Consider the following 139,226-nt stretch of genomic DNA (forward strand, 5'->3'; position numbering starts at 1 on the left):
TTTTAGCACCAAAATGATCACATTATCACAAATATTAGCAAAGTATGCAATTCAAGAAATTTTTGAATTACCTTTAATGCATAGCTTCAGTTTTAGTGTTTTTGTGCTCAGAAAAATCAGATTGTTGTTTATTAGTATTGAAGTATTGCATATATATTAAATTACTATTCTAATGTTGAGTAATTACTAAATTACCTTGAACACAAAACACCATATTTAGTCTTTTTGTACTACTTAAATGTCTTTCTCTTCCTATGCAGAATAAGAGAGTAAACTTTATGAGTTAATTAAAATAAACATGTTGCAGATACAAATTAAAATATTTTATAGGTTATTACCTTTAAGACTGAAATGTAAGTAGTATTTAAAAACCTAATGGTACTAAAAACTTAGAACAACACGTTCAGTGACATTCAGTTTGTATAAAATAATAGTACATGAAAGATGTTGGAGTATAAGTAAATTTCGAGGATTGGAGAAAAAAGAAATTTGTTTTGATTTTACCTTAAATCAAAACCGTCTTCGATCTAACCGAATAACTTCTGAACGCCTTGAATTGGGGCTGGGGTTTGCGATTCTATACTGTCGTCGGTTAAATTGAATAGCTTCTGTTGGACGTGGATAAGCCTGTGTCGGCAAGAGTTTGCGCAGGCAGCGTGGATAAGACTATGCTGGCTAGGTTTTGTGCCGGCGATGTCGGCGCTTTGGTTGTCGCCGCTAAAAATCGGCGGAGTAGGGTAGAAGCTTTAGAGTTTGTGGTGAGACGACGCAGTTTTGGCAAGGAGACATCGCGATTCAGTCCGTTGTGGTCTGATGTCGCAGTTTACGTCTGTTGATGGCGGCGATTCAGTCGCCGGAGCTGAAGATCGCGGAGTCTTCGAATTTCTAGGGTTTGTGTGTGTCGGCGATGCTGAGGAGAGAAGAAATGGTGAAAAACTGTATTTATATGTTGTAATAATCAAGCTTAGAAATTCCTAAGTACGATTAATTTAATTAGCTGTAATCTCTCATTAATTTAATCTGCTGCAAAGTGTAATTGTTTTAATTATTCAGTAATTGGATTAGAGTTGTGGGCCATTTTGTGTATATGACGTTTGGGCCATGAGTATTGTTTCTTTGGGCTATTGCTCTTATATACTGTAGTATTTTACTTTTTTGGATTGTTTGGATATTCTAATTCTAATATAATTAGAATTAAATTCAAAGATTAATTATTTTATTATTGTAAAATATATTTCTATTTTTGTTTTATTTTACATAAATTTAAATTTGAATTATATTTTATTTATTTCGGTCGTACTAATAATTATTTATTTTTTTGTAGTCGATGTGGGTGGATCAATTGGAAGTCCTATTATTTATGGCGAACATAATTCATGTATTTGAATCAGAATAAATTTGTTTCGTCAATTTTAAATTGACATGAGGATTTTTAATCACTCTTTCTTTTAAATATCAATATTTTATAAATGCATTTAGAAATGCCACCTTTTCATGAAAGACGTTTATCTTTAACTGATATTCATATGTTGGAATATAAGTTTCTTAACTAAATTTTTATTAATACTCACTCCATCCCAAGAAAAGATGTCACACTTGTGGCGGCACAAATTGTTTGACAGAAGCATTATATATTTTTGAGTTAATAACGTTTTAGAACTAAGTATGAGTAACTAAGTGTTGCTTTTGTTTAAAAATCGTTTGGGCCTTTATTTTCGGCTATTGTAATGTATCTGAGGTTGGGCTTGACATTTTATTTTTTTTGGACTTTTCTTTATAATTGAATTGGATTGTGAGTTAAATTTAATAAAAAATCATCGGCCCCTTTGTCAATTTATGTCTTAATTTAGAAAATTTTGGATTTTTGTAATGAAATTGTGCTTTTATGGTGTAATTGTTTTGTAAATGTGTTAATTCTCTCTAATTTTCTAAAATTTGTAAATAATTATTGATTTGTGATTTTATTATAGTTAATTTACTTTTATTCATCTAATAATAAATTTTTTGGGGTAGTTGATATCGGTGGATCCGTTGATATTCTCATTGTATATATAATTAATTTACACATTCGTTTGTGTTTTCTATATTAATTTCCAAATTATTTAGTTATATACTTTTATATGATTAATAAGATGTTACTATTCTTTACTACTCTCTCTGTCCTTCTATAAGCTAGACATCAATTGGTTCATCAAAGGATTTTACTTTTAACACGTGAATTTAATTACTTTATAATACGATTCTAAATTCTTTAATCCTTAGTCGCACACCTCCTCTTTGTCATTTAATGTATTTTATTTTATTTCACTCATATAAAAAATTTAAACGGTATATAATCGTTTTGGTTTATATGAAATGTTTCAAAAGAGTGGGTTGAGAGAAGTACATTTCTCTTTTTATTATTGTTTATAATTTTATGAATACTTATTAAAATATTTATTTTAATTAGCACTATAAACATAATTATATTATCGTTATCCCTTTTTTATATTTTAATCTACTTATCTTAGAATTTATTTTCATTATTTGAATTATTTGGAAATTTTATGACCCGTGCATAGCACGGGTGGTAAAAACTAGTTGGTGGTAGTTTGAAAGCCGAATCTTTAGACGTCAACAAAATGCTGGTTCTTTAAAACATTATCGTTTATTTATTTTAAACAAATTTTAGGGAATTATTCTTAGTTTGTATCATTGATGTCTGAATTTTAGGGCTTTACTATTGGTTTGTAACTTCGATTTCACGATTGCAAATCGCAACTTAGCGTTGCGCGGAAGTTAGCTTGGGGTTCGCAACTCACAAACCCAATTCTGGCATTCACGATTTGGCCTTAATATGAGACAATTGCAAATTATAATAAGGTTATGATTTAATAAGTATAACTTGTAAGTTATGAGAGATTTAACACAAATTATCAATAAAAAAATTGCGAAATTAATGACAATTTCACCGTTCAAACTTATCTGTGGTGGACAGTAGAATTTACGAAAGGTGACTTACTATTATTCACAAACCTACCTTAATCTGGCTATTTTTCTTCGGATAACTTAGGCACATCATATATGTTAAATTGAACGAGGTAGATTTCGAATCGAGTGTTCTAGATTCTGTGTAATAACTAAAAATTAGTTTACAGATTTTTGAAATTCAAAAAATCTGCCTTTCAAGTCCACAAGATCCATTTGACTAACTTTAAATTACATTCCAGACAAGACAAATTTTACCTGTTCTGCACATAATTGCCGTTGGATTTCCAGCACCTTGCATTTCTGTATTTTGTTAGTATTCAAAGTCAAAATTATTTGTTCTCAATTCTAAAAATTTATATGTTCCAAATCTTTTACAAAACATTTCTTAGACTAAAATAACTTTCTTATGTTATCAGAATTATTTGTATTTTAGTTCTAACAATTTGTTACTAGGTAGGTCCAGGTTCAAAATTGAAGTACGGACTAACAAATTTACATATAAAAATTAATTGAATTTTCTATTTAATACAGTCAAGAACTAGTATAAATATCCTCTTTATCATTCATCATTTTCATTGTATTTTGAATCCACATATCTCCTTACTGGCTCTGCACTTTGGTAAACATTCTTCTCTTCTTCATCTCTATTTTCCTTATCATTTTTTATAAGCAATCTCGACTAACTTATTTAATTCATGTTGTAGAAAACCTTCATCATGTGGGAATTTGATAGAAACAATGTTCCAATGGCTTCTTTCCATGCTATGATGCATGGAATTCACATTTTATTAGTGGATCATGATGCAGAAGCTTTAATCAATACAGCCAAGCAACTCGAATTGTGCCAGTACAAAGGTATGTAAAAATTCCCAATTTTCTTACTGAATTTACTTTCAAATTAGATCCTCTCAAATCTTTGTTTTTTCATGAATTGAGAGATATAATGTTGGCGAAGAGTAGTTCATTTGTATTAGTCTTTTTAATTGGTCGATTTTGATTATTTTTTAGAAGAATCTTTTCATTCACCGATCTTGTAAATTCGGGGATGAGTGGACTTATACAAATTTACTTCTGATTTTGTTTTATTTACTTATTTGGAATGTAATTATGCTATTAATGATGTTTGAGTGTATGCTGTTGTGTATTACTTTAATTCGTTTTTTTAATTAAACCAAGGTGAACTCTTGTTGCTATTACTATTTAATTCTTATTAATATTATTGTTTTGCAAAATTTGATTCGTTAAATTACTACGACTTCCAATTACTAGAAGAAAAATTTCTCTTGCTTGTTATACCCAAACACTTCAAGTTTCATGTATAAATTTTTTAAATATTACGCAGTTAATTAGGATTAAAAATCAGATCTGTAAGTACACTATATTATATCTATTACAAGAAGTCGATCAATAGTTGTCAAATATTTCCAATCATTTATTTCCATTCTCTATATATCTTGTGCACGACACAATTTAGTGATGTATAGAAAAATATTTACTATATTTTTTTATTTTGTTTATTCATCAGTTACATTCGTTGAGCACGCATCTGCTGCTATAGCGATGCTTGCGACCGGAAAGGCTAAATTTGATGTTGTGATGGCGAACATCGACTCTCCTGATCTCCATGGATTCAAACTTCTTCAACATGCAGTCTACATGTGCATCCCAGTTGTTTGTAAGTTCAATATATACATTAATTTTCTATATTTGCATAATTGTGAAAATTTATGATTTTATTGACATCCTTTGATATTTATATAGTGATGTCTGAAGACGACGATGCGTTCATAGCCATGAGGGCTCTCGAACATGGAGCTTTCCTTCACATCAAGAAGCCTATGTCAATGGAGTTTTCTCGATGCTTGTGGCAACATGTTGTGAGGGAGAAGACGAGAATGGCAAGGGATAGGAACATGTTTATGGCATCGAACAACCTTGGACCGATACAAGGGGTTGAGTTTAGGGAAGCGGTTCAATTAAGGGACGAAAACCCTAACCCTAACCCTAGCATGAAGAACAAGGGCAAATACAAGAGTAAAGCTAGGGGTAGAAGCGACGATTATGGCGAGGAATACGATTCGGGAAGGATGGGTCACAAGGGTAATGTGAGGAGAAAAATGTGTACCGAGTGGACTCAAGAACTGCATGCCAAGTTTATGAATGCGATCGAACAACTTGGTGAAGGAAGTATGTGTTCCATGACTTGTTCATTCAAATTATACTATTTCCACATTACATATAATTAATTATGTCATGTTACTTTCTAGGATGTTTCCCCAAAGAAATCCTAGAGATGATGAATGAGCCGGGCTTAACAAGAATGCAAGTGGCAAGCCATCTTCAGGTTAGGCTCTGTTTTGTTAATTTTCCATGTGTTGTTATGTCAAGGCATTGAATTGGATGAAATTTTATAGAAATGTCGAAATGATAACTGGCGAGCTCCAGAAGAGCGAAAATCGACCCCACATCCTCAACAGGCAAGTTCGAGTGGGAGTGGACCCCAATCAAAGCCACGAAGATTCGGTTCAAAACCCCTACCCTTATCGGAGACCCAAACACCAAGCAAAATGGGAAATGGATCAATCCCTGCATCTGATGACTACTTACATTTTCTGGATATGGATAGCCTCACCCCTACCACCAACCAACAGGTAATTAAGATACCTTTCAATACACTTTTCTATATGCATTTTCCTTCAATTTCAGTTACTAATTACCTTATTTATACAGAATTGTGGCGAAGCAACTTCCCAGAGCAAGAGCGCGTGGAGTTCCGACACATCAAATCTGGACAGCGATCACTCTGAAACTAAAGCCAAACCTTAACTTTATCATATATTCATTTACCTTTTTTGTCTTTTCTTTGTAACTACAGTTACCTATACTGTCTCAAATGTTGACTATGGTTTTGTTACTTTGGTTTCTTGCCTTTTTTTCAGAATTTTAATGTGACCTTTCTCATTTTGAATGAGGCATCAATATTAATTCTCGTTTGATATCAATCTTCTCCTTCCAATGCGCAGCCTACTTTCCTTTAATTCTTTTATTTGTTCAAATAAAAGCATCAATTGACTGAATGAATGAGAAAAAAATCTTAGCATTAGCGAAATAATACTATTAGAAATGGATCACTCACCCCTTAAAAGGCCTCATAAGAGGGAGGGTTGTCCACACTTATATAGAGAAGCTAGGATCATCACCAAGCCGATGTGGGACAATGACTTGGAGAATTTAACACGCCCCCTCACGTGTGGGCCGGAATGACACATCGGACTTCCATCACGTGGGTAGGCAAGAGAAGAGATAAAGAGATAAACCATCATCGACTTGGACCCTGCTCTGATACCATATTAGAAATGGGTCACTCACCCCTTAAAAGGCCTCATACACTTATATAGAGAATGTTAAATTCTCCAAATCATTGTCCCACATCGGCTTGATGATGATCCTAGCTTCTCTATATAAGTGTGGATAACCCTCCCCCTTATGAGGCCTTTTAAGGGGTGAGTGACTCATTTCTAATATGGTATCAGAGCGGGCCCAAGCCGATGATGGATTTATCTCTTTATTTCTTCTCTTGCCTACTCACATGATGGAAGTCCGATGTGTCATTCCGGCCCACACGTGAGGGGGCGTGTTAAAATTCTAATATCTTGTCCCACATCGGCTTAGTGATGATCCTATCTCTTACATATAAGGATGGATAATCCTCCGCCTTATGAGGCCTTTTAAGGGGTGAGTGACCCATTTCTAATATGGTATCAGAGCGGGCCCAAGCCGATGATGGATTTATCTCTTTATTTCTTCTCTTGCCTACCCACGTGATGGAAGTCCGATGTGTCATTCCGGCCCACACGTGAGGGAGCGTGTTAAAATTCTAATATCTTGTCCCACATCGGCTTGGTGATGATCCTATCTCTTATATATAAGGATGGATAACCCTCCCCCTTATGAGGCCTTTTAAGGGGTGAGTGGCTCATTTCTAATATGGTATCAGAGCAGGGCCCAAGTCGATGATGGTTTATCTCTTTATCTCTTCTCTTGCCTACCCACGTGATGGAAGTCCGATGTGTCATTCCGGCCCACACGTGAGGGGGCGTGTTAAAATTCTAACATCTTGTCCCACATCGGCTTGGTGATGATCCTATCTCTTATATATAAGGATGGATAACCCTCCGCCTTATGAGGCATTTTAAGGGGTGAGTGGCTCATTTCTAATATGGTATCAGAGCAGGGCCCAATCGATGATGGTTTATCTCTTTATCTCTTTTTTTGTCTACCCACGTGATGGAAGTCCGATGTGTCATTCCGGCCCACACGTGAAGGGCGTGTTAAATTCTCCAAATCATTATCCCACATCGACTTGGTGATGATCCTAGCTTCTCTATATACGTGTGGATGACCCTCCCCCTTATGAGGTCTTTTAAGGGGTGAGTGGCTCATTTCTAATAAATACACCAGAGTAATTTAGTTTGTAGGAATATTTGAGAGGACAATTGGTGGAATATATGATAAATTGTTTTGGAGATGGTGATGTGAGCAAACTAATCAACACTTTATTTTTGCCGCCTTGCAGAAGAGCAACGTCCGTGCCATTGGGCCGGGCCCATAAATAGTGAAGAACATGCTCTCCGTGGAAAGTACGATTATGCATGCTCTAAGGCTATATATGTGGATTATACTTTTATTTTACTGTAAAATAAAAAGATGTGATGAATAAAATGGGTTTATGAATAGAATCATCCCTAAATTATTAATTAGTCATTTAATATGGCCATTGATTCGGTTTTTTTTTTTTCGTCCTAATACAAGTGGTACAAGTGATGGATTTCTTTTTTTTGTTGTCCACCATACGCAACTGCTTTTTTAAATTTAACGAAAAGCAATACATTTATTCTTTTTATTTTCCTATTTTCTATTTTACTCTGTCTCATGTTCTATTCTCCCCACTTACTCAATAAATATCATTTTCTTATATCTTATACCCAAAAGAAATCAATCATTTATAGTGAGACGGTAAAAGGCAATACTACTATATTGTACTACCTCCGTTCCATAGTAATGGAGGCGAAACTTTCGGCACGGAGATTAAGAAAAGTTGTGTTAGGTGAGTTAAGTAAAGAGAGAATAAAGTGGAAAATGAAAAAGGTAGAGAGATGAAGAGAGAAAAAAGTAAGAGAGAGTAAAGTAGGTGCGGAAAAATGTGTTGACTTTTACTAAAAAGGAAAATGACTATATTACTATGAAACGTACCAAAATGACAAAATAACTCTATTACTATGGAACGGAGGAGTAGATTATAGGGTAAAATAATTAAATTCATAATTATTTTATCATATTTTACTTAAAATTGGAGCAAATCTTGCTCTAGGGACCCTTTTATATTACTTCATTCATTCCTTGAAATTATGAATCATTTCCTTTTTTTAGCCCATTCCTTAAAATCATTGATTTTCTAATTTAGAAAAAAAAATTTATCTCATTTAGTAGGATTCATTCTTTATTAATAATATTTAATTATTATTATTTTTACTTTATTAATTCTCTATTAGAATTTGTGTCTTTTCAAACATTATATTTAATTATTATTCTTTTTACTTTATTAATTATCTATTAAAATTTGTGTCTTTTCAAACATTATATTTTTAAAGGATAAATGGAGCAATATTTGTCTAAAAGAAATAAAATTATTCATTTTTGGGTCTTGTGTACTTGATAAGCCCATTTAAAATTTCCATAAATTTAAATTTCGAGCCCATTAGTCTGAGACTCTGAAATGAGTGACATATTATTCCTACCGAACAGCCCCTTACTAAGCCCTAATTTCACCCCCAAATTTTGAACACGATCGATTCTCCTTCGAAAAATCCCCCAAGTCGTTCTCTGCATCCGAAAGTCTCCTCAATCTAAATTCTCAGAAACACTCGCTACTCCCATCATTTTTGCAGCTGAGGTATATCTCTCTTGATGTACATATCTATGTATGTGGAAAGGAAACATTTTTGTTTTCATGTCGTGATTGAAGTAGTGAACCGAAGTTAATTTAGCAGGGTTTTCTTGAATTAAGTGATAGTGTGTGAAATCCTCTTGCTTAAATAGTTAAATTTCACCACAAGTTGTATTCAAATGCTTAGTCAGCTGCATTGCGACCTACTTGGGACTGTTCACTGTTATTTGTTCATTTAGATTACTCCCTCCGTCCCAAGATATTAGACCAACTTTCCCTTTTAGGATGTCCCAACATATTAGACTCATTTCATTTTTTAGCAAAAAACATCTATCTTATTTTATTCTCCACCTACTTTTTTCTCTCTTCTCTCCCCTACTTTTTCCCCCTCTCATACTTTACTCTCTCCACTTTAACTATTTAAATATCAATTCCTTAAATCATGTGCCCAAAAGAAGCGAGTCTAATACTCCGGGACGGAGGGAGTATTTTTTTCGTCAAAGCTTTTTTTTTTTCCCTAATTAGTAGATTGGTAATATCGTGAATTGTCGCATAGGATTTTTTTAGTTTGAAAGAATGACGGAGGTTGGTGAAGACGTTATGCCGAAGGATGCCAAGATTGTGAAGGAATTATTGAAGTCAATGGGTGTCGATGACTACGAGCCTCGTGTCGTAAACCAGTTTTTAGAGCTCTGGTATCGCTATGTTGTTGATGTGCTGTCCGATTCACAGGTGTATGCAGAGCATGCTGGGAAGTCTGTCATCGACTCTGATGATGTTAAGCTTGCAATTCAGTCCAAAGTCAATTTTAGTTTCTCGCAGCCTCCACCTCGAGAGGTAGTTTTTGGATTCTTTTGAGCTAATATGAAGTGCTTTCTTTAATGGGTTTGCCTATGATGCTAGTTGGTGCTGCATTATTACTAAGTAGCCATTGATGTGGGCCGGGTTGTTTGTTTAACTCATTATTTGTAGTATCAACAGTTGATGCATATTATAAGCTTGTTGAATATACGGTGATGCAAATGAATCTATATATTGTAGTGTTGTCACAAGGATCCTCGTGAGCTTCTCTAATTAACTGCTCCCCATTTTTCTGCAAACACAAATATTTAGGATACTTTCTCGTTAATGTTTTCAATAGCTGTTGCTTGCCTATGTTGATAAATGATATGACTGTGACACAAATGTGTCTATATAGTGTAATGGCGTGATCATGGTCACATGAGCGTACTAGTTAACTGGTCTCCCTTTAAATCTAAATTCGTATGTTCTGGATACTCTTCTTGCATTCTAGTTTCTGATAACTTTTGGTCAATTCATCTTGCGAAGAAAGTGTGCAAATTTTTAATAAACTTGGTTTGTGTTATTTACATGGTCATGTGATACTATTGTGTGCTACCATGTCCCTTAATAGGTGCTGCTAGAGTTGGCTAGGAGCAGAAACAAGGTCCCCTTGCCAAAATCAATAGCTGGGCCGGGGATTCCTCTGCCTCCGGAGCAGGACACGTTGATCAACCCGAATTATCAGCTTGCTATTCCAAAGAGACATAACATGCAACTGCCTGAAGAAACGGAAGAGGATGAAGAGACTGCTGATGTCAATTCGAACCCTAATCCTAATAATCCTCAAGACCGGAGAAATTTGTCTCAAGGAGCTCAGCGCGTCTCGTTTCCCCTTGGGGCCAAACAGTCGAGATAAGTCTAATATTGTAGTAATGCTTGTAATATTAAAAATGATTTATGTACCAAGTAGTTGGTTTAGCTTGTATAATGCACTTGGTTATTGTCAACGGCAGAAATCTGAACAATAGACTTAGAACTCAGTGCATGTTTGGTAGGGGTGATAACTCAATCCCATACCAATCCATGCGATATTTTCTTTATATTCACTATATAAGATTGAGTATTTAAAGAATGAAAGTTATAAAACTCATCAATTCATACTATCCAGGGTGACAGATAGAGAACACAACACTGCACTACCTCTCTGTCCACACAAAATATAGTCTTATTTGTGGACGGCACAGTTTCTAATGAGAAATTAGTAGAGTAAGGATGAGGAGAAAAAATAGGTAAAGTATGTGGAAGATGAGAAAAAAATGGGTAAAGTATGAGATAGAAGCTTTCTATTTTTAGAAATGGAACAATTTTTGTTGGACATCCCAAAATGGCAAAATGAGACTATTTTTCGTGGACGGAGGGAGTATATTACAACTAGAAATGAGTCAATAAAGTAACATACTTTCTCTCATCCCTTAAAAATATAAACTCCTTCCTTTTTTGTCCATCCCCTAAAAATAGCAACTTTCTATTTTGGGAAGTTTCTTTTTCTCTAATGAGATGGTACCATTTTCTACTAACACACTTTTCTTTCTATCACTTTTAATTTACCAATTTTGCATTAAAACCGTGCCATTTCAAAAGTTTTCATTTTTAGGGGACGGAGGGAGTAAATTACACGGGAAATAACCAATAACAAACTAATTGAAATTGAGGGAACCTTCTATCCACAAGACGGTATTAATCCTGGGTTGTTCTTGGATTAACGTATCACCCCCAGAAAAGGATCTTCTTCCAAACATGTAAAAGGCATCTTAAACTCGTTAAACACAACTAGTATTGATTAATACTCGGATGTTGCACACACTTTTTCTAGGGACTTACCTGGAGTTGTCGAGGCTCTCGCTCCCAATAGAGGGGTGTGATCATGTTAGCCACATTTCAGATTTTAAATCGAATACGCAAGAAATAGTTAAAACTAGTTTCAAAAGGTGTCTCATTTTTCAATCCAAAACAATTTTCCTCTACAATTACCAAATTTCACTAGAAAAATCATCATTCACACATTTTCTACATAAATAATTTATGACTTTACCCTTGATCGTCAGTCACGCGCTTCATTGATCCCACAATACCCCGAGGCGTCGTCGAGGATTAAACTCGGCATACAACTCTCGGAGCGAGTCAACGCAGTGGCATCGCGGGGGCTACTCGGCATTGATTTGGATGTCTTCCTAATAAACTGCGTCATGGCCCGGATCAAGCTCACCTGCGGGGGGCGGAAGCCCGAAAATTGGTGCAGAAGGTGAGATGTCGGGCCATGGCCTCCTCCGGGCTTATGAGCTTCCGGCAACGCAGCACTTCATCTTTCACGGCCTCCGCACAAAGCCCGCAAATCCATTTCCCTCCGTACCTGTTATTTTTCACTAAACTCCTCAACTTCTTATCAACATCAACTATATATCAATGATCGAAAGCAAAGAAATAAAGTAATTACATTTCTCTAATTGTGGCGATGTAAGAAGGGGTGCATTCTTCAGAAAGGCCGCAGCAATCGCATTTCACAAAATCCACATCGTTGGAATCACTCATTATAACTAAAAACTGAGATCAAAACCTTCACACCTCTATGCAAAAGCACTCATCTATAAAAAGAATTAAAACATAATCTTATTGGAAATTAGATGTAGATGTGATAAATTTGTACTATTATTAGTACTATATTTTTACAATCTAATGCGTGTGAGAAAATGTTACTCCACTTTTATTAGTGTATGAATAATAGTACTTCATGTCGTCTGCACTCATTCATTCATTTGTAAAATCATTTTGAAATAAACGATGAAGTTCACACACATGTCACGCGTAAGTTGGTAAACGAATTATAAAACTAGATTATATCAATGAAAAACCAAAGATTTGTGATTCGAGATTTGGAATAAATATATACGTATGCTACTTTAGCATTGTGGAGATTGGAGAATATTTTATTAGTCAAGTAAATGGTCAGTATTATATGAATAATGAATTATATCATTCACACTAAATTATGATGATTCATCAATCAAATTTGTTGGCTATTTGTTCCTTATCAACGCACGTTTCTTGATTTTTTAATCTATCATTTTTAAATTGTGTTGTGAACATTCTATACATTGTGAAAGGAAATAAAGTACTATCAGAAATAAGTATACTCGTCAGCCACTTTAGAAACTGAGTCATGAGTTGATAATGATATATTATGAGGAATGAGATGGAGTATACTTATGTGAACCCCACTCTTGTTTGACGAACGTTTAACATTGTTTGTTTTGATTTATATATTTAGTTTGATTTTAATATTTAAAAATGTTATTGAAAATTTTAATCTCACAAAATTTATAAAAATCAAAGCTTGATTTATTATTTTATTAATTTATTTAAAATTATAGAGAAAATGAGCAAATCGATCTTTAATTTTTATAAATTCTATAAAATTATAAATTTCAATAACATTTTTTAATGTATTAAAATCAAACTAAATACTTATATCGAAACAAGCACTAAACGTGCATCGAACAAGAGTGGTACTCATATAAGAAGCTCACGTAAAGTTTGTAGCATAGCATTCATCATCATAAATTATACTAACAAAGTTTGGGTTTTTTATTTTTTAATGTACTTCATTTTTATTTTTTTTTTTGTTTAAAATATAGTACTAGAAGTATAACTTTTATAAAAAGTTGGCATGATCTAAATTTTGTTATTCAATCTGCCGAGGAATAGCTCAATAAAAGTCTTTCTAACCCCCAGAGATCTAATAATAATAATTCACGGAAAACAAATTCATTATATTATGTAGTAGTACTTAATTAATCTTACAGATATAGATGCATATAATTGCATGCAAATTAAATTTTGGAATTTGGGATACCTACCAAACTTATGAGCAGAAATGTAACTATAAACCTGAACCGCCATATAATAAAAGAGGCAGAAAATTTCTATTTATTTGCCTACTAAAAAAAGGGCAGAAAATGCAGTCTAAAGAGATGAAATGCATTCAGCCACAAAGAACTATATTTGGCTATTTTGCAGTAAAGGAACCAAGAATCATCCCTACACATTGTGCACATTTTTCCTACCTAGTGGTGTTAAGAAGAGTTTTCGACAACGCATGCCCTAATGAGCTTCTTCGACTCGACTATGGGTATCCGACACCCCACCTTCGTTTTCAAGTACTCTTATCAGCTTTTCAATCTCTCGTCTATATACGGGCATGAAGTGCTCAGCGATCATGGTCTGTGAGAGCCTTAGTTTACTATATAGTGACCTAGGAGTGAGAAAGATTGCGACTTCTGTGTTTTCCTCCGGGCTACTGTCCGAGTCGCTGGAGGAAGCGTCACTGTCTCTTTCTCGTTCCAACTCATCAGAAACTAGCGTCACTATGTGCATTATCTTGCCGGCGGGAAAAAATCTATGCACCTCCTTTGTGTTAGGAACTGAGGCTTGAGATTGAGGGTCACTTACCTCAGCGATGGCTGCTTCCTCTTCTTCCCGGATTTCTTTGATTGTACCACTTTCCTCATCTGATTCTGAGTGTTTATAAAGCTCGCGCTCTATTTGCTGCCACAGCTCTACCTCTGTCATCCGATCTTGAAACTTTGCAGGGTCCATGATATCGTCATATTCCTCAACTTCGGTATTAATTGTGAAGTCGATCTTATGCTTGTCTCTTCCTTCTGGTGAAGATGCGGGAAGTGTCAAGTTTTCAACTAGTGAGGTTGTTTCTTCAATTGTTTCGAGAAGCGGCTCCTCTGACGCGTCTCTTTGAGAAACGGAAGACTCTGAAGGGTCTTCAGTTACATTGCAACTCATCTCAGCTGCTGTGACTCTGCGACGAGGGCCTATGCAAGACCATGACCGGAGGGTTGGGCGGGACCAAGCGGCTTGAGCCATACTCTGAGCTCTCTTCATGACGACCTATTTTGGCGAGAAAAAAAAGCTCAGTTCGAGAGATATAGCAATTGACGCTCCAACGTGATTTGGAGACTAAGGAGAACAAACACCACTTGACAAATTCAAAAAAAAAAAACTCAAATTTCCCACATTGTACAATTGAAAGCAATTTTAAGATGAGAATTGGCACCTGCGTACGATTGGAGACTGGCCTTAGGATTGCACCAGCACCAGCTACTTTGGCTTTAGCACTTGCCATGGAAGGAAGACGAGAACCCAACGCTGAAGCAGAGCGATAAACTGTACTAAGTATTCTGGTACGTTCGATTTGATTCCGCAGATCATTCACCCAAGCAGATGCTGTTACCTGTAAAACTTACAAGTCATTAGGTAATGTACACATGTCAAAAATGAAGTCAGAATGTGAACAAGACTCGTAACAACACCTCAGCACGCAAATCATCTACTGATGCAGCCGAGAATGTGGGTACTAAATCAGCTCCATTTATTACAGAGGTAATGCAGTCATTACCAGACTCGGCCAGTTCCCATGTCATACAAGCAGCTGTATGTGATCATCGAGAGGCAGTTAATAGTTTCGCACATTAATCACAGACTCAATTGCCAAAGAGGATAACAGTAACAGAAAAGGAACCTGGAGCAAACGCAACACAGGTAGCAGTTGATAGTTCATGTTTTTCTCGCAGAATATATGTTAAAAGGGCAGCAGTACCGCCACCAAGGGAATGTCCTATGATCTGTAGGAAAATGTAAATAATTCATGTAAAGAGAGTATCATTAGAGACACAAAGCAAGAACTTAGTGTGGCATGTGAGGAAGTTATCTACTACTGATTTTTCTAGGGGCATATTTGGTTACCAAGAAGCTAAGAGAATGTTCTCAGTGAAAATTTTTCAAAATTACACCCTCTCTCTCTCTCTCTCTCTCTCTTAACCTTCCATGTAGGAGAGAAAGAGAGAGAGTGAAAGAGAACAAGTTCACCACCTCTGTTTTTCTCAAAGCACCCATTCAGCAATAAAATAGTTCTTCTTTGCACATTCAGAAAAAAAAGGATATTCCGAAAATTTAAAATCTTGGAAAAATGGTGAGCAAACTTGGACCTTAAGTTTGTAATCAGGGTGCTTATCAAGTGAAGTGAGAAGACAAGGAGTTGAAAGCTTTGCAATCCATCTAGCAGCTGCAACCATTCCACCATGTGCATAACCTAGAACTAGGTTGATGACTCCTCCCTCACCGACCACTGAATGATGGAATGGTACAACAGCTCCGGTAACAGCTGTCAAAGTGTCCTTTATACTGTGAGTTCCACGAATCAGCAATAGGACAGTTTTTGATTTATGGTCAATCAAGACAGTGAAGGCTGGCTTCAAAATCTGCATAGAAAACTTTGCTGTCAGAAAAATAAAAAAGTATTGAAACTGATCTCCAGCCTAAGAATTTTAAAGAGAGCACTATAAATTATAAATGAAACTTACTCCAGCTTTAGGTTCTTGAAGGATAACGTCTTCTTGAGAATGGCCAGTCTCTTCCAGAAACTTGGGAAATGGTTTCTTTGAGAAATGCCAACAGTGAGTGAGTAAATATAGAAGATATCTGAGTTCTGCAGCAATTTCAGGTCCTTTAAGCCGTATACTATCACTACCTCCAAATTCACGGCCAACTTGTAAATATCCCTGTAAAGTTTGCCCATAGCCTAATCCTCAGTATCATACAATTCAATTGAAGGATATGCAGTTCAGTGTGAAAGACTTCACACAAAAAAGAGAGCACATGTTGTTTAAACTTTTTGATGGGTGAATAAGTACTATGCTACGTAACCAAATACTATCTGATACTTCAACTGAAGATCACGCAACCCTAAGTTGGCAGAAGAGTACTTAAACTGCGCACTAGCTGTGAGCCAAAAAATTAGTACTACAAACTTCCGTTCTGTCAAACTCGAAACTTACAACATAGCAAAGCAATAGATCTCAAAGTAGGGAATGCCAACTGGAGATAGATATTTAATTAATGATTAGCTAGTAACAATGCATAAAATCCAACAGACACTTTCTGATACGAAGTACCTTCAAACGCATGTGTTGTCTAGCATGTGTCTTATCCACTATTATATATGTATAATGTATATTAAATATTAATCAAAGTTCTAGTATAACATCTGGGCTGTATCCTATCATGTTGAGTGTCTTACGTTGCATGATTTGCATCTTATTACATGGGTGATAAAAAAGTTACACCTTACCCTTAAAGAGTAATTTTATCAGTCTAGGTTAAAATCAGGCAGGACGACATATCAAAACCAATACCAAACTCTTCAGAGTTTAAACAGTGATCTGTATTTGAACTTTACAGGTCTAATTTCAAGTTACATAGGAGATTCATTTGCTATGGGTGTAGTAAAAAGTCAAAACAATGGAAGGTGTCATACACATACACATACACATACACATACACACACACACACACATATACACACATATATAGAGAGAGAACGAACTCCAAGATGAAACAGAAGCTAATAGTCATCACATATCAGCACAAACATACCTGCCTTTTCAAGAGAAAGCTTATGCCAAAAGCCAAATCACCAATCGGCCACTTCCCCAAAGTTTCTGAATAAGTGAATCTAAGGGTCTCCGAAAGAGTTGAAATGGTCTCTAGCCAGGTCGCAGGAGCTTGTATAAGTCTATGAGAAACTCTTTCAATACCTAGCGGGGCATGAACTTGTATCCCTGTTCCATTTTCTTCATCCTCATCACCAGTTGTTGGACTTGATTGTAGTTTCTTATTTAATGTATAATACAAAAGTGCAGCAGCACCAGCTGCTGTTGCCATTGTGGCTGTCGCCATAATTCTCGAGTCCCTAAGGTAAAATAAAACAGAAATGCAAAATCTCAATTTGAAATTACATTTTTAAAAAAGTTTATTCAACCTCTCGAACATTACTTGTAAGGAAGTCTATAAAGTTGAAGGCAAGCATTATAACTACAGCTAAAAACTGTGATGCAAATAAGAACTATACAACAGTCAACCTAATGCAAATCCCTGAGAATCTATCAACTTCGTATGATTAATGTACGAACGAATGAGAAGAAAGGGAACCAAAATCTTTAACTACAGAACTTACATAGATAAAATGTAATGTGAGGAAAGCAGAAATCTTCACTCTTCATCAAGTCTCAGTTCGATTTCAATAACAACAATCCACCAACAAAACAAAAATCACAACTGCCCAAAAATGAAATAATTATACACAACTTCCCATCCCTGAATAGCCACAATTTAATTTTTTTTAAAAAATATGTATCTAATCTGTTAATAGAACAGCACAAAGAAAAATCCAAACCTAATCAATCTTTCGAAATTGAAAAACTTCTAAAAGAAAACGATCGAGACCCTTTCTCAAAATTATTTAACCCATTGCAATCACAGAAAAACAACAAATACTAACACCACAAGATTATCCCCCCAAAACTGCAAAAACCCAAAATATGCTAATGGAAATTAACCTGAACATGATTAAAACCTCGAAAAGAAAAACCCTTAACAACCCGATTCTGAGGCATATAAAAATGAGTGCTTGCACAAAGAATACTCAACAGAAAAAGAAAACAAAGAAAAAATATAATCAACTCAAAAATACTAAATTATCAACGGACCTGAATTGATGATGGCCGAGTATCGAGAGAAGTTAGATAACTGATGGCGGAAAATTTTAGCTTTGCGTAAAAGAATTGCGAGAATTAAGTAAAATTAGCATATGAATTTGGGGTGCAGTCAACACGAAAATTGAGGGTATGAATAAAATTCCTTGCGTGTTTTGCTAAATCAGGAAAGTATTTGGATTATGATGATTTGAGCGCAAAATTGGAAATTCAATCCTATTTTCTGGTTAGCTAACAATGTTAAGCTTCTACTTTTCTTCATATACAATTAATATTTGTGAAGGTGCTCGAATTTCAAAGACGATCGTTTCATGTCTACGGAAACCGCCCAATCTATTTATTTCTTTTCTCTTTAATTAAACGATGGATATAGGGAATAATGATATAAAGCCCAAATTGAATAATCAGTGCTGGGCCTAACTATGAAGACAATTTTTCCAACAAAAATATGGTGATAAATATCAATAAATAGTACATGCACCCTTTAAATTTTAAATTAAGTTTGATTTTGTACAAATAAAAATAAATTATTATTAAAATTTTATGATATTTTTTCACATGATTTTTTAAGCTTGATTTAAAATAAATATAGAAAAGTCAATAAAATATATTTTTTTCTTAAAATGTATAGATATTTAATAAAAAAATTTAATGTTTTATTACATTGTTGTAAAATGATTAGTATGAAATTTATATTAAATTAATTAATTTCAAAATTTATTTTCAATCTAAAATATAAAAATAGTTCACTTATGTATGTAAGTACTAGGAGTACAATTTATGTACAAAATATCATTGGATAAATAGCTGTTTTGAAGTGGAGCACTCTATCTTCAGTCCTTTCAAACAAAAATTTATTATTCTCTGTGTTCTAAAAAAAAGGTTACATGTCATTTATTTTTATAATAAATACTTTATCTTTCTTATTTTACTTTCTAGGACTATCTGTTTCTTAGCATTTTTATTTTCTCTATATTTAATTTTTAGTATTATTTTTTAAAATTTCAAGTTCAAAAGATATATTCAAATTAATATGGAGTAATACATAAGGAGTAGTATTAGATTTCACATAATAGTACTAATATTTATTGTCAAAGACTTAAAAGCATCTTAGAGGGGAGAGATAAAGTGTTATAACTAACATAGTACTCCATTCTCTAAGAAGAATGGTATTAAGAATGTATTATACATTTTCCCATTTTAAAGAGATATTTTTATCTCTATATTGATGTAGAGGTAAAATCGTAAAATCTTATAATTATCATATTTACCTTTTTTCATGAAAAATCATTCTCATAGGAAAAAGTATTTGAAAATTATTATGCATTTATGTTTTGGAATGTATATTATACTATTGTTTTATTTTAGAAAATAAATTATCTTTCTATATTATCTTAAAGTTTGTTGGTTTTTGAAAATGTAAATAGATACATCTAGAGTAGGGTGATGATGATTTGCTAACTAATTAGTAATCCAAAATTAAAAATCCTAACCATTAGATAAGTAAATCTAGTAGTTGAAATAATATCAAGTAAATTCTATTATAAATTCAAATAATAATTAAATAAATTTGAAGGGTATTAATGTCATTCATATATAGTAGTAGTAGTTAAAACTAACTTCTTTCCATATCATCAAAATCATCTCAAAACTTTAAATTTACATAACTCTCTTAATTTAATTTTTTTTTTGTAAAAAATATCAAATTAAAGATAATTTTATAAGAATTCTAACGAGATCTCAACTGCATATGTTCCGACGATATTTAGATAATGAAATTTGATCATTTTTACTTTCAGTTTTCGTACATGTTGATAAAAATGCATAAAATTTTTTCAATATAATGCATGACACTGTATTGATATTTTCGTGTACTTGTGTTGAAATACTCATATCATTGTGTTGATGTTTGTAATACACTATGTTTGTCACGACCGCCCTTTTTAGGGTTGATAAATGCGGGTGGTCGCGACTAATGGGACTTTAAGAAAGGATAATTTTCTAGGGTTTCAATAAAGAGTTTGACAAAGATAATTAATATTCAAATAACGAGGGAAATCAGAGTAAATGCTTAGGTTTTGAATCCAAAGTCAACAATTATCATAATTTGTAATCCAAGAGGGAAAATGGGTTGAAAAAGTGTCATAATTAAGCGCAAGCAACAAAGAGTAAGAGTGACGCCATGTATGAAGACACGACGCCCCTCGAAGTTCAAAATGAATCCAACAATGTTTAAGGTTCAACTCAACACCACCAAAAGCTCGTTGCCGCTCAACCTGCACATAAGGAAAACATATGCGGGCTGAGTACTAATAAATACTCAGTAGGCTCGTGCCGAAAACAATTTATCAAAAATATTTATATTTATCATGCCATTGTTAGGTAGCCATCGAGGTTTTAGCTTTTGAAAGGCCCGAGGCACCAAAATATTACATTGTTCAAAATCACGACTGCGCAGTCATTTTCCCATAGACGTTTACCATATCTGCTCATACATGACTTGGAATGTGGCCACAAACCAAGTCACTAGACCGGCCAACCCGTACGCTGACACACGGTCTACCATAGGTGTACACTAATCCAAGTAGGGTTTGCGGCCCTACAAGGATCCGAATTCGATTTATATAATAAATGGCAAAGCCATTTCAGATAGGCACGTTAAAACAAAATACGGCATGATAAATGTATTTGCATTTCATTCCCATTGATAAAAATAGTTAGGACATTGTCCTTATTTAAAAGAGAGCTCATCTGAGTGCTTATTCCAAAATATATTCTTTCCCTTGCGATCACGATTCACTTGCAAGATATCACCTTTAGAAATTAAAATCACCCATAGATCAACACAAGGAATCAATCAATAAATAAGATGCATGCATCCTATGTCTCCAATTATTTTCTCGATCATGATTACAATTTTTTCCAATTAAAAGTTTAGGTATTTTCAATTAATTCTGGCCACTCACGCCCCAACAAATTATAATAAAACATGCCCAAACCAAATAAATTAAGTGGCCTAAAGAAAGAAATAATACTCCCATTTGTTTACATGTACTGCAAAAACCATTCCCCTTTTTTTTTAAAAGAACAGAAACTAAATCATTAAAAGAATTAAAACCAAGAGAAATAAGTTCTTCCATTTTAATCACACGCATTCTCTCTCTCAATTTTTCTCAAAAAAAAAATAAAAGAACAGATCTAATCAAATCAGATCCCTAAAGCAGAACCCGCCGATTCTCCGATTCGCTGCTGCACCAGAGTCGACGCCGCTGCTGACTTCGTTTCGTCGCCCGCTCCCGCCGCCATCGCTCGGCGCCGCAGCAGCCGCTGCGTCGCCACTCCGGCGGCCTTGACCTCATCCGAAGCAACCCCGTTTTCCCCAATAAAGTTAATATTTTGACTTGATTATTTTAGATTTTTAATTCAGGTTGCTTTGATTTCTTTAATTAGTATATTGATTCCAAATTTATAATATACGGTGGTGTAGGATGTATGAATGAAAAGAAATAGAATTGGATGTTGGCGTATAGGTGTGGGGTGTATACCTTAGATTAGCAGATTTGCAACTGAAGGAACAAACAGGAACTTCCCCTCTTTAGTTCTCAGTTTCTGACAGGAATAATGAAAGAGTTGATTTCTAAGACATTGTAGAATAACGGGAGAGGGAAAATCAGCATATGGAATTACCTTGAATCTGTTTCGATGAGATAGGAAGAAGGACAGCCTTGTTCTTATAAATTCTTGCAGGAGTAGAACTTGATTCGTGAATGAAATACTATGGAGGAGTGGCGGTAGAAAAAGAGCAGATTAGGGTTGGGAGATTTGAAAAAATATAGCGTGTGATTTGAGGGAGTAGAATATGGAATTTGATTTTACCAAATAAATCATCTTAATGGCTAATGCAAGTCTAAATTTGGGTATTATTTGCAAATTAGGGTGAGGGGGAGTGAAATCATGGGAGGAGAGTATTTTTGGTAATTGATTTCACAATTAAATTGAGAATAAGAGTTGCCTTGACTAAATTTTAAATTGGCAAAATTATTTCCAGATTTGGAAAAAGAAAACGGTAGACTGGAAAGATGATCCGCGCTGGGATCTTTTTAAGAGAAGTCTTTGGGCTCAAGAAAAGGGATCAAGGATTAATTAGATAAATTTGGTTCATAATCCTTTGTATTTTATTTAAATTGTGTAGCCCACAACTTATTCTTCGCAATATTTGATTTGTTCTATTTATTTAATTTATCAGATCCAACTCGGAATTGAGTCCGATAAGTATTCCTCAAGGAAAGGATTTAATTAAATTCACATTTTGATTTTACCATCACAAATTTCGAGCTTATAAAACAAATAGATTCATCAAGCACCCATTATTCCAAAGCCTCGTCATGTAATAAATGAAATTGACTCAAACAACGCATAGTCAAAACACCAAATCAAAATAGGTCTCGAGCATTTCAAAACCAAAATTCACTCGCTAATAAATCCACCGACTTCACGACATCGAAAGCATTAAATGCAAAAATTTTAGGGTTCAAAAATTAGGGTTTAAAAAGTGGGGCATTACATCCTACCCACCTTAATAAAAATTTCGTCCCGAAATTTGCGATTCCTTCATCTTATCCGCCACGGTTAAAGTATTTGTTAGTGTTCTGATTCTACACTCTCCGAAATGGTACTTGTCGCACACATTGTATTGTGGTGGTTTGGATCGGAGATCACCCCTCTGGCTCGATGAATTTTGTCTTCCCCCATACAGTAGTCGGTTTTGGGTGGGGTGGTATCTCTTGTTTTCATAGTGGGTTCTATTCTCATCCCACTTCCTCTTCTCTCGGGAATGCTGTGGCAGTGGTAAAGCCAATATAGTGTTTCACGTCACCCTCTCCTTGGGCATAGCTGCCTCAACATCTAGTGCGAGGGTCAACGCTTCTGCATATGTAAGTCTCCCACGAACATCCAAAGCCATCTTTATCTCATGTCTTAGACCCTAACGGAACTTATCGGCCAGCTTCTCGTCGGTATCATCTTGTTCAGGTGCATATTGATACGCTCAGATTTTGCACTATTTTAAGGCCATTATTTGGTTCGTTTTCGATGTCAAAGCCACTCTACACGTTCATTATTTGCATATTTGGTCTATTTTGGTATTTTGACGTGTTTTGTGAGAAATGTGCATAATTGAGCCGAAAAAGGGAGCCAAAACGCAAAGTCTGGAAATCTGGAGTTAGACGGCGACCGGCGACCGCCGTGGAGTTGTACGACGACCGCCGGCGCCCGGCAGGCAGTAAGCAGGTGCAGCGTTCCGCTTCGGAAAAATACACTTGGAAGAGAAGTCTAGCTGGGCGACCGCCGGAAGTCATGCGGCGGTCCGCCGCCGGAGAAACAGACTCTCAGGACTCCAACGCGGCGACCCGCCGGAGAAAGGCGGCGAATCCGAGATGCCCTAGATTTGCTCCAAGATTTACCATATTTTGAAGATCTTTTCCTTCTACAACAAGGAATGGCTTTCCCCTATAAATAAGACCTCAAGCTTCATCAAAAGAGAGAGCTTCTACTTGCAAAATAATTCATAGAGATCAAAAGGTAGAGTACTTCACTTGTGCAAGGAGTTGGAGAAGGATTTCAAGAACATCAAGAACGACAAGGATTCAACCTACGGGTTTTATTTGCTTTAGTTTTATGTTCCAATTGTCTTCCCTTCAATCTATGTGTTTAGCTTATTTCAATATGAGTAACTAAACTCATAGGATTCTAGGGATGTGTTAGTAACAACTTTGGTTATACAATTCCAATTTTCTATTTAATATCCGTTTTGTTTTTACTTTGTTTCTTCCCTAAGTAGTTTTGGTGTTGCATGATTGAGTGACACAATCTTGTATGATTTAATATAACTTGTTTCATTACTGTGAGAGAGTTCTAGCGAGTTAGATTCACTTAGTAGACGCTACAGTTAGCTTCCCTTAAAACGACACTGTTAATTGAGAGTGAGGACTTTTCAAGGGTCTTAGGAGCTTTATGGAGTTACGTGTTAGGATTGACAACCCTAATTTTGTAATCAACGTTTGTATCGCATGAGCATAAGCTAGGTGACTCATCCTATCAAAGTAATAGTTGTGCTAGGGTATTGTAGTTTGGAATTTGTATAACCATAACTGTGAACGCACATCCCTGGAATTCCCTTATCTCTATATTTTATCTCATGATTTATTTACATCTAGTTGTTAATTGCTTTTTATTATTTTCAGTTTTCAAAAGTTTTCAAATTCTCTTGTTCTTTTAGATAGTAATTGAGCTAGTAGAGGATAGACACTTTGTGTTTGCCTTCCCCGTGTTCGATATCCCAATACTGACCTTTAGCTATACTATATATACTCTGTATACTTGCAGGTTTATTTAGTGCTAATAAAAAGTGCATCAAGTTTTTGGCGCCGTTGCCGGGGAAGACAATTCACTTTGGAGTGATATCTTCAAACGGATAATTTTACTACTTTGGAATTTAATTGCTTTCAGTTTTTATTTTTACTTTTTAATTTGTTTTTGTTTTTTATTCTTGCAGGTTTTGTATGCGAACGCGCTCTGGAAAGGACAACCTAGAACCGCTCGATTTAGAACTTGAAAGAACTCGTAGGAAAATAAGGAGTGAAAAATGATCAGGATCGATGGGTGACAAAACGGAACTCGAAAAATTGCAGGAGATGGTCAAGATGTTGATGGACGAGAGAGATGCGGAAAGGGCAGCCCGAGAGGCGCTGGAGAAAAAGAACAAGGAAATACTACCCGTGATGAACATGTTCATGTTGGGACTACCGCAGCGGAAGACACGGAAAACAAACAGGTCCTTAACGGATCTATTTAGGTGATTATGCATTCGATTCCAATTTCATGCAATAAACATAGATCTATAGATATAACATCAAATAAACACATAATCATGCATATTTGATGTAGATTCGATTGTTACCTCTTGATCCATCATTGGATTGACGTTGCTAGCTGCACCACCCGGAGATCCTTGGTTTATCGACCACGAATCTTCCGTACTATTCCCTTGTCCTTGATCATCCATCCGTGTGGGCGGATCTTGGATAATCAACAAATAGCTTTGAAGAGATCTAGGAAAACCAAACACAAAACACGAGATTGCCTCGATCTAATCCTATGAATTAGGATAGATCAAGAACAAAACAAGAACCCTAAATCTCCCACGTGCTAGGCACGAAAATCGAGCCAAGAGGGAGAGAGAGAGAGAGAGACGCCAAGAATGGCGGCTAGGGTTAGGGTTTAGTGTGTGTTGTGTATTGTGTGGTGTGCTAGGGTTTTCCATACTCCTCACTATTTATAATAGACTTAATGGGCTAGTAAGGGGATCCATGGAATGATTTAAGTGTTGGGCTCACCAATTAGATAAATTACTAATTAAATTAAATGACCCATGATTTAATATATTATCAATGGAATATTATTTTGTTCCACTAAAGAATAATATTGCACTCCCACTTAAATCACCAAATTACAAATAACTTGGGTCCATTTTATTTTACAATATTTCTCGCGTTTAAGATTATCTTGATCCGTCAATTTAATTCTTTTGTCTGCTATGTGACTAGAATTAAATTAATTCTCCAAAGAGTTTTTCTAGTTTGAAACTTTATTTATTATTCGTGGAATAAATTTCAACTGCGCAGTTTTCTGAATAATAAATTCATTTTTCAAACACCTCTTGGGGATCACCCCTTAGGGATTTAATCATACCACACTGGGCACGCGAATTCTATGAAATAATATTCCAATACCTTCATGTTATTCAATTACTACCACCCAAGATATCATGAACTTGAGTTAAATACAAACTCTCACATATTGATAAGTCAAAGTGGCGTATGACTGGAATAAACAATATTGATATTAATTCCATAGACTAGAAAATACTAAAATTTCTTAAATATATTCTTATAGTAGATAGCAATAAAGAATACATTTCATATTAGATCCTTTCAGTGCTTTACCACACCGGTGTTACTAATCTCGTCTTAGGTAAGAGAGAATTATCACAAACACCGCAACCATACCAATAGGTAGCCAAAGCCTATCTAGGTTGTGAATACGTTTTTCTTCTTACTAGATCTGGCCAAGTCCCCTACTGGAAAACTCATGAGGAGATTCATCGAATTTCCCTACTTGACCTTCTTAGTAAAAAGCCTTAGACTTGTTTATCATATTTCAATAATAAACCATTATATTATATTATTTATTCTCATAATTAGGTAAACAAGTGGACGTGGCGTTTCTCGTATACATGCACAAGCTGACTGTACAAAGGCATGTACGCTCGAAGCATCTTTTAGTATACAAACCCCAACAGTTCAATCATGGGAATACTGTTACTTTTCCCGAAGGCCCTCGTATTGATGCTAATAACTTTGAGTTACGCATGACCCTTATACAAAGGGTCGAGCAAACTCTTTTTGCAGGTAGGGCCACCGAGGACGCCAACCGCCATCTCTCCAAATTTGTGGAAATCGCAAACACGCTTAAGTTAAATGGTGTCGACGACGATGCCATAAGGGTAAGACTCTTTCCATTTTCATTAACTGGTTCTGCTAAAGAGTGGTTTGAGTGTATGCCCCTAGAGAAGGTTTCCACATGGAAGGACATCGTAGCTGCCTTCTTCGACAAGTACTATCCGCTAGGCACAATATTGAAGCTGAAAAGCGAAATCTTTCAGTTCATCCAAGGCCATGACGAGCCCCTCTATGAGGCGTTTGCTCGTTTCAAAGCTCTCCTTCGAAAGTGCCCTAACCACGGTTTCACCATGGATCATCAGTTAGGAATCCTCTATAATGGATTTAATGAAAACATTTGTGTTATGTTGGATTCAGAGGCAAACGGAGGCTTTTTGAGAAGGTCGGGTGAAGATGCCATGGCAGTGATCGAGGAATTAGCCACCAATAGCAGGGGGTGGTCGAAAGAAAGCCACAACATGAAGAGGATAGTTGCAAATAAAGAGGTTGAGAAAAGTTCTTTTGCGAAGGAATTGGCCGAACTCAGAGTTAGGGTGGACTAAATAGACACATCGAGAAAGGAGGATCTGATTCCACCAACCTCCATTATAGCGGTCTCTAAACCCGAAACTCTTGCCCCAATAGTGGAGGAAATCAACTACATGCAAGGAGGCGGTTCCAACAGAAACTACAACAATAATTATCGCCCTAATCAGGGGGCGGTAATTTCAATAATTATAATGGAAACCGACCTCGTCCTTATCTCTCATATTCTAACAATAATTTCTTGCAACCCCCTGCAGGATTTAGTGTTGGCAAAGGATGAGTAGTTGAAAGAACCAAAAAAGAGGAGAAGTATGACCAAGGAATCACAAGGATCTTGGAAGTAATTACACAAGATAGAAAAGTTAATGATACCAAGATCGGAGTGGTTGAAGCTAGGATAAACAACCTTGAGCAAGGAATGAACACGATCTCAACTGCCATAGCAAACATCAACACTCAAATGGAGCAAATCCAAAAGAAGTTAGATGAGGACAGGGCAAAGGCAGCCGCACGAGTGGATGACATCAACAAGAAGTGGGTGGCAAAGCAGAAATCTGGGGACTGCCCAGTCGCCGGCGGACCGCCGCCACCACCGCAGCGGGCCGCCGCTGAAGCACCGAATGGAGTCTGCCCAGCCGGCGGCGGACCGCCGCACACCCCGCGGCGGGCAGCCACTGAGACGGCAGAACCACCTACTCAACAGGGACTCGTGCGGCACAATGGGATTGTGCTACCTTTCCAACCAAAGAGGAAGTTTGTAATAACAAATCCCCGCCTCAAGCAATACGATCACATTCACACTTCAATATCCATCACATTCAGCACCATCATGTTAAGCAAAAGCAATTTCATAATCACATAGTATCTCTCGTTTCATATCTTCACAACATTTTCCAAAAGCCATAACATTTACTTCACATTTTCCAAAATCAAAATCACCTTTTTCACAAGGAGATCATTTTCCATCGAAATCCCAAAAATTCACTAATTCATTCCAAAAGTCACCAAAAATATTTTTACCTCTTCTTTCGTGGTTGGGCGTGACGAGTTGTGGTGTTGAGCCTTCGACGTTTAATATTTTAGTCTATCGATACAAGGGTAGACTATAACTCAAAAAGATACTTGGGTCCAGAGCGGAAAGAACGGAGGCTCTGATACCAAACTGTCACGACCGCCCTTTTTAGGGTTGATAAATGCGGGTGGTCGCGACTAATGGGACTTTAAGAAAGGATAATTTTCTAGGGTTTCAATAAAGAGTTTGACAAAGATAATTAATGTTCAAATAACGAGGGAAAATCAGAGTAAATGCTTAGGTTTTGAATCCAAAGTCAACAATAATCATAATTTGTAATCCAAGAGGGTAGAAGAGTTGAAAAGGTGTCATAATTAAGCGGAAGCAACCAAGAGTAAGAGTGATGCGGCGTATGAAGACACGACGCCCCTCGAAGTTCAAAATGAATCCAACAATGTTTAAGGTTCAACTCAACACCACCCAAAGCTCGTTGCCGCTCAACCTGCACATAAGGAAAACATATGAAGGGCTGAGTACTAATAAATACTCAGTAGGCTCGTGCCGAAAACAATTTATCAAAAATATTTATATTTATCATGCCATTGTTAGGTAGCAATCGAGGTTTTAGCTTTTGAAAGGCCTGAGGCACCAAAATATTCCATTGTTCAAAATCACGACTGCGCAGTCATTTTCCCATAGACGTTTACCATATCTGCTCATACATGACTTGGAATGTGGCCACAAACCAAGTCACTAGACCGGCCAACCCGTACGCTGACACACGGTCTACCATAGGTGTACACTAATCCAAGTAGGGTTTGCGGCCCTACAAGGATCCGAATTCGATTTATATAATAAATGGCAAAACCATTTCAGATAGGCACGTTAAAACAAAATACGGCATGATAAATGTATTTGCATTTCATTCCCATTGATAAAAATAGTTAAGACATTGTCCTTATTTAAAAGAGAGCTCACCTTGAGTGCTTATTCCAAAATATATTCTTTCCCTTGCGATCACGATTCACTTGCAAGATATCACCTTTAGAAATTAAAATCACCCATAGATCAACACAAGGAATCAATCAATAAATAAGATGCATGCATCCTATGTCTCCAATTATTTTCTCAATCATGATTACAATTTTTTCCAATTAAAATCTTAGGTATTTTCAATTAATTCTGGCCGCTCACGCCCCAACAAATTATAATAAAACATGCCCAAACCAAATAAATTAAGTGGCCCAAAGAAAGAAATAATACTCCCATTTGTTTACATGTACTGCAAAAACCATTCCCCCTTTTTTTTTAAAAGAACAGAAACTAAATCATTAAAAGAATTAAAACCAAGAGAAATAAGTTCTTCCATTTTAATCACACGCATTCTCTCTTTCTCAATTTTTCTCAAAAAAAAAAACAAAAGAACAGATCTAATCAAATGAGATCCCTAAAGCAGAACCCGCCGATTCTCCGATTCGCTGCTGCACCAGAGTCGACGCCGCTGCGGACTCCGTTTCGTTGCCCGCTCCCGCCGCCATCGCTCGGCGCCGTAGCAGCCGCTGCGTCGCCACTCCAGCGGCCTTGACCTCATCCGAAGCAACCCCGTTTTCCCCATTAAAGTTAATATTTTGACTTGATTATTTTCGATTTTTAATTCAGGTTGCTTTGATTTCTTTAATTAGTATATTGATTCCAAATTTACAGTTACGGTGGTGTAGGATGTATGAATGAAAAGAAATAGAATTGGATGTTGGAGTATAGGTGTGGGGTGTATACCTTAGATTGGCAGATTTGCAACTGAACGAACAAACAGGAACTCCCCCTCTTTAGTTCTCAGTTTTTGACAGCCATAATGAAAGAGTTGATTTCTAAGACATTGTAGAATAACGTGAGAGGGAAAATCTGCATATGTAATTACCTTGAATCTGTTTCGAAGGGATAGGAAGAAGGACAGCCTTGTTCTTGTAAATTCTTGCAGGAGTGGAACTTGATTCGTGAATGAAATACTATGGAGGAGTGGCGGTAGAAAAAAAGCAGATTAGGGTTGGGAGATTTGAAAAAATATAGCGTGTGATTTGAGGGAGTAGAATATGAAATTTGATTTTACCAAATAAATCATCTTAATGGCTAATGGAAGTCTAAATTTGGGTATTATTTGCAAATTAGGGTGAGGGGCGTGAAATCATGGGAGGAGAGTATTTTTGGTAATTGATTTCACAATTAAATTGAGAATAAGAGTTGCCTTGAGTAAATTTTAAATTGGGAAAATTATTTGCAGATTTGGAAAAAGAACACGGTAGACTGGAAAGAAGATCCGCGCTGGGATCTTTTTAAGAGAAGGCTTTGGGCTCAAGAAAATGGATCAAGGATTAATTAGATAAATTTGGTTCATAATCCTTTGTATTTTATTTAAATTGTTTAGCCCACAATTTATTCTTCGCAATATTTGATTTGTTCTATTTATTTAATTTATCAGATCCAACTCGGATTTCAGTCCAATAAGTATTCTTCAAGGAAAGGATTTAATTAAACTAGTGTTAGCACCCGCGTTACGCACAGACTAAAGAATTTTTGGCTAATGAATACAAATTGTACATAAGCCCGAAATTTTTTTTATCATTATATATACTTTTTTAAAAAAGGGAAGAATGATCCTCTAGTCCTAATCCAAAAAAATATCATATTCAAAACAAAATTTAATACATTTGTAATTTGTGAGAAGAAACAAAAATTACTCACGTAACTTAGGCATAAATTTAAGACCATCAATATGGAAAACTTTGTTTATTAAAACCATATATTAGTATAACTAAAAGCCCAAAATAAAAGTACAAAATTAAAATTATGTATCAAAATAAAAGCTCATATAAAACAAATTAACCTAATACACTAAACCACGCCTCCACATCTCCTCTCCCACTTGCCGTCGCCGCGCTCACCGCCACTACACCCACCACCTTGCCGGCGTGTTGTGATTTTTAGGGTGCAATTTAAGTACACAAAACAAGTAATAAATCCCTAAAAATACTACCTCTGCAAGTATACAGACGTGCAATGCAGTATAAAAGGTGTCGAACCCACAGGGAGGAGATTAATTGCTAAAACTAGTAAATCTAACTAAAAAGCAGTAAAATAATTTAATTTTGGGTTTTTTTGATCTAGAGGCGAGTGAAGAACGAAACGAGAAGGAAAAAGAATAAGGGAATCACGATAAAGAGGGAAGACTACTCCTAGCTTGTTTCGGGTTGCTTGTTCACATGAATCCTAAAGTCTAATTACTTTCCAATATTTATCGGGATCGTGTTGATTTTACGCTCTCACGCAGCTGATCACTGATCGTGGAATTTTACACCTAGGATAAGCTGATCACGTCTCCTAGGCTCTACTCACCAACCCCTCACTCCTACAGTCGCATAGTAAGCTCGAGATTGGCTTCTACAAACGTTCAACACATAAGATCCACCCCGGACTATCCCCTGATCAGTTTTAGCCTAGGGTTCCTTATCTATGTTAGCTCCCTACTCCAAGTTAAAGAGACATTGAAGTTAAGGCCTTTACCGGATTAAGTTTGCTAGCAAAACCCAACACGGATTGAAATAAACACATAGACAAGAACCAAAACAAGGAAATCTATCAAAACACAATCATAGATTCATATTTACAAGCTTCCCTAACAAACTAGGAGTAATCCCTAAAATCTAGCCACTCATGGTGGGCAACAATACAAGAAAACAAGTAAATGCTACCATATGGGCAAGATTAGGGAAGAGTTAGCCTCAAGCTTCTTCTTCTTCCTCCGAAAAATGGACTCCAAGCCTCTTTCTCTCTCTAAGAATCGCCTCCAGCCGCCAAAAGATGCATTGGAAGTCGTGCCCTAGCTATTTAAATAGTTAGGGCCCGAAAAACAGGCCCAGTAGCATTTGCCCGGTCGGGCGATTTGCATCTTGAAAAAACGCCCGATCGGGCGTTTTGTCATACTCTCGATCAGGTCGCGCGTTTTGACGCCCGGTCGCACGTTTTGCACTGCATTGCGCAGTCTTCGTAAAACAGCCGTATCTTCTTCATCCGGACTCCGATTGAGGCGTGCGAGGTATCCACGCGAAGCTCTTTCGAAGGTGAATGGAATAGTGGACTTGTAGAAGCATTTTAAGTTAATATTGCAGGGCTGATTACTGATCAGATTTGGACCTTTGTTTTCTTCCTCCTCTCTCTTATGGATTGGTCTTTTGTCCTACAATATATCAAAATGAGTCCATTTTTCACCTAAAAATGTGTGTTATAACAATACAATAATGACTACAATTTGATTCACATCACGGCGACGCCGCGCTGCTGCGCTCACCAAATCATCTTCTCTCCCCCTTACCATCGTGCTGAACACTAGCTTCCGCTCCCTCATTTCCCGACGCCAGCGCTTTTCTCTTTTCCCTCACTTGTCCTCTCTCGCCGCCTCGCCATCTCACCTGTCGAGCATCACCGGCGTCAACTTCTCTCTTTCTCTTTCTCTTTCCTTTCCTTTCCTTTTTCTTGAGCAGCTAAAGATCGGATTTTGAATAAATCTGGAGAAGAAAACAGAGAGCATATGTCAATTTTATTGTGATATGTACTCTGTGATATGTACTGTCTATAATTTTGATTTTATTTTTGATTCTCCCATTGTAATAGGCGTGCACCTATAAATGAGGTGTGTTTTAAAATCTAAGAATGTAGATTTAATTTTAATTTTGAATTATAATGCTATAAATAATATAAGAGGAGCCGGTCTATATACATGTCCCCTTTACATATAGAGTACTACTATAAAATAATAGAAAAATGTCACAATAAAAATATTTAAACATACATTTAAAAATAGAGAATTACTATAAAAAAATAAGTAAGTTAATACACGTACGAAAACTGTCAATCAATACAAAAAGGAGGAAAAAGGAATTTGTTTTAAAAAAGCATAATTGAAAAAAAGAAAAAGAAAAATTCATGATAGAAATTCCAGGACATTAATCGCTACAGGCACAATTTCTCTCCGGCCACCGAATTCTAGGGTTTTTTACTTATCAGATCTAAGCTTCATCCATAAGTCAACTGCAACTGTCATTGAATCGACAGCTATTAACTCATAGTCTTTGCGGGTTTCCTATATAGCCAGCCAATTTCAATCTTGTAGTACTAATTTGGGTTGAAGGACGGAATTGGGGTTGTTAAAAAGGTGCAATCTTGAGCGGCCAATGCAATATCGTTCATTGAATTGGTTTGATTTTCACTGCGTTTCTGGAGAATTTCCAAGAATTTGAAGTCTAGTTATGAGTTCATCAATGTCTTGGGCGGAACCAGCGGATGTTTATCTCTCTACTTCTCTTGCTAGTTATCTTGACAGTAAGTTTTTGTAATTCTATGTCCTTACTCCTCAGTTTTGTATATGATATTTATTCGAATCGTCTGACAGTTCTTGAGTTATTTCCATTGGTTATTGAAGATTTGGGTGTAATTCATTATGTGGGACTATATAATATTGCGTTCTATATTGGAACTAGGAGTCTCAATGCTTATCTTAAAGAGATCTTGTGCGTTGAGGACTGGAGTTATTGCATTTATCGTAGGAACTTCGATTTGTTATTTGGAAAGATTGTAGAGCAAATTCACACCCTTTCTATCATAATTTTGCCGGCACATTATCTTCTTTGGAAACCTGTAATAACAATTTGACACTTAAGAAGAAATTGTCACAAGTAGTTTCTTTGTGTTGCAACCTCTTTCTTAAGCACAGTCGGTTCATTTTCATATAAGTTTTGAGGGTATATTTTTGGATTTGTGCAGCCCTTTCATTTTTGTACTCTTGCAAATTGATTTCTATATATTTTTGTTTGTTCTGATCCCATGATTCAGAGTGCTGTAGAAAAAAAACATCAATCTGAGTTTTCCACTTAGTATTCTCATTATTTTCTTATATGTCCAGTCCTGTAAGGGGAACCAATTGTCTTCTGTTTGTTGTGAATATCTTACATTTGAATTGAAACTTTTGTCATTCTCCCAGAGAAACTTCTTGTGTTACTTCGAGATGGACGGAAACTTTTAGGGATTCTTCGTTCGTTTGATCAGTTTGGTATTGATCTTGAACTACTCATCATTTATTAGAGGCCACGTGCATCGTAAATGTAATGTTCGATTGACAAAGTTTTGCTGTTGTATGTAGCTAATGTTGTCCTAGAAGGTGCATGTGAGCGTCTTATCGTTGGTGATCTATATTGCGACATTCCATTAGGTCTATATGTAATCCGTGGAGAAAATGTTGTTTTGATCGGGGAGCTGGTATGTGATGTTAAGCTTTTTGAAACCTTTTACATTTGTTACCTTTTTAGTTTTTCCACTTGTATATAACATAATATGATTGGTCAGGACCCGCTGAAGATGGAACTACCCCCAAATATGGTCCGTGTTTCAGAACCAGAGATAAGAAGTGTAAGCTCTACTTCCTGTCATAATGATAATACCCAAACTAATGGAACTGATTGTCAATTTTATGTGTTTTTCTTAGGTGCAAACATGTATTGTTAATTTATTACCATAATTTGCAGACATCTGAACAATGGTTTAGTATTGAACTTGGTGAATATCATTTTAGACCATTACTAGCTAACCAAAATATGAAACTTTTAAAGTCCTTGAATTCTGCATATATGAGTGTCCCCTAGTGATGTCATGCTGCCTAATCTGTATTCCTAATCGGGTGGGGACGAGTCCTACCTTTTGACGTCTTTGTGGTCAGACCTTACAAAAAGTTGATTTATGAGTTCTCTGCATCCTTTACTTGTTCTCTCAGCCTCCATAATGATATGCTATCTGAGTTGAAATATTTGAAGCTACTCTGCATATAACTTTTAGAATTAGTTACAAACAAACATTGAATTTTTTCCCCTTGTGTGAAACAAGATTTTCAATATTTCTGTTTTCTTACTTTCCCGGGTTGTGGTTGTTTCCCCGCGTTTCTTGAATCACTACTTTCTTTTGTAATGATTATAGGATATTAAGTGCCTTCTCTAATTCCACGGAAGTTGATCGACATTTATCTGATTTTAGTTTGACTACTCTTTCACATTCTTTTCATTATAGTCGGAGATGTTTGCTCTGCCTGCTTGCTACTTTTAGTAGTTGTTACATTTCTAGCATTCTGAGTAGTGCATTTTGCCATTTGGTCAGGCACAAAAAGTGGAGAGGGAGGCGTCGGAGCTCATGGGTACCATGAAAAAGAGGATGGATTTCCTTGATATGGATTGATGTTACAGATTTTTCTCGGCTTTGCGCAGCTTTGCTGGAAACAGTACTTTCTCCGCCTCCCACAAAATTATCTTACTCCTCTTTTGCACTGACAACATTTAGTACTGCAAACAGATAAGTAGATTTCTCATTGACTTTTTGAATTATTTCCGCACACCTTCGTCTTTCCTGTCAAACTATACATGATGTGTCTCCCTCCGGGATCACATTGTGTTATTCGGGAAAGAATCGAAATTTGAAGTAGACGGGGGTCCTTCCGTATATTTTGTTCTGGAAGGGCTCCAGAGTCTTGTTCTTGTTGGTATTTTTTGGTATAAACTGGTAATGATCAAGGTGTTCAATCTATTGTTTTATAAGTAGCGTTTGAAGTTTATTCCATGTATGCAATCTTTCAATTTTGGTGGCTTTGTTTTTTTTTTTATTGAATAACTTTAAAGATTGAAAATAAATTGTGGCAAATTTATGCTAATACAAGAGCATAGGTTTAGCTTAAATGAACTTTAATTCTTCACACATCTACACATGATTGCGTGTGTTGATGGAAACTTGGAGCATTTAAAAATCGTGCAAATTTGTATTGGAATCTTAAATTTGTATTTAAATATTGTTAATGGGTGATTAATGAAATCAGAGAATGATAATTAGTGAAATGCCCCTCGTACCCCAACCGACAGATAGAGACGTGTATTTTATAATATGCTCCACATATTAGGACTTCATAATTAACTTGTCTTAAATCCACTGCGACAGGTTGCACCGTTGTTTCATCCTATCAGTGTATTCACAATGCGTCCAAAAAATACAAGCTTCAGTCCCATTTTTCAACTTTTACAATAACTTTTTTCATTTAAATTCCAATATTTTCAATGTATCCAGCTCCATTTTCAACTTCAACACTATTTCACTAGGATGTATGTTTTGAAAGAAAGGAAATTTACTTCATTCCTATTACATAAAAATAGTTTTTTTTTAACCTATTTTTTCTTCTTTATTACTTAAATAATTTCTCATTAAAACTTATGTTGCCCATAAATAAAACTATTTTTTTGGATGGCTGGAATATTAAATTAACAATGATTAAAAAGTTTTGAATTGCACGGTCACCAATGTTTCAGCAGGGATTGGGGTTGTTTGCTAGGCGGCCATATGGGTGAGAGGAGCTGCAATGCAACTCCGCCGAGTAGCCCTCCTGGATGGGGCTACATCGTGAATGCCCTCAAGTGCATAATTTCAACTCTTTTAATGTTCAAATTCACATTTTTTTTAATTCTAATCGGATGCTCAAATTCATTATGAATCATGCTAATATAAAATTTGAGGATTCACTTGATGAAAAAAAATACAAGAAATTAACGATTTTAGAATACAATCATATGTAAGAATTGCATTATTTCATCATGATTGTATTTGGTGGGATTCTTGTAGAGCGAAAGATATTTGCCTAGCTTAAACAAATACTATTGTTAGGTTTTTTGGCTAAGCAAACGCAGCTCAAAGCCAAGCCTTGAGTATATGACCGTTGGAGTAGCTGAAGATATTTCAAGATTGAGTGAAGTAGCCGTTGGCGGTTTGTAACTAACTCGGAGAAGGGAGTTATCTTGTTACGGATCAGTTAGCTATGTTCAACATGCATATAAGGCGCTCGAGGAAACGCAAACACGTAGTGATTAGAGATGAAGACCGGTTTGAATCAAGTTTTTCATAGTCATTGTTCTTGGAGAGTTGAGTGAATCATCTTGTAATCGAGAGTGAGTGTGAGTGCTTGTAATCTTCTTCGTTTAAGATCAGATCAGTAAGGAGTCACATAATTTCGTCCGTGGATATAAGCGTGAGCTGAACCACGTTAAACATTGTGTTCTTGTTCTTCTTCTCGAGTTTTCGATCTTGTGCTTTCTTGACAACTATGTTAATAGGAGTATTATAGTAGAGTTCTCTATTATATTATGTGACTGCTAAATAATTTATATAGTATGTACATACACGTGTTCCAAGAAATAAATTAAAACGTGTCGATAAAGAACGTCTCATATAAATAGAGATGATTCTATAGGGAAAAAATTAAGAAAATGATTTGTTTATTAAATTGTGGGGAAGTAAGTAGTACAGTTGAGATGATTGTTTAGGGAAAAAAATAAGAAAATGATTATGCAAATAAAGTAAATGAAAATAAAATAAAAAAGTTTAAATTTTATTAACAAGTAAATGAATTGATTAACTTATTAGATTTTTAAAAAATATACTCCTGTCTTGTCTCAAAAAATAGACTTATCATTTTGAACCATCCAAAAAAATTAGACAAAATCTAAATATAAAATTTTTTCAAAGAATAATAGTCCTATATATCATTTATAAGGTAATCCCATAGTCCATTAACATTCGTTCTATTACTTTTTCCCTCTTTATTTTATTTTTTTTCATCTCTTTCTTACTAAAGACTAACCTGTAAAGTTTGAATAAATTGAATATAAATTTTCAAATATTGAAGCACTACGTGTAGCACCATTAATGGCTTAGAAATTAAGCCTAAATTGAGCTCGCCGTAGAAGATAACCCCCTTAGTCAATGTCCTTAAACAATTGACAACGGTGTGTGAGCTGATTGACTCCTCTCTAGTTCACCAATTTCAGCGCTAGATCTCACTCTCTTTCAGCAGATCCACACGCCTGAGCTCAAGTTGATTTCACAATGCTGCGCTTGAGCTCCGGAATCCCCACCCTGCGCCTCGCTGCGGTGGCGTTGCTGCTGCTGCTGCTATGCACTCTTCGCATCGAGGCGTCGGTGCACGAGTACGCCGGAGAGAGATTCGCCGCAAAAGGAAATGCGTTCGTTGTTCACGGAGGCAGCGAGGGGATTTACTCTTCTGCCCCCAGTCTCAACGAGTCCTCCCCCGGAAACTCTTTTATCCGGTGAATTTGCTATTTTACTTCCTTTTTCTCTTTCGCGAATTTCGGTGTGCTTTTTTGTGTTGGATTGTTGTTACATGATTGTTTGATTGAGTTGTTATAGTTTTGAAGGTGTTGAATTCTAATCATTTGAGAGATCCGCTCTAAATTTGACTTGGAATTGATGTTTGTAGTTGTCGGTGGTTGGTAAGTGTGTAGAGTGTTCGGTGAAATGCTCTGGATTTTTACTCTCTAGTGAAATTGATTGATCCGGAAAGATCCTGCATGCGGTGATGAGTGCGGTTACTTCAGAAAAAGCTTCTGCCTACTTTCTTAATTTATTTATTTCTAACACATGAGATTTGAGCATTGAGGCGAAAGCTAATGCAACTGTCGTTGTTGACTTGCAGTACCTGAGCTAATTTTTAATCTCAGATTCTTGGAATGTGCATCTAGAATGATAATCCAATAGAAAAACGGAACCAAAACAGAATATGATGGTTTGTTATGCTAAAGGTTGAAAAAGCTAATCAGAACCTCCCGGTTTTTGGGACTAAAGAATGTTTTTTAACCATTTCCTCAATTTTAAGTTTTCTGCTTTTCCTGATACTCCCTGCTTCCGGTAATATGAGTCTCTTTTTGTCATCTTGGGTCGTCCGCCAACAGTAGTCTGATTTCACTTTTACTATAACTTATAAGTAGGATCCACATTCCACTCACATTTAATTATAAAGCTAATACTAAATAATAAGTGAGACTCACATTAGCTATTAGTTAATATGTAAAACTGAGACTCGCATTCTACAAACTTTGTCAACTCACAATTCTTCACATTACCTGTGCTGAAAAAAGTAGGACTCCCACTTCTGGATGGACTGAGTACGTCTTTGATGGATATGTTTGGTTCTTAAGCTGTGATTTTAGATCTGAGCATTTGAAATCATTATACTCCATATACTAAGAGATAGCTGATCCTTTTCTTTAAATATCTAAAAAACAGATTTGAAAGGATAGTATTCCATAGGCCGTTGGGCCTCTCCAATTTCAGCTCAGAATCTATTCATGCCGTTGTATTTGAGGTCGACGACAGGGACACAATTGGAGGTTCTGCATATGGAGGTCAGAGAGCTCTATGCTGCTCAGCAGACCTAGCAAAGCTTGGAGTCTGCAAGCAAGGTCAAATCATTTACCGCCCTTCTACCAATAATCCAGGATGGCCACAAGTATTTGGTGTATCATTTGATATAGATACAACAGACGCTACTCTGCAGCCAAGATCCCTGCAAATTACAAAAACTGGGATGTACAACCTGTATTTTATTCATTGTGATCCACGGCTTAAAGAGGTTTATGTTGAGGGGAAATCGGTATGGAAAAATCCTACTGGTTACCTACCTGGCAGAATGGCTCCACTCATGAGATTCTATGGGTTCATGTCTCTTGCATTTGTGCTGCTTGGGGTATTCTGGTTTTCACAGTATGCAAGATTTTGGAAAGAAGTCCTTCCATTGCAAAACTGTATTACACTCGTGATAACACTGGGAATGTTTGAAATGGCCTTGTGGTACTTTGATTATGCTGAGTTTAATGAAACTGGAACCAGACCTACTGGGATCACTCTCTGGGCAGTCACTTTTGGGACGGTGAAACGTACGGTGGCACGACTAGTCCTTCTCATTGTTTCCATGGGTTATGGTGTTGTCAGACCTACCTTAGGCGGGCTTACATCAAAAGTTATGTTACTTGGAGGAACTTTCTTCCTTGCATCTGAAATACTTGAAATTATTGAAAATGTCGGTACTGTGAGTGACCGCTCAGGGAAGGCTAGACTATTTTTCGTCCTGCCGGTGGCAATTTTGGATGCTTTCTTCATTCTTTGGATATTTACCTCCCTCTCTTCCACCTTGAATAAGCTTCAGGTACAAGATTCTCATTCTTAAGCTTATCTTTGTGTCCTAGCTAGGCAGTAAAATAGACTATCAAGTAAAATCATGTGGTTGCAAGTGTATTTTCTCAAAGTAAGGTCTCATGTGAATGCTGTGCCAATCGCCATTGGATTCTGCATGTAGCCTGCTACTATAAGTGAGGGTTGGTTGTGATTGGGATAATTATGTCCTGGGTTGCATTTCACTGTTTATCCAGTAAAATCCAGAGGAAGATGCACACTCTCTCTCACACACAAACAGACACGTATATATAGTCCTGATTTCAAGTTAAATTAATTCTTTCATGCTCTTAACAAGCCAGTGACTTGGTAATCGGGTATGCAGTTGATGTTTCTCTCATAGTCTATCACGAACTTGGAAGTGATTGGTGTCTGGTTGTACTAACATTTTTCCTTTGACTCCTTTCTGTTTACTGACATATCTATTTGCTCCCATTCTTTGATTACTCGACCTAACAGGCTAGGAGGTTGACTGCCAAGTTAGATATTTACAGGAAGTTCACCAACGCATTAGCGGTTGCAGTTATTGTGTCTGTTGGCTGGATTTGCTATGAGGTAATGTTGGCAGCTTATTCTAACGAGCCAAACCCAATATCTTGTCTCATGACAGTGTCCATAGACAACAATTGAGTTCGAAATAAAACTTGCCCGCAAATAGCATTTTGTTGTATTGACTAATGACCCCCTGCTTTTTTCAGCTTTATTTCAAATCAAATGACGTATACAATGAGCTATGGCAGAATGCTTGGATCATCCCTGCGTTCTGGCAAGTACTGTCTTTCTCCCTATTATGCGTCATATGTGCTCTTTGGGCGCCGTCACAGAACTCAATGCGGTAACCATCTTGTTCAAAACTCTTATTTATATATTTCTGGTTTTGGTGGTTCTGACCGTTAAAAATATAAGGATTTTGTTTTCTCATTCCTTTACCCTGCCACTTTCTGTGTTTCTGTTTTCATCATCTCGCCATTGGCATCCTGATACTGCGTACATACAGTAGAAAGAAACACTAAGATCTTTGGTTATTTTCCTGTATTTAAATCTAAGCGAATTCATTAGCAGAACTGCCTGTAGAACTTTATGCCAAGAACTATGAAATGCTATGCAAAAAATTTCTCCCTCCTCTTTTGCATCTGCTTTGTATGTGATTGGGTATTTATGGCCCCAACCAGATATGCTTATTCATCCGAGGATGCTGAGGAAGAGTTTGACAAAGACGACACTCTGAAACTCATTAAACCATCACAACTGGTCCCAAAGGATGTAAGGAGCCCAGAGTTTGAATCTCCCACAAGCGGCAATGGTTCTCCCCATAGTGATCTTGAACAAGAAAAGACTGCCTGAAATAGTCCACATATAGTCTGTAACCTCACTTCACCAATATACATATGGCGTGGCTAATAATCAGATCAGTAGAATACTTAAAAAGTTGTTGCCAGTGAGTGCCTTGTGGAAACTGCGAGGATGGAATATGAGAAAGAAGTTTGGAAATAGCTATTTGCAAGGCTGGATTGTTTCTTGTTTTCTTTCTATTTTCTACTCAATTGTATTTCATCCATCTATATCTTCTCTTCCATATATTTGTTGATTGATTTTTGTGACCTTACTAGAAAGTATCAGCTCTAGGATTCCTTTTAAGCTATTCTGATATTTGGTATAAGTTTAATTTTATCTTTGCAAGTATAAATGCCATTATTTTTGCATATCTAGGGCTCGTCGGATGGTAAGGACTAAGGATGATTTTAAGCTTGTGTCGCCGATGTTTAATGAGTGAAGATGCAGAAAATAACATAGAGAGATAGAGAATGTGTGTGTGTGTGTAATGATACTTTCCCCACATCAAGAATTTATAGTATATGAGCATGTTGCCATATTGAGTCCTGTCAACCATAAACAAAATTCTTGCAAGAAAGTGGAGTGGATTTCATTCTCTTCAGTCCACATCCATGCCCGAGAAACTTGGTCATGATACCTCAAAAACTAAGACTCACATCCCCTCATTCGGATGCCATGTTCATAACACCAGCTCCTTCAAGGATCGATCTTCGACGTGGATGGTCGTCTGCTCATGGGATTGACCCTCCCCTGTTATCCCTTCTATCCGCCCAAGGGCCTCTGCCATGTCCAAACGCTGCTCGGGTCTGTTCTCGGTGCATGCTACACCGACATGGAGAAGCTGCTTCATCTCATGTTTGGACTTTTCGGTCTGTTCCAGGTGCGGATCATATAGTTCGTCCTCATTCGCATCAGCAACAGCTGATCCCGCCAGTTGGACTACATCGACCCCACCCTCTCCGTTGTTGACAAACTGAGAAGTGACTTTCCCAGTAAGAAGTTCAAGAATGATGATTCCTAAGCAATAGACGTCGCATTTTGGTGAAATGTGGTGATCCAGAATTGCTTCTGGAGCCTTGTATGCTGCTAGTGTTTGTGAAGCAAGGCTGCTGCTAATCACTAGGCATAGCCCGTAGTCTGAGAGATGAGGCTCGTATTGTTCGGTTAGAAGCACATTGCTGGATTTGAGATTACCGTGTGGGAGGTCGAGGGAGGAGAGCTCGGTATGAAGGTAAGCCAGACCCCTAGCAATGCCTTGAAGTATCCTGAGTCTTGTTGTCCAGTCCAGCTCGGAGTGGGTGTCTGTACCTGGAGATGAAGGTAAGATGGTTGGAACGAACGGGCTAAGATATGCACGTGTTAGTTCGTTAGTTAGTAAGTTACCGTGTAATTGCAATTGATAGAGGAGACTGGCTTTAGGTCTATACTCACACACCAAAAGCTTCTCATTAGTGCGAAAGTGATAGGCCAAGAGTGTGCACACATTTGGATGGCTTAAACAGGCAAGCCTTCTCATCTCGTCATCAAATTGTTCCTTCCCAATCTTGGCGTTCTCTTTGATCCTCTTGACCACGACGGTCATCCCGGTGGGCATCATGGCCTTGTAGGACGAGCTGGTGGCCCCGGTCGACAGCACTTGGGCCGAGGATTTCATGAGATCCTGCATCGAGAACCCACCCTTCTCCTCATTCATCATCACTATCTCCATCCCCTTTCCATAATTCCTCGGCTCCTTGTGGCGCGTGGCGGAGCCCGAGGCTGACCCCTCCGTATGGGCCACCCCACCAGTCCTCCTAGCACTCGATATGTGGAAACTAGAGCATTCGTCTACACCACCACCCCTCTCCTGCCTCCTCTTCATCGCGAAGATACCAACCACCATCACCAAGAACAACAGTGCTGCCGCCACCAAGAACCACATGAAAAAGGACATGTGCATGCGACTCATCCTGGGCTGCGAGGATGGCCCATAAAGCCCCACATTAGTATCAAAAGGCCCCACCTTAGGATCGACAAGCCCCGCGTTACCCTTGAATGCATTCGTCCCGAATTTCATCAGGCCCTCGGGGATCTCACCTTCCAATTTATTATTGGAGACGTCCAAGAACACGAGAGCTGGCAGCTCGGGCGGGGGAATGGTCCCTGAAAACTGGTTGTTATCCAGGCGTAGCTCTGCCAAACGAGCAAGCTGGAACAACGAGGCTGGAATCCGGCCCGAGAAGCTGTTTCCCGACAACCAAACCTTCTTGAGGCCGGCCATGGGTTTGAAATAGTCAGCTGCAATCTCCCCTGAAAACTTGTTCTTCGAGAGGTACAATCCCTTTAACAGCACCATGCGATTGAAATTCGGGATAGGGCCAGAGAAAGAATTCGAGACGAAGCCAACGCTTCTCAGGGTCGAGAGCGAGGACAGCGACTCAATATCAATCTTCCCGGACAGCCCCAAGTTCTTCAGCCGGAGGCTCGAAACCAATCCGTTCACGCAGATTATGCCGATCCAATGCGCGTTGGCTGCGCACGGCTCCGTCCCGGGCTTCCATGAATGCAGAGAGGATGAATCCACGAAGGATTTTTTGAATTTGAGGAGAGCTTCGGGTTCAGAAATGGATAGTGTTGGGGGAGAAATTAGCAGAAAAATGCACAAGAATATGGATGAACTGGCTATGGCCATCGGGGTGGTCACGGGATCAAGAATTCATTTGTCAAAATATGTTCATGATTTTCAGCAGTAATTTTCGCGGCGAATTTGTTTCACAGAGGGACATGGATTTTCGTTTGTTTTACCGCGACAAAACAGTTATTCTCTATGTTTAGGCATTCACCTCCAACTGTAATAACTACCCCCATCTTTAATCTTAAATCTTGAAAGATTTTACGAAATGGAGAGAAATGAACAAACATAAAACTGTTACATTTTTGTAACTGACATAGTCCGGAAAAGAATACGAGTGCGGCAATTCTAATTCTAAAAATATGTACACTACAAAGTATAAACCGATACTATAAAAATTTATGTAATTATATAAATAATTATAAATCAAAGACCGGCCGCCATATGGTCTTAATTATGTTTACCATCTATCTACACTTTCATAATTTCATTTATCTACCTCAAGTCTCCAATTAATTGATTTCTGTTATTATATTTTCTTTTCTTTTATAATTATTATCGTCCAAAAATGTGAGAACAAGATTCTCCACCTTTAATTTCTCGTTTACTTTTTTTTTCATTCTTTCTTAGTATTTCTCATTTTCACTCTACTAAAAAATAATTATCATAAAGTTTTAATATGATAATATTACGAGGGAATATCTTTTTTGGTACACGAACTTTGCCAAAATATTATTATAGGTCCGGTCCGTGAACTTTGAAAATATCATTTGAGGTCTGTCAACTATGGGTTAATATCAATTGAAGTACTTTTTTACTATTTCCAAGTTTCTCATTTTAGGTCCGTGAACTTTGAAAATATCATTTCAGGTCCATCAACTATGGGTTAATATCATTTGAAGTACTTTTTTACTACTTCCAAGTTTTATAGGACGAAAATACCCTCGATAACTTAAAGGGTATATATTTTTAATAAACTAAGCATATACTCATATTTTTTATAAATATCTTTACAATATATTTTTGACAAATTTTCTAAATATAATTTGACCTTCAATATTATCACTTAATTATGTGACATGCAAGTAAAATTGTTTTTCTTCAATTTTTTATATTAAAGAATTTTAAAATTGAATAAAGAACTTTTCTTTAATAATAAAAAATTAAATAAGGATCTATTCTTGCATGTCACAAAATTAAGTGATAATATTGAAGGTCAAATTATATTTAGAAAATTTGTCAAAAATATATTGTAAAGATATTTATAAAAAATATGAGTATATGATAAGTTTATTAAAAATATATACTCTTTAAGGCATGCAGGGTATTTTCATCCAGAAAAAATTGAAAAAATAATAAAGTATTTCAAATGATATTAACCTATAGTTAATGGACCCTTAAATGATATTTTCAAAGTTCACGGACCTAAAATGATACTTTGGCAAAGTTCGTGGACTAAAAAAGATATTCCCTCTAATATTATTTTTGTGAGTAATTAATAATAGGAGTTTTATGGAAAATTATGAAAAGGAAAAAAAGAGTTTAAACTAGAAAACTTTGCGTATATTATTATGATTTCAACATATTAACGAATATAGAATTCTATTACACTCTTCCAATTTATGTCCATATTCAAATTTGACATGGTAGTAGAGCATGCTCAATCATAGGGATTGATTGATCGTTGCCTCCACACTAACCCCAAAAATCAGCGAAAAAAAATCAAACAAATCCAACCATGGAGGACAATAAAAAATTACTATATAAACATAAATCAAGTCTCATTAAAATTGGAGATATCACTGGAGACAACACTTAATGAGCGGCGGCGCTCAATATATGCTTTCCCCGCAACAGGAGATGACGAGGCACAAAGCCGAAGCGAAATTGAGTCGTGTGGAATCGAAATTTGGAAGGGGTGACAATAGGTGGCTAAATCATCGGCAAGAAGAAGGAGACTTAGTTGAATTCAGTATTAGAAAGAATTAGGAATTCGAGGGTGACGTAATTTTGATTTCTCATATCTCTCCATTGTATTTGTAGTAGTAACTAGTATGTCATATTTTCTCATTCTTAGATATTCAATCTTCGAATAAGGAAGTTGGTTGGAAGATCTTAGGTTAAGATCCATTTGTGGAGTGCACGTAGTTGCAAGCCCCCCTATATATGCAATCAATACGTACAAAAATATCTACAAACCCTTGAAAATTTGTACAAAATACTTTGTTTAACTTGATAGTTTAAATATTTCTATCCTTAAATGACTAAAAATATAATGTTTTTACAAATAAGAACAAAATCATATGCATATTTAAAATGAAACCTCTATCAAGAAATATTTAAATCTACATTTGGACATTATTTCGACAAAAATGGGCTTATAGAAGGAAAATAAAAAACTCATCTCACTTAACAATATCCGAGAGTATCAGTATTCAGCACCGCGTGGAGTGGGGCCCAGTCGAAAAAACTTGAGGTATAAATTTCCCGAGAAGCACAATTTCATCGACATTTTCTTTTTTTCTTTGTTTTTCTTTTCTTTTTTTTTTCTTTTCTTTTTTTTCTTTTTCCTCATTTCCCTCGCTTGACGAGCCCTAAACCGATAAAATTCGCGTGTCGATCATTTGATTGATCGATTTTTCACTTGAAAATTCAAGCAAAAAATGCAGAATCAGAGATTGAAGCAGCAACAGCATCAGGCGTTGATGCAACAAGCGCTTCTTCAGCAGCAGTCGCTCTATCATCCAGGCCTCTTAGCTGCTCCTCAGGTTCCAAATTTTATATATTTTCTAGTCGTTTAGCTCCTTCTGGTTTTGGAGTTAATTGATATTTTGTAGATTATTTGTGAATTTCGGGATGCTTCGGGTGTTGATCTAGGTGTTATTTTTGTTTGTTGGTTTACTGAGATTTTACGTAGCTCAATTGGGTAGGTTTTTAAGCTTTTGTCGGTTGCAGGCTTCAGTTTTTGAAACTTGGATGGGTGGTTTTTTTTTTTTTTCCCCATTTTGTCGTTGCTTGTTTATTGAAGTGCGGATTGTGCGTAAATGCGATTAAATTGACGTGGAGGAAACTGTAGTTCATCTAATGACTTGTTTTGTCTTCCGTAAGATAAACTAAGTTGGACTCGTTTAGGAAACTGCATTATGGTTAATACAGAATCTTAAGTGAGTTGTGACTGTAGCGAGAGAAAGATAGAGCACAGGTTTACGTCCATTGGAGAATATGCTTTTTTACTAGGTGTCTAGTTGATCTAACAGACCAGGCCAAGTTACTGGCCAATAAAGAGAATGTTTTTGTCAAAGTTCTACAAATTTTGAAATGGATTTAGTTAAGGAAACAATATCATCACTGTATGCAAAGAGAAAAAAAGGAGAAGCAGACTGTATTGCTGGGTAGGCATATTTTGCTACACAACAATCGGTTGAGTTCCCTTACAAAAGATAAAATGTAGTACTAGTTTGTTTAATGTTCATCGACCTTTACAAGAATTCTTTTTCAGCAGAAGGGTTGAGAGTGAATTTTGGGCTTCAAGCCAAAACAGATGTAGTATTGATGCCTGTTTTTTTGTGCCTCCCATTATTTCAGAAAGTAGGTGATATTTGGTATGTGAAGCAGAAATGGTGGCATTTAAGTAGTTTCTGTGCATTTTAGGTGTGTAAAGCTGATGAACATTGAATGGATTTGCATCTTTTTTCTGCCTATATAATTTTCTTCCTAATCCTGTATTTTAGTCTTTTTTATCTTTTTCTTCCTTTGGGTAATTGGCATTTTGCCAACGGTTTGGAAATTATTTTTTATTTTTCAGCTTAATTAATTCGCACCTTGCCATTTGCAGATTGAGCCAATTCCTAGTGGAAATCTGCCTCCTGGGTTTGACCCAAGCACATGCCGCAGTGTGTAAGTGTTTGTATAAGGATTTCTTTTTAGGTTATGTTTAGCCTTTTTTAGGTTGTGCTATGTGATTAGCTTGCACATACTCTGATGTTCTAACCTAATATTTTCAGCTACAGGTAATGTATACTTTACGTTAAATGTAACTGAAATATTGGGCTAGAACATCAACGTATGTGCAAGGCTGCAAGCTAATCATGCATGAGTTATTGATCCAAAATTAAAATCACATATGTGTATGTATATATATTTTATAATAATAGATCTATTTGATGCTGGTAACCATATATGACCTCCTTTAGCAGACCATCTAGTCCTTTTGAGGAATATTCTGGAATATCTATTCTATCTTACTCATGTGATATCATTCGTCTTTCTGTTGAAGATTCTTATAAGTTCCTTTGTTTTTCTTTGTTTTCTTTTCTTTTTAAACTTGTAGGTTTTTTATTTTTTGAGAAAATGCAGGTATGTTGGTAACATTCACACGCAGGTGACAGAACCACTTCTTCAAGAAGTTTTTGCAAGTACTGGTCCGGTTGAGAGCTGTAAGCTTGTTAGAAAGGAAAAGGTACAACTGCTCTCAAACACAGCCTTCTGGTTGTTCCCATACATCTAAATTTTGGATTTTGTTGACATTCTGTGATTCGATGGTGCAGTCATCCTACGGATTCATTCATTACTTTGATCGTAGATGTGCTTCTCTTGCAATATTGACTCTCAACGGAAGGCACTTGTAAGAAGTACTACTGAAGATTCAGTCTGAAAGTGCTGTGTGCTTCACATTAATATTATCTATTGTGAATTTCAGGTTTGGGCAGCCTATAAAAGTTAACTGGGCATATGCTAGTGGTCAGAGGGAAGACACATCAAGTGGGCATCGTCTTTAATATTTTTAAACATGTGGCACAAGCTAAATTAGCTTTTTACTTTGTGCGTCTGTTGAGTGCCTCTTGAAGTTTATATCCATTTGCAGGTCATTATAACATTTTTGTTGGTGATCTCAGCCCTGAGGTTACTGACGCCATGTTGTATGCATGCTTTTCTGTTTATCCTAGCTGTTCGTAAGCATCTCTCCACTCAACTTAATTTCTTTTGCTTGTGTGTCAGAGTAATGCTTTTGTTGTTATGTGATTGTCAGATCTAATAAATGTTTACAATCTCTTTTTGTCCTAGTGATGCAAGGGTTATGTGGGACCAAAAGACTGGCCGTTCTAGGGGATTTGGATTCGTCTCTTTCCGCAACCAACATGTACTTGCTCTTGTGATATCTGAATTTTCGTTCAAGCTAGTGTTTGCATGATACAGAGTAACAGAATCCTTGAGTTTGCCCTTTATTTTGTTATTTTTTATATTTATTTATTTGTACATTTATATATTCTCTCAGGAAGCTCAAAGTGCAATAAATGATTTAACTGGTGAGAATGGTTTGGGTTAATTCCTAAAACACATTTTGTGTTTCAATTAACAGAAACCTTAAGGTTTCTTTTATTTGAAAACATTCCAGGAAAATGGCTTGGTAGCAGGCAGATACGTTGTAACTGGGCCACAAAGGGTGCTGGTACCACTGATGAAAAGCAGAACTCAGATGCTAAAAGTGTCGTGGAACTAACAAACGATTCGTCTGGTGAGTATGTTCGGGAGACATAACATTTGGTTGTTGCCTGAAACTAAGAAGATTTTACTTGTAATTGTTTAGTTGTTAGTTACAAGCTCTTAAGCATCGCATTTTATATTTTGATCTAATTACCACCTTTTAGTGTAACATCTCTGAGAGTTCTGTGTTTGTTTTTTGTTAGAGAAAAAATAGAAATCACTATCTAAATTGCATTCCTTTCATACCTACTTGCTGTGCTCACTAGGTGATGAAGACGTGTTAGTTTGAGTTGTTTGACCAAAACAGATGTGCTTTTACAGAAGAAGTTAAGGAGGCAGCAAGCACTGATGCTCCTGAGAATAACCCTCAATACACCACTGTATATGTTGGTAATCTTGCTCCAGAAGTAAGCCTTCTTTTGCTTGCTTCCCCACTCCCCCGATACATAATGTCTCCTGGGTGTTCAGGATAGATTGATATAAAAGAGTATACAATAAATTTGGAAGTATGTGCTTCTTTATGGATGTGTGACTGTGACGAAAACTTTGATTCAGATAGTTGATTGAATTGAAGGTTAAAATTTTCAATAAATCTTATGTGTTGGCTAGTTTGACTATAACTCTTCAATTTAAAGCATCTTGCTTTCACAAAATTTACTTCCTTGATTTTATTATGCCAGGTAAGCCAGGTTGACCTCCACCGCCACTTCCATGCACTTGGTGCGGGATCAATTGAAGAAGTTAGGGTGCAGCGTGATAAAGGATTTGGCTTTGTGAGGTACAGCACCCATGCAGAGGCTGCTATGGCCATTCAATTGGGAAATGCTCAGTCATATCTCTATGGCAAACAAATTAAGGTTTGTTTCACTCCCGCTTGTTTATATGGAGATGGTAGCCTATTAAATATTAATAACAAGTAAACTTGAATGAACACCTGTTGTCTCTTGCTGTCTGAGTTTGTAGTTTTTGACTGTCCACATCATTGCATTCAATTCTGAGTTCTACATAATGCTGCCAATTGTGGATTCAAGAAAGCAAAATTGTTAATTTCAGTGGATCTATCCACTACCTTAGATGTTGTTGCCACTTGCCATACTGCCTTCCATCTTTCCTGTTGTGCTTCATCACCATGTTTTGTCCACTTCTAAAATGGAAAAACAATGGGTACGCTGTTTATCCAGCATAATCACAAGTTTAATACTCCCTCTGTCCCACAAAAATAAACCGCTTTTGTAACGGCATGAGTTTAATGCGCAATTAGTAAAGTATGAGAGATATAGAAAGAAAAAGTGATTTGAGCATTGTTAGTGGAGAATGGGGCTCGCCTCATTAGAGAGAAAAAAAGAGTATCCTAAAATAGAATTTGCTATATTTATGGGACATTCCGAAATAGCAAAAGTGGTCAGTTTTAATTGGACGGGCGGAGTATTCAATAAGCTGTGAAATGTGGGTATGGATACTAGTCATTCTCCCTCCTGTTACACCTATGTCCAAAATGTCATGGTTGTTGGAAGCCATATTTTAGAATTTTATTAATTTTTTCTCCTTTTGCTTTTTCTGATTTTCCAGTGTTCGTGGGGTAACAAACCAACTCCACCTGGAACTAGCTCAAACCCACTCCTTCCACCTGGACCTGCACCACTGCACGGCCTATCTGCTGCTGACCTTTTAGCGTATGAGCGGCAAATTGCAATCAGCAAGATGGGCGGCATCCCTGCCCTCATGCCTCACCAGGGTCAACACGCTCTGAAGCCAGCAACTATGGGAATGGGTGCAGGCGCTAGTCAAGCCATCTATGATGGTGGTTATCAGAATGTAGCTGGCGCCCAGCAGCTTATGTACTACCAGTAATCTATTGAGCTTTGATACGCCTAATGTAGGATGTTCCAGCCTATGGCACCCTTTATTCGAGTTATTAACATTGTCTAGGATTTTTGTAAAATCTGGTTGGGTGTCTTCCCAACTTCATTTGTGCTGTGGCCTTGTCTATCTTGTGCTATGTATGTTTGGATTCTTCTACGAATGAACTGTGTTGCATGTTTGAAAATTTTGTCACCATTTCTCTTCCTATAGAATCACACTCAGAATCTTTTTCTTATTTTTAACATTGCGCAATCATGAGTTTTATTATGCGTTTGTTTAAGATGATTTGTCATAGTTAGAACTTGATGCAGCTTTGATTTTGCTAAAGCTAAGCGACTCAACGCAAGTGAGGTTTTAGGGAATGGCTACTTGGTCCACTTTATTTTTTTAGCTGGTAATTTCGTACAGTATTTTTTTATTAGAAATATTATTTAATATATGGAAATGATAAATTAAACCTACATAGTAACATTCTTATAAAACAAATTATTGTTAAATTACAAAATTGTTGTATATTTTTAACATCATACTACTAAGATAAAATAAAATTTATAGTACGATTTTCATAGTTAAATTTAGAGTAGAGGTCAAAATTGGTCCTAAACATATAGTTAGTTGACGAATTTGGTCCAAAAGATTCACTTTTGAAAATCGGGTCCAAAACATTTGAAATCGTTATCGAAGTGGTCCTAAACATTTGAAACTAGGGATGTCAATTGGGCTAACCCGCTCGGGTTCGGGCCAACCCACTCGGGTTGTCGGGCTATTTGGGTGCGGGTTATTCGGGTTGTGAATTTTTCGGGTTATAAATTTTCGGCCCTAACCCTAGATCTTCGGATTTCGAGCTAACCAACGGGCTATTCGGGTCAAAAGTGATCTTATGTGTTACTTTATATCCAACTAGTATTAACACCCGTGCTATGCACGGGTCATACGATTTTCAAATAATAAAAGCAAATTTTAAATAATTGAAAAAAAATAAATTAATATAATTATGTACTACACATGAAAAAAATATAGTACTAATCAAATTACCTATTCAACACACAATTTAATACATTGTTAATTTGTGAAATGAATGGAGAAAAATATATTTGTTATTTAGAATAATATATAGAAACAAATATTTATTAATTAGAATAAGATATAAAAAAAACAAAAAAATGGTAATCTAATGAATAAATATTTAAATCATGAATTTCGACTTTCATATTATACTATGAGGGCAAATCAACCGTGATAAAGGTAAAATCATTTGATGAACCAATTATCACTAACTTCTTCAACTTTAAAAATTAGAAATGTAATACAATTATATGGACGCTAAAAGTAAAAAGATATAACAGTAGTAACATCTTATTAAACATCTAAAAATATAAAACTAAATAAGTTGGAAACTAAAATGGAAAAGACAAACGAAAGTGTAAATTAACTACTGCAAAAAAAATTATTAGAAGAAGAATAAAAGTAAATTAACTATAATAAAATTGCAAATTTTTTAAAATTAGAGAGAAATTAACACATTTACAAAACAATTAGGTATAAAAGCACAAAAGTCCAATTTAGAGAACCCCAATTTACAAAACCCGAAATTTTCAAATTTAAGACATAAATTGACAAATAGGCTGATTTTTTTTATTAACTTTAACTCACAACCCAATTCAATTATAAAGAAAATTCAACAGAAAATAAAATGTCAAGCCCAATCTTAGATACATTACAATCAGCCCAGAATAAAAGCCCAAACAATTTTTAAACAAAAGCTCCACTTAACATTACACTGATTTAAATTATTAAGCATAATAGTTAATCAAACTTAGTTCTAAAACATTATTGACTCAAAAATATATAAAGCTTTTATCACACAATTTGCGCCGCCAACACAAACCCTGGTTCTTTCCTTCTCCAAGTCACGATGACTCCAAATCGGCCGTTCTCAGGCGGTGGACGGCGGAAAGGCGACCACGTCTACACAAATCGCCTCAGCCTCAGCCTCCACGCGAGTCGGCGACAAAAACCCTAATTCCTTTACCTTCTATGTGACATCAGGTAAACAATGACTGATTATTCACGATTACTGCTCAAAAATATGTATTCTATTCATACTCATCAAAAGAGCTGACAAAACTACCAAAATAACTTCAACACAGGAAAATGCAGATCAAGATCAAGATCAAGAACGGAGGCACAACAACTGGCAGCAGGATTAAGGAATCAAAGAATGCAAACAGAATGTGGTAAAAATAACTGTTCTCTAGTCAGCTAAGAAGTGAAGGCATAATAAACGACTATTCGCAGCAACAAAAAATGTAAATGTAACTTGGAACATAGCAAAGAACATAAACAAAGAATAAAAAGAGGTAATTTTTAAGAGAAACGGGTGATAACTGAATTTTCACTTGTGTAATCTGAATGAGTGTGAGTGATGGTAAAATCTTTGTGAAGTGGGTAAGGTATTTTTAGGGGAAAAAAATACTCCGTACTAAGCATGCTGTTTAAAAATAGCTATTCTTAACTATATATAAAGATATTACTGCCATAAAAAAGTTGTGCCTTAATTTATATAATAATGCATTCTATAAAACATAAATTGTGATGACAGCAACCACATATTTTAATTTCCATGCTCCAGTTTTAAAAGCTGAGAATAATTTGACTTAATCATTATTTATATAACTAACACTGATTTGTATATGGTATAAATTTCTTTTATTTAAATAGTTCTTCTTTTATGGCAGGAATAAGTATGGTGGATTTTGAGTCTCCTGCCACCAACTTGAAGCAAATTCAGTGAAGGTAATTTACCAAGTATTAAATTAGTATGTAAGTAATATAATTTAACTCTGTGACATGCTTTGAGAATGTATGGAATAGTTTGTCAGATATACCTGCATGTGTGTTTCCAGAAATTTATAAATGATTATAAACTACTTTAAAGCTATACCATATGAAGTTTGATAACAAATAACATAATATAATGTTGATTACAAATGTCTACTTTACATCCTTTAGGACTGCATAAGATGTTTGCTATACATGGTAGATAAATAACTTCAAAGAGTTGTTTGCTTCTTATGTGTTGAACTGTGACTCATAATAAATTATCTAAGTAATGTCTTTGAAGGATTAATAATCAACAAAAAAGCTATTTCTTGTTTATAATTTAGAATATTAAAGATAATATGCATATGAAACTTCATTGCGATTATTGAGATTTAAGATAGTACAAAACATTACATTTCTCCAAATCAGCTATATGAATATCCCTCCAAGAACTGAACTGCATGAATCAGAATATAATAGGAATTCTAGCATCATAGATTAGCGCAGATCAAGACAAAAGACAACATTCAAAGAAATTAAAAAACCCAAAAGTCAGAAGCCTAAACAACATCTAATCACCTTCAGTAAAGAAATAAGGACATAATGTCATTATTTTATGCAGGGACTCATCTACATGGAAGAAGATAACAATGGCAGCAAAGACAAAGCAGATTAATAACAAATATTCAATAGGTAATTGACCAACTCATTAAACTGAATTGAAAATTTTTAAATTAGACAAAAATGTCTTCTGGTAATATAGTTGACCAAAAAGTAGGATGATAGAAATAGTCTCAAAACTAATGTAAAAATGGGAAATATTAGAGGCAGTAGATATTATTGATGGTGAAATAAACATATAATTAGATTATGTTCTATTTGTGCAGATTCTGATGTACAAAAAAAAAAGATACTCTTGTAAGCAAAAGGAAGAAGATACATATAAACTCTAATGAGGTAAAAATTAATCTGATCAAAGTAAATTGAAAGTAGGGAAAATGAGATGATAGATAGATAGTAACCATCATACTGAACAATAGATATTACTGATGGTGCAATAAACATATAATAGATAATATGTTTCATTTGTGCAGATTCTGATGTACAAAAAAAAGGATACTGTTGGAAGCAAAAGGAAGAAGATACATATAAACTCTAATGAGGTAAAAACTAATCTGATCAAACTAAATTGAAAATAGGGAAAATGTGATGATAGATAGATACTAACCACCATACTGAACAATCATCCACAAATAAGGACATAATATGATTATTTAGTGCATAAACTGATCTACTAATATGAGTGGAAGGAGATATTACTCAAAGTAAAATAAACATATTATGAGATAATATGTTGTTTTTGTGCAAGCACTGATGTACAAAAAAAAGATACACATGGAAGCAATAGGAAGCATCTACATATAAATACTAATGAGGTGAAGACTAACTCAGTAATTAAACTGAACTAAATATAGAGAAAATGACATGAGAAAAAGAAGAGGAATGAAAAACTGAACATTCATCCACAAATGTTGTGCACAAATTTGAAAAGAAACTGAAATACCTAATTCGACTAACTGAGTTCCAATTACTACTTGCTAAACTTGTTGATGAACTTGTGGATTGATATTGCTGAGTGATTGTGAAAGAGATAGGAAAGAGTATTTATAGGATAATAAATGGCGAGCATGCTATTTAATAAAAAAAACAGCAGGTTCCCAAAACGAACATAATAATGAAGGGACCTTCCAGCTTTCTATTAGAAATGTATTATGCATAAACATGCTCAGCTGAATTAATGGATTTATTGTATATTTACAATGGGATATTCATTTTCAGGTACAAAAGCATTAATAAAAAGTTTAAATGCCAGCTTTGGAAACATGGAAGATTCCTTGGTTGCTGCAAGTGTTTAACAGGTAATAATCCTATTTCCAAGCATGAATAGGGTATAGAGAGTTCTGAATTTCAAATTTCTTTTAAAATAGAAATCGTTGCTATTTATCTTTGATGAAAAAGTTCTAATATTTATGAGAAATTTTGTTCGAGCCTATTTCATTTTTTCTGGCAGATTTTATCTCGATTTAAATTTTTCTTTGTTTGTGCAGTTTTATATGTCAATTTAAATATAAGTTGTTTACAAATTCTGAATTTAACCATTGTGCAAATCAAATTCAATTTCAGGTTTTGGTTCTATTAAAGAGGCAAATAGCAGTGGAAAAATTTCAAGAATTTACTACATGATTTATGATTTAGATTTGTAATTTGTTGATTCTTGCAAATGTAGGTAAGTAGATATATACGAATGTGATGTCTGATATGTAAATAGATCAGATATTAGACTAAAATAGGCCTGCAACTCAAAAGTAGTCCTGCAACTCAAAAATAGGCCTGCAACCAAAAATGATTTTTTAAACCCCAAATGAAGTTAAACCATACTCAGGCCCCCTACAATACTTGTAATTCCAAACACCTGCAAAAAGAGACATTAACCTAAGCTTCCAAAAAATGAAACATAAGATTCCACATTAAATGTTAATGTTTCCCGCCAAAACAGCCAAGAGTGGCATTTCTGTAAATATCATCACAACTGCCACTTTTGATATTGATAGATAGATTCAATATTCTAACTTATAAAAAAAAACAGATTGTCGCAAATAATAAAGTATAATCAAAGTGATCAAAAGAACAAGATACATAAACATATCGCTAATTAGTAGCACACATGAATTTGACTACAAATAAATGGAAATCATTCATTTAAAAGGAGTTGAATGACATTCTTAATTGTATACCCAAAAAATAAATTTTAAGTAGTTAACAAAAGATAGTATAGATAGTAGTATATCAAAAATAAATTCCATAGAGTTGAATGACATTCTTCTACATCAATAACTTTTGAAGCTTCAACCGGATCATTGTCTTCGAGAGGTCAGACGTAATGCAACATTTAATATGAGAAAATATTAATTACATCTATATTCCATATAACCTTAAATTTCAATTTGAGAGAGAATACATAATTACCATATATACTTAATATCAATGTTGTTTTTTATATTGTAATTACCATATATACTTCATATCAACGCGGCATTTAATATTGTAATACTATATATACTTCATATAAGTATATAACCCAAAATTTTAAATATTTTTTTATTTTAAATGCTCAATCCATGGGCTAACCCGCAACCCACCCAGGCCTGCTCGCATAACCCGCTGACCCGAACGGGTCAGCCCGTGTAGCCCTATTATGTATTTGGGTTACGCTTTTCCAGCCCTAACCCTATGATTTTACCGGATTATTCGGGTCAACCCGCGGGCTTCGGGCTAGATTGACAACCCTATTTGAAACCGTTGTCGAAGTGGTCCTTTTTTCCGTAAAAAACTAACGGTCAATGCCTAATTAATGATTTTTTTAACTTAATTAATATACTAATGCATAATTAATTAAACAAAATTAAATCGGAATCTCTCTCTTCTTCTCTCCGGCGCTCAGCGTCGTCGCGTCTTTCTCTCTCTGCTCGCTCCTCCACAAATCATCGTTATCGTGTGTTTCTCCGCATTGCTACTATCCGAGATCAAAATCGTCACGGTCCACCATTGTTCTCTCAATTTTCTTTCTCGACGGTCTGACGTTGTTATCTCCGTCGACGCGGTAGCTATTGCTGGAAGATGGTTTCGCTTCCGTCGCCTCTGCTTGCTGTTGTCAGTCGAGCAGTATTGCTGCTCCCTGACCTCATCGTCGTTGTTCTTGTCTCGGTCCAACCCATTGTTATCCTCTCTCCGTCTTCCAGCTCAACCATCAATGTCATCTCTTCTCTCCCTCATTCTTAATCAATCTTACTCAAATTCATATCTTTCTCATAATCAAATTCATGTGTTTCTCCTTTTCGGGGTTTACTGATCTTGAGGCGGCGGGTGCTGGGGCTGATTTGGGGGCCGAGATAGGCGCTGGCGGCGGTGTAGATTTCTGCAGCAGAGGACTCTATTTTGATTTATTTTTTTTTAATTTTATTTTATGTTATTAAGTTATTATGCATCATTATACAAATTAAGTTAAAAAATTGTTAATTGGGTGCTGACCATCAGAAATTATGCATTAGTATATTAATTAAGCTAACAAATCATTAATAGGCATTGGCCGTTAGTTTTTTATGGAAAAGGACCACCTCGATAACGATTTCAAATGTTTAGGACCACTTCAATAACGATTTCAAATGTTTTGGACCTGATTTTCAAAAAGTGAATGTTTTGGACCAAATCCGTATTCTGGTTATATGTTTAGGACCAATTTTAACCTTTACTCTTAAATCTATACAGATTAAAGGCCAAAGCTGGTCAACAAATTGTCACACTTCATTTTTACCTTTAAATGGTAAATAGGTCTCACATTTCACTAATTCACTTCACTCACATTTTATTATAAAACCAATATAAAAAAATGGTTCTCACGTTCCACTAACTTTTCCAACCATATTTTCTTAATTTATATTCCTTAAAACTCGTGCCAACACGAAGAGTGACAATTATTGTGGAACGAATGGAATAATTTTGTAAAACCCATGGCGAGTAAAAATACATCTTTATAAGGTGGACAAAGAGAGTAAATTTTTTTATTATTCATAGAAATATAGAAATTAGAGATTATGATATTATAAAATAATTTAAAAATAAAATAATTAAATGAATTATATATATAGAAAATAATATACTAATATTTTATCACATAAAATGAAAAAATTTGATATAGTTTTATAAAAATTTCAAAAGTTTTTAAGAATGAACAATATTTTAAAAGTAAAAATTCCCCTAGTCTATCGTGATATGAGATTTACTCCAAAACTTTAAAAAACTGAAAAATACTAATAGAAAACTAATTTTCTCTCTCCTATGCACACCCGTCTTCTCCGCAGTGGATCTCCTAATCCATTTTTCCTACACCATTCCTAATACACCTCTCACAACTTAATAAAATAATCTTATACATGTAAGAGATGATTAAGTGACAGTGGAATTATTTTATTAAGTTGTGAGTGTGGATTAGGAATGGAGTAGGAAAAATGAATTAGGAGATCCACTCCGCCTCTTCTCTACCTATGCCTTCTAGTTTGGATCACCTAATATCTCTCTACTTCATCACCTACTCCATCCCTCACAAACATAAGTGAGGGATCCACCATCATATTTTATGTTTGTGGCTTTAATTTGAGCCGCAGACCCTACTCTGAAAATGGAGATACCTTTCTTTTTGTTTTGGGTGTGAAGCAGTGGCAAACTAATAACCCAACAAGCATTAGCTCTCCCTGAAAAGGAGGTGATCCAGCCGCACCTTCCAGTACGACTATCTTGTTACGACTTCACTCCAGTCACTAGCGATGCCGAAGCATGATCTCACGAATTACTTTTCTTAAGAAACTGAGACAAAAATGGACCGTCAAGAACATACATGAACGGTAGTTGGAGTCGGCTACTCTCCCGGGGGTCCCTTATTGGAGATCCCTCTACTTAACATGAGGATTCACTGCAAATACCATTTTGGCTCATTATTGCCGAGATAATAGCTTACTTCTTCACATTTACCGTGCAATGCATGCAGTTATTGATACACAGAAGAATCACGGTATGCACTTCCGTGTACTAGCTAAGCGTTACCTTGAAAAAGCAAATAATGTTTCAGGAAGAAATCTAGCTCTCTCCTCTACGCACCCAATTCCGCCTCCCCTTTCTTTCTGCGCTGCGTCCCCTCTCTCTCCCTTCCGCTCCCACCTCTTCAACTCTCCTATGTATAAATGGGCGGCCGGCACCAGGCAAGCTCCCGCTGGATGCTGGTTCCGTCGGTGCATAACATTCACCTTTCATAAAAAACGCATTTCAACTAAAACTGACCAACAAAATCAAGAAGAAGAAGAAGAATCCCATTCCCATATTTGGGTATGCACAAGACAAACTTTTCTTCAAATTCAGCAAACCATCGTTCAAAAATGCGCCAAACAGAGAGCAATCCAGCCGAGAAAATCCTCCCACGCACAGATCATTCTTTTCGGCTTACAATCAGACACTTCCACTTCCAACATGCTCATCAATTTCTACTCCAAATGCGGCGCTGTGGATCATGCCCGCAAGGTGTTCGACGAAATGCGCCTGCGAAGCGTGGTTTCATGGAACACCATGATCGGCGCCTACACTCAAAACGGCAACGGCGAAGCAGCTCTGTCTCTATTCGCCCGGATGCTCAGACAAGGATCGGAGTTCAGTGAATTCGCCTTGTCTAGCGTGCTATGCGCTTGCGCCTCCAATTTTTTACCCTTTGAGAGCAAACAGTTACATGCCTTAGTTGTTAAGTCGTCGATGGAGTCGAATGTCTTCGTTGGCACAGCTTTGCTCGATGTTTATGCAAAATGCCGATTCATCAACGACGCTTTGCACGTGTTTGAGGCCATGCCGGAGAAGAGTGACGTGACATGGAGCTCGATGATGGCTGGATTCGTGCAGAACGATCTGTACGAGGAGGCATTCAGATTGTTTCTCACAGCGCAGAGAAATGGAGTCAAGATGAATGTTTTCATGATCTCCTCTGTTCTCTGTGCCTCGGCTGCCTTGGCGGCGTTGGTACAAGGGAAGCAAGTGCACGCAGTTGTGTGTAAAGCCGGTTTTGGTGCAAACGAGTACGTTGTTTCTTCTCTCGTCGATGTTTATGCAAGATGTGGTAGCATTAATCAGTCTCACTCTGTTTTCTCCGAAGCAGAGAAGAGAAATGTGATCCTTTGGAACACGATGATCTCGGGCTTTGCAAGGCACGCTAGGCCCTTGGAGGCTATGATGCTGTTCGAGAAGATGCAACAGGCGTTTCTGTATCCGAATGAGGTAACTTATGTCTCTATCTTATCTGCTTGCGCTCACATGGGATTGGCTGACAAGGGGCGGAGGTATTTTGACATGATGAAGGAGCAAGGCTTGAATCCGGGCGCTGTGCATTACTTGTGTATGGTTGATATCCTAGGTAGAACGCGGAGGATTGACGAGGCCAAGGATATGATTGAGAAAATGCCGTTTGAGGCCACTGCGTCCATGTGGGGATCGCTCTTGGCCTCATGCAGAGTTCATAAAAACGTAGAGGTGGCAGAGGTTGCTGCAAGAAAATTGTTCAAGATCGAGCCTAACAACGCTGGGAATCATGTTTTGCTGTCAAACGTATATGCTGCAAGCGGGAGATGGGACGACGTTGCATCAGCAAGGAAACTGCTCAAGAGTAGTGAAGTTAAGAAGGAGAGGGGAAAGAGCTGGATTGAGATCAAAGACAGTGTTCACTCGTTCATGGTCGGGGAGAGGAGCCATCCGCGGATGGGGGAGATATACGCGAGGCTGGATGATTTGCTCGAGGAGATGGAGAAGTCGGGGTTCAGAGGGCTAGTTGAGCACGATCTGCACGATGTGGAGGATGAATGCAAGAGGGAGCTGCTGAAGCATCATAGTGAGAAGCTGGCTTTTACTTTCGGGTTGATGTGTTTGCCTTGGTTTGTTCCGATAAGGATCATGAAGAATCTGAGGATTTGTGGGGACTGCCATCAGTTTATGAAGGTTGCTTCGGCTGTAACGGGGCGCGAGATCGTGGTGAGGGACAATAATCGGTTTCACCATTTCAGAGAGGGTGTGTGTTCGTGTGGAGAATTTTGGTGAGTCTGTGTACTGAGATGATATGTAGATGTATTCTGCAACGATTCAGAGGATTGTTCCAGCGGTATTCACACCCAATTTCACTGATCTTTCGCCATATTCTTATTTTTTGTGTTTAACAGATATTCTTATGCATTATAATTTTATATCTTTGTCTTTTTTTTAATTATTCTAAAATGAATTAAAAAATCGAAACCCAACTAATGCATGGGTCTTATATTTTAGTTTTTTTCAAATCTTTTTCATTTTATAAGTATTTGTTAACTTTTTTAAATATTCTAATGCATTTGAAACTTATACTGCTAAAAAATTAACATGTTGAGTATATTTCTTTTATTCTATTTTTTCAAATATTTTAATGCATACTAGTACATTATAAAACTTTCTTTTTAGTACTTCATTTTTAATTCTATTCTAATGTATATAATACTTTTTATCTTTTCCATTATCTTATATTCCACATCCTCGTGTTGTTTTTAGTAATAAAAATAAAGTTATAGATTTTGATTGAGAAAAATAAATTAAAGAAACGAATATATGATTGTTCGGATTTTGAAGCTATGTTATATTCCCTCGTCTCACTCTAAAGTGAAACATTTATCATTCGGCACATGATTTTATGTTATTTTATTTGTGAGTGGAGTAGAGAGAAAATAAAGTTGAAGAGAGCACAAAATAAAGAGAATTATGTTTTGAAAATTTGTCAATTAGAGTAACACATAAAAAAAATGTCTAACATAGAGTGCGACGAAGCGAGTAATTATTTAATATCGCACCCCATATGAAAAATCCTGGATCCGCCACTAGAGTTATTGAGTGTAGGAATATGTTAGTAAAGGAGGTGTGATTCTTTTGTGGTGAAGAACAAATGGAATCTGTGATTTTCCGGGGTTGATCTTGATTCAACAAGACCAACAGATAATTGTCAAATTTTGGGTTGATCCAAAATTATTAAATTTTCCGTTGGCCAATATAACTCAAATCATAGTACTCACCAAGAGCGATAAGAAATGATATGACCTAAGAGCATCCGCAATGGTCGGCTAGCGATCGGCTAGCCGATTCGTCGCGTTGGTCGATCGGCTAGCCGAACCATTGCAGTCGGCGAGAGCGAAATCGGCGAGCCGATCGGCGTGGGCTGGCCGATTGCTCGGCGCTGGCCGCCATTGTGGCGGCCCGATCGGCCAGCGATCGGCCAGCGCCGAATTTTGTTTTTTTTTTCTAATTCTTTTTTTTAATTTTTTTTTTAATTCTTTTTTTTAAAAAAAAAATCAATTTTTTTTTTTAAATTTTTGAAAAACTATATAAACGCGATTTTCTCTATCTCTAAATTTCTGTACAAGAGCAACATCTAGCGATGGACAACAACAACTAGCCCAATACAAAATTAAGACAGCGAGACCCCCGTTCGGCTAGCGGCAAACTATAACAGATTCAAGGTGGCTCGTTTGTGGAAGCCCGGATTTTTTTATTATGTTATTTTTATGATTTTTAGTTAATGTACTTTTTTTTATTTAAATAAAATTAATGAATTTTCCCGTATATGTGTCGTAAATTTAATTCCGTAATTTAATCGTAATTTTAATTCCGTAAATGTAGTATATTTTGAATTATTTTTATAGAATGGCTGGCCTATGGCTGGCCTAAATCTGATGTGGCAGGTGGTTTTTTTAGTATTGCTGACGTGGCAGAGGAGAGAATGGCTGGCCTATGACTGGCCTAAGCACCATTGCGGATGCTCTAAAAGTTGTTTCAAGAAGCTATCTTTATCTCTTTTTGCCAAAAGTTTATTCTCGTATGTGTGCACTTTTTAACTAGGAAAATAGAAATATAGAATCATTTAAAAACTAAAATTTGAGAATAGTTTTATAGCTACAGAGACATGAGCAATGATATGCTACATACCTTATGTGAGCATCACTCTCGTTTGACTGACATTTACCTTTGTTCGTTTTGATTTATTTAATTACTTTGATTCTAATATATTTAAAAATGTTATTAAGCTTTTTAATTTTACAAAATTCATAAAAATCAAAGCTGATTTACTCATTTTCTCTATAATTTTAAATAAGTTAATAAATGACCAAATCGAGCTTTGATTTTTATGAAATTTTGTGAAATTAAAAACTTTAATAATATTTTTTAATATATTAGAATCAAACTAAATATATAAATCGAAATGAACAAAGTTAAACATGCGTCAAACGAGAGTGGTGCTCACATAAGGTATGTAACATATCATTCCTCGACACTACGTAGTACTCCCTCCCGTCACCATTTAAAGAGTCATTTTGGTTCGGCACAGGTTTTAAGAAATTGCTTCCTTTGTAGAGAAAAATAAAGGGAGAAAGTAAGTTGGATGAGGATTCATTTTATATTAATTTTATAATGAATTATTAGTGCAAAAAGTTAATGAAATATATGATTTGTATACGAAAATTGAAAAAAAATAGATGGTTCTTTAAATTATTTACATTTGACAACCTAAAATGACAAAATAATTCTTTTAATGGTATTGAGAGAGAATAAGATATGCAAACTTGATTTATTTATTTTCCACATGAATATCTTCATACAATTATTGACAATAAGCAACGCATAATCATCGTCATTACAATTCTAAAATAAACTGTGATTCACGAAAATTTCTCAGCCCTTGCTCAAAATCCCATTTTAGATTGCAAATAAGCTTATCTTTCACCTCTAACATCTACTCCTCTATCCGCAATTAGGAGTCTCATTTTTTCCGGCATTGGCATGAGTTTAAAGAAATATTCAAAAAAGTATAGGCGGAAAAAAGTTTGTGGAATATAAGTATCATTTGTATATATTAGTTTGAAATTATACGTGGTGGAATGTGTTGAAAATGTAGAATTGATTTGAATTGAAACCTCCATCAATGAAGGATGAAGAAACTGATAAAATTAGGGAAAAACTGTAGTGCAGGAGCGAAGAGTGGAAAAGAAAAAATTTCACTAATTAACTACATTTTTGGAACTGTTAATCAACAAATTACAATAAGAAGGCTAATGAAAAATATAAACTACCAACTAATATAATACTAAACACTATCTAATAAAAGAAAAACAATATCAACTAATTACAATTTATTTTTAACTTCAACACCCTCCCTCAAAATGGAAGCACAAACAAATGCTACCATCTCGTAAAGAAGCATCAAACTAAGAAGGAAAAAAAAAAACAACTAAGATTTATTCTAACTCCAAGTCAAGAAAAAATTCATCTTGAGCATTAGCAAACCAATTGGAGTTGTTGCTGCATATTATGGTAAGACCTTGTTGTCTCAAATATTCACTAGCATTCATTAAAATAAAATATTTATCTTAATTTTATCTAAATAAATGAGAATGTAACCATATAAAAGTATTAACTAGCACTAGAAAGTAATATCATAATATTCAAATAAGGTATGGTATATATTAATAATAATAGTATAAGAAACTATTAAACTTAATCCCAAATAAATTAGAAGAAAGAAGAAAGTGGATGAATAAAGAAAGAAAATTAAATTACATACTTTAATGAAAATGAGAGGGTAAATAGATTGAATTGCCCTTTATGGCCTTAAGGGTACTTTGGTCATGAAAATATTGGAAATACCCAAAAAGTTATTAACTTAGTTGATGGACCTCAAAAGATATTATGAAATGTTACGTACTAAATTTGCTCATTTGTGATGATTGATGTACTAAAAAGATGTTACTCCCCCTGTCTCAAAAAAGTTGAGTCGTATTCCTTTTTAATCCGTCCCAACAAAGTTGAGTCATTTCCTTTTTTAACAAAAGACAAAACATCTAATCACTCTTTTTTTATTCCATCATTTACTTTACTCTCTCTTATTTTTCCTACTTTTTTCATCTCTCCTATGTCTCAACTTTTATGGGACGGAGGGAGTACCTCTTTTAAAAATGTGGACCGCATTTGATATTGTGGAAAAGTTTAGGTACCGAAAATGTTACTCACACTACAAAATAATATTTATACACAATGCCACCATGAGATGTAATCAAATGCAAGCTTTATATATTATACAAACTCCAAACTATGATCTGGATCATTAGATTTCAAGATTTGATATCAACAGATAACAAATAACGTCAACAGAAAATATCAACACAATGTCGATCGGTTGACAATGGTGACATTATGTTGATATATTTTGTTAACGTTATTTGTCATACATCAAATCTTGAAACATATGCTGGGGTTTGAATCCCCTTGCACAACAGAAGACTTGTACAAAACAAATAAATTAGACGTATGATCTATTTAACGGATTATAGGATCAATCAATTCACATTTTAACATAGAATTGCATGCTAGAACGCAAATAATTCATGCTTAAAGAATGTAAATCCTAAAACATGATTTCTACTGTTTAGTGTTACCGATTTGATTATCCAAAGAATAGTCAATTGCTTGCGCCTTCTCCACGATGATCGTCGATTGCTTGCACCTGCTGCAAGGAATGAGGAGGAGGGTAATCTGATTAGGTAAGTAAAGGTGAAAACTTGTCGTGATTTTGCATTTTTAGTCACGCTTCACAGTTACGCGTGTTTAAAGACGCAATTTAATTTTGCGTTTTCAGTCGGGTGTAATGGTTTCGTTTTTTTAATCATATGTAATGCCTACACGTTTTTGCCGAAGCCGAAAAAAAAAGTTTCTTGAGCCTATATTGTAAATTAGGCCAGAGTGAACTACATATTTAGTCATAGGCTTTTGGGGTTGTAACACCACATACCACTGACAAAAAAAAAAGTTTCATATACCCATAGGATTTATCATAATCACGAATGAGATAATTTTTCACCTTTTTGGACATTTTTAGGACCAGAACGCCCCAGGTCTTGGAGGTCAAATTTGTGCATTTGACACGTCCGCCATCTAACATTGCTCTTAAACATTGCATAGGTCCATAAGCTATGCAATTTTTGGTATCATCTTTATCCTTGAGCTTCAAGCAAGAGTGATCCTCGGCGTAGAAGTAGTTATCAGAGTAAGTGCGGCAGCGAGCAGATACTCGCCGGAATCTGGACGGAGAGCTTGTTCCCGACGACGTTGAGCTGCTCGAGGCTCTTCATATTCCCCACCAACTCCGGCAAGCTCCCACCGAAGTCGTTTTTGCTGACGTCGAAAATCGTCAGCTTCTCGATCTCCTCCAACAAGCAGCCGCCGAGGCCTGTGTTCGCGAGGATTATCTCGTTGAGCGTGGCTGCCATCTTCCCGATCCCCTGAGGCAGGCACCCCCGGAGGTCATTATTCGCGATATCCAAGACGGAAACAGCCGAGTTGCCGAGGTTTTTAGGCAAATTGAGCTTGAAGCAGTTGTTGTTTATCAAAAGTGCGTCGAGTTTCAAATCGAATAGGTCGTCGGGGACGTCGCCGGAGAATTTATTATACCGGAGGTTGAGAACTTATTACGAAATCACATACTACTACAAGATACTCATGTAACTTTGAAAGTCTACAAAATGTGGCAACAAATTTAGGGATAGCCAAAAATGCTTTAAGGGGCTAGTGGTATTTTAGACTAACAAAGTGTCTTTCGTGATTATATGAATGGTAGGGGTGTATGACTAAATTTTTTTTGTCAAGAGTTTATTATGTTACAATACTAAAAAAAAGTGTTATATTTTTTTTGTCAAGAGTTTATTATGTTACAATACTAAAAACCTTAGGAGTAATCACAACATATGGTGGTGTGCAGCAAAACGGTTCACATCATTTCCTAACTTAACTCTTTTGCCTTTATTTTTCCGTTTTCTTTCATTTTCCGAGTACTGCACTTTCACAAAATTTCTTCTAAATTTAGTTATTGTTTAAATAGGAAGGCCATCTTTTCATAATAATTTGGTCTAAATACTTTAAAATAGCTAGCTTCCACACGCATATACAGAAGATTTTATTTATACCACTAGTACTACTTTATTTGTAACACTACTATCTATATTTAAGAAAGATTCGTTAAAAATTTAAAACTTGTTTACTGGATTACATTTTCATTGTGTGATGAAACTATTTTATTTTAATATTCTCTACACTATAAAGGTTACAATTAAAAGCTTAAATTTTTTTATAATGTTTTTCTTCACTTTAAAAATGAAGAAAGAATGTTTTTAACAATATGCATTTAATGATTATTTGTAATTTAATCTTTCCACATAAAGAAATTTCCATAAGATAGAGTACTATTTTAGAAGTAAATGAAGGGAAAATAAAAGGTTAAGTTAAATAACCTTTCTACACAGTGAGCGTTAACAATAAGATATTATCAAAAAGAAATTTTTACATTTGTGCTTGGAAGATTTTATAAATTATCATAAAAAATGTTGGAATCTATGACCGGTCAATGGACTTTGACCAATTATAATTTCAACGACACATTTAATTTTGTGAAATTAAATGATATAGCGTCGATCTACGTTCGGAGTAGATGACCGGGGTATATTCATTTTCTCAAATCCGATTCCCGGTGAGTGAGAAATAATGGATTAAAGTTGTGCAAAATGACAAACTAATTAAATGAGCTATAAGAGAAGCTATGTGATTAATTAAGAGAGTTAATTATCCAACATTAGAAGTGACAACCTTATTAATCTAGTATTTAATAAAAAGGATTATTACATGTAATAATTATAGTGGACTAAGATGGGTTGTAAAAGCACATATGCGCGCACAGGCGCGCCCCGCCGCGAGCCGCGTGCTCGTGTCCTTGTCCTTGTCCTTGGGTGGTCTTTGGGCTGTTCTTTGAGTCTGGTCGTGGGCTTGGTGCCTGGGCTCGACCCAAGGCTAGTGGGTCTAGTTCTTTTTAGACCACCACCGTTTCCACGTTAGCGAGCCAAGCGGGATGACACCTCGTCAGTATGACGCGGTAAAGCCAACGTGGCTGACACGTGATAGTCCACGTCCTTTGAATGAACCTAAACGCGTCTAGATTCATCCTCTCAGCTTCAGCTCTGTAACGTCATGTAACCGACGAGCATTACGAGTTTAGGAATGATGACAGCCATCATGGATGTTGACCCCCTGCAGTGGACTAAGCCTATAAATAGGCTAGGCATTCCATGCATTTTCGCACCAGAAGCTAGAATACACAAAGCATACATTGCATACTCTCTCTCCCTCTCTGCATTGTTTTTCCGTCGAAAGCTTTGCCCTCTCCTCCATCCAGTTCGTCAGAGCTCTGCTGATAGCGGTGCTGCTTCATCAGAGACGTAGCCGTTTTATCTTTGGGGACGAAACGCCAATCCGAAGAGCACTACCGGGGCGTATCTCGTCTTGCGGAAAGAGGCCTCCTCGACTCGGCTAATTTTGTTCACAGTTTACTGTTTCGATTTCTATATTGTAATTCGTTTCAGTTTGTTCTTTTTTGTATTCCTTCTTTGGGTTGTATTACACCCGGTTATCTCTTGTAATCCATAAACCAACAATCGCAAGACGAGATACGACTTGCTTTTGAAGGAATTTGGACCTCTAAACTGAACCTAGTTACTTTCAAAACTTAATCACCTCTGCTGGAGATGTCGACCGAATCCAACACTGCCGCTGCCACCACTCCGGCAACCACCGCCGCCATCATTTTCTCGACCATGGCGAACACCGGTTCTACGGTCAACACATCGTCAATTCCATCAATGATGCCAACCCCATGGCTCTACCCATCTTCTTCAACAACCCCTTGGGTGTATGTTAACACCCATGGGCCCACTGGTGGATCTACCTCGAGTGGATCGGTTGGTTCTACTTTTAGTGGTTCCTTCGGATCCTTTACCGGATCGAGTGCTGGGGCCTTCGGGTCTCACACGACTGTTGGGACCTTCGAGTCTCACGCGATTGCTGGGGCCTTCGGGTCTCATGCGAGTGTTGGAACCTTCGGGTTCAACACAGGTATTGGCTCCTCCGGGACCAATATGACCATGACGGGCTCTATGCCCAACATGAACATGACGGGCTCAACGCCCAACATGAATGGTGGGGGCTTTATGCCCAACCATGTTGTTGGCTCCTTCAGGGGCAACATGAATGGTTCCTTCCAAGGACCAAGTCCGGCACCTTTGGCACCTAGAATGATGCCACCCGCCGAGAAGCCACCTAAATTTAGAGGGTCTGACTTCAAGAGGTGGTACCAAAAGATGTTGTTCTACTTGACAACATTGGGCATCGCTAACTTACTCACGGAGAACGAGCCGCCCGCGCCAAGTGATCAAGAGACGAGGCTCGAGATCTTGGCGGACTATAAAGCATGACGCAAATGAGATTATCTTTGTAAAAATTTCATTCTAAGTGCTTTAGATGATAGCTTGTACAATGTATATGTTGGGGTTTGGTGCCCCTTGCACAACGGAAGACTTGTACAAAACAAATAAATCAGATACGGATCTATTTGACCGATTATGCGGTTAATCAATTCACATGTTAAACAGATAATTGCATGCTAGAACGCAAATAATTCATGCTTAGAAAATATAAATCCTAAACATGATTTCTACGGTTTAGGGTTACCGATTTGATTCTCCAAAGAATCGTTGATTGCTCGCACCTTCTCCACGTGATGATCTCTCTGGTTCCCGAACTGTATCTCGATATCAGGGTGGGTTAATCTTATCAAAATACTAGGACTCGAATAAAGAAGACAGAAAAATTCCTCACGGAGGAGGAGCTGATATTCTCACGAAGGAGAAAATTAAAAAATTCGCTTCCTTCTGTAGAGAGAAAGGAACGAAATTGTGTAGAGAAATTAATGAATCATTATGTCTCCTTTATTCTCCTATTTATATTAAGTTCCTTTTAGGCCCAGACAGGATCTATGGAAGGTTTTGGATATGGGCTCCCCCAATTAGCTTTTTACTAATTAAATTGAACCCACAATTTAATACAAGCTTTAATTGGAATATTACGAGCAGCCACTACAGAAGTAATATTGAACTCTCCTCATCCAAATCCGAAATTACAAGTAATCCGGGTTTCCACTTTGTTTATTATTTATTTCCCGCGCTTAAGATATAAATATCCATTAATTAATTAATGTCTGCTATGGACTTGATTAATTAATATCTTATTAATTCTAAGAGTGGACTTAGCAAGAAACATTTATTTATTATTTATAGAGTAATAAAACTCCAACTGGCCAGTTTTCCGAATAATAAAACCTTGTTCGAACTCCTCTTGAGGACATTATCAAACGAGACTCACCTCGCGCACGTTTCAACATAATAGCAATCCTAGCACCGCTAGATATTAATCACCACTACCCAATATATCAGGATTATTGGGTTGCAAAAAACCCGCACCATTTGATAAGTCAAAGTAGTGCATAATCAATACCGTATACTCAATACTAACATATGTAGATTAAGAAATACTCCCTCTGTCCCATTAGAAATGCAAAGTTTTCCTTTTTGGGTTGTCCCATTAAAAATGAAACGTTTCCTAAAATGGAAACATCATTCTCTCCACTTTTCTCTCTCTCTTACTTTACTCTCTCTTCATTAACTCACAAAACAACACCGCATAAAATCTCGTGCCGGAAACCAAATGTTTCATATTTATTGGGACGGAGGGAGTAATATTTTATCAAGACCTAGTCTTTCAGTAGATAGTATAAAGACACGTCTTGCTGTTAGATCCATTCAGTGCTATACCACACCAATGTCATCTTATTTCAGTAAGGCTTAGAAATATGCGGACTGACATTACAACCTTTCACGATAGGTAGTCTAAGCCTATCTAGGTTGTGAAATTCTTCTTTTTCTTTTGCAAAGCATTGCATAGATCTGACCGTGTTACCTTAAAGTGGACGCCGCCCACAACCGGTCTACTAAGCAAAAGACTTAGACTTTGTTTACTTCTTATGCATTTAAATGTTTGTAAGACATCTTATAAATGCACAAGCAAACACAATGTAATAATAATAGTGATTCTATTCGTGCGAGACTGCTCGAATAATACTGAATCGGGATAAAAGTGGATTATAGAGTTTTACGTATACAAGCAAGATTCTATTCAAGCGAAACTTGCTCAAAACATGCTTTTCAGTATACCAAACCTAACAATATACTCCCTTGTAACCACATCCAAAGAGATGTGGGAAAACCTAGAGAAAAAGTACGGTATCGACAATGCTGCAGGTACCGAACATGTTGTAGTATCCAAATTTATGGACTACAAGATGGTCGACTCTCGACCAGTAACAAGTGCAAGAGTTCCAAATGATCATCCATGAATTCGCGACTGAAGGGATGAACTTGCCGACAACTTTGTGCGGTGCATACTCATCGAGAAGCTTCCTCCTAATTGGAAGGACTTCAATTACTACCTCAAGCACAAGCGAAAGAGGATGTCACTCGAAGACTTGATCGTGAAACTGCGCATCGAGGCCGACGTGCGAAAAATCAACAAGAAGGCTAAGGGCTACAACCCCCTTGATGTCAAAGCTAACTTGTTGGAGCGGGACGATCCCTCCAACAAACGCCCTCGCCCAAATCAGATGAACAAGGGGAAATGGAAGCAGCCTACAAAGAAATTTGAAGGTGAATGCTACAAGTGTGGCAAAATTGGCCACTTTGCCAAAGACTGTCGAAGCAAGAAGAAGAAGCCGGCAGCCCACGTTGTTGAGAAGGAGTTCAAGGACTGGGATAAAGATGACCTCGTCACCGCGGTCACCGAAGAAGTGAACCTTGTTGACAACAAGGGGGGCTGGTACATTGACATCGGCGCTACTGCTCATGTCTGGTCAGATAGGAGCAAGTTTGCCTCCTACACTACTGTTGAAGGGAGGAAGATCAACATGGGGAATTAAACATCGTCCGAAGTCCTCGGCATTGGCAACGTGATTCTCATGATGACGCCTGGCGTCACAATCACTTTGAAGGATGTGTTGCATGTCCCGGACATCCGCAAGAACCTAGTGTCAGGATCAATACTAGTTAATAAGGGGTTTAAACTTGTATTTAAGTCTGATAGGTTTGCTTTGTATAAGTTTGGAAAGTCACTCGGAAAAGGTTATGTAACCGATGGACTCTTCAAGCTTAGTGTGGCAACCCGAAGTGTCGCGAAACCATTGGCTAATAATAATAAAGCATCTACTTCCTCTTATTTGACCGAGTCTTCAAAATTGTGGCATTGTAGATTGGGACATGTAAATTCAAAAGCCGTGAAAAGATTAGTAAATTTAGATTTACTAAAGGCAATTGAAGTGGATACCCAAGACAAATGTGAGATATGTCTAGAGGCTAAAATGACTAAGTTACCGTTTCACTCAGTTGAACGGAAAATGAAACCCCTTGAATTAATTCACACGGATGTATGTGACTTAAAGATGGTGCAAACTAGAGGTGGTAAAAAGTACTTTATCACTTTTATAGATGATTGCACAAGATATTGCTACATTTATCTTTTAAGAAGTAAAGATGAAGCAATTGAAGCGTTCAAAAAATTATAAGAACAAGGTTGAGAATCAACTTGGTTGTAAAATCAAAGCGATTAGAAGTGGTAGAGGAGGCGAGTATATAGCCCCGTTTGAGGAGTTATGCAACACAAGTGGTATAATTCATCAAATAACTGATCCATATTCACCACAATCTAATGGTGTAGCAGAATGCAAAAATCGAACTCTAAAAGAGATGATGAATGCGTTGCTAATAAGTTCAGGATTACCATATAACATGTGGGGGGAGGCTATGTTGACAGCCAACTAACTATATCCTAAACAAAATTCTACTCAAAGGAAAAGACACCACTCCTTATGAGTTGTGGAAAGGAAGGAAGCCATCCTGCAAATACCTCAAAAGTGTGGGGGTGTTTGGCGAAAGTGATGGTTCCACCGCCCAAAGAAGTTACAATTGGACCTAAAACAGACGATTGTATCTTCATTGGATATGCACTTAACAGTAGTGCATATAGATTTGTTGTTCGCAAGTCTGAAATATCGACAATTACAGTAGGAACAACAATCGAGTCAAGGAATGCCGTATTTCTCGAAAATACATTTCCGTGCAAGGACAAAGAAGAAGTCCCAATCAGTTCTGAGAAAAGAATTGAAGATGAGGCCACTTGTACTAAAACAGTGGATGAAGCCACTAGTTCTACATCAGCGGATGAAGAGCCTAAATCGCGCAAGCGAGTGAGGCTTGATCCAAGTGATGCAGTACTATGACGTGGAAGTAGGGTCAGAACACCAAAAACATTTGGTCCTGACTACATTGCTTTTATGTTGGATGAAGAGCCAACGTCAATAAAAGTAGCCTTCGATGGCCCAAACGGGTTACATTGGAGAGAAGCTGTTCAAAGCGAAATTAACTCAATTTTTGCTAAACCACACTTGGGTGTTGGTTGATCTACCCGAATGTGCTAAACCTTTGAAGTGCAAGTGGGTACTTAAAAGGAAATTTAAGGCCGATGGAACAGTGGATAAGTATAAAGCTCGACTGGTTGTAAAGAGTTTTAAACAAAAGGAAGGATATGACTTCTTCGATACCTATTCACCTGTAACGAGGATTACATCTATCCGAGTGCTTCTCGCGATTGCTGCATTGCACAATCTTGAGATTCATCAAATGGATGTTAAGACTGCGTTTCTAAATGGTGAACTAAAGGACGAAATCTATATGGAACAACCCGAAAGGTTTGTAGTATCTGGACAAGAGAGAAAGGTATGCAAACTCGTAAAGTCACTATATGGATTGAAACAAGCGTTGTTGCAATGCCACTTGAAGTTTGATAATGTGATGTTATCAAATGGGTTTAAGATCAACGAGTGTGACAAATGTGTCTATATTAAGAGCACTGACAACGGATATGTTATAGTGTGTCTATACGTTGATGACATGTTAATCATGGGTAGTAACACTCAAGTGATTAACGAGACAAAGACTATGTTAAAGAGAAACTTTGACATGAAAGACATGGGTCTAGCCGATGTAATTCTTGGAATGAAAATTCTAAGAACATCCGATGGAATCATCTTAACCAAATCTCATTATGTTGAGAAGATATTGAAGAAATTCAATGCCTATGATGGCGTGCCGGTTAAGACTCCAATTGAACTCGATGTTCATTTGAGCAAAAACAAGGGCGAACCCGTTGCACAAGAAGAATATGCACGGGTCATTGGGTGCATTATGTACTTGAGTATTGCACTCGGCCGGACATTGCTTGTGCCGTGAACAAGTTGAGTCGTTACATGAGTAATCCAAGCAAAGAGCATTGGAAAGCTCTTGTAAGGATTTTGAGATATCTAAAGCATACTCAAAATCATGGGCTACACTTCTCAGATATCCCCCGGTACTTGAAGGGTACTGTGATGCGAATTGGATATCCGACAATAAAGACTCATTTTCAACAAGTGGATACGTCTTTACTATTGGGGGTGGTGCTGTCTCGTGGAAATCCACGAAACAGACATGTATAGCCCGTTCAACCATGGAATCAGAATTCATAGCTTTAGATAAAGCTTGGGAAGAAGCCGAGTGGCTTAAGAACTTCCTTGAAGATATTCCAGGTTGGTCTAAGCCAGTACCTCCAGTGTTGATTCACTGTTATAGCCAAGCAGCTATCGGAAGGGCAAATAGTGGCTTCTATAATGGTAAGTCTCGACATAATACTGCGAGACATTTGATCACAACAGGTGTGATTATAATTGACTATGTGAAGTCAATAGATAATCTAGCGGATCCGCTAACCAAATGGTTAAACCGTGATCAAATGAATAAGTTGTTAGAGGGAATGAGTTTGAAATCCACAAACTAAAGAATTGTCATAGTGGTAACCCAACCATGATGACTGGAGACCCCATGATGACTATGAGAGTTCGTGTGAAACACTCATCTATATCTTCCCTAGAGAGCAATAGAGTGTTGAAAGCTTGCCTTGTGGTGAGGATAAGTCTATGACTTTTAATCACTCCTAAGGACCGAGTAGGGCAAGATACTTGGAAATGAATCACCTATGTAAGTGTGAAGGGTGGCCGCTTCAAATTATACACTTATGAATCCAAAGTGGTGTCCAAGGCCGCAAATGACACAAAACATGAAAACGGATGAGGTTGAGGTGTTTAAGTGTTAACACCATTGTCTCAGTGCACGCCATGGGGGACTAGTTCAAAGCATCGCGCTACTAGGCCGCTTGTGTATCTGCTGGCGTTGACTATGGAAGGTTCAAAGCTAAAAGCTACCTATCCTTATGCTTATATACCTCTCGAGGGTTGAGCTTGTGTCTGCATGCATATGCATTTGGCTATTTCCACTCATGTGGGGGATTGTTGGAATCTATGCCCGGTCAATGGACTTTGACCAATTATAATTTCAACGATACATTTAAGTTTGTGAAATTAAATGACACAGCGTCGATCTACGTTCGGAGTAGATGACCGTGGTATATTCATTTTCTCAAATCTGAGTCCCGGTGAGAGAGAAATAATGGATTAAAGTTGTGCAAAATTGCAAACTAATTAAATGAGCTATGAGAGAAGCTATGAGGTTAATTAAGAGAGTTAATTATCCCACATTGGAAGTTACAACCTTATTAATCTAGTATTTAATAACAAGGATTATTACATGTAATAATTATAGTGGACTAAGATGGGCTGTAAGAGCCCACACGCGCGCGCCGCGTGCCGTCGTGCTCGTGTCCTTGTCCTTGGATCTTGGCAATTGGTCTTTGGGTGGCCTTTGGCCTGTTACTTGGGTCTGGTCGTGGGCTTGGTGCCTGGGCTCGACCCAAGGCTAGTGGGTCTAGTTTTTTAGACCACCACCGTTTCCACGTCAGCGAGCCAAGCGGGATGACACCTCGTCAGTATGACGCGGTAAAGCCAACGTGGCTGACACATGATAGTCCACGTCGTTTGAATGAACCTAGACGCGTCTAGATTCATCCTCTCAGCTTCAGCTCCGTAACATCATGTAACCGATGACCCAAATAAGAACATCCATGCCCAGACCGATAAACTATTCATACCAAAAGGGTTACGAGTTCAAATCCTGTCTCCGCAACATCTTTTTTTAGCCAAATTTTTTTCGGTCCTTCAACCTTTTGAGCGAAATGCAGCAAAAGAAAATGAAGGAAAATCCATGGACCGACCCCATCATCTCCACCCCGTAGGAACTACGAGATCACCCCAAGGGTGCCTTCGGCATCCAGGGGTCACGGACCGACCCCGACGACCGTTACGAGTCTAGGAATGATGATAGCCATCATGACTGTTAACCCCCTGCAGTGGACTAAGCCTATAAATAGGCTAGCCATTCCATGCATTTCCACACCAGAAGCTAGAATACACAAAGCATACATTGCATACTCTCTCTCCCTCTCTGCATTGTTTTTCCGTCGAAAGCTTTGCTCTCTCCTCCATCCAGTTCGCCGGAGCTCTGCTGATAGCGGTGCTGCTTCATCAGAGACGTCAGCGTTTTATCTTTGGGGACGAAACGCCAATCTGAAGAGCACTACCGGGGCCTATCTCGTCTCGCGGAAAGAGGCCTCCTCGACTCGGCTAATTTTGTTCACGGTTTACTGTTTCAGTTTCTATATTGTAATTCGTTTCAGTTTGTTCCTTTTTGTATTCCTTCTTTGGATTGTATTACGCCCGATTATCTCTTATAATCCTGAAACCAACAAAAAAATAAAGTAGGAGTATATAATAAAATAATCAACAAAAATTATGTGGAAGTGTTTCACGAAAAGAAAACAAATAAAATATAAAAAAAGTTTAACTCAGGAAATTAAAAGGAATTCTTGTTTAATACTAGTAATAATTAAGAAGAAAATGGAAATGAAAAACAGAAAAAGGGGACTTGAAAAAAAGGAAAACGGATGTAGGGGAATGGACTAATAAAGGCAAAAGAATTAAGGTAGGAAATGATGTGAACGGCGCCGTTTTCTGCACAGCACCATAAAAATAGTACTACTACTCTAGAATTAAACCCTTCCCGCCTGTAAAGCCCTAACTTGAGTTATAATTTCCATCCTCAGTCGGCGAGCTAGTTTCTCTGGCCATGGAGGTCGACATGGATGTTTCTCCCAGCTATTACGATCCAGAGAATCTCAGCAGTAGAGAGCGGTTCCGTCGATACGGGTAATTTGATTTGTTTTCCCGATTCTATTGATTCTGGGCATCGATTTTGTTGTTTGTTTCTCAGTTTCTATGCGTTATGCTTGGTGTTAGGATCTGCATTTGCAAATTTCAAGCTCCGTAATTGTTTTTACAATACTCGCATAATGTTTGTTTTCTCAAAATTTGGGAGTTTGCCTGTTGTTCCCTGCTTTTTTTTGGTAGAATTATCCATAATTTGTCCAAGTTCGCATAGTTGATTATATGGATCAGAGCCGGAGGTACTGTCATGGGGATCTATTTTATCTGTTTATACGCCGCATCTCTTAGTTGGGAGCAGATTGTATCTTTAATGAGTTACGGTACAGAAATAGACTAGGACTCCATTTCAGAGTTGACTAAAGAAATAGTAATACAAGTGTGTCCAAATATCTCAATTCATCAATTTTCAAACAAGTGTCTCCTTTGATATTCTGGAGCTATAGAATGCTGTCTTGAGGCAGGTGTTGAATTTGGGAGATATTTATATAAACTAGCTATTCAAATGCTCTCTGAGTTTTATGGATTTTATGTGATGGGTTACTGGAGTTAAAAATATATCAACATGTGCAGGAAAAGACATCCTGGCTCTAGCCTATCTCCTCATCATGATAATTCGGCTTCAAGATTCAGTAATGCTGCTTTATTTCTTGAAAACATTAAACATGAGGTTGAGATGCATGAGACGGATTTCGGAGGAACACCTTTTGAATCTGCTGCTAAAAGGAGATCTTACCATGATAGTTATGGAGTTTCCACAGTTGATGGTGACATTGATATGATACGCAGGAGGGGAAGTGAATCTCTTAAGGTCTGCAAGAAGGAAGAAGATGAGCACATTGAAAGTGCAGATACGACTTTCTCTTTGTTTGCATCTCTATTGGATTCTAGTCTTCAAGGTACTTAATCGTGTTGTTTGGCTTATGAAATTTGCAACTGGTGTTGAGGCTTTGAGGGATGTCTCAGCAGATACAGACATTCCACATCTTTGTTTTATACTACTAAGTTTGGCAGCTGTAGGGTAGAAGTGACTATACTAGACCTTTGTTTGGAACTTTGGATATTGTTTTATGTATAATTATATTCACGTCCTTGATGAGCTGTTTGCTGTATAGAATGATGGAGTTTATGTGGACCTATAGATTATATATGTCTCAAAACATTTCTAGAGCCCTTAAAATGTGCAAAATTTTCCTCTATATTGCTTTATATGCAAGATGATCAGTCGCATATATCATGAGTTCTCTGCACTGGAAACTGAGGAGATAATAAAGAATTAAAGACCTAGGGGCATGATCTGTTGGAGCCTGGAGGTAGATGCTAAAGTATCTGTTATGAGTAATGAGTTTATCATGCAACAAGAACAAATTTTAGTTGGGCATAGAGACGTATAAAATGAACCAATAAGCTAGTTACTATTCTATGATAACATAGTTGGAGTCTAATTGTTGTATATGCATCTGTAAGCCACACTTGCATTTTGGTATTCTTGCGTTGATAAGCAAATGCTAATTTTTTGCCACATATTCATAAACATTGTTTGTTGTACTTTAGGAAGCTTACTTACAACTTTTGGCACATTGTTGAGCCAGCAACTGTATTAATTTCAAGTAATTGACTTCTCAGTTTGCTGTTTGTATTCTGCAGGGTTGATGCCTATCCCCGATCTGATACTACGTTTTGAGAGTTCATGCCGCAGTGTTTCAGAGTCAATTAGGTGTTTATATGTTAACTTAAATACTGCTTTCATCAGTTAATAGATTTTTTCCACAATTTTTTCAGAGGGTTGAGGAGAATTTGTGGTTGGTATTGGTTTTCCATTTTACATTGTTTCTCTTGCTATCTAGATGCTGTTGGTATTAACTACATATTATATGCATTTTGATGAATTCTAAATAGCAGGCTTTGTGTGAAGGGTGGTTGAATCTTTTTGCTGAACCTGGAAAAATCATAGTCAATGATAAACTCTCTATAGATGCCTATGTTTGGCTTATTCATTCATCTAATGTGTGCCACTATTTGCTCCCTTTAGTTGGTGAAGAAAAAGATGAATAATTTTTAGAGATTCCAATTTGAGTAATGACCAATCTGTTGTTGGGTGCAGATATGGTGCCAACGAGAGGTATAGAATAATCGAGGATAAGTTAATGAGGAAGAAAGCTCGATTCTTGCTTGATGAAGCTGCTTCGTGGTCTCTTCTATGGTATTTATACGGGAAGGGTAATCTGCTTAACTGTAAAGAACTTTTATGTTCTTGCATCTACTTCTAAGAGTATCGTTTTCGAAATTCCATACTCTCCATAGTAGTAAAACCTTGGAAGTTAACCTATATTGTACTGAGTCCTGAAGCATCTTGTTGTCTGTCTGAATCAAACACTTCAGCCTTCAAGTTTGTTCTTTGTTTGTTTGTATGTTAATGATTTTATAATTTTTTCCAAAGGAAGTATATAAAGCTAAGGTATTTTCTTATTTTTTGTGCAGGAAATGAAGAACTCAGAAATGATCTACTCCTGGTATCCATAATTTAACAACATCATGTGTAGCATGATAGGATTCACTTTAAATTTGTTTTTAGAGCATTCACAATGGGGGGCCGATCAAATGAGGCGTTGATCGGCTCCCCCATCGGCCAACCATTGCAACGGAGGGGCCGATGATCAGCCACCCTACCTCCCCCCCCAAATGACCTTTGTATCGGCCCAAGCCGATGGATAGGGCCTTTGATCGTCCCTCATTGTGGAGAAAGGGCCGATCATCGGCCCTATCGTATATTATATTTATTTTTTTTGAAATTTATTTTTAATTCTCTATATATACCTCCACTTCCCATCATTTTCATTCATCCCTCCACTTCCCATCATCCCTCTTCTCATTCTACACTTCCTCTCTCTACAAAATGGATTCCGACAACTCTTCGCATTATTTGTTTTTTTCATCGGTGTTTTTTTCTAGGTTTTTATTTGTGTTTTTTGTTGGTTATTTTCTGTATATTTTTAAAAAGTATGTTTTTTTTTAATTAAGTATGTTTTGTATAATTTATTTGTCGTGAATTTATTTGTGTTCACCATTTTATCGCATTTTAGTTGAGTGAACAATTAAAATTGAAATATACAAATATTAACGATGTGGACATGAAATGGAAAGTGGGAAGGGCCTTTGATAGGCCCTTCCATTACTGGGAGATAGGCCCTTTGGAAAATGTGGGATAAAATGATGATGTGGAAATAATAAAAAAAGAAGGGCCCTCTGGGAAGGCCCTTCCATAGTGAATGCTCTTAGTCATATAGTTTTTCATATGTCATCGACTCATCGTTAGTATTCTCAGTTCTGACATAGTCCTGTTGGTTTGTTAATTGTTATACATGCTAAATGAGTTACTTTATGACAGTTCCCAACAACTTCCCATTTGGAGGCGTGTCAATTTGTCATAGAAGATTATACAGCACAATTATGCCTCAGGATTGTTCAGTGGCTGGAAGGTTTAGCTTCTAAAGCGCTTGATTTGGATAATAAGGTAATATGTGCATCAATACATTCATGTTTGTAACATATTATGATGAGAGTAAAACAAACATTTCACTCTTATCTGTGGGTGTGCATCTGCTTATTTTAACACTGGTTTCTGGTGGTATTATTTTTTGTTGCCTTGAATGGTTTACATCTCTGGAGTCACTGTACGTTATGTCAAAGTTTGTTAGTGCTCTTACTAAAACATTTATGCCATTACTGTGCCTCACATCAGTATGTTGACCCATACCAAGTCTTCAGAGGCTTCAAAGATGACTTCCTCACGCAGAATTGTTATTTTCATTTTTTTTCAGGTCAGGGGGTCTCATGTTGGCACTTACCTTCCAAGCTCTGGAGTTTGGCATCATACACAAAGACATCTTAAAAGAGGTGTCTCAAATCAAAAGATAATTCATCACTTGGATTTTGATGCACCAACACGAGAACATGCTCAGCAGCTGCTTGATGATAAAGTACATTTCTGCATAAATATTTTTGGTATATGGATAAATATATACATGAGGCCAAAATGTCACTTCACTTACATCAGCCATTACCTTTTAACATATGCTTATTTCTTTAAATGCTTAACTTGCTTGATTGTTAGTCTCCTATTTTGTCACGATTGTTTGTTTGCTTTGGTCTTTGTTGTGTTGCTCTTGTTCTATTATAGTGCTGTTTTACATCCTTGTAAAGTCGAGCAGACATTGTATTTCCTTTGGCTTTTACCTGGCAGAGCTGTATGGAGCCTATCAGACACTTCCATATACTGTAGCAACAAATTCAGTTTGAAATAGTACTAAGGTTCTATTCATATTCCCTCTTTAATGCTTAGTAGTTAGATGGTACCTAGAATCAATTAAGTGGAAATCAATTCTAGAATCTTACAACAATCAAGAGACAACAATAACTATTAGAATGTTAAGAGGGCATGGAAACTTGTAGATTTGTTTAGGAGGAAGAAAGAGAATGTAATTAAGATATTAGGAAAAATAACCGTTAATATGATGATTTACCTACTATTTATTTTTGCTTTAAGTTAGCAGTATTTTAGTTTCAAGTTTTCCTTATGTTACCACACTGTTGTCTGTGCCTGTCTCCTGCCATATTCTTTTTTCTTTTGTTCGAGTACTTAACTTTTGCCTTGAAATTTCTGAAAGTAGATTCTATTTTGGTGATGAATAATGCTTCCTTGCCATATGATGTAGCAGCACTAATTGGTATTCTTTTCATCTATGATTCGTGGCCCTGTGGCATTTCAAATATATTTATAATTGTTGGGGTATAATTTATGGAACTTATTAGTATTTCTTTTAATTGGTTCCACATTATTATGTTAAAGAACCTTTTATTAGTCATAACCGTTGCATGCTGATTCTTACAAATGGATTTTTTTCCAATAATAGAAACAAGATGAAGCCCTTTTAGAAGATGTCTGGACTCTTCTGAGAGCTGGGAGACTAGAAGAGGCTTGCAATCTTTGCCGGTCTGCGGGACAGGTATGAAGTAGAAGTACTTCAGAAGTTTTAGATTTATTTATGTTTGTTCCAAATGCCAAAAAACAGAGTTTCTTATGTCCGGTGGAAACTTTTCTTTGGCAGCCATGGAGGGCTGCAAGTTTATCTCCTTTTGGGGATTCCAATTTATTACCGTCACTTGAAGTCTTAGAGAAAAATGGCAAGAACAGAATGTTGCAGGCCATTGAACTAGAAAGTGGAATTGGTCATCAGTGGTATCTTTGGAAATGGGCTTCCTATTGTGCATCTGAAGTAAGTAGTACGCCAAAGTCATTGCTTTAATGGTTTATCATATGATATGTACACATTCATAGATAAAAAGATGGATTTTATAAAGCTGCTTCGTTAAATAGTAATGGCCATGGAATCTGCCATTGCTTTATCCAATCCTTAAACCTTACAGACTTAACTGTGTAAGATATAGAATCTCTTGAGTTTCCTAATTTGAAAAGCACTTGGAAATTTTAGCACCTTCAATTAGGGTGCAAATTTACAGATTTTTATTTGAATATGTGCATTCCTGCATAGTCATGATCTACATTGTACTGTTGAACTGACGTTCATTTCCTGGTTTTGTTCTATTTGAGAAAATTGCTGAGCAAGATGGTGGCAAATATGAAAGTGCAGTATATGCATCCAAATGCAGCAATTTGAAGCGCCTTCTACCAGTTTGCACTGAATGGGAGGTTTGTCTCTAGGAAATCTTATACCCACTGTGTTACCTCTTCTGTGCTGGGCTGGTGGTAGGGATGGAACTGTGTATAACTATCTGATTCTCTGGTGATATTTCCGAAAGCAAACTTTTTATTATGTTAGTATTACACATGTCATCTTTCTGTCTTTTCAGTCTGCATGCTGGGCAATGGCTAAATCATGGCTTGATGTCCAAGTTGATATTCGCATAGCTGGCTTGCGGCGAGGTGAAGATGGCCAATTCAATAATTTTGAAGAAGCAATTGGGCGAAGTCCAGGGCAAGGAAATCGTGTATCTCAGCCCAGTGGACCAAATAGTTGGCCACTTCATGTGCTGAATCAGCAACCAACGAATCTTTCATCACTGCTGCAGAAGCTTCATTCTAGGTACATGCATCAGGCTTTGGGAATTTAAATTTTCCTTTATTGTCAACAACTGATATTGGGTGAATTCCATCTTGTATACTATTAGTGATACTGTGCATGAAGCTGTTACTCGAGCATGCAAGGATCAGCAAAGGCAAATTGAGGTAACAAGCCTTGTGGATGAGACTTTTTGTCCGTGCTTAAAGTATAAGTTCCATTTCATATTGTTAACTTCCAGAAGATGCTTGTTTACTAAAAATGACTGACTTCTTATTATACCTGCTTGCAATTGCACCTTTGGGGGATTAGTCTTTGATTTTTATTTTTTTCCACTTCATTTAATTTTTGCATTTTGGCTTACTTAGGCAATGTGAATAACCTACTCCATGATCAATATCATGAAATGAAAAGCTTTTGCCTTTCTGGTCATATGCTGACACTCTTTCACTTCATGGACATTTTAACTGGAATGTTATTTCTATATATCTATTTATTTATTTTATTTTTTCATAAATCTGTTTTTGTGTTCTGTTGTGGTTTTTTGCAAGATAGCAAATTATATATAATTTATGGGAAGATAAGTTCCAATGTCATACATGATACATCATGGCAGTTACTGCAAGGAATCATTGACAATATCCTCCACGCAGATGAATCTTATGGTAGGGGACATACCCCATTTGCTGGACCTCATATACTCTTGGGTATCACCTTCAGAGGATGACGGAAATATGTTCAGGTAGTACTTACATTCTATTATTCTGTTATTTAATATAGATGCTTCATGTACCATGCAGAATCTCATTATTTATTGTTTGTGAATCATGATTAATACAACTCTGCTGGACATGCATCTTGTTTCTCAGGCCTCATGGTGATCCACAGATGATGCGCTTTGGTGCACACTTAGTCTTGGTGCTTCGCTACTTGCACGCAGATCAAATGAAAGATACTTTCAAAGAGAAGATAACGACAGTTGGTGATTTAATTATTCACATGTGAGTGGATTGTTGTTTAGATGGTCTAACTGTTGGGGGGTTCTGTAGATGCAAATATGTCAGCGTGAAATTTATTCTCTCTGAGTTTGTGTAATTTGTTGGGTGATGGTCTTTCAGGTATGCAATGTTCCTGTTTACTACGCAGCATGAGGAGTTAGTTGGAATATATGCATCTCAGCTTGCCCGCCATCGCTGTGTCGATCTATATGTCCATATGATGGAGTTGAGGCTTAATAGCAGGTATGCAGTTACGGGTACTAATCATGATGATCTTTATTTTGTTATATGTGATTTATTTATTGACGTTTCAGAATTGGTCTTCATAAAAGAATTTCTCTTTCTGCTACATGCATTGCGAGTCTTTTACACTTGTGACCCATTGGTATTAGATGGATGATCCATCAGTGGGCACCACGTATGTACAATAATGTTGTTATGTAACTTGGATTGTGTAAAATATCATTCGTTTTGTCTGTTCATATAGCTCGTTAAACTAGTAGCATCATTTGCTGCATCTTCTCCATATGCAGTGTGCATGTCAGATACAAGATCTTTATTTCAGCTATTGAGTATTTACCTTTTTCTCCCGATGATGACTTGAAAGGCAGTTTTGAGGAAATCATTGAAAGGTACACTCAGTTTATTTTAAAACTCATTACTAATTTTGACTTCGACAAACTGTTCATGTGGTCAATGTTTTGCATCACAGAATTTTGTCCCGGTCTCGTCAAATTAGTACTGGAAAGCATGACAAGTCCTCTGATATTGCAGAGCAACATCGCTTGCAAAGCCAACAGAAAGCTATGGTTGTTCAGTGGCTTTGCTTTACACCTCCTTCCACAATTAATGATGCCAGAGCTGTTACTGCAAAGCTTTTCCTTCGTGCACTAATGCATAGGTAGTTGGTTTATGTATCCTATTCTTCAAGAGTTTCATTGAACTGTAATATTTTCACAGTAGGCTGAGATTCCTTGAATTTTTTGTTATTTTTAAATTCCAGTGTGCTCTTTATGACATTCGCACCACATACATGACTTTGGGGAACTTGGTTTACTTATTAATTATTTGTGTATTACTTACTACTTTTCTTTGGCTGCTGCAGTATTTTTCTAAAAATGCACACCTTCATATCTTTTTGCTTTATTTAATCGTAGCTTTCATTTTCACACCTGTGTTTTAGTTGAGTGATTGGTTTCTTCTGGTGATGTAGCAATTTGCTGTTCCGGGAGTTCGCTCTTATTTCTATGTGGAGGGTACCTGCAGTACCGATTGGCGCTCACACAGTGCTTAGTTTACTTGCTGAGCCTTTGAAACAACAAACAGAACTTCTCCATTCTACCGAGGATCGTGATGTTTCTGAAAGTTTCAGAGAATTCCAGGATTGGGTATATCTTTCACATTAAGTCTGGCTGTTATTGATATTATAATAACCTCTATTGCTGACTCCTCCAGAGTTTTGTTGTAATAATCAGAGTGAGTACTTCTCTTGCGATGCAAAATATCGCAAGTGGCTAAAAGTTAAACTAGAAAATGCCGAGGTTTCACCTGGTAAACTATCACCCGAGGAAAAACAGAGGGAAGTTACTGCAGCTAGAGAATCTCTCGAGTCTTCATTTTCTCTGCTACTAAGTGAGCTATTCCACTCTGCTTATCTACATTTCCATGGATTAGATAGGGAATTAGTCTAGATGTTATTTTGTTGTTAAAAGAGATTTGTTGTTTAAGCTTTTCATCATGAATATGTCCAATGTGAGACATCTAAAACAATGTTTGACACTGTGACTGCGAACTGACAGTTGTTCATACTTGTGATTGTCTTTAGGAAACAATGATCCTTGGCTCATTCCAACTCAAGATCATTTGCATGAATCGGTGGAATCTGTCTACCTAGAACTGCATGCCACAGCTGTTTTATTACTACCTTCTGGTGAGTGTATGACACCTGATGCTACATTGTGCACAACATTGACAAGCGCCCTTTACTCATCAGTTAGTGAAGAGGAAGTTCTGCATCGAGAATTGATGGTAAAAAGTTAACTTCCATCTTTGAATTCTTTCCTCTGTTTTATAAGGAATTTGGGAAGATTTTATGTGCCAAATTGCTGCTCTTAAGCATTTTCCTGTTTTAATGTTACTTGTGCTACCCTCCTATGTTTTGGAGGATTCCCAAATGTACTTATGTAATTTGCTTCGCTACTTGGCATGGATTGCGATAGTCATAGACATGTACCTGTACTTCTCTGTCCTTGGTAATTCTAATTCTAGTTGTAAATAATCATCAATCTCTTGGATTCACGAAAAAGCTAATGGTAACAAGGAAACCATAAATATAACAGTTTAGCAATTTGGCCTACATCTGAGGATGAATGCTAAAAGAAAACAGCTAATACTGTTTTCTATTTATTGCATCAACACTGCTGGAAATCAATGAGAACAATAAATCAATCAAATCCATCAAAGAACCAGATTATATATAATCATAAATTCAAAATAACATGTTTTTTAAGTATTTCAAATTGTTATCTCTTATATTCCAAAGAATAGCTTTGAGTTTTAGAGTTGTTTCTATGTCTGCAGGCAAATGTGGCCATCTCTCCTGGAGAGAACTCTTGTATTGAAGTTGTTCTTCGCTGCTTGGCAACAGAGGGTGATGGGCTTGGACTACATGATCTCAATGATGGTGGGATTCTGGCTACTGTCATTGCTGCTGGCTTCAAAGGTATGGTTGTCCTAGTTATGGTTATCGTCTTATTGCAAGATAGGCATATTGGAGTTAAATGATTTCTATGGTACCAGAATTACATGCTGAGTCGATTTCAAATCGGCATTTATGAATTCTCTGCCATTAGGTCTTTTGCAGCCTCTGTTTCCAAGCATTATGTGGGTTCGTAATTCTGAATGTCACTGGCCTAGTTGATTTCAAATTAGAGTGAAAATAGATAACTTCGATTTGGATAGTTCTTGTATCTATAGTCAGAATTACCTGCATGGTAGTTCTTGATACTCATGAGGTGTGCACATTTGAAAAAAATTTCTCCATGTCAGGAGAGCTTGCTCGGTTTCAAGCTGGTGTAACGTTGGAGATCTCCCGCTTGGATGCTTGGTATTCAAATGCCAGTGGTTCTCTGGATGGGCCAGCAACATATATAGTTCGTGGCCTGTGTCGCAAGTGTTGCATTCCAGAGATTGTTCTTCGATGTATGGAGGTAATGCAAATTACTTTAATCATGTTGAGTTCAATCAGGTATATGTAAGTGCTGCATTTGTTTAAAAAGTAATCAGACTATTATATCATAACTTCACCATTTCTTTTAGACTTTTTAGGGAAAATGTGCTTTGATACTTGTAATAAATGTATTTGTGAATGGTATAGGTATCTGTTTCACTGATGGAGTCTGGCTATCGACCAGAGAGGCATCACGAGTTAATTGAGCTCGTCACCTCTCCTGAAACTGATTTTCTCCATTTATTTAGCAAGGGGCAGTTGCAGGTAAATTTCCTCTCAACTTTTCTACTTCCCATTGAGCATATAATTGCTAGATGCCTGAACCAGATATTGCTCATTTAATCTTTGATTCTAAGAAATGAACAAATAAGACCTGTTTCTGTAATCCCTTCCCCAAAAGTACCATGATGCTTACTTTTGGACATTTGTGTATATGCAGGAACTCCTCCTGTCTGAGAGAGAATATTCAATAAATGAGATGGATCTTGAGGAATTGCCAGGCTCTTGAATAGCACAATTTGGAATCCTGCAAACTAAAGCTGATGAAAGCAAAATTAACGGCATTCATAAACACCACCGCCCAGCCCTAGGCACCATTTTCTTGGTATATGGTACAGAAATTCAGAGCTATATATGGCTTAGTCGTGTAGCACATACTGACAATTTACATTAAATCGAATGTAATCTAGAGGACATGTTTAACACCTTTTGAGCTTTTGAAGCACTTTTCTTTCATTGATTGTGAGTTGTGACTTGTTTGAAATGCCGTTGATTGTTGGTGATTGAACCTGCTCTAATATTGTTTAAGCAGTAGTAAAATTTAAGGATCGATGATCTTATAAGGGAGGATGAAAAGGCTAAAGTGTTGTCAATTGTCAATCACAACATATCTAAGCGACTAGTTAAGTCAGTCTGTTTCGAAGTATGGAGCTCCGTCAAACATCACCAGAATCTGTTTCGGACGTAGAGGAGCAGGAACACCACTCCTAGAACAACTGCAACTGGGGCCCATTTCTTGATCAGAGCCTAAACAAATCAAAGAGAAACAAATTCACTTAACTTATGAACACAATGATCAACAAAATATTACTACTAGATTTGGTTTTCATCAGAATTGTGGCGGTTAGAATCCGACCCATGCCACTCAACTTGTAATTGTAACAAACTGACCTGTCGATTTAAGTCCTTCGCCCTATCTGCATACATGCGGGATTCAGAAGTCAAGCGACTGGACATCTGGCTAACCTCTGCAAAGTTTATACAATATCAACTATTTGAATGGAAAAAACATAAGACCAAGAGATGGTAATGACAACTTGACAGATGCCTAGAGCTCCCAACTAGAAAGTCCCATAACACAAGTCTTCAACTAGGGAAAGCATGCTAACATGTACAACTAAGCTGCTAAGCCAAGGTCATACGGATATTGATAGCGCAAAAAAAATTGATGAGACTATAACTTACGGTCCAACTTTTCACCAACACCAAGAACTTCCTGTACATTGCGTGTCATTATCTGGTGAACTTCATAGAGTTCATCATTCAACTTTGAAATATTCCGTTGAGTTGTGGTATCCTGGTACATTTTCTTTGTCTTCTGTATGAATGTATCTAGAATATGCCATAGAGCTGATACTAAAAAAGTAGTCCAACAAATACTAATAACAGAAACCATGTGATTGAGCAATAGCTTACCAAATTTGATAAAAGCATATGGTCTTGCAGCAGTTTCTATCTGATTCCCATATACGCGCTCAAATTCATTTTTGAGGTCTTCTAGATATTGAAAGGCAAGTTTCTTAGGATAAGCACGATCACACATCGTCAAATAGCATACACGCTCTTCAATGATATAACTACAGCTCAAATTAAGGACTTAAATTCAAGCGGAGGAGGAAAAGTGGATAACACCACCAAGTATATGAAATTTATCAGATGGCAATATCATGGCATCAGAACGAAATCATCAACCAAAAGCAGTACAGGACTTTTATTACATTAAAGGCATACATAAGAGTGTGTTAGGAACTGAAAATGTTAATTGACATGCCAAGCATTCAGTGATATATGCATTCAGTGGTAACCCCAAGAACAGATTCAGTGGAAACCACTTTAAGGTATAATCATTATCCACATGAAGATGTCAAATGCAAATGGTATGAAACTAATAAAGGCAAAAATAATGTTGAATTGTTCCCTTACTTACTAAAAAGAAAGTGAATAGGAAATGTAGGTTTTTGTCACTTATAATGATTTTTCTAGTTAGCACAAGCATATAATTTTTATAAACCTCTAACCAAACAAAATGTGAACAAGGATACTGGAATATATATGGCCCTGTTTCAATCGACATTCTCGATGGCTCATTCTGTCCTCTTGCAAGGTTTTTGAACAAAGCCTTAACTTGCTGTTTGTAAAATTCAGTATCTTGCACATCACGGCCATCATCCAATCCCTCTACTAACGGAAGGCCATCAATAGCACGAGCTATCATTGTCAGTTTCACCATCTTTTTCAAATGTCTCACGGCTACGGCATAATTAGCAAAAGAATAATTAGTCTTGTGATTCTAATCAAATTTGCAAATGAATCATATATCTCCAACAGTTTGATAAATACATACATGTTCCTGCATACAGTTCTAGCATATCTTAAGAAATGGAGAGGAGAATAAGAGAGGATATCAGAAGTTCACTGACAACTGCCAGTAAGGAATTGTTAGTTCTTTAGATGCCAAGTATACTAAGTTTTGGAGAAAAACTTCATCTCCAAAGAACATATTTGGTGTTTCAAAATATTTATATTTGAGTTGTATTCCTTATTTGGTGCTCCACTATAGTTGAATCATTTCCTTTTTTGGAAAAATCAACACATTTTATTTACGTTATTCTTTCACTTCACATACTTAATTCTCTTCCCCACTTAACTCATTAAATACCATTTTCTTAAATCTCATGCCCAAAGAATTGCCTCAACTATATGGGACGGAGGAGTATAACAATAATGCTAGTAGAAAAACAATTCAACCATGTTGAATTACTAGGGAAAAGGAAATCGGCTTATAGAACATCAAGCCCGAACAACTGGCAATCATATGGGGAATTACTAGTGTTTAAGCACACCTTGTGAAACCTAGTAAACCCTATGCCTCTATGCAACAACGACTCCACAGCTGCAGAACAGTACACAAGACGACCTAGTGTTCAAATTCAACACATTTCAAACCATGTTGGGAAGATTCACTACGAATTCCACCTCTCTCTTATTTTCGCTCACTCCAACTCTATTAAAACATGATTTCGGATCGAAAACATCAGCAGCAAACAATCAAACATCTCAAAACCTCGGCTCATTTTCAAAAGAAATCAATCCAACAAAACACGGATAGAAATACAGACGCATTGAGCTTAAAATTCAGGAACGTGACATAATGATTACAGAAAACGGATATCAAAGCATTCGGAAACAGAAATGCATAAAAGAAGTAGCATACGAATCACATGCGAAGGCGAACGCGTCGTTTGATGCAGTTAGGTTTCGCAGCCTTTCAATTTGGATCGTCGGCTAGAAATTTGAACGAACGATCTGTAACGAAGAAACTGCAAATAACAGAATTTGATTTTGGGGGAAATTCAAGTATGAGAATAGAAACTGGGGTTTACTACATTTCTCATTCATGCTACTATCTCATTTTGAACTTAGTAATATTAGCAACTTTTTTTTTTTAATTGAAAATTTAGTATAATTAGGTGGCGTTCGGTTGTCATAACTAATAATCATGAGACTATTTTAGTTGGAGGGGGGAAGCTATGACTAATTATAATGAGACTATCCATCTAGGATTAAGTTGAAGGGGTTAATCTTATTAACCAAACATGATACATTTCTAACTAGTCTTGCCAACCGAACCCCCCCTAATATACTTTTCAAATACTAATTAGTCTAAATTACTTATTGAAAGAAATAAAGAATGCTTGAATACCTATAATCAATGCTAACACTTCTTAAATTGCTTACTCACCAACACACTATATTAAAAAATGTTAACACGACGACATTAATATGTCAACACAAATTCAGTTGACATAGTTATGTCTTTAGGTTGTTGTTAATATTTAAATCTCAACACAAAGAAATAGTTAGTCATTTAAATTTGTGTTAACATGTTAATATCATCGTGCTAACATTTCTAATATACTGCGTTGATGAGTTAATAACTTAGCAATAGATCGCACTCCCATCTAATGTGTGATTATTGTTAAATCTTCACAATGATGCCCAGTTCAATGATTTCCATCTCTCTGCTATAAAAACTTAAGCAGAGCAAAAGTCCAAGCTTACATAGATGTTTGGCCACTTTCAAACGAGAGAAAATGGAGCCATAATTTACACACACAAAAAATCAGAATAATTTATCCACATCTTTTTAGTACACTGTGATCAGAGAGATTTTCTGGTGTCCAAAGCTGATGCAGCAAAGTCAATATGAACCAGCAAACATGCATACACCTTCTGCTTCAACTCATCAATCCTTCCCAACATTTCCCCTTTCTCCAATCCCGAACCGCTCTTAACCTTATCCAGCCACTCATTAGCTTGTTTGAGCTGCGACAGTGTTAGAGCGATGTGGTTGTTTTGCTCAAGAACTCGAGCGGAGCTCTCTTTCCCCTTCTTCTCCTGCCCAACCAGGAACCCGAACTCAAGGGCTTTTTCGAGAAAATTCAAGAACCAAGACTGCGTCTCGTTTGTTAGTGTCCTCAGCAGCTCCTTCATCTCTTTTGAGTTGTCTATCTTCGACCATTCTTGCTTGTCAGCATTGCTGAGTTGTGATGAGATCCTCATGGTTTTAGGCGTGTTCGTGTTTATGTTCATGTTCTTGCCTGGCTTTCGGCTAGGCTTGTCCTTTTCTTGCAGTGCTGATGAGTCCGTGTCATGTGTTTGTGTTGTCGCATCTGCTTTTTCGATCATATTTTGCAGTGTGAAGAATCTTGATAGATGAAGATGTGGATTTTGGGGGGACGCGGATGAGTAGATATCGGCAAACATACTGCAACGTATATAAGTACGAAGATTAAAACGACGTTGTTTTGTTAATGGAACCGGGATTATTAGGCATTGGCCTAACTAACCTTAGGCATTTGGCAAGATTTGCTGCCAAATTTGCTTCTTTTTGAGCTTGTGCTGCTACTAGAGAAGCCAAGTGACCCTTTCTGAGCATTCCCTTGTCACAAAAACGACATCGTGTATACCCGATAAGTTACATGTGTTTTTACTAAATACGAGACTCGAGTATATATACGGACCTTCCCGGGCTTGACAAGGGTGGGTGGCAGATTGCACCATGAGATGGTTCCCTCGGTAGACTGTTGCTTCTTGTTGTTACCATTAACCAAAGAAATGGAGTTGATGATTTCTTGTTTGTTTGCTGTCAGAATCTTGGAATGTGTTTGTGATTTCTTTGTTGATCCCTCTGGACTAGTTACCCTTGTCTGTGACAAACTAAACCATTCAATACATAATTCCTAAAAGAAGTAACATTTTGTTTAGTCCGCGAACTTAGCCAAACTATCATTTTTGGTCCGTAACATTTGAAAATATTGTTTGAGGTCTGTCAACTTCGGCTTAATATCATTTGATCGACCTTTTCATTTTTTTTGGGAAAGATTTACCTTTGAGGCCATGAAGGACAATTTAGTCGATTTACTATATTTTCTTTAAATAAAATATTTAATTTCTTGCTTTTTTTTTCTTCTTCCTTCTTTCTGTTTTCATCTCAATTGTCCTTCTTCAAGTCGATTCCCTCACCAATTTGAAGAATTCAAAGCATCACACTGAGATGTGGGAATTGAATTGAAGAGGGACAATTGAGATGAGGAAGAAGAGAAAGAGAGAGAAATTAAATATTTTAATGAAGAAGAGAGAGTAAATAGATTAAATTGCCCTTATGTATCTCAAAAGCTATTTTTAAATGTCACTGACCAAAAATAATTGTTTGGCAAAGTTCGTGTACTAAAAAAAAATGTCCTCTCTTCCTAAAAATTGGTTTGAGAAAGTGGAAAGCTCACCTCAATGTTTGTGTGCTTAGTAGATCTGAAGGATGCATCTGTCTTAGCAACTCCAATTTCACTACTCTGATTCTCTTTCCCATCCAATTCCATCACTTGAGATTTGTGCTTCACCAAACCCTGCATATACCTTGAAGAAACTCCAGCCTTGTCCTCCTTAATCACAATCCTCTTCTTCCCACCACTCTCCTCCTCTTTAGGCGGTGGCTCAGCCTGAGCCACCGCCAACTTCTGGGAGCCCTCAAGGAGCTGCATCAGGTCCTTGGGGTTCCCAACAAATGGATGGCGGCCCGGCACCGGCCTGACCCCGACTAGGGTGGGCACGGGGGTGCCGGCCTCCATCCTGTCCACGTAAAAGAACTGCCCCAACTGCAGCTTGTTGTTGAGGATGAGGTCGGTGTCCGGCCTCGAGAGGGACACGTATGTCGAGTGGGAGGAGTCCGAGACCTTCACGAAGAAGCCGTCGTCCGGCCATAGCTCGGATCCCGAGATGGCCGGGACTATGCTGATCACCTGAAGCAGAGCGGACCGATACTCGCCCCTTACTTTGAGGTTGGAGTCTATGCTTTGGAGGAGCTTCATCAACACTCCTGGCACTAGAGATGCCATTTTCCTAACTCAGGCACAAAAATTGTTAACAAAATATCAACCTAATATATAACTTGAAAGCCAATATGGATTTTTTCAAGCCAAACTATTTGACTTATATTTGCAAAGATTCTTGCAAAAGATTGACAAAAATTTACCTGAATTAATCAGAAAAAGGGAATATTTGGTATGAACGTGGTGGAACTTGGAAGGCATGAACTAGGTGCATTACTTTACATGGGAGGCACGTAATGATTAACAACTTCCTCATGCCTTTGAAGCCAAGGGACAATCTTGTTCTATAACTAAGATTTGGGGTGTGAATTTACGATTTCGCCCCTCCCCTTTTGAGAGTTGAGATTTCCATATCAAGGAAGGGGGAGTGGCTTTATTGTAATAGGTGAGGGTAATTATAATATCTTAGTAGCCACGATATGATTGGATTTTGTTGTGTCACTCTTCTCTTCTGATTACTGTGGAAGAGACAAAATCAATTTAAAGTCAAATGCATGTATCATTTGTTTATCATCTTCTAAAGTTGTGGTATTTAGTATTTCATAGTATAACCTGGTTTAGGTGTACCCATCACCCATGCGTTATTTAATTTGGCATATTCTACACCTAATTGAATTATTTGTTGGGTATAAAGGCACCATTTTAGGCAAAATGATCAAACAAACATTATACTAGTAGAGTATGTTTTTATGTGAAATTAGGTGCTTTTTTTCGTGAAAGAATGATTCACCACTAATGATAACCACCCTCATGCGTTGGTTAGTTTTTAAGTTAGCCGGTAATCAAGCATCCAATAAAATTACATAATACTATCTTGTACACATTCCAAAATTAATTGAAGCATTTGCACGCTTAGTTGATTACTTGTATTCTAATTGGATCGCACCATAAAACATAATCTCATATCATGACACGAATTTTAATACAAAAATTGATAAAATAGAGAAAGAAAGATAATGTAGGTACAGTATGATAGACTAAAATGAAAAAATTGGACTGTTTTTTTTGTGATCGAGAGAGTATAACACTACAGAGGATATTGATTGTGAATTGTGATTCTTCTTCCTCTAAAGTGTGCAGCAGCAGTAGGTATTAACATCATACTTCATATTCCATTCTCCAAACTACCTTTTTACATTAGAATGCAGCAAAACAGAATTTGACTACAGAAAAAATAATGCTTTTACCTACCAAAAACACATACAGTTGTTCCACCAATTGGAACTATGAGTTCATCACATAACAATTTAAGTTCTACAAGATATGGCTAAAATCCGGACGAAGCCCGCAGAGTGTACCACGATACTTATCTTGTGCTGGTAGAGCTTAATGGAATAGCCATCTATGCCTTCAATGACAGGTGATGTTTGTACACTGGAGATGTTTTCAGAGCCAGGATTATCGAAGCTTCGAATCACTGCCCTTGCTCCGGAATGTTGATAATGAGAAAAACGATCTTGGAGCTGAAAAATCAGTAGCAAGACAGAGTTAACCAGGTATGTGCACCATTAGCATCAATCGATAGCACCACACCAAGAACAAGAAATGTGTGCGCGTCGAGTTGACCATGCAAAAGAAAGGCACATTTCCAGAAAGAAGATATCTAATAAAATCTACGAGTCTTGTAGCTACATGATCCGTGTGATAAGGTTAAACGCAAGACAATTTTTCATAATTTTACAAGTTCTTATTCTAAAAAATGTAGTCTAGTAAATTTCACCTTTGATGGTGCTTCCAGACATTTGATCTTCCCTGAGTTTGAAGTTGGCTGGAGGTCCTGGAATTGAATTCTCAGAAGATTGAACTGTGGAATAAAAAAGTGGTCATGGGTTAACAACAAACATTTATATGCACAAACCAGATCATTATGATTCATAAGCTGCGAAAAAAAGTACTACTAGAATACAAATTGAACAATTTAAGGGACTTCAAGAAAATTGCATCATCTAAACCAACCACAATGCAGAACCAATCTTTCCAATAATTCCAGCATAAGCAGAAATTGGCGAAACGCTCTATACCATAAGCAGACACTGGTGAAAATGATATTGATATGACTCGATGAACAAAAGTGATATTGAGTGGGTTTATGGATACAACCATAACATTGAGCCATAAAACTGAAGAATGTGGTTTGAGCTCAGACAAGCATTAGAACACTGAGAAAAAAAATTAATTAGCAATAACATAATGCTCTACCACTGGTTAAATTTTCATTCATAATATTTACCAATGCTATATGCAGAACTCGGCGTATGGAGGTAAAACTATGACATGAAGATATACATGCACATATATTGGCACTGCAAATCTCTGTGAACAGAAATAGAGATGTAAACATGAATGTACGAACATATATCTTAAATCACCTGATTCATTGAAATACTCGCAATCATTGAAGCCATCATCAGAAGTTTCAGCATGAGAAAATCCCATTCTCGACTTCCTCAGATCATCAGATGACCTATTGGCAGGATCTCTCCCATCTTCAGTATCGTCATCTCCTTCAGATGTGGTCGCAGAGATCCAGTCAACCAAGCTCTCTGAACCACGACTTTTCCTTCCAAACTTCAGTAATCGTTTGAAGCCACGTGTCACATCCTTGCGTGGAACATTGTTGGAGGAATGTGCAACCAACATGGGCTTTTGTGCAGTTCCCCATTTCTTCCTCATTCGAGCAGCATCAGTTTCTAATTGATTTGAGTGCAAATTCCAAGAGGCAGGACTTCCTCCTGGGGAGTCCACTGAAGGATCAATGTCAGACATCTCATGAGGGTATGAAAAGGGATGCTGAGAATGTAAATTCCATGACACAGGACTTTCCCCCGACCAATCTGGTACAGATTCAGCAGGGTGGAAGCTCGAAGCAATAGGCAGGTTAGAACCTAAAGCTTGGTCCACAAGAGAAAATGTTAAACCACCAGTACCATTTTCTGAACCCGAATTAACAGAATACTCTGGTTCCAGCCCTTCTTTTAGCTCCTCATTGTCAGAAACATTCTGAACTTCAGTCTTTAAGCTCTCAATTTCTTCCTCTCCTTCATCATCAACCGTACTTAAAAACTCCTCAGCTCCAGATTCCATGTCAAAATTGTCATCTTCATTGTGTATTTGGTCAGATACTCCCGAGGCCTTCTCACTAGCAATGCTCGATTGAGATACAAAGCTTTTGCGACTGCCCTTTTTAAGAAAAGGTCTGGTTACAACATTTTTCTGGATCTCCTCATTTAGTTTCGGTGTGGATACAATAACATCAGAATCCATGGAAGACATTTCTCTGAAATCACTTGGATTTGCAGAACTTTTCCTGAGGGACTGTAATCGACGTGACTTATCCTCCCTAACAGCCGCTTCGTCATTTGAGATTTTGCTGCGGGCATAGCTTCGAACTCGTGAACGTGTTGTTTTATTGGCTCCAGAAGGCTTGGTATTTTCTTTTCTCATTTCTGGAAAGTTTGGGACCGATTGTGCAAGTGGATTTTCCGGAGCCATTCTTCGCTTCCCATAACTAATGCTAGAATTTTTTGAAGCAGAACTTGTAACAGGAGCTGCAGTACGAGGAGTGGACAATGAACTTCTATTAATGGTTAAATGCCTTTTGCCCTGGGTACCTCTACCATCTCTAAAAGAGGCATCATTCAAACCCTTATTCTCATTAGGATTATTTTGCTCTGGAAGATCTAATGCTTCCTCATCGTTGTCACTGTCCCCAAAATCTAAGTGTTGCTGTCAAAAGGAAACTTTTATATAGTCGGTTAAAAATCAAGAGAAGGCTAACTCCAGTAAATGCTAAAATTAGAAAATAGAAGTAAGATGGTTGCATTCATTAGAGACATACATCTCTATAAGACAACTATAGATCTACCTGTTCCCTTTTCATAATAGACCTGCTATTATATGATCTGATTCTCTCAACACGTCGATGAGCACTTGATACATGATCTTGATTGTCTACAGATCCAGAAAACTTAGCTTTCATCTCTGATCTATTCCTCTCAATGCTATCCTGCATGGATTTCAATCTGGCTTCTTTCTCTTCCCTGTTGGCACTCCAATCTTCCCTCAGCTTTGCATCCCTCTTTTGCATATATCTATCATAGAGCTTCCCTCGGGAGCTATCTGTAACACTGAGATCAGAAAACTGTGTATTCATAGCATCACTGTCGTACTGGCTATCGACAGCTTTCATGGGGGAGGCAGTATCAAACTTGGTTGAGTTCTTAGAAATCCTACTGGGTTGAGCTGACTGGTAGTTGTCATCTACTATTGGTTTTGTGTAGTGTGAACTACTTGATGGTTCATGTGGCGTTTCCATTAACCTTCCTTTACGGGCAGAGTTGGATTGGTCTCCAGGGAGTCGCAATTTATGCTCAGCAAACATTTTTTCAAGCTCACTTGCTTTTATCTTCAAGTCGTCAAGTTCCTGATTACCCTTTGCCTGCCTCACTCTCTGAGCTTGGCTTGTGGGCGTTGAGAAAGAATCAGAACCGTCCTGAGCCTCTACTGTTACTTGACCAGAAAACTGTATCCTACTGTTCCCACTAGAACTAGCATCAACTCGTTGAATTCGTGTCCTCTTATTCAGCTCAGCAGTCAAAACTTGTCTATTGAACTTTGATCTCTGAGGCCCAGAATCTTCAAGGTTTGACACATGACTATCTGATACTTTCTCAGATATGTGGGATTCTTTCTTCCCAGCAACTTCAGTTTTCGCCAAAGGTGTTACCTCACGGGATGCCTTCTCTAACATGCGGGTTTCTTTCTTTTCAGCTGCTTCAGTTTCCCTAACAGACCTCACCTCTTGCTGAGCAGATGAAGAATCCCCTTCAATCCCTTTATAACGGGAAGCAAAGGCCTGCAAGATTCTTGAGCCGGCACCACCATCTACTACCCCGGTTCCAGTAGCGCTCTTTTGAGCAGATTTCACCTTAACTTCCATACCAGACTCATCCCTTAATTCAGAACTTTCACTTTGTTCCGAACCTTCACTCTGCTGACCAGATTTTATCTGCATATGCCTAATATGAGACGAAGACAAAACCTGATCCTTGAATCCAGTCATCTGTGTCTTGCCGCCACTAAACACTTCAGCCTTCCCTTGATTCCCAAATCCAGTTAACCCCTTGTCTCTACCTATATCCTGTGTTTTAAAATCATCCTCGGATTTTTCTTGGTTCTCAACCCTGTTTATAAACGACCTTGACTGGGTCTTCCCACGTTGCTGATCTTTCAAAACACCACTTTCACTAGATCCCAAATTGAAATTTTTATTGTTAGACTCAATCAACCGCTCAGAAGTAGAAAAGGAAACACCTTTGGTTCCGCCGTCCCCGACCCCACCAGAGCTAGGCAAAACCTTCATATCCGGCTTAGCAGCAGATGATACCTCTGCATTGTTATCAATCAAAGTTGAAAATTTAAATTCCAAAGAAGCCGGTGCAGGCGGCGCCGTGTTACAGGCAGGGCTATCGACATCCTTCTTCTCAGAACTCAAATCAAGGCTAATGCTCATATCACTAGCGCCGCTCCACCTTCTAAACACCGCCTTCTCTGAAACGTCTGATGACAACCTCCGCAGCTCGACGGGCTTCCCGCCAGAATTTTCTTTCTGCTTACTCTCAAACATGTTGATTCGGTCCTGCACACTGAGGCGCCTCGATGGCTGACTCGCTTGAATCGACTGGACCTGATCGGGGGTCGACGTCTCATCCTTGGATTCTTTTTCTGCAGCAGCACCATTGCTCGTCTTTTTTCCTGCTTCACTCTCGACACTGGACTCTCTGCTGAAAGCGCGACGTACTGGTAGATCAGGCGGTTGAGACAATGCATGTTCATGGCGCGGCTGCGGAGAAGGTGGCACATCGTCGTCGATTGACATGTCGGAGCCGTACGAGGCGCGAGAGTCGGACACAGATGTCCATGGGTGTGTAAGTTCGGGGCGTCTTTCGTTCAGCAATTTGAACTTGCAACATGCTTCACTGAAAATACACACATGATCCTCATTATTTTATATAGAACCGAATGAGGAATGCCCAGATTTAGGGCCCAATGTGGGTAAATTTTACTAATATGTATCTTTTGGGAAGCCATCTTAAAATTTGGTAGGAACATATCTTTTAAACATTTTTTATTAAAATAAAACAATTGTTTCTTATTTTGATAAACAAACATAAAACCCCAAAATATGTTTAGACCTGCTTTTTATTACAGAGGATTCCTTTATAATTATAAACTGTGTTCGTCTCTTCTCTAACCTAATGCAACTGAGTATATTGATGATTTCATTTTATAAGCACACACGTAGACATAGAGAAGTGCCTGCATGTTTCAGGAGTCCTTACTTTAGGCGACGGGCACCAAAGCTATCGGCAAAGTTGTGAAGTTCTGAGACTGTGTGAATGGTGAAGCCAGCAGCAGCAGCGCGAGCACAGGCGTTCGAGAGGTCCTGACGGGCTGCAACGAGCCTCACGTCGATAGCTCTCAGAAGCTCCTTCCTGCATTCATGACAATAATGAATATATAAGTTGAGGTAGGGAGAGAGGAAAGAGAGCACAAACTAAGAAGCTACACCAAACATTAAGTTATATCCAGTTCTGCAGCAGATAAGGAGTAAACGATTTCATTTTCCTCAATAAACTATGCTGGAACTCGAGTAATATAATATATCATCATCATAAATTCATACAGGTACAGATGTAATAAACCAACAGTGAAGGAGTTAGGAGCTCATACTTTGTGGCATCATCTCCAGCTGTCGCCCCAGAGCCACCTCCACCTGTACACGATAGATCCAATGAGTAACGGGGTGATCATCATTATATATTATAACATCAGCGAGAATATGATAATATACACAAGGCAAAACAGGTGAAAGAATTTCCCCTGCCAAGAAAATGTTCCAACTGCCCCTAACATCTTATGATTGGTAAGAAGATCATAGGTAATGTCATGCAATGAAATTAAAGTACAATCTATATCAAATGTCGGTACACGACATTGCTGGCATGGCTACCATTTACAGAGGATGTTAGTAACTGCAAAAGCTTCATTCATTTTCAAGCCTACTACATTGGTTGAGCAGTGGTTTAAAACTTTATACAAAGAACTTTCTTCAGTTATAGTGTTGTGTAGAGATGCGACAACACAAGCTGTTTGATTTTCTTTATCTATCATCTTAGTTTCTTCAGGTTGGGCAACCACAGGATATGTGGTGGTAAATTCTTCTTATACTAGAAGGCTTGCTTGTTTTTTAGATCAATCATTCAATAGATACGAGGATTCCCTTGAAGATGATGAACACAGGTGAATAAAAGCAAAATCTCATCTCAGTGTATAGCTGCTAATGAGTCACAGACTCACAGCAAACCAACAGCACAAGCTCTTCCATTAATCATGAGAAGAGTAAGCTTTATTTTCTTTCTAGTTTCTCGAGATCGTTAACTAAACCAAATAGCTATTGGGAGAAAATTGTACATCGAAAATCGTCTAGCACAACATGACTTAGAGCTAATTTATTGTAGATAGCTATGGAGTCATACTGGTAACTTTGGTCAGGCCATCTAATTTTTTTGATTATGCAGAATGTATATTATTTAAAGATTCTTCTTTCCATCTCCTTTTATTTCGTCATATTTCAAATAAGAAAAGGAGAAAAAAGAAACAAATACAACATGCAAGTTACTAGCAACCTTATGATGCATTTTCATAGAAATAGAGAATATATCAAGTAATAGGAAACCATACCAGAAAGTTGATCTACTGCTCCCTGAAATCGGTAAGAACGCTAATTAGACAAAATTCTTCCACAGAATTGCCAGTTAAGACTTCAGCTACAAAAATAAATAACCTGTGAATAAATCCTTCGAGCGGCTTCCAGCTGTGACATCTCAGCATCCAAGGTATTGACCAGTTCCAAAACTTCAGGTGTGCTCACAAATCTCACAAACCTAGATATTAAAATTGTTAAGCGTGGACATTAGATTTAGTGCTGCATGCATAACAAGAGTACTAGCAAGTTGCAAATCACACTACCTCTCTAGTGTACCCTTGGTGAACCATGTTTCAGCATTCTTATGGCGGCCGACTTCAAGCTTAACTGACTGTGAAGCAGAGGCAACTTGTTCCTCCACAATCTGTAAATGTGAAACGAATGGTTTAAGCAATCCTGAGGCTAGTTTCTCTGTGCTCCCATCACTCGAAACAAACAATTCGCATCTGGCCAAAAGGATATCATAGTGAATAACAAACATCAGGAAATGGTCAAATCATCACGAAAATCGTTAAGCATATCTAACCGTGAGCACTTTGGAGATAGCTGTAATACAGCATAATCAAGAGGGGTGTCTGACTTCATCTTTACCATACTAGTGAACGGTTATGTTTTCTTGGTCTCTTTCACATATGCGGTTGCATTGCCAAAAATCTCAACATAAACCACAATGTATCTACTATTTTTAGTTCCAAGCTATAGTATCCTGTATCCCGAGTGAAAAAAGGTTAATTTAAAAGGATAAGATCGATTATAAGAAAGCCCCAATGCATTAATTAAGATAATTGAGATTAAAAATCATGCCCAAATGCATTAATGTAGATGAATTCAAATCCAACTCACAATGCACTTCCGTAAATATTCATACACTGAGATTAGAGTAAGAAAACCAATAAGATGAGAGCTAACGAGTAAGATCTTAATTCAAAATCCAATCTTTAACCAAAAACTTACACTCCATTCAATTAGATCTGAATAAACCCAGAAATAATAAAGTAAATAACCTTATCAATCAACTACTCCCTAAACACAGATTCAGCTCAAAATCGAACCTTGAAGCAACAAAACTGACAAACCTAGAAAATCCGATTCTGCTGAAACCAACTAAACACGAAACGAATTGAGCAAAATCCGGAGCTGACCTCAACAATGCCAATGCGGAGATCTTGAGTTCGGTAAGCCGATCGTCGGATGCAAAATCAACACCCCCACGAAATCGAAATGTGATTCGAATTTCAAAAGAAATGCAAGGGTTTCGGGCTTTTACAGTTCAAAATGCTGATTAAAAGAAGAAAGAAAGCTACAAAAGGGACTTAGGTTTCACTCCTTTGTGGAGTGTGTGTGAATTTGATGTCTCTTTCTTCCTGTTTCTCCTCTACCTGTCTCTCCGTAACGCAAAAAAAAAAAACTGTGTATAGAGAGAGACAGGAGTTCAGTGCTGTACAGATTGTGTTTCAATTTTCAAACAACAAAAATAAAATCTTTTTTATCTTCTTCTCTATTTTGAAATTAAACACTTTCCATATTTGCTCTGTGAAGAAATGTTTTTTAACTGCGGATGTAAACAAAGGACTCAGTCTTTAGTCTTTACTGTAGAGTGAAGAATATGTATTTCTACAAAATCATAAAATATCCAAATTATGCTTAGGCTATCCGTAACTCTGTCTCTTATCCGTCTCTTAACCGTCTCATCTCTTTACTATTAATTGGCCACACTGTACTTTTCATCTCATCTATTAACTAAGAGACAACACCTACATCCCTCCATCTCTTAACCATCTCATCCCTTAACTATTCATTCAATTTCATTTTTTATTTTTATTTCCAACAAATTCAATTAATATTCCATTGAAATATTAAATTAATACTAATAATTCATTAAATCATTAAAAACCACAAAAATTTCAACATCCGAAAATATGAAAAATACATAATTGAAATCCTATGGAATATTTTTAATTTTAATTTTAATTTTTTAATTTTCGAGTTTTATCACAATATTGAAAAATACAAAATTAAAAATTACAATATTTTAATTTATTTTATTTTCGAATTTTCCCAATTTTAAAAAAAAAACAAAAAAAAACACATTTTAAACGGATATAAACGACGCCCACTCGCGGGCCGGCGAGTGGGCGTCACGCACGAACCGGAGCACGCCACGTCGCCAAGGCGCGTGCGAGCTATCTCGAGGCCGACCTCTTCCGCGCGCGACACGCGACGAGATGTCCCATCTCGTCGAGACGAGATGGAGGCCGCATCGCCGTCTCGATGCGGTCTCATCTCTTCGAGACGAGATAGAGCCCGCATCGAGACGCGATGCGGATGCTCTTACACCTCTTACCTCTATATTTCCTCTTTTTTATACTTTACTCCACAATTTAAAATAGAGACGTCACCACTCACCAATACACGAAAGTATGAATTAATTAATATGATAAACTTTCAATATAATTCACAATTCAAATAGAGTTAACCCTAAATCTGACGAATATTCAGCTATTGTAAAAAGAGGGAACATCTTTTTTGGTCCACAAACTTTGTCACAATATCATTTTAGGTCCGTGAACTTTGATAATATCATTTGAGGTCCGCCAACTATGAGTTAATATCATTCGAAGTACTTTTTTACTATTTCCAAGATTTTATGGACGAAAATACCCTCAATACCTTGAATGGTACATATTTTTAATTAACTTATCGCATACTCATATTTTTCGATAATTTTTCTAAATATAATTTGGCCTTCAATATTATCACTTAATTTTGTGACATGCAAGAAAAGTTTATTCAACATTTTATAATTAAAGAATTTTAAAAATATTTTTGAGGTAGGGATACATGTAAAATACCAAGGTCACGGTCAATAGACGATACTTGAATGTTGATATATTATTTAAAAATAATATCAATATATTAATATTCAAGTATCGTTTATTGACTGTGAAATTAATTTTTACGAGTATTCACATCTTAAAAATATTTTAAAATTCTTTAATTACAGTTGAAGAAGGAACTTTTCTTGCATGTCACAAAAGTGATATTATTGAAGGTTAAATCATATTTATAAAATTCGTCAAAAATATATAGTACAGATATTTATAAAAAATATGAGTATGTGATAAAGTTTATTAAAATACCCTGCAAGGTATTGAGGGTATTTTCGTCCAGAAAAACTTGGAAATAGTAAAAAAGTACTTCAAATGATATTAACTCATAGTTGACGAACCTAAAATGATATTTTCAAAGTTCATGGACCTAAAATGATACTTTGACAAAGTTCGTGGACCAAAAAAGATGTTCCCTCTTGTAAAAATATAAAAATGCAACTATTGTATAGTTCCATCTTGACAATTGATTTGAAACTCCAATTTTAATTTTGATCAATGCATAACAATAAAAAACTAAAATTAAATTAAATAAATCCTTCGGTTTATATTTAACACATGCATTAGTTTTTAGGATGTTGTGGAGACACACAGCTAATTGTTAGTGCTAATATTGTAATATACGTATTTAAAATTTTAATATGTTTAAAAAATTAATAAAAATTTCCTCTGTCTCATTAATAGTAGTAGTACTTAGTAACATATTTTTCTTTTTAAATTATTCCACTAAAAGTCACATTTTCTAAAATAGGAATAACGTATCTCTACTTTATTCATCTTCTACTTTATTTTCTCAACATAACTTATAGAATAACAATACATAAAATCTCGTATCGAAAAGCAAATGTTTCACAGTTAGCGGGACAAAGAGACTATTATTACATGGATTTAGAAATATAAAAATATAAATTTATTTCTATTGTTTATTTATTTATAATTTTCGTAAGGATGCACATAATAACTACTTTTACAAAATTGTTACAACGTCAATCATATTTTGTCTTCACCGAATATTAAAGACCTACTATAAAAGTATATAATATATCACCACAATATAATCATAGACTCATAACACTCTAATCAATATGATACAAGTCTTAAACCTTAAACACTGAACAACTTCTTTATAAGATAACTTCAAGTTCAAATAATGAAACTAATAGTAACAAACTTATAATGAAATTGATTTTTTAATTATACCGGATCATATAATTGTTTTAAAATTTCCGAATTCCTTATAATTAAATACAAATAAAATTGTAATGAACTTTGCATTTTTTTATAATACTTGGTGTTAAGTATTTAAAATTAGTTTAGTATATAATACAAACCATATATTCATGTCATAACTCTAAATATATGCAAAACACAAAATACTTGTCAGTCTATTGAATCTTGTGATCAAATAGTTAAATTAATGTCACGTATCATCTAATAATGTAGTTTTTTATATAATAATATACCTCGGCTATTATTATAATAACCGTCCAATCCAAAGACTACTATTTGTGATATGTTTTACATTAGGATCTTAAGTAAAGACCCTAATCCACCTCATATACATATATTATTAACTAATCATATGTTTTTATATATTTTTTATTGGTCTCCACCGGCAAAAAGTGCCCCCAAAGTTTAATATGTGACGTGCATATTCAAACAGTCAATACACAACCACTAACGCGGTTTATCATAAATTTTTTTAATAGATTGTGATTTCATTATAATATAGTACTATGTTTTAGTATTATTTTCATGATGTGTCTTTTTTTTTCAATGATCATACATGAGATATTCAATATTTTTTTCATTTTTTCTATCATTTTCAAAAGAGTGAATCATGTAAATGGTATTTGAACTTTAAAGTTTGTACATTCGTATTTTCTAGACTAGTGTTATCACCCGTGCTATGCACAGGACAAATGATTTTCAAATAATAAAGATATATTAACAGCTAAATATATCTATACATATATAAAAGGCGAGTTTTGGCCTCACTTTAAATTTTTATAAGTTATGGGCATGCATTTGAATATTTGATAGAGATTGTAGGCAAGTTTGTAAATTATCTATAAAATATGTAGGAGCATGACTTTGAAGCATAAGATGAACCGAAAGGGGGGTGAAAAATGAAAATCTACAATTATTTTTGGAATGAATCAACGTATATTGGATTTATTATTTCATTTAATTAGTATTTGAATTTGAATTGCCGTTATTGTGTGCAAATAATTAAGTTTATAAATACAATTCTCAATACCTTTAAATACTATATGACATTAAATTTTTGACTAACTTTTAATACCTCATGCGTAGTATCTATACATGATTTCAGCCTTTAAAGATATGTCTTCAGTTACAAAAACTCAATGAATTATCAGCCATTTCCCCTTCCCACAAACTCACGCCATTTATTTTGCTTGCAACTTCTTTCTCCCTATAAATTTTCATGGCTTTCTCACTTACAAATACAATAACGAAACAAACAATCCGTTTACCAGCAATATAGCATTTGCACTTCCCCAATCAATCTTGGTTAGTCATTCGTTTCTGATGTTCTGTTCATCGCAATTATTATTCATCAATTTGAATCTATTGTTCTGCTTCTGCTTCTGTAATCATTTTTGTTTGATGATTCTTGACCCAAAGTTGTTGGAATTGTATTGTTGTTGTTTCTCATTGTGAGTATGTTATATAGATTCATCACTTAGAATTTCGAAAAAAATAAGGATGCTTTTGAATATTTTGTTGTGGTTTTAATGAGACAACTAAATATTTTTGGCAAATAAGTCAGCCAATACATGCGTTATGGTATTTTGTCATGTTTGCAACTATATTTTAAGTAGTAAAAGTTCACTATTTCCGCTCATACTTGCAGGAAATATGTCAAAAAATGGTGCTGTTGTTGGAGAAGGAGAGTCAGTTTTGCGTGATGATATTTCATTGTGAAGACAATTGTGTTTCATATTTTCTACTTTTTGTAGAACTGTATGCATTAATTCGCGTTTTATTATTTAGAGAATTTCGATTTCTAGGTCGAAATTTAAGATTGGTTTAGCTACCTCTGTTTGATTTATTTAATAAATTATATGGACTTGGTCTAATAATTTTAATGAATTTTAATTAGTACTTATTTGTAACCCATGAATGTTTGCTTCATGTAATTATTAGTGTTATTAACTAGCTAATCCCTTATTGACTAATGAATTTAATTGATTTTATGTAAATAAAATCATACCTGATATATATGATAAAATTCAATAAAATAATAATTGGATTGACATTTCAAATATAACAAAATTAAAATAAACTCTTAATATGAGTAGATATATAATACAGAGTATATTTAATTTGTAAATATAATAACAATAATCAAATTTATAATAATAATTAATTTATATAAATTATTGATACATTGTTATGATATTATAGTCTATAATAGAAAAATCAGAAACATAGAAAAATAAGTGAATAGAGAAAAAATTTTGAGTTTGAGATTGGTCTAATGGTTGAAGTAAAATTGTTTTATAAGTATGATATGTATTATAAATTGGTTTTAGATTTGGTGTAAATGGTGAGTTGATATGACTCTATAAGGGATAAACAAGGTTTGAGAGTTTGTAAATGATATAGCTCATGGAAGCTTTTGAAGTCGTTATTACCTAACTAAAATGTATTCTGCATACCTCGATTTTTTAAATATGTAAATTTGAATTATAAGTTATTACACCTTAGTCATGCTTCGTTTATTTATATTTACGATTTTAATTTTCATATAATGATATAATCTATTATTTCGTGAAATTATTTCACAGTATAAAATTAGTACGAAGAAAATAAAATGAGTCGTGCATCGCCCGGGTGTGATACTAGCTTATATAATGCACTAGATTTTAGTGTTTGGTAGAAATTGTTTATAAAATTGCCGAGGCTCTCAAAAAGATTGCTAGAAACAAATTCTATTTACTATGTCATTGGGTTGTACATTTAGGATTGAATAAGGAGAGTTTAGGAGGTATTTAGGAAAATGTCATTTTATATGTGAAGTGGGATAAATATTTTTGTAACCAACATAAAAGAAGATTATCACGTTAGAATTGTGAAACCAATAATAAATTATAATCTATAAATATATAAATGGGGAGTTATGGGAGTTTTTGTATAACTATTTTATGAAAAGGATGTAAATGCAATAAAGAATTAAATTGATTAATTAATTACAAGATCATATACTATATAATTGGACGGTTATCTATTTAACAAGCTATTTTCACTATAGTAAATATTACTACCCCATAAAACATAGCATATCGTACATGCATGATAATTTATTAGTTTTGGATATATATTTAAATATTTAGAACTTTTGGGAAAATATAGATATTTGTAGAACCTAATGAATATCATGAACTAATGTAGGCTATAAACATAGTCAAAGAATTGATTATCATAAATTAAAGGCTAAGGTGCGTTACACTCCCGGTTGTGCGTTTGTGTATACATATATTTATAGATAATCCTGTATGTAAATATTGACGAGGCCTTTTTCCATCCCAAAATTGATGCCATTTATTATTTGTTTGAAAATTAATGCTATATTTTAATAGATTTAATGAAAAATTGTAACTTTTCTCACACCATGCCACGTTACCTTCATAAGCGCTACAATAAAATGAACTAGACTCTTTCAATTAAATACTCCATATAAAAGTTATACTCACTCTTATTAGTAACGTATATATTTATATACATTAAAAATAATTAAATTTCAATCATTATGTTATTACGTTAAATATAATAAAAAAATTAAATTTATTATAAATGGAGGGTGTGAAACGTTCTTTTTCTTGAACTATAAATATCTACACAGATGCTATACTTCCACTCACTCACTATTTTCTATTTCTATGGGATTTGTCCCTAGATTTCAAATAGAGTATTCTATATTCTTTAGTTTCATCTTTCAATAAGCTTTATTTGATAGTCTTCTGTACATATGATTGGATAGATTTGATTAACTCTCATTTTCTATATATTGCAGGAATTATGTACACTACATAAAATTGTTTACGCATGAGGCGCTAAAGGCAATTGTTTACGCATGAAATTAAAATCTTTTTATGTAAGTATGAGATTTGTAGTTTATTTTGAGAACTGAGATATCAATATTTTAGTATTTATTTCAACTATAGATCTAAATATTAATATAATATGTCTTCTGAGGTAATAAAAGTTGATATCGAATTGTATGAAGCAGGATTGAGGCGGAAGCTGAAACAGAAGTAGATTGCAGAAGAATGGAACATATGAGTGAAGAAGAAGATGTAACATTTTATTTATATTTGGTTAAGTTTCTTTTATTTAATTAATTTGTAACTATTTTTAGGCTTGAGATTAGAGCTAAGTGTTAGGATTAGCTTTGGAACATGGACAGTTGTTATAAGCAATATATCTTTTTTCCAAATCATGAGAGATTGTGTGAATTGTTTTTGTAAATTTTAATTTGTATCTATGAGGTTGATTGAACTTGTGATTCCTTGCTTACATTTTTTTTCCCCAAAACTTATGAACTAATATGTTATTGTCATCATATAAACTTTTTTTTATGTCCCACATACTTAACTAATCCATCTTTCTATTTTAGTGACTCCTTATTATTGACGATTATTAGTTATTTTTTTTGTGTGAATGGTATTCAACTGTATATGTTCTATCAATAAAATATAAAATTGTGATTATTGTTTTGTGGAAGAGATAAAGAAAATTGTCATTGGAAGCTTTGCATAATTTTATAAATAATGCAAATTCCATACAATTATCTTAAATCTATGTATGCGCTTGGTTATTTGAATTGGTTTTCACATTTGTGATTTTTAATTTTTAGATAAACTATAGTTGTATTTGATTTTAAGTAATTAATTGAAAATATGAATTTGTTTTTGATAAAATTAAATTAATCCGTGCATCGCACGGGGCGTGATACTAGTTAAAATAAAAAGTTGAGTGGAGAATGAATATAATAAGACAAAAGATAAAGTGGAAATATGTTTGCATTTCAGAAAATGTAATAAGACATTAAAAAAATACGTGTTAAGTTGAATAAAGGAAGCATATGGTTGAATAAAGGAAGCATATGGTATATAACACTTTATTAGATGTATTTATATCCTTGCACTATATATTCAGAAAACACAAAAGTAAAATAAATACTATATAAATTTGATCATGATAACATAGTACTCCCTTCGTTCACTATAAGCGATTAACATATTTTTGAGGGGCATCCCACTAAAAATGATCTATTTTCCTTATTAGCATCCTGGCTACGCATGAACTAAAGAATGTGTTAACTTTTACTAAAAGGGTAAATGACTTCACTATTATGTAATGTACCAAAATCGCAAAATGACTCAACTACTATGGAACGGATGAAGTAGTTTTATATTCAATAAAATGTGAGTGTTAATGAGTTAGTGAAATGTGAGGTCTCCTTACAAAAAATGGTAAAAGTAAAAGGTGATAAATTTTTAGGGACGAACAAAATGAGAATAAGTGACAATTTTCATGAATATGGACAGTAATAGTATTTTTTTTCTTAATTTTAGTAATTCAAGAGATTTGGTCTCTTTAAAGAATTTTCATAAGTTAATTTACGAAAAATATAAACACAATTCGCAAACAATTGATTATGTATTAATAACGAAATAATTTTAGTTCCAAGTATTAATTATTTTGAATTTACGTTAGATAAATTATTTGTATCAATTATTTGCAAACAATTGATTAAGTTTCAACTATATATGCATCTTTCAATAAAATTTAGAAGGACCACTTTTATAGTATAAAGCTACTCGACTACAACATCCTCCAATTTTTATTTATTTTTAGATAGAAAACCTCCAACTTTATTATCGAATTCATCAAGTTAAAGATTCATTTTACTATATAACAATTTTCATTAAGTATACCTATATTTTTAAATTAAAAGTCTAATAAAAGGCAAAATAATAATATACAAATTTAATTACAAAAGAGGATTTAAATTAAAAAAATTTGTACAAAGTCTTAATTTTTATAAATTAATAGTCCAAATTACTAAAACCTAATGTTTAAAACTAAAATATAATGATAGAGCCATAACACCCAATTCGGAACTCTAAATTTTTATAAATTTTCAATCATAAAATTCAACACAAATAAAGCCTAAATAATACACATTCATAGACTAAAATACCAAAACAATTAAAATCCAAATAATACACTCCTTGTACTAAAATCCCAACACAAATAAACCCAATTAACAGTATTCCATAACTTAAAATTCCCTGCAAACCCTACATGAAAAAGCGGCGCCTCCCTCTTCCTCTTCCCCAAATCGGCACTGCACTCTCACTCTCCATCTCCATCTCCATCTCCATCTCTCTCTCAATCGGCGGATCGCCACCACGCCGGCAAGCCATCAGCCTGCATCGCCGCCACACCTCCCGCTCTGCGTCGCCGCTCCTCCATCGCCCTTCCTCTGCCGGTCTCTTTGTCCGTACTCCGTCAGAAAATGACGTCCGGAGATGAGGGAATGGAAGGAGTTGTGATTTAGGGTGTATTGTAGAGCGGCAGCTGATTCTCCCAACACCCACTCCGCCGGTCTGCTCGCCCGGAGAAGACAACCGAGGACGCGGCTGTCTCGGAGTTTCAACCGTGATGACCACTAAATACTCCCGCCCCCGCATTGAGATCTTCATTTTCTCAATCATATTCTCTCCGCTATTATTTGTTTGTTAGGGAGATTTATAATATTGAACAAAAACGGATAATCTGAAAGTCGTGATAAATCACTTTCAGATCAAATCAATTTCGGTGGTTCTACCAAAATATTTGACCGGATACAATTCAGAGAAATCAGAACTTTAATATGTTGATATCTGAGAAAAGAATGTTGAACCAAAAAGAATTGATCAGATTTAACAAGATGAACCAGTGCATTTGTTGATGGGAAAAAACCGAAAATAACTAATTTTCAAAAGGTTTTTGAAATTGCAAACTAGTCCTTTGACTTTCAGAAATTACATTTTCGAATGAATTTCTTATACAACAACTTCGTTGGAAATAAAAAAATTCCAAGCTGACCCCCAGCCAGGGGCTGCCGCCCCTTGGATCCCGCTACCCGGGGGCGCTGTCCCCGGACCCCAGTCCATCATGATGAATTCAAATAAACGTGCACTCCGCACTTCCATACTTATAAGATGTATCATTATGATAATACTGATCAATCAAGTTAACCCAATTACACTAAAAAAATCCAACATTATTGTGTGAAAAACTTCTGAAATTGGCAATGCCATATGTGACTCGGCAAGTGGCTATAAGAGCCAAATTGACTTGGCCAAGTGAAGTCCTTTGGAATCAATGACACCGATTGTGACTCAGCCGAGTGGCTACAAAGAGCTACACTCACTCGGCCGAGCGAGTCCCTCTACAGTCTTTTTTTGCCCGGTGCTCATTCCTTTGTCACTTTATCCTGTTTTCACTTGTTATTTCAAACATTCTGATTCTTCAAAGAATCGATGATTGTTTGCGTTAATCCACATGACGTTTCTCAACCAAGGATCTTCTGATTTGTTCCCGAACTCGAAACATGATCTTTTGTGTGGGAAAAAACTGATCACTCACAAAGGACTAGATCTAGAAAAGAGACATAAAAATAGCTTGAAGAGGAGAAAACACGTGAAGTGTGTGTTGTCATTTTCAATAATAACAATTTATGAGACATAATTTTTTGTCTTTTGTCTAATCTCCTTATTATATAGTACTGATAATAGACCGATTTGTATCACTTGTTTTGATCACCTTTGTGCTTCAAATTGACTAATTTGCGTGAAAAGATTCAAAGAAATCGCATGCTCAATATGTTATGTTCCCTTCGTCCCCAAAGAATATGCACTTTGAGTTTGGCACGAGTTTTAATGCAAAATTAGTAAAGTAAAAGTGAGGTAGAGAGAAAAAGTAATTAAAGTATTGTTAGTAGAGAATGAGTCTCCTCTTATTAAAGAGAAAAAAGTTTTTAAAATTAGAATGTCCATATTCTTGTAGGACGGGCTTAAAAGGAAATAGCGCATATTATTGTGGTACACCCTGTATATAAAGATTCAAAAATAATTTTTTTTGAGATGGCATTGTTTCGTAATTAGCAAGAGAGACTTATCTCACTGTAAATTCATTGAGTGTTGTAGATTGACACTACAGCTTTTACCGATAGATCACTAAAATGTATCTAAGTTGTGAAACACAGTTTTACTTTTGCAAGACACCGACTAAGAGACCTTTAGTGATGACCTGGCCACTATTCAGTTTACAATGCAGAAATACTCGTGAAAAAACTAACAAAACATGACAAAAATATTCCAATATACAGAAACAAAAGGTTTACATATACAAGCAACTCGAAACACATGTTTTAGAATAGTACTACATTCCTCTTTAAAAAATAGAAACTTTTAAAACAACATGAGTTTTATAGCACAATTATTAAGTAAGAAAGAGATAGAAAGAAAAAGTGATTGAAGTATTGTTAGTGAAGAATGGATCTCACCTCATTAAACAAAAATAAAAGCTTCAAAGTTTCTATTTTTAAGACACAAATCAAAATGAAAATAGTTTCTATTTTCTGAGGACAAATGTAGACTAGTAGAGTAGATCTTAAAAATCTCCAACTTATACTGCAAAACTCTCTTTACTTATACTAAAACCAGTGTTAGGTCCTCGACGATTCTAACTCTCTTGATCCCTTCGGTTATATTTATTGCCCAGCACAACCTATCCCAGCTAATTACAGAATTATATATCAAGCTCTTATTTATACGCCCTCCGTCTTCAAAGAGTATGGACTATTTCCTTTTTCGTCCGTCTAAAGTATGAACTTTCTAATGTTGAAAAGTTCAAACAACACATTACCCATACACATAATTCTATTTACAACATATATCATTATCATTAATAACTTATACCATTATAATAATATAGACCTCACTCTTCACTAACATTATTTCTACCATTTCTCTCTCTATTTCTTACTACTTTTTATCCTTATTTATTAAACCTTGTTGAACCCATTGTTCATATTCTTTAGGACGGAGGGAGTACTAAACAATTAGGGGGCGTTCGGTTTGCAAGATTGTATCTATGATTAAATTTGTAGTGTGTTTGGTTCATGAGATTCAACCCCACAACTCAATCCTAAATGAATAATCATAGGATAATTAGTCATAACTAATCCTCTATGACTAAAATAATCTCACAACTCAATTCTAAATTGAATCTTGATATATTTATCTAAAAAATCGAACACCACCTTAGTGCATAGTTGCATTTTGATCACTATTGCGTTATTTGCTTAACTATTTTCTCCACAATTTGTCCGACCATAAATCATGGCCTTTTTTCTATATGTAGTGTATAATGGGGATAATAATTGAAATATTGATTGAAATGGACCACTTTGAAAAAGAAAAAAGTAAAAATATCCAAAATATCAACAAAAATATGATGGCAAATTGAGAGTGACAAATATGATGTGTTAGCTTAAAAGTTATGCCACAAAACCTAATGGGCTTGCCTATTATAAAATTCATTTTATAAGCAAAGTTTGATATCCAACTCCCAAACATTACTCAGACAATCCTATCTTCTGCAGATGTGCAAAGCTAACTTAATATAATTAATCACTTAACCAAAAGATGTACAACTGCACCATCATCCACATCTATTGAACAGTAAACTGTAGTAGTACTATTTGAGTTTAAACTTAAACAAAAAGTTTGAATAATCCAGGAGTTTAAGTTAAGCAAGAAAACCATTTTATTGGGTAATATGCACACAAAAGGGATATCTTAGGAAAACATGGCGTGTGTGATCCGACAAACTCTCCCGCAAAAGATCGATTTGAATCGATCTTATCCACAAAGCCGCCACGCCACCAAAGGATCAGCATCAACATGCTCATATTTAACGATCCAAAGCACTCAGCACAATCCTAAAACAACATATCAGCAATTATGTTAGAATTAATTTCATTAATTATTTAAGTATCACCATGTCAGGTATACCCATTTGGTTTTTTTTTTTAAATCTCCCTACAGAGCCCTGTGTAGTCATATTTATATAGTTTATTAAAGTACATTCACTGATACTAAGGGGTGCGTTATAATACTAACTTTTCTTAATTGTTAACTTGCTAACTCATCAACGTAGTGTATTGAAAATGTCAACACGATCACATTAAAATGTCAACACATATTTGTGTTGACATTTTAACAAACTGTATTGACATTTAAATATTAATGTCAACGCAATGTATTAAAATAGCAACTTAAGTTTATATTGTCAAACTGTATTGACATCAGTATTATCGTGTTGACATTTTTAATACACTATGGTGATGAGCTAGCAAATTAGCAACGGATCACACCCCTTGATACTAATATCATGCCTGCATTTGAGTTATCTCTTTAGTCATATCTAACTAGTAATTATGGAGTAAAGATTGTATGTGTGATATACATATTTTTTATTTTGTAAGCAATATACATATATATGCTCCTCTATAGTGTATATGAAAGTAGTGATTTAACAAACACACAACTAATTTTGTAAGCAATACACAGATATATGCTCCTCTATAGTGTAAAAAGCATCCTTATACTAGTAGTAACAGATCTAGTGCATATGTATAACTCAATAAATGGATACGATAGTTCTCTTTTTCCATAAAAAAGTACTCCTACAGTCCTACTACTACAATAAACATTTTTTTATAATCAATAGGAGTACAATTAAACTTAAGTCCTAAACCCGGTATATATTTTTATTTTTATCACTCATTTGGTTTCTCCATTTGAGACATTTCCTTTGGCAACAAATACAAAAAATATTAAAATTTAAATGAAGAGATAATAAAATATGAGAGAAAATAAAATAAAAAAATTAAATTATGTTGATTATTTATACTACCACCATCTTAAACTAAGAGGGACGTATTCAGATTTGGGATATGCTAACCCAAGTGACATACTCCCTCCGTCCCGGATAATTCGTTCCCAGTTTTCCATTTCGGTCCGTCCCACATAATTTGTCCCACTTCACTTTTACCATTTTTGGTAGTGGACCTCATATTCCACTAACTTATTTCTACTCACATTTTATTACTCCCTACGTCCCCGATTAGGAGTCACACTTTGACCGGGCACAGGGTTTTAAGAAATATAAAGAAAAGTTGGTTGAAAAAGTTAGTAGAATGTGAGACCCATTTTTTTATATTCGTTTTATAATAAAATGTAAGTGAATTGAGTTAGTGGAATGTGAGACCTACTTACTATTTATGGTAAAAATGAAGTGTGACTCTTAATTGGGGACGGACTGAAATGGAAAAGTGTGACTCTTAATCGGGGACGGAGGGAGTATAAAACTAATATATAAAGATAGGACCCACATTCCACTAACTTTTTCTACCCACTTTTCATTACAATTCTTAAAACCCGTGCCCGGTCAAAGTGACCCGAATTATCCGGGACGGAGGGAGTATTTTTTTTTTGGCAATTATTAACTCTACTCTCTCCTACGTTATTCTCCATCTTACAAAATCCTACTTTATTTTCTTTTTCTTTGTCTTACTTTATTTTCTCTCACACGTTCATATTTTTTATGGACACGAGAAGTATATTTTAATTCACTAAACCTCACTACTTAAATTCTTGTGAAATAGAAAAGTCTCATTTAGGCTAGAATGGAGGAAGTATTATAATATAGAAACGACTCAATTGTAGTGAAAAAATGACTCCTACCAAAGAAAGTGTAGTCCTACTATCATATTCCCTCTGTTCATAATATAGACTATTTCTATTTTGGTCTATCTCAGTATAAAAATAGTGCACTTTTATTTTCAATAACTTCTTTTCCTAATTAGATGAGTTTTTTCCAATTAGACGAGTCTCATTCTCCACTGACATATTCCAATAACTTTTTCTTTTTACCTCTTTAAATAAGTAATTATAGATAAAAACCGATGCCATCCTAAATATTTATAATTTCATGGGATGAATGTAGTATTCAGAATAGAGAAGGTGGATTGAAGTTTGAGGACTAATTAGCAATTAGCAATTAGCAGTATCAATAATAGAAGGGCATAGAAAAGTCAACCCACCAATCATAACCAGTTGGAGACTTGGCCACAGAGTTTGGCACAGCAGCGGTTGCCGATTTTCTCCTCGTCAACTTCTTAAAATTCCCCGCAGCCCCAGGTGTATTTGCTAAAATTACCCCAAAACAAACAAATATTAGAAAACAGCCCCAAAAGAAAACCAGAAAATTTTCACATCAACCCCCGATTCCAAACCAATCCATTTTCATGCAGGTAATCATATTTAATTTCTCTCTCTAGGTTTAAAATTGAAGATCTCTTACGCGTAAAGGGCGAGGTCGGAGTGCTGGAGCACGACGGCGACGACGGAAGCGACGGCGGATCCACGGAAACTGTAAGATTACGATAATTATTAATTCCGCTTCCAGGGACGGGGATGCTCGGAGAAATCTTGTTGATCGGGGGCGGAGGCACCGGATCCGGCGGCGGTGCGGCGCTAGATCTGGCGGAGAAGGAGTTGTATTTGCGAAGTTTGCCGAGGCCGGAGTCCGGCGTTGGACCAGCTAGAGTTTCATCCCATAGTTTGTCGAGAAGTCCCATTGTGTTGGAAATTTGATTCTAAAATAGCAGAAACTTTAGTTACTATTTTACTTTTATTTTCCTTGCTGTTGTGTAAAATAGGATGTTTGCTAGACGATATAGTTTTGGAAGAGATCTATCTGTGTGTTGAAGAGAAGGAAGATGAGATCAAAAGAGGTAAATAAAATTAAAATGAGAAATGAGTGAGACTGTGGAGTGGAGCTGGGTGATGTACAAGTCTTTATAGACGACATCATATAACATTAAGTTAGGTGGATCTTATTTGGGAAATTACTAGTACCATTAAATTACTACAAGTATAGGTCTTCTTCCTCAATCCTACAATATGTGCACATTTGATTAAACATAAATTTTAATACTACATAATTAATAAAATAGGAGAGCGATAAATTGGAAAAGTAATTAAAGTATTATTAGTTAATCAAATATTTTATCATTTTCTCACATTTTCAATTTTTATCATACTTCTATATTCATATAAGTGTATTTTTCTCTTTATATGTTGATAATTGAGGCGGAAATGGACCTAGGACAAGTTTGGAGCAAGAAAAAAGAGTCTTTGCGGTGCATAGAGCTTTACGTGACCAGGTAGATTTTGTCACAATAACTCACGCGATCGGGTGAGATTGTCACCAAATCCCACAATATATATCGGGTCATTTATGAAATAATTGTCCAGAGAGTCCAATCCAATCGGGTGACTTTGCCATACTATCTTACCCGATCGGGTGAATCACACCAAGTTTTTCAGAGATCCCAACCCGGCCGGATGATTTGCCACACTATCATACACGAACCCGACTGAGTAAGTCACATAAAATTTTTTAGAGACCTCTACTCGATCGGGTGACTTTGTCAACATACAACAATTGCAGTCATGGGAGTTCACACACAAAAACTGACACAACCGTAGATAAGAATCTAAGAAATGTGAGGATTAAAAATGAATGATGTTATCTAAGAAATCTTCATCTAACTCAAAGACGGATCATCATCCACAACTCTGAACTCTAGTTTCTTTAGTTTTGGTGCAATCGAGTTTGCTATGAGTGGCTAAGTTTTTGTATGTTGTTCCGAATACTTAGTTTAAACAAACTGATCAAATGATTCGCAATTAATCTATAGTAGTCCCATTATTATGGTTTATGTTTATTTTCATTCACAATTAATCTATAGTTGTTCCACTAGGTGTGTGATCAATTGCTAACTTTATTAAGTTGCTAACTTGCTAACTCATCAATGCAGTGTATTAAAAATGTAAACACATAATTTTGTTGAACTTCAATATAATGTGTTGATATTATGTGTTGACATTTTGATATCATCGTATTAATATTTTTAATACGCTATATTGATAAATTAGCAGAGTTAGCAACTAAAATTGTTAGCAATATAACACACTCATATTCCACTATTATGATTTTTATGTTATCTTTCGTTATGCTTTGATGCATATCTTGAGTAGTAATTATGTTTTTGGCTCCTAATACTGTCTTCAATAAAGTATAAAGAGAAATAGATGATTAAGTATTATTTAAGAGTTCAGGTGGTGGTATTACTGGGATTGTTTTTTACCACTTTCATCGGCATGAATAAACAAACATTCACTTTCCATTGTAGATATTATCCAAAATATCGATCACATAAATAATTTCTTCATTTTCCATATTATGTTTTCTTATATACCATGGATCACAATCATGAACTTAAAATTACTATTTACTACTACAATTCATCAATCTTAAATATACACCAATGATCATAGTAGATATTCTATATCTAATATAGATCACATAAATAATTTCTTCATTTTCCATTTTATGTTTTCTTATATCCCATAGATACAATCATGATCTTTTAAATTACATGATGTCTAATCAAATATACTAATAAGATATCTCACCTAATCTATAATATCTTAAAGGTAACTTCCAAAACTATGATAATAATGCATATATAAAGAATTAAGTATTTGTTTCAGAGGCGTTCTTGATTACGACCGTGGCGATAAGAATTTATTAAACTGAATAATTACGTGATCAGAAAAATTAAAAAGATAAATGATCAAATTTATATAATGGAGGAAGTTGACCTTGTAGGTAGATTGGCTGGGCTCACCTTTTATTTGAAGTTGAACACGTCATTGGATAAGATAGATACCGAAAACCACCTATTTTTGTTGTAGAAAATTCATTGCTGTAGGCCCCACCCCCAGTCACGTGATTGGGATGGTGCATCCCTTTTCTCCCTTTTTCCAACAAAGTCTGGCTTGCTGCCTAAGGTTTACCGAACCAGCGGTTAAAACTGAAATCGTAACCGGCGGTTACAGTTTTGAACCGAAACTGCGAAAAATATGCCAAATCGAAACCGTGAATTTTAGAACCGTGGTTCGGTTCAGGTTCCAAATTTTTCGAACCGAAACCGCGACCGAACCGCCGGTTCCGGACGGTTCCGAACCGGCGGTTTCACGGTTCCGAACCGGCGACGCAATGATAAATTTAAACATAGTTAATCCTTATATTAAAACTATACTCCATTAAATAAAACATTGCTGAATGATCAGATTTATGAGTTTTATACTCTTATATAAATAACTTTCATTTTTAGATTTGGTAATATCCGTAGAAACAATAATGTGGGATAAAATTTTGTAGCAAAAATAACTTTATAATATTATTTGGTAAAATTGGATGATAAAAACATAAGATAAAAGATAATAAAATAAAAATAACTAAATTACAAGATGGAGTCTATGTTGTATGGTAATAACTTTATAATACTATTTCCGATTTTATTAATTAACACATTTTTTTACGTATGGAATCTATGGAGTATGGATAATTATTAGTAATAAATATTTATCCAACATTTTAAAATAAACTTAGAAGAATTGATTACTTTAAATAAATTATAATAAATTAACAAGATGGAGTCTTCAAAATTGATTAGTTGAGTCTTCAAAATTGATTGGTTGACGGTGGGCGATGGCTGCACTATTCAAAATTGATTGCATAAAACACCATTTCTTTTATTTTTATTTATTTATTTATTTATTTATTTATTCTTAAATGTTGATTTTAAATTCAAATTGGATCTCATTTCTCTCTATTTTTATCTATATTAAATACTCCTCTCTATCCTTACTTACACTCACCTCATTTTAGTGTTAACAACTCAATTTAAACTATCCATTTCCTTGATCCAATTTATTTTATAATTTCAAACTATATGGCAAAAAAAATTAACGGAAAAAACCGTGAAACCGCGAAACCGAACCTAAACCGCTACGAACCGTCCAAAAACCGGCGGTTCCGAACCGAAACCGTGAAACAGCCTCACGGTTCGGTTCCGGTTCCATATTTCCCAAAACCGGAACCGGCGGTTCTGAACCGAAACCGCCGGTTCATGAACCGTGGGCAGGTCTAGTCTGGCTCCAATACTAAAATTTCATACTTACGGGAAGTATTTGAAAAATAGAAACATTTAAAATGACATGAATTTTAATACATAATTGGTAAAATAAAAAAATAATATTAAAAAAAATAGTAAAGAGAATGAAAAAAATGAATAAAGTAAAAGAGAAGAAGAAAAAAAGTAGTGAAAATAGTGTTAGTGGATTGTGAGGTTTACGTTCAAAAATAGAAAAATTTTAAAGTTTCTATTTTTAAGAGATAGACTAAAATAAAAAGTGTTTCTATTTTTAAAATACGGAGATAATATTAAATTTATTTTACTTTTTTCATCTCCAAATAATAGTAATATTACTCTGTCTCATGATTCGTGAGATATTTTTTGGCACAAAATTTGTAAAAAATGTTTTTTAATGAATAAATGAATACAAAATAATAAGAAGAAATAAAATAAATTAAATGAGATTATATATTTTATTTTTTTAATGAATACGACTCAAATAATTTGAGACAGTCCGAAATGGAATAAGTCTCAAGTAAATTAGGACGAATGGAGTATTATTTTGCAATTCTTTGAACTAGTAAATCAATTTTCTTTTAGTATTTTGATAAGTTTTTCCTTTTTTTTATTGTAAGCTGAGTTTTATTTTTTATTAATAATATTTAATTCATTTGTTTTCTATTAATCTCATATTTTATCAATTTCATATTAAATATGTAGTTGATAAGTCTCTATTTTTAGAGAAAGAAGTGAGTATGTAATATGAATTACTACTAGTTTATACGTTAAATAAAAGATTTCCCCATATGTGTTTGTTTAAATATGTCTATGTTGTGGAACTAGGAGTACAAAATGGCGAAGAGAAAAACTAGGATATTAGTTGAGTGGTCAAATTAAAAATCAAGTTTGTCATAGTTGTTAACACAACAATTGAAAACTTATTTTTCTTAAAGACTAATCTGCCAAAATTGTGGCTGCCTATCAACTAGAATTTGATAACTCTATATATTTCTCATAATACTTATGTCCTACTCGACTATTTTGTGGATAAGGATTGCTAGATTTTTTTATTGTGTGCTTTCATAGTAAATCAGAGTAATAAAAAATGAGTTTGCAAAATTACTTTCTTTTATTTTGCGGTACAACATACTCTTGTTTGTCGTTTCGATTTTGGATGTGTGTCGATTCTATTAGTACTATAATTTATACTTGCAATAGTAATTTATTTTGCGGTACGACGCACTCTTGTTTGTCGTTTCTATTTTGGATGTGTGTCGATTTTATTAGTACTACTCCTTCGTTCTATAGTAAAGGTGACGGTTCTTTTCGATACAAAGATTAAGAAAAATTGTGTTAGGTGAGTTAATTAAAAGGAGAGTAAAGTGTAAAATGAAAAAAAGGTAGAGAGATGAAGAGAGAATAAAGTAAAAGAGAGTAAAGTAGTTGTGGAAAAATGTGTTAACTTTTACTAAAAAGGTAAATGATTTATTACTATGGAACTTACTAAAATAGCAGAATGACTCTATTACTCTATTACTGTGGGACGGAAGGAGTATAATTTATACTTGCAATAGTAATTTATTCTGCGGTACAACACACTCTTGTTAGCAGAATCGAGAAAGAAAATGGCTAGACGAGGGGAGTCCGAAGCTGAGGGCAAAGAAGACAATTCACACAAAAAGCCTCTGCTGGACCCACTTTCACGCCTATATAAGAAGGAGCATGCAACACACATGAATATACACGATAGCTCTCTCACACACACACACTTGGGAAATGGGAATTCTGGGATAAAATAGGGGTCTAATCTTCGGGAAAATCTGTGCAACACCGTCCTCAAGGAGGACGAAGATACAATCATTTACTTTTTCAGCGTTTATGTTTTGGATTCTGTCAAACTTCGCCATTCGAAGTCGATTTGTTCGTTTTGCTACTTGCTGTTTATCTATGAAATTTATTTCATGTTATGATTATGTTGATTCTGTGTTTTGAGGAATTTGTTCCGGAGGTTTGATTGTTATTCACTTTGTTGGATGCTTTGCGTACTTGATCTGGGGAATATGAGTTGATCTGTGGTTGTTGTTGTTGATCTGTGGAGAATTGGTGAATCTGTAGTTATGGAGATAATTTTGACAGGAGTTTGTCTCGGATGCTTGGATCCGGAGTGGATTTAGCATCCGAAGTGTGGATCTGAACAAGGGAATTGAATTATGCATGGATTTTGAACTTCTGCTTTCGTTTTTGTTTTACTTCATCTAGGAGATAGAGATCTGAGTTTTTTTGGTTTCTCGGCGTTTTCTGACGTCCGATCTGTTGGTCGCCATTGAGTTACTAGCATTGTTATGTTTTCATCATGTTTCAGTTAAATTCCGATGATGCTTTACGTTTTGTAGGTAGTTAGGCTTAGAATTGGTTGTTTTGCAGCTTTTTTGGTCGTACACTTCTATTTTGGGAAAATGGTCCCCACTGCATGCATCGAGTCTGTCTAGCTAGATTAGATAGTAATATTACTAGATCCAGGAAGTTGGTTTGAAGATAGTGATGATATAATGTCAATCTGTGTTACGTGGATGTTTTTAACTGTTCCTAGATCTAGAGATAGTTAAATTTCTTTTCCCTATCTAGTATAAATTCCTCAACTCAAATTTGCGTGGCAGCAGCCAAACCACCCAAAAGCCCTTTAAATGCATGATTTCGTATTTGTCCTCGTAGAATCGATCCCTGCTTCCCTATACTAATTCAAGTATACGCGGGTTGAGGGTTTTGAAGTGATAAACTGTGTGTCCAACGACCGAGATCTTTCAGCGTTCCGCGAGTTCCTAGACCTTGTGATCTAGTGGATTCTTTGGACCCAGGAAGCTTGATATTTCATATTGTGCACGTAGCTAAAAATATCGAGTCAGGGCCCGAATGTTTTTCCCTTACGTTTTAGAATGAGCCGAGATCTTTTTCTCCGCATTGTGCACACGTTGGAGGGACGTGATGAGTACTTCCAGTATCGGGAAGACGGGATCGGCAGACCCGGACTTACGCCGTTGCAGAAGTGTACGATTGCGATCCGCCAGTTGGCCTACGGCACAACAACAGATATGTTCGACGAGTACCTTCACGTCGGGGATACAACTGGCCGCGAATGTATCAAGAAATTTTTGAGTTAGTTGTGGAGGCTTTTGGCGACACATATTTGCAACGCCCGACTGCTGATGATTGCCAGAGCCTGATGTGGATGCACGAGATGGTGCACGGCTTCCCTGGAATACTAGGGAGCATCGACTGTGTGCACTGGCAGTGGAAGAACTGCCCGACGGCGTGGAGATGCCAATTTACTAGCGGCTACAAGGGCAGCCACCCGACGATGATCCTAGAAGCCGTCGCTGACCACCGCCTCTGGATCTGGCATGCCTACTTTGGTGTAGCCGGGTCGAACAACGACATCAACGTCCTCAACTCATCCACCCTATTCGCCGATCAGTGCAGGGGTCGCAGTCCGGCCATCCAGTTCACTGCCAATGGCCGCACACATCATATGAGGTACTACATGGCCGATGGCATATACCCAAGGTGGCCTGTTTTTTTTGAAGACGATCAGCTGCCCAATTGGTGAGAGGAGAGTCTTGTTTGCGGCAAAGCAGGAGTCCGCGGAAGGATGTGGAGCGGGCTTTTGGGGTGCTCCAATCGCGGTGGGCAATCGTGAAAGGTCCGACGTGTTTCTGGTACAAGGAAGTCATCGCCGACGTCATGTATGCGTGCATCATCATGCATAACATGATAGTCGAACAAGAACATGGACATGTCACCGATTGTGTGGATGATGAAACCGGATCTAGCTCCAGCACGGCGACCTCGCTTGTCACTCGAGGATTACCGATGGGCTTCGGTGCGGTTCTACAACGACAGGCATCAATGTGCAACCAACAAGACCATACTCAGCTCATGACCGACATTATTGAAGAAGTTTGGAACCGCAACCGCCGTCGTTGAGAAATTGTAGTTTTTTTATTTCGTATTGTAATGTTTTAATTTTAATGAAATGAAGTTGTTTTTCCAATTTTTGAAGTATTTAAATATTCAAATAATAGATAAAATGCTTAGGGCGTCGCTTAGGGCGGGCTATAGTCCGCCCCACTGCAGGTGGAATGAGAGGAGGATAAAATGCTAATGTGGCGGTGCATAGGACGTCGCTTAGGGCGTCCCACTGTGGATGCCCTTATAATAAGATGATAGTGGAATGAGTTAGTGGAATATGAATTATATTTACTATTTATGGTAAAAAGTGAAAGTGGATAATTAATGAGGGACAGACGAAAATGACAAAAGTAGACAATTAATAGGAGACTAATGAAGTACTAATGTAATACTCTTGCCAAAAAAAGGTTGAAACTTGAAACCCCAACTCCAAAGGACCCTCATATTTCGACTGATAATATTGTGAAAAGTATTCAATCAAGATACAATGACCGCTAAGGAGGAGGGCCGTAACCCTATTAGTGTTAGTCTGTTACGTTCTGTATGAGTGAGTACTGTCTCCACTCAAATTAAACATAAACTAATTGGGCTTAGCTAATATTCTAAGAGATGGAGTACGACATATGGGCTATTTGATGAACTTACAACCTAAGTTATACTCCCTCCATCCCATAAAAAATGTCACACTTGTGGAACAGCACGAGATTTTAGAAGGTTTTGTTTTGTGTGTTAATTGGAGAGAGAAAATATAATTTTTATATTCATGTGAGAGATAATTTTTTTCTAAAAATAGAATTGTGACATCTTTTGTGGGACAAACTAAAAAAGAAAGCGTGACATCTTTTGTGGGACGGAGAGAGTACTATGGCCTAAGGTCCAACTATATAAACCCACGTATGCTCTTGGGGTACATAAATAAATATATTCCTGTAAAAGAATGGGATAGAATATCCTACTCCTTCCGTCCCCAAAATATTATCCAAGTTTGACTTGGCACGAATTTTAAAAAATATAAAGAAAAATGACTGAAAAAAATTGGTGGAATATAGGTCACACATTTATTTATTAGTTTTATAATAAAATGTGAGTGTAATGAGTTAGTTGAAATGAGGGTCCATTTACCAAAATTGAAAAAAAAGGAAAGTGAACACATTTCGCGGATAGACCAAAATGACAAAATTGGACAACATTTCACAGACGGAGAGAGTAATATATACTATAGTCCATTCTCTTAGATAAATAGCTTAACAAACGAGCCTTTGTTGAGTTGGTACTAAAAGGTACTCCCTCCGTCCACCACAAGTGAAACACTTCTTTTAAGCATTCATTTTAGAATTTTTTTTTACTCTTGTCAACAATATACTTTCTTATTAGAGGGAAGATCAAAGATAGATGCTACTATTGTGGACACGCACAAGCCACCATCGAACATTTGTAGATTCCATTAGATTTGGTATCAGTTATAATTATGTGCTAAATTTTTAGTGTATTGTATACAGTGGCGGACCTACATGGTTGAATGGGGTCGTACTCCCACCTTTCATGGTTGAATGGCGTCGTACTGGAACTCCCACCTTTTGATGTTATATTTTACATTTAAAATTAGGGATTACTATCTTTGTCCGCCATTAAGAGTCTCATTTTTTGGTGGTACAGGTTTTAAGAAATATTAAAGAAAATAGGTGAAAAAAGGTTAATGGAATAGAGACCCTATTTATATATATTAGTTTTAAATAAAATGAGAGTGAAATGAGTCAACTGGTTGGGCAGTTGGCTGAAAATCTTCAGGCCTGGGTTGAATCCTAGTAGTGTTATCTCTTTTTATCTTGTCTATTTTTTATGTATTTTTCATACGAATTCAATTGCTATGCATGTCATCACATGCTTATGAATATTTGTTGATTGTATGTAGATAAATTTTACTTCTTTGATCTTAGATAAATTTGGACAAAAGTGATAACCAGATTTTACAATTTTTTATGGGTTAAGACTTGATTTAAATTGATTTAAAACTGCATGAATTTAGACCTCGAGAAAATTGAGCTTAATATTTATTCATAGAGTTAAGGTCAAAATTGGTCCTGAATATATGACCATTTTACGTTTTGGGTCCTAAACATTATCTTTTGGATTTTTTGGTCCTGCACATATGAAAATTTGATCATTTTGGTCCTCCATCAACATTTCCGTTAAAAACTAATGGTCAACATGTTTAATCCCTATTTTGACCAAATTAAACTTTTAATTCTAATTTTTTACCCCCTAATTAATTCCTTAATTGTTTTTGTAAATATTCTAAACCCATCATCACCACCCTAGATCTACTCCAGCTTCTTCGACGCCTCCGGCCGCGACTCCGGCGACGCCAGGTCGATCACCGCCAGGTTGAACAACCACCGCCGCCGAGAACCACCTCTCAGAAGCTCCGCCACCACCTCTCCGAGATATTCTTCCCCGACGACCCACTCCACAAGTTAAAGGATCAGTCGTGGTTTCAGAAACTGATTTTGGCGCTGCAATTCTTCTTCCCAATTTTCGATTGGGCCCCCAATTACACCTTCCAGCTCTTCAAATCCGACGTTGTTTCCGGCGTCACCACTGCTAGCTCGCCATTCCCAGGTGCCCTAATTTTAAGAATTCAATTTCTTCCCAAAAATTGAAAATTCTCGTCCAAAATCGATTTTTTTCATGCAAATTTGAGTTTTCTTGATTTCAATTTATAGAATTTTGATTAGGGATTTGTTCTTGGGAAATACAGGGGATAAGTTATTCAAAGCTAGCAAATCTGCCACCGATTATTAGTTTATGTAAGTGGGAAATTCATCAAGAATCCTTTTATCTTGCTCTGTTTTGTTTTGAACTAAATGCTATGGAGAATATTTATAAAAATAATTAAAGAACTAATTAGGAAGTAAAAAATCAGAATTAAAAGTTTAATTTGGTCAAAATAGGGATTAAACCTGTTGACCGTTAGTTTTTAACGGAAATGTTGACGGAGGACCAAAATGATAAAATTTTCATATGTGCAGGACCAAAAAACCCAAAAGATAATGTTTAGGACCAAAAACGTAAAATGGTCATATGTTCATGACCAATTTTGGCCTTTACTCTTATTCATATGTTACATATTTTCAGATGTTGCACCTAGTCTGCCAAATCTACATAGTAATCTTAACAATAGAAGATGATGTTAGGTCATCATTATTAGCCACTTTATATCTTTACTTAACAATTTTCTCATAAATTTCCTAGCAAGTCATTTTGATTTCGCAGTGATTTTACCGACACTTCTCCTCCAGTTTCGACGAACGACTTGTTCAGAATAATTATGATACTAGTAGCTCATTTTAATTTTGATCTACACCGGATGGATAGTAAAACATCATTTCTTAATAAAGACATTAGCTTAAACAATTTATATGGTGCAACCTAAAATTTTTGTGTATGCCTGTATGGTGACCTATTGAGAATGACATGAAAACTACAAATCCATATATGGTTTTAAACAATTACTGTCTCTTTAATGGTTGTTAAATTTCATTAAGTTGACATCTCATTTAGTTTCAGACGAATAGAATTGACGAATCTATGTATTGTTATAGATCAGTGGGAGCAAATTTACTTTTCTAGTTCTATTAGTCCACTGATATTCTTCTTGGTTGCAACAATGTAGAGTTATTATGTGATACCAATAAACTTTATCATTAAAATTTAAATTGAAGATCCAAATGACGTTTCTTTTATACTATTACAATACAAATTCACTAGGATCGTTCCTAGATGAACTTGGATTATCACAAAAGATCATACACATATAGAATGATAGATTGTATTTATGCTAATCGGAAGGACTATATATTGGAATAGTGTTAAACGGAGACTGATAGACAACCTCTACAATAAAAGCAAAATTCATAGATTCCTTTGTCGCATCACTAACATGGACTATGGTTGTAAAACTTTGTTTAATAACTGCAGTTTGTGTATAAAAGACCACTCTAAGTTATATTCTTAACCATAATTTGTAGATAGGATAGAAAGAAAATTCGAGCAGTGTTTATAGCAAAGGTAATGATGTAGAGATCTTTTGGTTTTATATAAATTATTTTTTAACAACAGGCAACTAGTTCAGCCACAGAAAGTCAGGCGTTGGGATTATCTGCTACGGGTACGGGTCAGAAGAAATCTGGAAAGAAGAAGTCGAAATCAAAAGGGTGAAGAAAGGTTTCTAACCCGGTGACATCTGCAGGTATTGTAAAGAGCCAGGGCACTGGAAGTATGATCGTCCGAAGAAGAAAAAGAAAGAAGCCTTTTGGGAATGACCCAAAAATAAATCCGTGCGGGCTTATCGGTTAGTCTAGTCGCCTAGCATTTGGAACCGAAACCGAACCGATAACCAACATTCTCGGAATGTCGGTTATCGGTTAACCGAGAACCGTTGTGATTCAGTTCGGTCATCGGTTAACCGACTAACCGATGACCGAATTCCCAGCACTACATGCGGTTATACTATTAATAGTATTCAACATATATGACTTTCAATTAAGTGAATTACTATTTTGATTCCAATATTTCCGACTTTCAACCAAACTAAGTAGACATGAAAAAATACTAAATGCAAACAGCATAAAAAATGAAGAAAGCTTGAACATCATTACATATGAAAACATGTTTCCATACACAAATACAAGCCAAAAAAGAGAAATACAAGGCACAAAACCAAGTCACAATATATGCCAAGAGACACAGCACATTCCCAGCTTCAAATCCAATTTCGATTTGTTGAGTATACATATGTAGGATTAGCCAATTGTTAGAGCTTAGAGTTGCAGCATATCTACGCAGATATGCCTCTAGACGAGACATCGTGGCCAGTCGAGACCTTCTGCTTCCGCCCATCCCGCCTGCTGCTACCTCTCGCCATTGTTTCCCCGCCTGCATTTTGCTGATGGTCCACCTGATGTTGCAGCATAAAGAATTGCCAAATGAATCTCATGTCTAAATAAGGGAGTAATTATGCGAAACACGAGTGATTAGCCATGTCATACCCTTATGCAGAATCCCCCGAGTTGGGTGGATTCGGTGGTGAACTTTCGAGAGCTCATCTCAGAGCAGTTTCTCTTGTTCGAGGTGCTTGATGCCTCACAGGACGAGGCACGCGTGTTTGCACGAGAAGAAGAGTCCGAGACATCGGTGTCACTCTGGAATATCTCATGAAATAGAACTTGCAGATCTTCAAAACTCTCATTTCTTTCCTGTTAAACCATATAATCCCACAACTTAGTCATATATACACAGATCTGATCCAATAGTTGATGGCTTGATGCAATGAAAAAGAACTCACATTTGGCTTATTTTGGTTCATCATTGCTGCCATTTCACTCAAGAAATCACCCATGCCCTGCATAATATCCCAAATCTAAAATCAAATTTTACACAAATGAATGAAAAGCTATTCATTTCAATTGACACAACAAGTGATAGAAAATGCCCTCTATTTATCTACTTTCTCTTCTTTCAATCCTCACCATTTCTTTCTCTACTCTTTTACTGTTGCAAGACCAGAATTTGGTTCATAAAAGAAAACACAACCAAAAAACTCAAGTGTGCCTTGGATAAAAGAGGAAGTGAAATGCAATTACAACTCACATCTTCGTCATCATCGTCATCGCTGTTATAGACGCCTACATCGTACAGAAACCTTTTGTTCACATCCGAAAGAACTAGGAACATAAAAATTCTCGTGAGTCGAATCGAATCATCATACAAGAATACCTGCTGCACTTGCCACTCTCAGCAAATAATCAACAACAAATCACAATCCAAAACACCAAATATCCTAGAGCAACATTTCTACAACAACCAATCCATATCTGAGTGAAGAGTAATAGTAGTAATTCATTTTCCCCATCATCCACACAATTTATTCCATCAAAACACATTTTCTAGCAATCAATACAAGAAAAATGAAGCTCCAAATACCTGAATATGCTTGCTGAATATCTTGGAATTTTCTCTTCGCCTCTTCCACAAACTTTTGATTGGCAGAAGCACTGCAACGATCCGGATGCCACTTCTACCATTAATGAAAAACAAACACGACTCAATCCATCAACATCTATACAACTTCCCATCTCTTATTCAAGCAAAACAGAATTTAACATTATCTTCACAATTCATATCACAATGATTCAACAGCATCCAAAGATTCAATCTTTTCAATTAAGTTACAAGAAAAGTTGCAAATAATCATAGAAATAAAACAAAATTTGAAAATGACAAATTCTAACCAATGCAAGTTTCTTGTAGGCATTTCTCAGTTCAGCTGGCGTGCATTCTTTCTTCAGCCCCATCACACCATAGAAATCACAGTTTCTCCCTTCCCCAGCAGCCATTTCTCTCAAAAATTCAATCCTGTCGACAAATTTCAGGAATCGGGATTTCAATCACCTCAAAACCAGCCAATCCTTTTTCACACGAATAAATAAATATCCGACACGCTGCAAAATGGAGTAGTATTCAACAAAGTCTGCAAGATTACAACGCCACGAAACCTCAGCATTTCTTTTTTTTTTTGAGAGGGAGATCAACAGCTCTATGCTTGGAAGCCTCTGGAAAGATTAATTTTCGCAATTATTTATATATATGCGTGCAGTGGATTATACATTTGTAAAAAATGGTGTGAGAATTGAAACATTGAATACTTCCAAAAGGTTACCAGTTTGTGAAAAAAGAAATGGAGGTGGGGTTGGTGATCAACGGCTGAGGTTCATTTTTTGTAGATATTTGTGGCGGGATTCGTCTCTAGAAGCTTCTCATTAACCTCTGTTTCATTGTTTAATAATGGACCACGGAAGAACAGGGCAGCTTTCATTCCTCATGTTTCTTTTATTTTTATAATAATAATATTTGAAATTGGTCTGTCCAATGCATTAGTAATTTGTTTTAGTAGCATAAGCTTTACTTTATAAATTTCGATAAATTAAGAGATTAGGAGCTGATGAGTGATGAGGATAGTTTTCTACATAGATTCACACATTTCGAAATTTGATCGAGATAGAAAAAAGGAAAGAGATAAGAAAAAACAAACTTACTAAATTCAAAAGAAATCAGAAGTAAGTTTATATAAAAAAGAGTACTAGTATTAAATTAATTTTTAAAAATAAATCCAAGTCTATTATTTAGATCAAGAGAAGTAGAAGTACATGAATTGAAATAGCTCGTGAATCACTTAGGAAATGCATTTCGAGTTGGGTAAATTCTCGATTGGTAGAAAAAAAAAATGAAATATATCCACGATAGAAAGAATCCCAAAAAAGAAAGAAGTAAGTGCAAAAGTTAAAAATCGTGAGAATATAATTTTGATTTGGAGTATAATATAACCTATAGTTATGAACACATTTTTATCCTGTCACAACAAATAGTGATCCAAATATTGCATATAATAATTCTCTCCCATTTTATTGTAGTTGAATCATATTTTTTTTCAATTATTCTATGATAATTTAATATATTTTTTATATAATTTTTTTTCAATCTTACTTACTTTAATTCTTAAACATCATTTTTTACAAATAGAGGTGTGAAACTAGCATCTTAGCTAATTGCCAGAAGAAAAATGCAAAAAGGAAAACGTGTTGGGCTTAATAATTTAAAGGAAGCAAGTTGCTTTAAAGAAACTCGTTTTCGTAGACAAGTAGAATTATTAATGAATAAGTCAATAACCAACTTGCTTATCTACATTTCTCTTTATTATTTAATACTACTAATATTAACATTCATATTTTTGGAAAACAAAGCTTGTGAGTTTCGATTCCAACATCAAATTATACATATTGGACATAAATATTTTTATTCTGTTAAATTATTTTCACTTTTCATTTTCCAATTTATAATATTTCTCTCTAATCAAGTTGGAGTCCTATAAAAATTAGCAAAAATATAATTTTACATTTTCAATTCTTGGTGGCAAAAGCTAGAAGAATCTAAAATTTAATGAGATGCAAGTTGCCAAGTTGAAGGTATATATATGGTGGAGAAGTAGCTAGGCAGCTAGAAGCTACTGTTTGGCATTTTATTTCAATTTTCAATGGCTTCTATTTTCCAAATCTATCTGCATATGCTTTCCTCCCCACATGTTCTTCATCTCTAGATTGAGACCTTCTCCAGAATATTCATTTGTACATACCTTTATATTTCAACCTACTCACAGTATTCAATATAATATATCCATCAAAATATTGGATTATATCATTATTGTTTTTTCTATATTTTTCGTTAATTAAAATTGATTCGCATGAAAACTTGACGCTAATGTGTAATTTAAAGAAAATTAGTTATCATTACTACAAAAATAGAAAAAAAATGTTGGGGAAAATTAGAGTAATTCATCCACTATCTTTTATTATAGCCGTTTCATAATGGGGAATGAAGTCCAATTCATAGAGAGAAAAAAAAGTTTCAATCTTTATAAATACTTAATAATAAGAAATTTATGAATACCTTCGTATCATTGTGTAAGAATTTTGTTTATTAAAATATTTTCACCAAAAGTTAGGCACGATTCTTGCTTCCGATTTTTTAAGTTAATGATAATAAGTGGCAGTTTTTAAAAGGATCAAATTAATAAATATATACTGTAAAATAATGTATGTGGAGGCACAAAATAGCCATAGAATAATACTCCTCCTCCCTCTGGTAATTAATAGTAGTCTCATACTCTGTTTCTAATTTTGATTCGATCATAAAATTAGTCCATTTTTCACTTTTTGATAATAATATCCTCTCTTTTTTCCATCTCCTACGATACAATGTTAAAACTTAAAACTATCAACAATGAAGGGAAGGGAGGGAATAAACAAAATGTGATTGATTTTCCTTGCTTAAAATTGAGGGACATTAACGTATAAAAGTGATAGTAAATTAATTTAATTTTGGAAAGAATTGTGAAAGGTGTGAAAGTATTATGCTATATTTATAGATAAAAATAAGATGGTAGTGTTAAATAGTACTCCATGCGTCCCAAGTTATTCGAGTCATATTCCTTTTGGGTTGTTCCAAGTTATTTGAGTCATTTTATTTTTTGACTAAAAATAAAACATCTAATCTCACATATTTTATTTTTTCTTTTACTTACTTTATTCTCCGATCCACTTTATTTAACTCACCAAACACTACTTTCTTAAATCCAGTGTTGAAAAGAAACGCCTCAGGTAACATGGAACGGAGGGAGTAGTAAAATATTGAAAATTGGCTTGCTGCCCCCGAGCATTGCAATGCGTACCTACGCACTCCTGGTGGCGGATTGCAAGCCGACACGGCCTCCCACCCCTCCTCCAACCCACTCGGCCTCGAACCGGATCCCCCTACAACATGGGGTGCCGAGGACAACGGACCCGACCCCTTTGATAGAGATTCGAATATCCTATCCTTTGCTTGTTGAATTGTAGTGTATGCCCTAAGTTCGATTATTGTCAATAAAAATAGAAAAAAGATTCATAAAAATTTGACAGCAACAAAAGACCTGGGTGTTGGTCCATAATATGCAGAGGGAGTTTGCTGGAAATCACATGAGTCCGAATTTCAATAATTTCCAAATCACACAAAAAGTGGAGAAAAGGAGTTAATTGGCTTGTAGCAATAATATCGACCATTATATATTATTATTGTTATTGTTATAATAATAATAATAATAATTAATTAATTAATTAATATTAATTATTATTATTATTATTATTATTATTATTATTATTATTATTATTATTATTATTATTCATCTCGTATAGTACTTACTATTTTGGAGCTGAACTAAATTAAGAAATGAATCATTTATATCGCACACCATTCGTACATTGCATTGGTATTCCCATACTATAAGATAATGTTATTAAATTTGGTTAAATTGTGCCGGTCATAACTTGTAAAGTAATCATTTATTATTATTTTTATAAATCAGTCGGTCATGATAATAACAAATAAAATATTCAAACCAGAAGATAAGAAGCTATAATTGGTATTACGATTATTGATATGGTAGTAGTTGGTTTCTCCTCTAGATTAATTATTGATTAACGGGCTTCAATTGACAAATTGGGCCACAAGCCCAGTGACAGATTCGCAGATATATTTACGCAACTCATTACCTGATAGGCTATGCAACCGGTGATATATTCAAAATATTCTCTTTATCTTAAAGTAATATTTTTACTCACATGATATAAATATTATTTATTTATTTATTTATTTATGAATATTAATATTTATTTGCATGCATCTGTTATTGTTTATCCTCTTTTCTGCAGATTTGTATGCATCTGTTATTAGTGAGGTTAATTTTGAATTTTTATACTACTTGGAGATTTAGAGAATGTGAGTTACGAAATTGTAATGCAGCTATAGTGTTGATATGAGGATTTGAGTTTATCAAAATAACCAATTATTCTGGGGTTGAATATCATCATACATCATATATAGTATTTATTAAATTTTTTATTTTTCTTTTCAGTTTGAATTTTGTGTTTATGTGCAGCAATAAACGGTATTCATTTGTATGATCCTCCTGCTCATATTAACTTTCTTGATTCTTGATGCAGATCGCATCAAGCCTTCTAAAAGATCTCAACTTTGGATGGAAAAAGGTGACAAGTTAATGGAAATACGACATTAGAGAGACCCAATAATATCATGCTAATTTGTGTGTCATTTGATAACTTTGTTTTTTCTGTTAATGCATAAACAAATATAACTAATGTAATACTAGTAGCATATGACAAATGATGAAACAGGAATAGATTAGTAGTGTATAATAAAACAGATAGTTGATGGTCCACAAACATTGACTAAATTCGGAATTAATCTCAGTTCCAAGGTCTCAAAAAAACACAAAGCAGGCTAAAATTTAAGTTGCTATGTACACCTCGGTTAGGATGCGAGCCTTGCTAAAACAGCACTGATGGCTTGTGCACGCTTCACTGTCGTTCTCGTACATCAACCCGACAACGAACACACCTACATGACGAAGCCAAACAAGGATAAATCGAATCATCAGCTAGTATTTTAGATCGAGTTGAGATATATAAGAGTTGAAGTGAAAAGGTACTAACATGCAGCCTTATTTACAGACAGAAAGCAAAAGAGTCGATGCAATCTCAGTAGACACCACTCGTCATGGCTGCAACATCATCCAAAGACCACATATCCAATGCACTCCCACAATCCTGATTCGTGTCCCCACTGAGTAGGGCGTCTATGGAAGCATCCCAGTTGCACTCAAGATACGGCATCTGAAACAGCTTCATCTGGGAATCAAACTCTGAGAGGTCAGAGCTGTTGTCTTCATCAGGGGGCACCACATTTTCAGGGCTCGTTTTCACTTTCTTTGCTGGGTAAGGAGTATCAGAATCGAGAGCCTGATCATCATCCTCAACAACAGTGGTGAGGACAGATGACACTTCTGGATTCTTCGCACAGTTATCACTCCAAACAAAATCTGAGCAGTCGAAAGAGTTGCTTCCTTGATCGGAGCTGAAGTAAACACTGGATCCATCTGAGGGTGTACGTGGTTTTAGCCCCACATCACTGTATCCATACTGCTTCATCTGTGGCTTCTCTTCCATGAGGCCTAATGAATCATAGTAGTCGTTGCTGAGCATGGTGGTGAAACTCATGTTTTGGTCCAGATTAGGCTGCACGGAATCCGAGTTCAAGCTCTCATTTGAAGACGCTTTCCTTGAGCTCACCTTAACAGTGCGCTTTGAAGCCGCAGAGACTGGAACATCATCAGGGAAATTGACCTTAGCCTTATCACCCCTGATCCTCAGAGCTTCAACATCATAAGCTCTTGCAGCTTCCTCAGCAGTATTGAAAGTGCCAAGCCACACTCGAACCCCTTTTCTTGGATCACGGATCTCAGCAGCCCATTTCCCCCATGGACGCTGCCGGATCCCTCTGTACTGATTCTTTCTCTTTCTTTTCGAGGACTTCTCCGCATCCTCATCAGATTCAGCATAGTCAAGAGATTTATGAGCTTCACAAAACAACAAGCAAACAATAAGCGCCAAGAACAGGAGACAGGTTTGCAAGACCAACCATTTTATGTTGGCCTTTTTTTCATGGT

At 36.0% G+C, this 139,226-nt stretch overlaps 17 protein-coding genes and 5 long non-coding RNA genes across 31 annotated transcripts in view; 10 read left to right on the forward strand and 12 right to left on the reverse strand.

Annotated features, from left to right (window-relative positions):
• Window positions 1–930, reverse strand: part of LOC125190934 — a 4,062-nt gene extending 3,132 nt beyond the window's left edge. For both annotated transcript variants that reach the window (XR_007171000.1, XR_007171001.1), the window contains exon 1: window positions 505–930. This is a non-coding gene — a long non-coding RNA (uncharacterized LOC125190934). The remainder of the gene's footprint in view (window positions 1–504) is intronic.
• A 2,786-nt stretch (window positions 931–3,716) lies between these two features.
• On the forward strand, window positions 3,717–5,796 carry LOC125189762 (two-component response regulator ARR1-like). The gene is made up of 6 exons (XM_048087000.1): window positions 3,717–3,825; window positions 4,496–4,645; window positions 4,732–5,157; window positions 5,238–5,314; window positions 5,385–5,621; window positions 5,701–5,796. The coding sequence occupies exons 1-6, from the start codon at window positions 3,717–3,719 to the stop codon at window positions 5,794–5,796; spliced, it is 1,095 nt and encodes a 364-aa protein (XP_047942957.1).
• Window positions 5,797–8,743: 2,947 nt separating this feature from the next.
• On the forward strand, window positions 8,744–10,837 carry LOC125187086 (transcription initiation factor TFIID subunit 9-like). 2 transcript variants are annotated; one of them, XM_048083599.1, is made up of 3 exons: window positions 8,744–8,923; window positions 9,485–9,754; window positions 10,332–10,837. In XM_048083599.1, the coding sequence occupies exons 2-3, from the start codon at window positions 9,494–9,496 to the stop codon at window positions 10,614–10,616; spliced, it is 546 nt and encodes a 181-aa protein (XP_047939556.1). In that variant the 5' UTR covers window positions 8,744–8,923; window positions 9,485–9,493; the 3' UTR covers window positions 10,617–10,837. The 2 variants fall into 2 exon arrangements, with proteins under 2 accessions (XP_047939556.1, XP_047939555.1); XM_048083598.1 differs by having other exon boundaries at window positions 8,745–8,923; window positions 9,474–9,754.
• Window positions 10,838–13,503: 2,666 nt separating this feature from the next.
• LOC125190622 lies at window positions 13,504–18,608 on the reverse strand. Of its 4 annotated transcripts, none has more exons than XM_048087969.1 (9): window positions 18,316–18,608; window positions 17,784–17,884; window positions 17,204–17,519; window positions 16,132–16,329; window positions 15,757–16,029; window positions 15,291–15,393; window positions 15,082–15,200; window positions 14,826–15,002; window positions 13,504–14,659 (listed from the first exon to the last, which is right to left on the reverse strand). In XM_048087969.1, coding segments are annotated over exons 2-9 (1,989 nt in total). In that variant the 5' UTR covers window positions 17,786–17,884; window positions 18,316–18,608; the 3' UTR covers window positions 13,504–13,858. The 4 variants fall into 4 exon arrangements, with proteins under 4 accessions (XP_047943926.1, XP_047943928.1, XP_047943927.1 ...); XM_048087971.1 differs by lacking the exon at window positions 18,316–18,608 and having other exon boundaries at window positions 16,132–16,206; window positions 16,299–16,329; window positions 17,208–17,519; window positions 17,784–18,251; XM_048087970.1 differs by lacking the exon at window positions 17,784–17,884.
• Window positions 18,609–20,367: 1,759 nt separating this feature from the next.
• Window positions 20,368–22,250, reverse strand: LOC125186523. The gene is made up of 3 exons (XR_007170460.1): window positions 22,009–22,250; window positions 21,867–21,930; window positions 20,368–20,597 (listed from the first exon to the last, which is right to left on the reverse strand). It is a non-coding gene; the product is annotated as an uncharacterized LOC125186523 (long non-coding RNA).
• Window positions 22,251–28,806: 6,556 nt separating this feature from the next.
• Window positions 28,807–30,368, reverse strand: LOC125186932. Its single transcript, XR_007170533.1, has 3 exons — window positions 30,154–30,368; window positions 29,356–29,419; window positions 28,807–28,879 (listed from the first exon to the last, which is right to left on the reverse strand). It is a non-coding gene; the product is annotated as an uncharacterized LOC125186932 (long non-coding RNA).
• Window positions 30,369–33,325: 2,957 nt separating this feature from the next.
• LOC125186896 (sm-like protein LSM1B) lies at window positions 33,326–36,002 on the forward strand. The gene is made up of 5 exons (XM_048083382.1): window positions 33,326–33,750; window positions 34,409–34,477; window positions 34,568–34,683; window positions 34,771–34,833; window positions 35,572–36,002. Exons 1-5 carry the CDS (start codon window positions 33,678–33,680, stop codon window positions 35,647–35,649), a joined length of 399 nt encoding a protein of 132 aa, XP_047939339.1. The 5' UTR covers window positions 33,326–33,677; the 3' UTR covers window positions 35,650–36,002.
• Window positions 36,003–38,251: 2,249 nt separating this feature from the next.
• On the forward strand, window positions 38,252–42,118 carry LOC125188664 (transmembrane protein 87A-like). Its single transcript, XM_048085656.1, has 5 exons — window positions 38,252–38,555; window positions 39,532–40,450; window positions 40,936–41,031; window positions 41,175–41,311; window positions 41,649–42,118. Exons 1-5 carry the CDS (start codon window positions 38,335–38,337, stop codon window positions 41,818–41,820), a joined length of 1,545 nt encoding a protein of 514 aa, XP_047941613.1. The 5' UTR covers window positions 38,252–38,334; the 3' UTR covers window positions 41,821–42,118.
• A 176-nt stretch (window positions 42,119–42,294) lies between these two features.
• On the reverse strand, window positions 42,295–44,482 carry LOC125189764 (pollen receptor-like kinase 3). Its single transcript, XM_048087001.1, has 2 exons — window positions 43,195–44,482; window positions 42,295–43,119 (listed from the first exon to the last, which is right to left on the reverse strand). Exons 1-2 carry the CDS (start codon window positions 44,480–44,482, stop codon window positions 42,491–42,493), a joined length of 1,917 nt encoding a protein of 638 aa, XP_047942958.1. The 3' UTR covers window positions 42,295–42,490.
• A 2,484-nt stretch (window positions 44,483–46,966) lies between these two features.
• LOC125188768 (oligouridylate-binding protein 1B-like) lies at window positions 46,967–52,004 on the forward strand. Of its 2 annotated transcripts, none has more exons than XM_048085817.1 (12): window positions 46,967–47,190; window positions 48,258–48,319; window positions 48,779–48,881; window positions 48,970–49,046; window positions 49,122–49,183; window positions 49,287–49,374; window positions 49,487–49,562; window positions 49,698–49,728; window positions 49,818–49,937; window positions 50,228–50,313; window positions 50,587–50,763; window positions 51,476–52,004. In XM_048085817.1, exons 1-12 carry the CDS (start codon window positions 47,086–47,088, stop codon window positions 51,755–51,757), a joined length of 1,269 nt encoding a protein of 422 aa, XP_047941774.1. In that variant the 5' UTR covers window positions 46,967–47,085; the 3' UTR covers window positions 51,758–52,004. The 2 variants fall into 2 exon arrangements, with proteins under 2 accessions (XP_047941774.1, XP_047941775.1); XM_048085818.1 differs by having other exon boundaries at window positions 47,052–47,190; window positions 48,753–48,881.
• A 1,674-nt stretch (window positions 52,005–53,678) lies between these two features.
• Window positions 53,679–56,880, forward strand: LOC125186593. Of its 2 annotated transcripts, XR_007170470.1 has the most exons (5): window positions 53,679–53,818; window positions 53,920–54,006; window positions 54,508–54,565; window positions 56,432–56,511; window positions 56,777–56,880. It is a non-coding gene; the product is annotated as an uncharacterized LOC125186593 (long non-coding RNA). The 2 variants fall into 2 exon arrangements; XR_007170471.1 differs by lacking the exons at window positions 56,432–56,511; window positions 56,777–56,880 and adding an exon at window positions 55,215–55,288.
• Window positions 56,881–60,165: 3,285 nt separating this feature from the next.
• LOC125187732 (pentatricopeptide repeat-containing protein At5g04780, mitochondrial-like) lies at window positions 60,166–62,395 on the forward strand. Of its 2 annotated transcripts, XM_048084361.1 has the most exons (2): window positions 60,166–61,462; window positions 61,544–62,395. In XM_048084361.1, the coding sequence occupies exons 1-2, from the start codon at window positions 60,185–60,187 to the stop codon at window positions 62,273–62,275; spliced, it is 2,010 nt and encodes a 669-aa protein (XP_047940318.1). In that variant the 5' UTR covers window positions 60,166–60,184; the 3' UTR covers window positions 62,276–62,395. The 2 variants fall into 2 exon arrangements, with proteins under 2 accessions (XP_047940318.1, XP_047940317.1); XM_048084360.1 differs by having other exon boundaries at window positions 60,166–62,395.
• Window positions 62,396–67,284: 4,889 nt separating this feature from the next.
• LOC125189765 (leucine-rich repeat extensin-like protein 6) lies at window positions 67,285–69,884 on the reverse strand. Its single transcript, XM_048087002.1, has 2 exons — window positions 69,803–69,884; window positions 67,285–67,706 (listed from the first exon to the last, which is right to left on the reverse strand). The coding sequence occupies exons 1-2, from the start codon at window positions 69,882–69,884 to the stop codon at window positions 67,285–67,287; spliced, it is 504 nt and encodes a 167-aa protein (XP_047942959.1).
• Window positions 69,885–78,189: 8,305 nt separating this feature from the next.
• On the forward strand, window positions 78,190–89,416 carry LOC125187601 (nuclear pore complex protein NUP107). The gene is made up of 24 exons (XM_048084226.1): window positions 78,190–78,359; window positions 78,948–79,273; window positions 80,022–80,091; window positions 80,479–80,594; window positions 80,856–80,887; window positions 81,763–81,888; window positions 82,196–82,354; window positions 83,288–83,380; window positions 83,483–83,650; window positions 83,986–84,084; window positions 84,246–84,478; window positions 84,564–84,621; window positions 85,108–85,196; window positions 85,324–85,455; window positions 85,573–85,695; window positions 85,986–86,084; window positions 86,165–86,353; window positions 86,666–86,840; window positions 86,928–87,084; window positions 87,278–87,480; window positions 88,033–88,174; window positions 88,501–88,661; window positions 88,829–88,945; window positions 89,121–89,416. The coding sequence occupies exons 1-24, from the start codon at window positions 78,280–78,282 to the stop codon at window positions 89,187–89,189; spliced, it is 3,216 nt and encodes a 1,071-aa protein (XP_047940183.1). The 5' UTR covers window positions 78,190–78,279; the 3' UTR covers window positions 89,190–89,416.
• A 79-nt stretch (window positions 89,417–89,495) lies between these two features.
• LOC125187603 (25.3 kDa vesicle transport protein-like) lies at window positions 89,496–92,341 on the reverse strand. The gene is made up of 6 exons (XM_048084227.1): window positions 92,175–92,341; window positions 91,003–91,210; window positions 90,377–90,537; window positions 90,146–90,292; window positions 89,852–89,928; window positions 89,496–89,707 (listed from the first exon to the last, which is right to left on the reverse strand). Exons 2-6 carry the CDS (start codon window positions 91,188–91,190, stop codon window positions 89,624–89,626), a joined length of 657 nt encoding a protein of 218 aa, XP_047940184.1. The 5' UTR covers window positions 91,191–91,210; window positions 92,175–92,341; the 3' UTR covers window positions 89,496–89,623.
• Window positions 92,342–92,923: 582 nt separating this feature from the next.
• On the reverse strand, window positions 92,924–95,601 carry LOC125187238. The gene is made up of 5 exons (XM_048083791.1): window positions 95,493–95,601; window positions 94,747–95,359; window positions 93,985–94,170; window positions 93,811–93,902; window positions 92,924–93,728 (listed from the first exon to the last, which is right to left on the reverse strand). Exons 2-5 carry the CDS (start codon window positions 95,353–95,355, stop codon window positions 93,122–93,124), a joined length of 1,494 nt encoding a protein of 497 aa, XP_047939748.1. The 5' UTR covers window positions 95,356–95,359; window positions 95,493–95,601; the 3' UTR covers window positions 92,924–93,121.
• A 718-nt stretch (window positions 95,602–96,319) lies between these two features.
• LOC125188748 lies at window positions 96,320–104,516 on the reverse strand. Of its 2 annotated transcripts, none has more exons than XM_048085778.1 (11): window positions 104,260–104,516; window positions 103,644–103,823; window positions 103,381–103,563; window positions 103,196–103,295; window positions 103,093–103,114; window positions 102,082–102,124; window positions 101,691–101,843; window positions 99,215–101,327; window positions 97,719–99,075; window positions 97,070–97,153; window positions 96,320–96,812 (listed from the first exon to the last, which is right to left on the reverse strand). In XM_048085778.1, exons 2-11 carry the CDS (start codon window positions 103,709–103,711, stop codon window positions 96,748–96,750), a joined length of 4,188 nt encoding a protein of 1,395 aa, XP_047941735.1. In that variant the 5' UTR covers window positions 103,712–103,823; window positions 104,260–104,516; the 3' UTR covers window positions 96,320–96,747. The 2 variants fall into 2 exon arrangements, with proteins under 2 accessions (XP_047941735.1, XP_047941737.1); XM_048085780.1 differs by having other exon boundaries at window positions 104,194–104,516.
• A 3,884-nt stretch (window positions 104,517–108,400) lies between these two features.
• On the forward strand, window positions 108,401–109,062 carry LOC125186909. Its single transcript, XR_007170530.1, has 2 exons — window positions 108,401–108,540; window positions 108,884–109,062. It is a non-coding gene; the product is annotated as an uncharacterized LOC125186909 (long non-coding RNA).
• A 7,631-nt stretch (window positions 109,063–116,693) lies between these two features.
• On the reverse strand, window positions 116,694–119,948 carry LOC125186210 (dormancy-associated protein homolog 4-like). The gene is made up of 3 exons (XM_048082557.1): window positions 119,458–119,948; window positions 119,198–119,303; window positions 116,694–117,031 (listed from the first exon to the last, which is right to left on the reverse strand). The coding sequence occupies exons 1-3, from the start codon at window positions 119,732–119,734 to the stop codon at window positions 117,004–117,006; spliced, it is 411 nt and encodes a 136-aa protein (XP_047938514.1). The 5' UTR covers window positions 119,735–119,948; the 3' UTR covers window positions 116,694–117,003.
• A 6,330-nt stretch (window positions 119,949–126,278) lies between these two features.
• On the forward strand, window positions 126,279–127,126 carry LOC125189766. Its single transcript, XM_048087003.1, has 2 exons — window positions 126,279–126,541; window positions 126,778–127,126. Exons 1-2 carry the CDS (start codon window positions 126,279–126,281, stop codon window positions 127,124–127,126), a joined length of 612 nt encoding a protein of 203 aa, XP_047942960.1.
• Window positions 127,127–131,745: 4,619 nt separating this feature from the next.
• Window positions 131,746–133,796, reverse strand: LOC125190955 (chaperone protein DnaJ). Its single transcript, XM_048088387.1, has 7 exons — window positions 133,666–133,796; window positions 133,402–133,525; window positions 133,094–133,187; window positions 132,761–132,834; window positions 132,456–132,512; window positions 132,160–132,366; window positions 131,746–132,068 (listed from the first exon to the last, which is right to left on the reverse strand). The coding sequence occupies exons 1-7, from the start codon at window positions 133,671–133,673 to the stop codon at window positions 131,949–131,951; spliced, it is 684 nt and encodes a 227-aa protein (XP_047944344.1). The 5' UTR covers window positions 133,674–133,796; the 3' UTR covers window positions 131,746–131,948.
• A 4,136-nt stretch (window positions 133,797–137,932) lies between these two features.
• Window positions 137,933–139,226, reverse strand: part of LOC125187872 (ethylene-responsive transcription factor RAP2-12-like) — a 2,258-nt gene continuing 964 nt past the window's right edge. Inside the window, exons 2-3 of the mRNA XM_048084515.1 lie at window positions 138,214–139,136; window positions 137,933–138,118 (exon numbers count right to left, since the gene is read on the reverse strand). Of these exons, the coding sequence (XP_047940472.1) occupies window positions 138,259–139,136 (878 nt within the window). The 3' untranslated portion in view covers window positions 137,933–138,118; window positions 138,214–138,258. The remainder of the gene's footprint in view (window positions 138,119–138,213; window positions 139,137–139,226) is intronic.

The sequence above is a fragment of the Salvia hispanica genome, chromosome 5 (assembly GCF_023119035.1).
Source record: "Salvia hispanica cultivar TCC Black 2014 chromosome 5, UniMelb_Shisp_WGS_1.0, whole genome shotgun sequence".
In the NCBI taxonomy this organism is placed as follows: Eukaryota; Viridiplantae; Streptophyta; class Magnoliopsida; order Lamiales; family Lamiaceae; genus Salvia; species Salvia hispanica.

Coding starts and splice junctions, on each gene's coding strand:
- LOC125189762 (XM_048087000.1), top strand. CDS start 3,717: ATGGCTTCTTTCCATGCTATGATGCATGGAATTCACATTTTATTAGTG. Junction 3,826..4,495: donor CGAATTGTGCCAGTACAAAG/GTATGTAAAAAT, acceptor TTTATTCATCAG/TTACATTCGTTGAGCACGCA. Junction 5,158..5,237: donor CGAACAACTTGGTGAAGGAA/GTATGTGTTCCA, acceptor GTTACTTTCTAG/GATGTTTCCCCAAAGAAATC.
- LOC125187086 (XM_048083599.1), top strand. CDS start 9,494: ATGACGGAGGTTGGTGAAGACGTTATGCCGAAGGATGCCAAGATTGTG. Junction 9,755..10,331: donor CGCAGCCTCCACCTCGAGAG/GTAGTTTTTGGA, acceptor GTCCCTTAATAG/GTGCTGCTAGAGTTGGCTAG.
- LOC125190622 (XM_048087969.1), bottom strand. Junction 16,330..17,203: donor GCTTTCTCTTGAAAAGGCAG/GTATGTTTGTGC, acceptor CAAACTTTACAG/GGATATTTACAAGTTGGCCG. Junction 15,003..15,081: donor TAGATGATTTGCGTGCTGAG/GTGTTGTTACGA, acceptor TAAGTTTTACAG/GTAACAGCATCTGCTTGGGT.
- LOC125186896 (XM_048083382.1), top strand. CDS start 33,678: ATGAGTTCATCAATGTCTTGGGCGGAACCAGCGGATGTTTATCTCTCT. Junction 33,751..34,408: donor TCTTGCTAGTTATCTTGACA/GTAAGTTTTTGT, acceptor TCATTCTCCCAG/AGAAACTTCTTGTGTTACTT. Junction 34,478..34,567: donor TCGTTCGTTTGATCAGTTTG/GTATTGATCTTG, acceptor TGTTGTATGTAG/CTAATGTTGTCCTAGAAGGT.
- LOC125188664 (XM_048085656.1), top strand. CDS start 38,335: ATGCTGCGCTTGAGCTCCGGAATCCCCACCCTGCGCCTCGCTGCGGTG. Junction 41,032..41,174: donor TTGGCTGGATTTGCTATGAG/GTAATGTTGGCA, acceptor TGCTTTTTTCAG/CTTTATTTCAAATCAAATGA. Junction 41,312..41,648: donor CCGTCACAGAACTCAATGCG/GTAACCATCTTG, acceptor GGCCCCAACCAG/ATATGCTTATTCATCCGAGG.
- LOC125189764 (XM_048087001.1), bottom strand. CDS start 44,482: ATGGCCATAGCCAGTTCATCCATATTCTTGTGCATTTTTCTGCTAATT. Junction 43,120..43,194: donor CTATCAATTGCAATTACACG/GTAACTTACTAA, acceptor CTTCATCTCCAG/GTACAGACACCCACTCCGAG.
- LOC125188768 (XM_048085817.1), top strand. CDS start 47,086: ATGCAGAATCAGAGATTGAAGCAGCAACAGCATCAGGCGTTGATGCAA. Junction 47,191..48,257: donor GCCTCTTAGCTGCTCCTCAG/GTTCCAAATTTT, acceptor TGCCATTTGCAG/ATTGAGCCAATTCCTAGTGG. Junction 48,882..48,969: donor AGCTTGTTAGAAAGGAAAAG/GTACAACTGCTC, acceptor TCGATGGTGCAG/TCATCCTACGGATTCATTCA.
- LOC125187732 (XM_048084360.1), top strand. CDS start 60,185: ATGCATGCAGTTATTGATACACAGAAGAATCACGGTATGCACTTCCGT.
- LOC125189765 (XM_048087002.1), bottom strand. CDS start 69,884: ATGGTCGAGAAAATGATGGCGGCGGTGGTTGCCGGAGTGGTGGCAGCG. Junction 67,707..69,802: donor GGTCGACATCTCCAGCAGAG/GTGATTAAGTTT, acceptor TTTCGTAATAAG/TTCTCAACCTCCGGTATAAT.
- LOC125187601 (XM_048084226.1), top strand. CDS start 78,280: ATGGAGGTCGACATGGATGTTTCTCCCAGCTATTACGATCCAGAGAAT. Junction 78,360..78,947: donor GAGCGGTTCCGTCGATACGG/GTAATTTGATTT, acceptor CAACATGTGCAG/GAAAAGACATCCTGGCTCTA. Junction 85,696..85,985: donor GAGTTGAGGCTTAATAGCAG/GTATGCAGTTAC, acceptor CTCCATATGCAG/TGTGCATGTCAGATACAAGA.
- LOC125187603 (XM_048084227.1), bottom strand. CDS start 91,190: ATGGTGAAACTGACAATGATAGCTCGTGCTATTGATGGCCTTCCGTTA. Junction 90,538..91,002: donor ACAGGGCCATATATATTCCA/GTATCCTTGTTC, acceptor TTTGAGCTGTAG/TTATATCATTGAAGAGCGTG. Junction 90,293..90,376: donor ATATGCTTTTATCAAATTTG/GTAAGCTATTGC, acceptor GGCATATTCTAG/ATACATTCATACAGAAGACA.
- LOC125187238 (XM_048083791.1), bottom strand. CDS start 95,355: ATGGCATCTCTAGTGCCAGGAGTGTTGATGAAGCTCCTCCAAAGCATA. Junction 93,903..93,984: donor CCCTTGTCAAGCCCGGGAAG/GTCCGTATATAT, acceptor TTTTGTGACAAG/GGAATGCTCAGAAAGGGTCA. Junction 93,729..93,810: donor AATCTTGCCAAATGCCTAAG/GTTAGTTAGGCC, acceptor TATACGTTGCAG/TATGTTTGCCGATATCTACT.
- LOC125188748 (XM_048085778.1), bottom strand. CDS start 103,711: ATGGTAAAGATGAAGTCAGACACCCCTCTTGATTATGCTGTATTACAG. Junction 103,115..103,195: donor CTCGAAGGATTTATTCACAG/GTTATTTATTTT, acceptor TACCGATTTCAG/GGAGCAGTAGATCAACTTTC. Junction 99,076..99,214: donor CTATTATGAAAAGGGAACAG/GTAGATCTATAG, acceptor TCCTTTTGACAG/CAACACTTAGATTTTGGGGA.
- LOC125186210 (XM_048082557.1), bottom strand. CDS start 119,734: ATGGGACTTCTCGACAAACTATGGGATGAAACTCTAGCTGGTCCAACG. Junction 119,304..119,457: donor TCCGACCTCGCCCTTTACGC/GTAAGAGATCTT, acceptor GGGTAATTTTAG/CAAATACACCTGGGGCTGCG. Junction 117,032..119,197: donor TCTCCAACTGGTTATGATTG/GTGGGTTGACTT, acceptor ATGTTGTTTTAG/GATTGTGCTGAGTGCTTTGG.
- LOC125189766 (XM_048087003.1), top strand. CDS start 126,279: ATGTATCAAGAAATTTTTGAGTTAGTTGTGGAGGCTTTTGGCGACACA. Junction 126,542..126,777: donor GACCACCGCCTCTGGATCTG/GCATGCCTACTT, acceptor GCGGCAAAGCAG/GAGTCCGCGGAAGGATGTGG.
- LOC125190955 (XM_048088387.1), bottom strand. Junction 132,835..133,093: donor TATTCAGCAAGCATATTCAG/GTATTTGGAGCT, acceptor TTATGTTCCTAG/TTCTTTCGGATGTGAACAAA. Junction 132,367..132,455: donor TGAACCAAAATAAGCCAAAT/GTGAGTTCTTTT, acceptor ATGGTTTAACAG/GAAAGAAATGAGAGTTTTGA.